Source organism: Geotrypetes seraphini, chromosome 5, assembly GCF_902459505.1.
Source record: "Geotrypetes seraphini chromosome 5, aGeoSer1.1, whole genome shotgun sequence".
Classification (NCBI taxonomy): Eukaryota; Metazoa; Chordata; class Amphibia; order Gymnophiona; family Dermophiidae; genus Geotrypetes; species Geotrypetes seraphini.
The window spans coordinates 99,158,384-99,302,562 of record NC_047088.1 but is presented as its reverse complement, the minus strand read 5'-3'; the positions used below and the strand labels follow the sequence as shown (position 1 = coordinate 99,302,562).

The 144,179-nt window shown below is 44.0% G+C and overlaps 1 protein-coding gene and 1 pseudogene across 1 annotated transcript; one reads left to right on the top strand and one right to left on the bottom strand.

The window, feature by feature from the left end:
• Positions 1-27,797: 27,797 nt before the first annotated feature.
• On the bottom strand, positions 27,798-69,000 carry LOC117361547 (serine/threonine-protein kinase NLK2-like). The gene is made up of 11 exons (XM_033947019.1): positions 67,813-69,000; positions 62,093-62,222; positions 53,769-53,824; positions 53,247-53,353; positions 52,879-52,964; positions 52,546-52,755; positions 51,202-51,303; positions 41,598-41,684; positions 36,277-36,475; positions 28,651-28,744; positions 27,798-28,399 (listed from the first exon to the last, which is right to left on the bottom strand). The coding sequence occupies exons 1-11, from the start codon at positions 68,088-68,090 to the stop codon at positions 28,351-28,353; spliced, it is 1,398 nt and encodes a 465-aa protein (XP_033802910.1). The 5' UTR covers positions 68,091-69,000; the 3' UTR covers positions 27,798-28,350.
• Positions 69,001-98,098: 29,098 nt separating this feature from the next.
• On the top strand, positions 98,099-98,199 carry LOC117361687 (annotated as a pseudogene).
• Positions 98,200-144,179: the final 45,980 nt, after the last annotated feature.

Genomic DNA, 144,179 nt, shown 5'->3' with positions numbered 1-144,179 from the left:
AATAGTAAGAGGCATTTTTGAGTAGAAGGGTATGCGAAGCTGATTTACTCAGTAGAGCATTATACTCCACTCTGAGTGATCTAAGATGCAATAAAGCATCAAAGTCAGCGGGATGAGCTATATGGAATTCTTCAGCAATTTTAATTTTATTTTCCAATTCCACAGTGGAACGTAAACGTTCGCGTTTTAAGTATGCTGATCTTGATATAATTTCCCCTCTAATAAACGCCTTAAAAGCATCCCACAAATTTATCCAGTCTGTGGAATTGGAATTGTTAAAATCAAAGAATTCAGTGATTGCATTTGATATATGCTCCCTAAATTCAGTTTCAAGGAGTAAGGAATTATTAAATCTCCACTGTTTATATGGAGTAATTTTAATGACCTTATGTAAGTTCAATAATATGGCCGCATGGTCCGAAATTGCAATTTCTCTGATTGTGGCAGAGGAGAGATATGTGGATAGGGCTGCACTCACTAAAAAATAATCAATACGTGAATATGTATTATGCGGCGGAGAGTAGTATGTGAAAGCGGACTCTATGGGATGAGTGATTCTCCAGGGATCAATTAAATCGAATTGGTTAATCAATTCCTGCAGTTTATACCAAGATCGGGACTTTTTATATAGGGCATGAGACTTACGGTCCTTAATAGGATCAAGGATAAGATTAAAGTCACCTCCTACTAGGTACAAACTGTCAGGAGAAGCAGATAGCAAAAAGGACAAGTCATCAAAGAAATCAGGGAGATCGACATTAGGGGCGTATATATTAAGGCATGTGATAAATATGCCATTAATATCTAGATGAAATTTAATCCATCTACCCATTAGATCTGTGGAATGAGATAACAATTTAATACTTTGATTTTGTTTAATAATAACCATTACACCATTCTTTTTATCTAAAGCAGGGGAGTACAATGTAGGAAGAGCCCAGGGTAGGCAAAATTTAACAGAGTCCCTATCTGATAAATGAGTTTCTTGGAGAAGGGTTATATCAGGTTGTAGTCGGGTGATATAATCTCGGATTTTCTGCTGTTTGATAGGATTATTGAGACCCTTTACATTAAGTGAGCAAAATGTAAGTGTCATCTCAAATTAAGGAAATAGTTGAATTGTAATATAAATTATATGCACAAGATGCATAACAGTAGCACAGCCATATTCCCCTCCTAGAATCGTCCTGCTTCCTAGGGATAATACCGGAAGGGGAAGTAACATACTAACATACTCAAAGCAGCTATGTAATGAAAGCGTAGAGGAATAATAACCAATATGTGTAAACATCAATTGATCATAAATTCCTATCAAAGCTAGCATAAACTGTAGTATAATATATAATGTGAAGCACCCATATAGTATGAAGAACATAAAATCCAGCAGGACATCCTGTGTGAATTAGTTCATAATCAAAATAGAACAGGTATGAAAACACATATGTACCCATACAATTGCATATACGTTCAGTCAGAAATAATATTAAATCCAGAATAATAATAATAAGCCGAGAATCATGAGGATCCGTCATAGCAATATAAGTAAGAATAAACAGAGTCAGAAGCAGTAGAAATATATAGGGATAGTGAGGTCACAAAGGCAGTCAAGCGAGCCGCTCAACACAGCCCAGACAATCCTAAACATGGTATAAAAAACAAGCAAAATTCACTCATCAATTGCACAAATAACAGAAGTGCAAACTAATCAGCTATGTAATAATATAAATGCAAAATACAGGCTAGAACTAGCATCTACAGAACCGCATTACAGCCTCAATAGTGAATTCAAGTGAGGCAATGAACAGTAAAGTCTCATATCATCAGGAAAGCACACTGCAAGACACAGAATAAGTGATATCAGGAATTAAGTAGAGTCTATGGAACTTGGAGCTTGAGACTCCAAATAATCTGCCAGCTCATGAGGATGGGTGAAATTCTTGGTACTGTTATTGAAGGTGACTCTGAGGGTGGCCGGATAGAACATGCCATATTTAGCACCAATGTGCTTCAACTTGGGCCTATATTCCAATAGTTGTTTTCTCCTCTTGGCAGTTTGTTTAGCGAGATCTGGAACAATTAAGATGTTATTCCCCTCAAACTTCAGCGGACGCTGCAGCTTCGCTTGCCTCATGATCTCCATCACTTGTGTATAGCGTAACAGACGGGCTACAACGGGACGTGGATATTTGGCCCCCACGTCTATCTTATGCGTTGGCACTCGGTGAGCGCGATCAATTTCTAAATCGTGTTTAAAGTCGATGCCAAGTAGTTTAGGAAACATCATCTGTAAAAAGGCGATCGTATCTTTTCCCTCTCTCGCTTCCGGGATTCCCAGAACCCGCAAGTTGTTACGTCGCGAACGGTTCTGGGCATCTTCAAGTTCCTGTTCTAGAATGGTAATTTTTTTAAATTGACGTTGTAGGGACTTTATATTAGATTCATTCACCTCAATCTTTTGTTCGGCCACATCCAATCGAGACCGACATACCGCCATCTCTACCGTGAGGGAAGCGAGGTCTGTTTTAATGTCCTCCGTGTTTTGGTTGGTGGCCGCCAGAATCTCCCGCATGGCGCGAAGCTCCGCCATGACAGTCTGCAGCGTGTCTCCTTCTTCCTTTGCCGCCGCCAATTTTTGCGGCGATACAGGCTCTACGTTCTTCCTTTTGCCAGCTTTAGATGCAGACATAGCTGACAAGTTTAAATCGCTGCTTCTCCGTAATTCGAGAGGCCGATGGAACTGAGAAAAAATGCTTTTTAGTGTGCTGGGCTGCGGAGCTCAGTCGCTACGCTGCCATTTGCTGTGATACTCACTAGCGCCCCCGATTAGTAACACTTCTATCTCAGACAGATGTTCTCTTCTTCTTTTCTCCTCTTCTCCCTCTCCAGGTTATTCTACAGCCCTTTATGGGACCACCATGTACAAACTACCTGTTTCATTGTTGTAATTGCTGTTTGAAATATCTCTTTGTACTGTTGGATGGTCCTATTCAGGCCCTCTCATATGTGTATTATTGTTCTCTCTTTTCTTTGATAAAATTCTAATACAAATGTTTGAAATGAAATGAAAATTGAATAAATAAATAAAAGGTTGAATGGTGGCTGCCACTCTGTCTGGTGAAGGTCTTGGTTCTCACTTTTTTGCATTCAAATAATATGTGTGGAAGTTTGTTGTAATCTTCATCTCTCACGTCTGATTGATCACTGTGAGAGGAACTCTCACACATGCACAGAGCCAGCAGGAGAAGCCTGAATGGCTGAGAGACAGGGGAAGCCCCAAAGCAGCCTCCTGATACTCAGCTGTTTGGAGCAGGAAACCTTTTCTTTTCTTTTTTTTTAATGGGCACAGCTGCTGTGTGTATGTATGTGTGTGTTACACATGCATAAGAATATAAGAAGTTGCCTCCACTGGGTCAGACCAGAGGTCCATTGCGCCTAACAGTCTGCTCCCGCAGCGGCCCATCAGGTCGATGACCTGTAAGGTGATCCTTGTCTAAAACCCTTTAGTCCCCTTTATCTTTCTATCTATACCCTTTCATAACCTATCTCTACCTCTATCTGTATCCCTCAATCCCCGTATCCTTCAGGAATTTATCCAATCCTTCTATGAAACCCCGTAGTGTACTCTGTCCTATCACAACCTCCGGATGCGCATTCCAGGTGCCCACCACCCTCTGAGTGAAAAAGAACTTCTTAGCATTTGTTCTAAACCTGTCCCCTTTCAATTTCTCCAAGTGCCCCCTTGTTCTTGTGGTTCCCAATAGGCTGAAGAATCTGTCCATCTCTACCTTGTCTACACCTTTCATGATCTTGAAAGTCTCTATCATGTCTCCTTTGAGTCTCCACTTTTCCAGGGAGAAGAGCCCCAGCCTTTCTAACCTGTCTGCATATGAAAGGTTTTCCATACCTTTTATCATTTTCGTTGCTCTTCTCTGAACCCTCTCAAGTATCGTCATGTCCTGCTTAAGGTACGGTGACCAATATTGGACACAGTACTCCAGATGCGGGCACACCATCGCACGATACAGCGGCATGATGACTTCCTTCGTCCTGGTTGTAATACCCTTCTTAATAATACCCAACATTTTGTTTGCTTTCTTTGATACTGCTGCGCACTGTGCCGTTGATTAAAGAAAGCAAACAGAATGTTGGGTATTATTAAGAAGGATATTACAACCAGGACGAAGGAAGTCATCATGCCGCTGTATCGTGCGATGGTGCGCCCGCATCTGGAGTTCTGTGTCCAATATTGGGCACCGTACCTTAAGAAAAACATGGCGATACCATTAAAAAAAAAAGCCCCCCACTGCCATCATCTCTCAGATGAACCGGCAATGGGGACTGAAACACCTCCCCAACCATGTCAGTGAAAATCGTTAAGAGGGATGCCAACTCCCCCCTCTTGCATGAGAAAAAAATGAGCAGGAGGGACCTATATCCCGGGATACAGAGGGAGGTGCCAAAGACCCTGATTGGCTCAGACGCCTCAGGGACAGGGCCTCAGGTGTCTGAGCCAATCGGAGCATTAGGCCCCTCCCTGTGCATCACATGATGCACCGAGGAGGGGAAGGCCCACCATTTTAGACTGGTGGGCCTCAGAGCTGGAGGGATCAAGCTTCCCTCCTGCTCTCTTCACACAAAGGGTTCAGGGGAGGGAAGTTTGGGGAAGCATCCATTGATAGGAGGGAACAGCACCCTCCTGCCTTTTTTTAGGAAGGGAAGGAGGGAGGATAGGGGATGGTTCAGGGGTGGTGCCTCGCATGAGGAAGCCTCCATTGGTAGGAGGGAGTGGGCATTCTTCCTGTCAATTTTCCTCAAGTGGGGGGAGGGGGTTCAACAAGGCAGTCGGGAGTGGGCATCCCTCCTGCAGATGTTTGCTGGCACAGGGGTGGTGGTGTTAGTCCCTGGTGCCAGTTCATTGGAGAGACTTTGGGGAGGACCGTCATCGATGTGGGTGTGTGCTTTTTTTCATTTTTTTATGGAGCAAATATTGTGCATGTGTAACACATGCACAGCATCTATGCCCATTTTAAAAAAGTACCAGTAAGACAGGTAAGCAACTGGTCTTGACCAGTCACTTTTTTTGTTATTGCTTTTTTAATCGCTTTTATTTGTGCATCGCCAAGCGATATTAGTGCAATATTCGCTCTGGTAGTTTGCATGGGTTTGTAATATTAAATAGCTAATTTGCATGATCAGATCAGAAAATGAGCGATTGAGGAAAAAAACGTGGTGAGTCATTTTGTGCATTGGGTCGGCAAATGTGATCATCACTAAAGCAGTCAAAACTGGTTTAGCAACAATCGCTGACTTTAGTGCATCTAGTTAACAGCCTGTTTTACTATTATTACTAGAGCTTTACAGGCACAGTTATTTCAAAATATTTCTTAGATAAGCTAAAAGACCCAAATAGTAATTACTGTAGCTTATTCAGTGGAATTCTAATAGATAGTAAATAGTGTCACCTCTGAAGTTCCAAGATTGGTTAAACCTATTTACTATCTATTAGAATTCCACTCTATAAGCTAAAGTAATTACTATTATTACTACCATTTTGTAAATGATACTTTTTTTTTTTTTAACTTAACTGCTAATTACATTATTCTGGCAATACATATACAACTAGGGTAACCATAAGGCTCCAGAAAAAGGAGGATGGATTGAGACATTTGGGTTTTACTTCCACTGCTTTCAGTGGAAGTAAAACCCAGATCAATCCGTCCTCTTTTTTTTTCAGAGGCCATATGGTAACCCTCGTACATCTGTAAAGCAGTTAAACATTGTGGCAATGCAGACCAGAACCAGGAAGCTGCTGTTGTTCCCTCTACACACTGTGATTTAATTATACTGTTACCATTACTTTATAAATTATCCTGTCTTATTTTTTTTCTCTCTCTCTCTCTTTTTTAAGCTTGGCCTCTATCAATAACAGCATTATTTTGGCAACACATATACAATTAGTACCAAAGATATCTGAATTGGAATCTACAGAAATTGACTGAAGACCCCCCCTTCTCATCTTACAGCAATACTATAGCTCTCTCCTCCCACCATTAAGAAAGAGAATAAATCAGTATAGAAGAGGGGAAAAAAAGGGTCTGAGGAAGGAGGGCATTCAAAGTAACATAGTAATTACTTTAGCCCACTGCCAGTATTGCTACTGACATCTAGTGACTTCTAGGAGAACTACACATTTTCACTGGCACTGCTGCAGATTTTCTCAGAACGAGGTATGTACTAGTGCTGCCCGATTCAGGAAAAAAAAAATTCGATTTGATTCAGCCTATTGAATCGATTTTTCGATTCGATTTTCCTGCCCAAGTGGATTTTTTTTTTCAAATATTCTGGTGGGTTTATTTTATAGTCTCTTCACCCTTTTTATAGCTTCTTCACCCACTTTGCCTTCTCCTACACACACTTGCGCTGTGGTGTAAACAAAATAAACAAACAAAAAATACTTTTCCTCTCTCTCTTAAATCCTAGCTCATGTTCGTGGCCTAACACCATAAAATAGAAAATAAAATTATTTTTTCTACCTTTTGTTGTCTGATCATTATTCAGATCTTATCGGTCCCCTGCTCCAGTTGTCTTCTGATAACTTGCTTGCCAGGGTCTCCTTCTTTCTTCTTTCTCTGTGCTAACCATCCATCTTCTGTCTCTGTCATCCCCTTCCATTTCACTTCCCTCCCCTGGAGGTCTGGTATCTTTCCTTTTTTTTGTTTCCATCCACCTTTTCTGAATTACCCTTTCATCCTTCATCTCTCTCTCCTTTCCCACCACCCCAGGGTCCACCATGTCTCCCTTTCTCTTCCCAACTACCCTCCTATCCAGTATATCTATCCCTTCTCTCCACACCATCCCTTGTGTCCAACTTCTTTTCCTTTCTGTTCCTTCCCTTCCTAAATCCCATTGTCCACCATCTCTCTCCCTCTCCTGTTTTTAGATCTTTATTTCATCTATACTTCCCCTCTCCATGATCTCCCCCAAGTCCATCTCCCCCTCCACCAAGTTAATTTCTCCCATCTATCTTCTCCCCATCTCTCCTCCAGTCCACCAACTTCCCATCTCCCCTCTCCCTCCATTTGCCTTTTTTATTTATTTTTTTATGGCACTCCTAAGCCCCCACCATCACACCCCCGCACCTTTCCCAAAGAGAGTCCGGCAGGAGGGACGCATCGTGGTAGCGATCCATTCCTGGCAGCACTCCTTGTGTCTTCTCTCCACTGCAGCCCACCCTCAGTGAAAACTTCCTGTTTCTGCTTGGGCGGCCGAATAGAGAGAAGACGCCTGGAGTAGCGGCAGGGTAGTGAGTCGTAGTCACTACCGCCGGTTTTGCATGGCCAGGGAGGAGAGGAGACATCCTTGCTGCTGGGAAGGAGACAGCCTTGCTGCCCCGATCTGTACGCAGAGACCCGTTCGGGATTTCCTTCTGCCGGAATCCTTGCTTCGATATAACTTCCGGTTTTTGCAAAACCGGAAGTTACATCGAAGCAAGGACTCCAGTGGCAGAAGGAAATCCCGAACGGGTCTGCGGTGGTAGCATAAGTGGTCGATAAGTGGTCGATAAGTCCGACTGTATGCAATAACAAATCGATTCGAATCGATTCACCCAAAGTGAATCGGAAAATCGGTTCGAATCGTGAATCAGGCAGCACTAGTATGTACTGTACTGTATATTGCTTTTGATGTGTATTATTTTTGCTATTGTGTTTTATATTTTCCCAGATTTTATCCCTTCAATGGTCTCTGCTCCTCCATTCCTTCCTGTACAGTATTACCAAATGGAATGGGCCACTTATATCAGTCCTTGGGTTGGAAAGAGACCTTCTTAAGATGCATCTTCAGCCTTGTTGGATGGCTATCAGGTGTGGGCACAGTAGTGCTCCCTCCCTGAACTTGAGCACAGCACCAGAGCAGGTGATCCTCAGATATATGTTATACAGATATATACAAGGCTTAAATGAAAATTAATGCCTTTATCTTCAGCATTTGGAACCTAGGATAATACTAGACTTTACATTCTATGGCCCAGAAATATCAAAGAAAAGACAAGTTAATCTAATCGTGTATTTTTTAATGGCTATAACTTATGGGCAGACTGGATGGACCGTTCAGGTCTTTATCTGCCATCAGTTACTATGTTAAATGAAGATATTGTAATGAATAAAAAAAAGTAAAAGTAATGCTTAAAACTCACTCATCACATGTACTTATTTTTCTACATAGTTGCCACCATTGACCACACATTTCTGACAACGATGGACAAGTTTTTGAAAGCTGCTAGGAAAGAACTGCACATTTTGGCTCTTCCATCACTTGCTTATAGACCTTTCCACCTCTTCATTCAAGTCAAACAGTGCCCCTGAAGGGGAAAAAAAGGAACTCATATGGCACTAAGGCCTTCTTTTACGAAACTGTGATAGCAGTTTCTAGCGCAAGGAGTCACGCTGAATGGCCTGCGCTGCTCCCGATGCTCATTGAGTTCCTATGAGTGTCAGGAGCAGCGCAGGCCATTCAGCATGGCTCCCCACGCTAGAAACTGCTATCGCAGTTTCATAAAAGAGGGGGTAAGTCTGGGCTGTATGGCAGATGGGATAGCGTTACCATATTTTTCTTGGTGAAATCCCAGATGCCTGCCCTGCCCCATTCCACCCCAGCCACGCCCTATTCTGTCTTCAGCCTGCCCTGTTCTACCCCAAGCCCCACCCTGTTCCACCTTTAGCCCCGTCCCCTGAAAGTCTTGTTTCATTATTCCTGACCTCTAGGTCATGTCCGGGGAGCTCTGAGCATGCATGAGATGTCATCCTAACATGTTTAGGGGCCGTCCACACACGGCCAGAGCTTTCCAAAACCAGGACAACTGCTGGGTTTTGGAAACTCTGTCCAGCCACCTGGATAGTCCTCTAAAAAGAGGACATGTCCAGATAGAGTAACCCATTTTCACAATTGCCTCTGTGGTGTTTTATGCTGTGTAAGGCCTAGTGTTGACATGTTGTAACAAATTTTCCTTCTTGTGCTTCCAACATCTTCTCAATTGTTCTTTTAAAGTTTTCTGGGTTACAATATAACACTTTGAGTGATCTTCCAATTATCCTTTACAAGTTTTGTCAACCTTTCTTGTGTGAAGGGAGGATGGGATAGAAAACAAAATAAATACACTTCTTCCTCCATATTCGCAGTTTCAGCATTTGTGGTTTCGATTATTCACAGTTTTTAGCTTGCTAGCTCCTCCCCCCAAATTACATCAGCTTGTACAGAGAAATCGCTGATTCCAAGCGTTTACAGAGAAAAATCACTGATTCCCAGCACTTTGTTCACCATGTCTTGCTTCTCCTTCAGAAATAGGCCAGGTCTCCCACCATGTTAGTCGCGGTTTCACCATATTCACAATGGTTTTTAACAGAAAACAGCAAATAACATATAAAAAAGTTATTCGCGGTTTTTCAGTATTTGCGGCTCTGTTAATTCCCTATCACAGCGAATACGGAGGGAGAAGTGTACATTCTTGCACTTTAAGTTGGATATTCTCTAACACTGTGCCTAAATACAGTACTTGATTTCAACATGAAAACTCAGTGGGGTAGATTCAAGAAAGTGCCCAAAATTAGGTGCAAATAATATAAGGGCTAAATGCCAGTTTCATAATAGCAATTGCAGGCAGAATTGCTGTTATAAAATAGAACGTAGGTCGGCATGCGTGCACTTAACTGTAGGTGTGGTGTAAACGGTGGGGCCCAAAGTTGTCAGTTGCATGTCTAAGTAATATTGTTCTATAATTTATGTGTGCAATTGCAAGACATACCCCTGACTTGCCCCTTTGTAGCTGGGCGCTATAGATTTAGTATCTACGTGCACTTTCACACGTAACCGTAAATTAGTTCCACTTAAGAGCTATTATTGGTAGATAAGAACTAGTGCCTAATCTCCCATGACCTCTCGCTTAGACTACTGCAACTTGCTTCTCACAGGTCTTCTGCTCAACCATCTGTCTCCCCTTCAATCCGTTCAAAATTCTAGGATAGAAGGGTATAAATAGAGGATTACTGCACAGGTCCTGGACCTGTTGGGCCACTGTGTGAGCCCACTGTGTTGGGCCACTGTGTGAGCTGGGCATGATGGACCTCAGGTCTGACCCAGTAGAGGCATTGCTTATGTTCTATTCTTGTTTGGCTGTCTACAAATGTCTCTCAAAAATGTTTCTGCTGCCCTCTTTGAGTTCTATTAAATTGATGAACACAGACAAAGGGTACAGTAAAACCTTGGATTGCGAGTAACTTGGTGTGCGAGTGTTTTGCAAGACAAACAAAACGTTTTATAAAATTTTAACGTGATCAATGAGCGTTGTTTTGCAATATGAGCACGTCGATGCGCGCCATGTACAAGTTCACAGAACATACGCGCATCGCTGAGGGCAGCTGAATGCAGCACAAGCCTCACAACTGAGCAAAACCTAGCGTTTTTTTTGCTACATCAGCTTGTCTGCGGTGTTCTTTGCTCACATGTTTAAAAACAATAGACTGTTTTCAGTCTAATTCTTTATATGTGAGTTTGCAAACCATTGGACCCCTGAGGAAGGCATGTTTGCCGAAACACGGATCATATTTTTATCACTGTATTTTAAATTGAATTTTCATGTTTTTATGTCAGTGTATAATAAATTATCTCCAGAACATCTGTATCCACAGTTGTTTTTGTTTTCATCGGTGGATTGTTTTCACTTTGGATCATTGGGTCTCCCCATTTTTCTTTGTTGTGCCACAATATAAGCATTATTATATACTTGTTGTGTCTTTCTGACTTTAAATACAAGGACTAATCATCAGCATCATTGCCTAAAGTTGATAATCACTTCAAATAATTTTGTATTATTTTTGTTATTTTTGTATGGACCTTCAGATAGCCCCTGGGCATTGCACACCCAGCTGCTGTTCCTCTTCGTCGGTCCAGCCTTTATTAATTTTTAAGTTTTTTCATACATAGCTCATATTGTACTGTTGTGATTTTTCCTTTATAATTTTGTGAAAGTAAACTTTTTAAAACACAAAAGACCGTCACTTAGCTTATAGTGATCTTGTCTATATCCTGCATTCGCCTCTCCCGACATGCATGTTTCAGATTGAAACTTTTCATCAGGGTCGAGGGAAACTATAATAAAACACAGCATAGCCGTCCTTATTTTCTCATATATCAAGCACATAATAGCAACAGCTAAGCCTCTACTGCACTTTAAAATATTGACTTATAAAATAGAGCAACCAGCGCTTACCATTTCACAGAGCAACATTGGGCAGTTTAACATGGCCGCGGTTTGTTAATCAGGTACGTTAAATACAGCTGGCACCACGCACACTGACACCCGTATGATGATGTCATCATCAAAACAGTGCGGGGCCAGAAGAGTAGGTCTACAGAATCGATAGCCATTCAATTTCCTCGTTTAGACCATTAGGAGCCAGAGATTTTAACTTGTATATCCATTTTTGTTCTTTAACAGCCAGAGCCTTCTGAATTTCAAGCTATCATAGACAATATAAGCATGACACAAGCATGTCTAACAGTACAGTATTTTGTATTAAAGGTTTTGGGTTGTGGAAAGAATCATCTTTGTTTCCATTATTTCCTATGGGGAAATTCACTTTGTTATACGAGTGCTTTGGATTACAAGCATGCTTCCGGAATGAATTATGCTCACCAACCAATGTTTTACTGTATGTGGAATGCTCCTGCCCTTCCCCTCCTTTTGAGTTGTGCACATTTTTGGGTGCATAGCATTATAAAATAACATGTAGGCAGATGTGCATGTAAAGTCACATTAGTGTCAATTAACCTCAATATTCAAGGAGAGCCACTTTACTCACGTGACCCCTCTCCTAAAGTCACTTCATTGGCTTCCCATCCATTTCTGAATACAATTCAAACTCCTCTTACTTACCTACAAATGCACTCACTCAGCTGCCCCTCGCTATCTCTCTTCACTATCTCTACCACTATGCCCCCCCCCCCAAAGAAACATAGAAGATGACGGCAGATAAGGGCCATAGCCCATCAGGTCTGCCCACTCTACTGACCCACTCAGCTGGTAAGTTCCTCCTATCTGTGCCCTTCTTTTCAACTGCCAACTCCAGACTCCGTTCCTTCTGTCTTGGTGCACCATACGCTTGGAACAAGCTGCCCAATGGGCTCCGTCTCTGGCAGTATTCAAGGCCCAGTTAAAAGCCCACCACTTTGAGAGTGCTTTCGTCTCCTAACTCCTCTCACCTTGGGTTCTGCATCCCCAACCCTATATATCATGTCTGTCTGTTCAAGTTAGATTGCACACAATTACACATGTAACTGATAGTACAGTAGATTCTCTGTTAACTGGAATTCAAGCCAGAACTCTCAAGCAACTAGCAAAACAAACAAACAAACAAAAAAAAAGAAATATTGTAATTTTTTAAATAAAAATGAAAATAAAATCAATTTCTGGTAGAAATTTAAGTGTAAACTTCGCACACCACACCTAAGTACATCCACGCTCTGCCTACCACATGTCAAGTAGTTTGACTGGAAAAGTTTATGGTATGGGGTATAGTAATAGTTAGGCCTTCGATTTTCTAACCCGTCCCCCCAGAAGAACCCAGAACGGGTTATAAGTTTACATACACAGTAGAAGGTTAGCAACAAGGTTACAACTTCACATACAGCAGATATACAGAAGATTAAAAAGATGAACAGCAACAGTGAGAAATTCCTATATACATGTTTTGGGGACTAAGCCTAGTAGCATAGTAACAGTAACATAGTAGATGACAGCAGATAAAGACCCGAATGGTCCATCCAGTCTGCCCAACCTGATTCAATTTTAATTTTTTTCTTCTTAGCTATTTCTGGCAAGAATCCAAAGCTTTACCCGATCCTGTGCTTAGGTTCCAACTGCCGAAATCTCTGTTAAGACTTACTCCAGCCCATCTACACCATCCCAGCCATTGAAGCCCTCCCCAGCCCATCCTCCACCAAAGGGCCATATACAGACACAGATCGTGCAAGTCTGCCCAGTACTGGCCTTAGCTCAATATTTAATATTATTTTCCGATTCTAAATCCTCTGTGTTCATCCCACGCTTCTTTGAACTCAGTCACAGTTTTACTCTCCACCACCTCTCTTGGGGAGCGCATTCCAGGCATCCACTACCCTCTCCGTAAAGTAGAATTTCCTAACATTGCCCCTGAATCTACTACCCCTCAACCTCAAATTATGTCCTCTGGTTTTACCATTTTCCTTTCTCTGGAAAAGATTTTGTTCTACGTTAATACCCTTCAAGTATTTGAATGTCTGAATCATATCTCCCCTGTCTCTCCTTTCCTCTAGGGTATACATATTCAGGGCTTCCAGTCTCTCCTCATATGTCTTCTGGCACAAGCCTCCTATCATTTTCGTCGCCCTCCTCAAGTCTTCTTATGTATTGCGCCAGATATGGTCTCCAAAACCGAACACAATACTCCAAGTGGGGCCTTACCAATGACCTGTACAGGGGCATCAACACCTTCTTCCTTCTACTGACTACGCCTCTCTTTATACAGCCAAGCATCCTTCTGGCAGCAGCCACTGCCTTGTCACAGTTTTTTCGCCTTTAGATCTTCGGACACTATCACCCCAAGGTCCCTCTCCCCGTCCGTGCATATCAGCTTCTCTCCTCTCAGCATATACGGTTCCTTCCTATTATTAATCCCCAAATGCATTACTCTGCATTTCTTTGCATTGAATTTTAGTTGCCAGGCATTAAACCATTCCTCTAACTTTTGCAGATCCTTTTTCATATATTCCACTCCCTCTTCGGTGTCTACTCTGTTACAAATCTTGGTATCATCTGCAAAGAGGCACACTTTTCCTTCTAACCCTTCAGCAATGTCACTCACAAACATATTGAACAGGATTGACCCCAGCACCGATCCCTGAGGGACTCCACTACTCACCTTTCCTTCCTTCGAGCGACTTCCATTAACCACCACCCTCTGACGTCTGTCCGACAGCCAGTTTCTGACCCAGTTCACCACTTTGGGTCCTAACTTCAGCCCTTCAAGTTTGTTCAACAGCCTCCTATGAGGAACTGTATCAAAGGCTTTGCTAAAATCCAAGTAAATTACATCTAGCATATGTCCTCGATCCAGCTCTCTGGTCACCCAATCAAAAAATTAAATCAGGTTCGTTTGGCACGATTTACCGTTTGTAAAGCCATGTTGCCTCGGATCCTGTAACCCATTAGATTCAAGGAAGTACACTATCCTTTCTTTCAGCAACACTTCCATTATTTTTCCAACAACTGAAGTGAGGCTCACTGGCCTGTAGTTTCCTGCTTCATCCCTGTGACCACTTTTATGAATAGGGACCACATCCGCTCTCCTCCAATCCCCAGGAATCACTCCTGTTTCCAGAGATTTGTTGAACAAGTCTTTAATAGGACTCGCCAGAACCTCTTTGAGCTCCCTTAGTATCCTGGGATGGATCCCGTCTGGTCCCATCGCTTTGTCCACCTTCAGTTTTTCAAGTTGCTCATAAATGCCCTCCTCCGTGAACAGCGCAGAATCTACTCCATTTTCTCGTGTAACTTTGCCAGACCATCTCGGTCCTTCTCCAGGATTTTCTTCTGTGAACACAGAACAGAAGTATTTGTTTAGCACATTTGCTGTCTCCTCATCACTCTCCACATATTGGTTCCCAGCATCTTTTAGCTTAGCAATTCCATTTTTCATCTTCCTCCTTTCACTAATATATCTGAAAAAAAATTTTGTCTCCCTTTTTTACATTTTTAGCCATTTGTTCTTCCGCCTGTGCTTTCACCAGACATATCTCTCTCTTGGCTTCTTTCAGTTTCACCCTGTAGTCCTTTTTGCTCTCCTCTTCTTGGTTTTTTTAAATATTTCACGAACACCAACTCTTTCGTCTTTATTTTCTCAGCCACTAGGTTGGAGAACCATATCGGCTTCCTTTTTCTCTTGTTTTTATTGATTTTCTTCACAAAAAGGTCCATAGCCATTTTTATCGCTCCTTTCAGCTTAGACCACTTCAGTCTTTCCACTTCTCTTGTCCTCCCATCCTAACAGCTCTTTCTTCAGGTACTCTCCCATTGCATTAAAGTCCGTACATTTGAAATCTAGGACTTTAAGTATCGTGCGGCTGTAGCATGGCAAGTAACTCTCAAGCAACCAGAAATTACTTTATCCGGCATCTACCAATCCCCATGAGTGCCAGTTAACTAAGGCCTAGATCAGCGATGGCGAACCTATGGCACGCGTGCCAGCTGTGGCACACGAAGGCCTTGCAGCTGGCACGCGGGAAGGTCCGCAATAGAGAGCTGCACGGGTCACGGGGATCCCATGGGGACGCCTCCAAGGGTTCCTGCGGGGCTGGATGTACTAAGTCGCGCGGCTTTTCTCCCTACCTGCTCTGCTTGCAGCACAGAGCTGAACGGAAGTCTTCCCGACATCAGCGCTGACGTCGGTAAACAAAGCCCTCCCTCCCTCCGACGTCTGCCCCGCCCCATGTGCCAAACAGCCGGCCAGGTCCCCTTACGTTTGTGGCGCTAGCCCGACCGACTGACAACAGCCCTGGTCCGACAAACCTCCCTGCCCTTAACCGCGAATCTAAATTACCTTCTTACAGCAGCTGTAAGAAGGAAATTTAGATTCGCGGTTAAGGGCAGGAAGGTTTGTCAGACCGGGGCTGTTGTCGGTCTGTCGGTCGTGGAAGCACCACAAAAGTAAGGGGACCTAGCCGGCTGTGCTGCACCCGGGGCGGGAGAGAAGGAGGTGGGAGAAGGACGCTGAAAGCACTGGGGAAGACAAAGGGGTGAAGAAGGACGCTGAAAGGCCATGGGGAAGACGGGGTGGGGGGGGGGAGAAGGACGCTGAAAGCACATGGGGAAGACAAAGGGGTGAAGAAGGATGCTGAAAGGCCATGGGGAAGACGGGGTGGGGGGGAAGGACACTGAAAGCATTTGTGGAAGACAGAAGGGGGAGAAGGATCTGACAGGACATGGGGAAGACGGGGGGGGGAGAAGGATGCTGAAAGGCCATGGGGAAGTCAGAGGGGGGAGAAGGATGCTGACAGGACATGGGGAAGATGGGGGGGGGGGGAGAAGGACGCTGAAAGGAAATGGGGAAGAGAGAGTGGGGAGAAGACGCTGGCAGGGAAGAAGACAGAGATGCCAGACTATGGGGGGAGCGGAGGGAAGATGGGTGCCAGACCAATTTGGAAGGGGGGAGAAAGGGAGAGGCACAGTAACAGAGCAAATGGAAGATGCAGAAGGAAGAGAGACAGTGGATGGAAGGAACTGAATGAGAACATGAGGAAAGCAGAAACCAGGCAACAAAGGTAGGAAAAGAATTCTATTTCTTTCTTTCTTTTTTTTTTGCTTCAGGATAAAGTAGTATATTATTTGTGTTGATAAAAATTTATAAACAAAAGAGGCTCTGGTAGAAACCCGTTTACAAAGTGTGTATTCTTCCCAATTAATATTTCCAAATTAATAAAGTCTTTTTGCTTATTTGTAAATGGGTTTCTACCAGAGCCTTTAATTCAGTAGCATAATTAAATGAAATAACTATTTCTGAAGTTTATAGGGACGGGCGGGGATGGAGGGGATTCCTCACGGGGACGGGTGGGGACGGAGGACATTCCTCGCGGGGACGGGTGGGGACGGAGGGATTCCTCACGGGAACGGGTGGGATTCCTCACGGGGACGGGTGAGACTTTGGCGGGGACGGGTGGGATTTCTGTCCCCGCGCAACTCTCTAGTCCGCAATTAAGATATGTGGCGCGGCGGGAGGCGAGTGTGCCGGTGTCTGCTTTGCAGCTCACCTGGCAACAGGGCCGGACTGGCCATTGGGAGGACCGGGCCGCGGCCCATCCTCCTGTGCTGGCTGCAGTCCTATGAGTGGATGTTTAGCCTGCCTGTCTTCCCCTTAGTATCCTATGAGCCAGGCAATGTGTGAGGGGGAAGTGGGGGGAGGAAGAGAAGCGTCACACTGAGTCTGTCACAGGAACTCAGTGAGGATGTGACTCCACATGTGACATCTGTAATCAGGAACAGTTCCTAGTGCTCCCATGCTAGAGAGGTGAGGATATGGGGGGAAGTTAATGTGTCTAATAATGTGCTCCTCTGTAAAAACCTCTGTATCTTCCATGGGGACATGCTAAATTTGAGGAAATAACAAAGCTGCTTATGATGATTGCATAGAGAAGTTCAGTAAGCTGAGAGGAGGGCTGGGCTCTCTGTGAACAACCAACACACTAATCCTCTGCGCTGTACCTTATGGAAAACTCAATATAGCAAAAAACAGTAAAGTGTATATGTGGCCCTTCACAGTGCTTTTGTAAACATCATAATAAAATAACAAAGGCTCCAATAATGAAAAATAAAAGTCCTTTTCCCATACACTCAGGTTGCACAAGTCCGGTTTTCACCCGGACAGTATATTTTTTGACCAAAACGGATGTCTACAATTAGTAAAATTCCCCAATCACATAATTTTTTATGGGGACGGATTTGTATACAGCACTTCATTAGATTTTTTTTATCATAGAAATTTTATCTTTTTGTAGACTTGAAGTCTTGAACAAAGAAAATGAGTACAGCAAAAAAAGCAAAAACAGATAGTGGAAGACCATTCCAAGAGGCCTGGACAGAGTACATATGGAGTGATTGAACGCAGTGGGAAAGCATTGTGTATTATGTGTAATGAAAGTGTTGTGTCTTGCACATCAAGTGTCAAACGTCACTTTGAGATCAACCATAACAGTGTTGCTGAACTTGGTTTAGCTCAAAGAAAAGAGTTCCTTGTAGGAAAATTAAAGAAATATCACTCCCAGTCTCTTAGTTTTAGCAACTATCTTTCAAAAACTAATCATCTTACAGTTGCCAGCTTTCAAATTTCACTGTGCATGGCAAAACATGGTGAGCCCCTCTCTGATGGAGATTTTATCAAAAAGGCAATTTTGGCTGGGAGTAATTCACTCTTCCATGATTTCCAAAACAAGGATTAAATTGTGCAGCCCTTCTACTCCATGTGCTTGGATGAAAGTACAGATATTACTAACCATGCAAGACTAGCGCTCATTTTGCGTTATGCTACTGGTGACATCATGAGAGAAGAGCTGGTAAAACTGCTGTCTTTGCCTGGAAGAACACAAGGGATAGATATCCACAATGCTGTGATGGAGGCTTTTTCATCACTAGACATAAGTCCAGAAAAAGTAGTTTCAGTTACTAGCGATGGAGCACCTAGCATGGTGGGGACAACATCAGGATTCATTCATTTCTTTGCTAAGGAAGCAAAACATCCACTGATTCAATTTCACTGCATAATACATCAAGAGGCTCTCTGCGCCAAAGAAAGCAGCAAAAAACTTGACGATGTCCTCAAAGATGTAACAAAAATGGTGAACTTCATCATGGCGCGTGCTCTTAATTTTCGACAATTTCAAGCCCTTCTTGATGAGGTTCAGGCACAATATAACACTTTACTGATGTACAATAATGTCCGGTGGCTGAGCAGAGGACGAGTGTTAGAGAGATTTGTGGCCTGCTTGGAAGAAGTTAGGCTATTTATGAACGAAAAGGGGGAAGACTATCCTCAACTCACCAACATGGCCTGGCTTACCAACCTCATGTTCTTTACAGATTTTACTAACCACTTTAATGTACTAAACAAAAAATTACAAGGCATGGGAAAAACAGCAGAAAGCATGTTTAGTGACATCAAAGCTTTTGAGAGAAAATTGCATGTTTTTGAAAAAGACCTTGAGAGTGGACAGCTAAAATATTTTCTCAACCTAAAAATACATTTGGATAATTCTACAACATTTGTGGACAGTCATAAAAAACACCAGGAAATCCACAAATCATATTCCACCATTGTAGCCGAAGCAAAGGAGAATTTTAGTAAAAGATTTTCTCAGTTCCGTAAGATGGAGACAACCCTTTCATTTATAACTTCCCCAGAAAAGTCCACATTTGAAGATCTTGATCTTTCCTGCTTACAGTGGTTGGATATTCAAAATTTGGAAATGGAGCTACTGGAATTTCAAGAAAGCTCTATCTGGAAAAGTAAATTCAATGACCTGCGTGCGGCTCTTGAACGTACTGAGTGTGAAAGGGTGACAAATGAAATCACTGCTAGCAGTTCTGAAAATGAAATCCTAAAAGCGTGGAATTCTCTGCCAGACAATTTTAAGTCCATGAAAGCACTTGGGATTGCTCTTCTTACTTTGTTTGGGTCATCCTATGCTTGTGAGCAGCTGTTTTCGGCTTTGAATCATATAAAATGTGATGCTAGAAACAGATTAACGGATGACATGAGTGCTGCATGTGTTGCTCTGAAATTAACGCACTATGAGCCAAGGATTGACAAGTTATCAGCATGCATGCAACAACAAAAATCACATTAATTTTTTTCAGAGCATGCCCAATGCATATGTTTACATGAAGCAGTGTTTTCAGTTTGCAGTTAAGACACTTTCTAAGTTATTTAAATATTATTTAAAGATGTTATTTAAAAAAGGGACTTTACATGGCCCTGTTGTATTCCAATCTGGAATTTCCAATAAAAACGGTTGGTTTAATTTTTTTTGAGTTCAAATATGTTAGCTCTTTTGTTTTCTTTACATTATATTATTAGGAATGTAATGATTTAACTATTTTCTAATTTGATTGTAAATTTTACAAAAAAACATGTATAGACTCTTTGGGAATGCACACCGAGTCTTAACACAGTTAAGTTTTAAGAAGTTTATCTTTTTTTTTCTCAGGATACATTTGACATGTTATGTGAATAATACATTTAAAATATATTGTGTAACTGAATCAAATTCTTCCTAAATTCATTAAATTGAATGAAATCATTAAAACATTATAAATTGCCAATAAATTGAAATGAAAACCAAAGGATTGTGAATCAAATTGATTCTCTGACAATACAAAGATTCCAACCTTTAAAAATGATGTTACATAGTTCAGGCAACTTTATAAAGAGTTTTTAGATACTAAAATCTTGTTATTAAGGTTTAATTGACGTGCTGGCACTTTGAGGAAATTCTTTGGTTTTGTGCGGCAGTTTGGGCACTCGGGCTCAAAAAGGTTAGCCATCACTGGCCTAGATGGTCCCCAGTGCCAGTTTGTCAGTGAGACATTGGGGAGGACCATCATCCCCCCCGGAGGGGGCTATTATATTTTTTTTAATGGGAAGACACATCCACATGTACAGTTTCATGCTATAGACCTTAGGTGCTACCTTATAAAATAGCACCCTAGAGCACATGCATGCCTAACTATCAATTATTGGTGACTAGGATGTGCATTAAGTGGCATGTGTGTCTACAGTAGTCTTGGTTAACCAGATCTCAGTTAACTGGAACTCTCACACAACTGACAAAAAAAAAAAAATCGCTGATGGAAAAAAATTAAAAAGTTCCCTGAAGCACCAGTGGCAGCATCCTGAGCTGCAAATCTTTCCTCCCTCCCTTAAGCCCCCATGTCCTGAAGCAACTACAAACCCCCTCCATCCCACACTGAAGCACCAGCATAGAAGCGATCCTGAGCCACAAAGTCCTCCTCCCTCCCTCAAGCCCTTTAGTAGCAGAAGCAGGCGGCGGTCCTGAGCTGCGAACTCCTCGCTCCCTTTCTCTCTCCCTTACCCAAAGCACAGCAGTCAGCAGGAGGCAGCCTCAAAACAGGCTGCTCATGGCCAGCCCCAGTAGGGCCTTTCCTCTGATGTAATGAAGTGATGCATCAGAGGAAAGGCCTTGCCAGGTCTGGCCGCAAGCAGCCTGTGCTTCCTGACCACTGCACTTCAGGTAAGGAAGAGAGAAGAGGGAGGGAACGATGGGGTTCATAGCTCAGGACCACCGCCAGCTTATGCCACTTTGGGGCTTGAAGGAGGATGAGATATTGAGTGCCAATATCAGAACAGATTAAGCCTACTGCTCAATTAAAGTAGGTGTTGATATTGGCGCCTAACTTTAAGTAGACTTTATAAAATCAGGGCCAAAATGTCTAAAATATCAAGTCTAAATGGGCACCTCTCTCTTTATGTTGTAAAATAGCAACATAAGCATTTATCTTATCCATTTTAGAAACATAAATGTTTATTTTTTCCTGAAGTACCGTAGTCACAGAGCCCGGCATCCTTTGCCAGTTTCACTTTCAGGTGGGCCTCAAACATATTTTACAGTAACAAAATAAAGTATAAAATGTCAAGTCTTCAAAGAATAAAAAGTACATTTTCTGAGTGGAATTGAAAGCACAGTAATAAATCCCTGAAGTGTTGCTTAATAGGAGCACTTTTCTAAAACTTAGAAGTCTTATTTGGCAGGTTTAAAACCTGTCATTGATTTGTTAGGAAATGGGGAATAAAGGTTTTTTTGGCCCCATCTAGTTCCACCCAAAACATGCCCAGACCACACACCCTTTCCATGTTCTTCAGTTTTAAAGATGTTATCCCAGCTTTAAGATGTTTACGCAAGATAAAATTTACATACTGGTTTATGCATGTCTAAAAACACAAATGAAGTTTCTAAGTACCAAATGAATTAAGGGGCCCTTTTACTAAGCTAAGTATTGTGTCACTTTCGCTAACTGCGCACTAAACGCTATTTATACTTTTGGAGGGTTTTTTTTTTTTTTAGGCGTGTCAGGGGTGAAAACCTGGCATGGATGCGTCATTTGCTAGCATGATGACCTTACTGCCACACTGACTGGTTCGAGCATCCATAATGCAGGAGCCCTTGTTAATGCTGACATTAGCATACAGCTATATAAAGGCCAAATTTAAGGCCTTGCTAGAAATAGGCTTAGTGTGTAGTAAAGTCCTGTGTAAAGACACACTACGTTCATTTCTTAATGCAGCTTAGTAAAAGGACTCCTAAGTCTTTTTTTCTTTGGGTGGCATCCTCTCCCCTGATGTGTCTCTTCAGCTGTTTCTGCTCATTTTCAAAGCAGATAGGTGTCTCAAAATATGTTCATCTGCCAAAAACATCCAAATAACAATTTTTGAAAGGTAGAATTTGGACATTCTACACTGTCATTCAACCAAATATAAAGAAGGACCGGAGAGGATCCAAATTTAGAACATCCGACAATCAAAGGTGAAGAAACATCCAAGTCAAAAAAGAAAGGCATCCTACATTAGATCTGTTTCAATCACATTCAGGGTGAAAAAAGGTGCCCTGATTGAGTAGCTGACCGCTGGAGGGATGAAGGCATGATCCCCCCTCCCCCCATTATCCCACAGAATTCCCACAATATCTGATGATGTCATGGAGCCTAGTCTTAGGAGAGAGAGGGACAGTAGCCAATAGGGCCTAGTGGCTACTGTCCCTCTCCCTCACTCCTAAGACTAGGCTCCATGACATCATCAGATATTGTGGGAATTCTGAGAACAGCAAGCAGGTCTAAAGGGTACAATGGACTGTAAACCAGGGGACCCAGATTCAAATCCAACTTCAACTCTTTTTTTAACCTTTAAATTGTTAATCCCCAGAACCAGAGATACATCTACTGTACCTAAATATTAGAATGTAAGTATTTTTAATATTTATAATTACATAAATTTTAACTGCTTTTAAGGATCTTCGGAAATAATGCAGTAGTCTTCAGTAATAGATTTTATGAAGCACTGCTAAATCGTCATTGATCCTTCAGCGAGTTAAATAACTAATTTTTTGTATTTTTTAAAGTTTTTTAAATGTTTTTGTGCTTTCACTCTTGAATAAATATGTGCTCAATAAATATTATTTAAACTGAATCACTTATCTTTTTATGACTTCAGCTGTTATATCACCTTTGTCGGCTGGGGGTAGATGCCGAAATGTTTCACTGTGCTGGCTATTTGAAGGCAATCCCTCATACGTGAGAAGGCGAAAACATGTATGGGGGATTGCCTTGAAAAAGCCAGCACAGCGAAACCTGTCGGCATCTACCCCCAGCCGACAAAGATGATATAACAGCTGAAGTCATAAAAAGATAAGTGATTCAGTTTAAATAATATTTATTGAGCACATATTTATTCAAGAGTGAAAGCACAAATGTTAAAAAAACCCTCACAAAAAATGAGTTAACTCACTAAAGGATCAATAACGATTTAGCAGTATTTCATAAAATCTATTACTGAAGACGACTGCACTATTTCCGAAGATCCATAAAACCATTTAAAATTTATGCTAGTATAATGTTAAAAATACATTGGATAGACTATACATTGAGGGTATATACGTATGTACCATTGCAATTTAAGCTTTGAAGGCCAAACAAGTGAGCTTGTTACCTAAATATCAGAAGATACCTGCAGGCCTGAGGCTATTCAGGTGGTGCAATTCAGGTACAATAAGTATTTCCCCGTCTCCAGAAGGCTCACCATTAAAAAAAAAAAAATAACACAGTTGCAGTGAAATATGAACCTAAGCACCCTGGATTAAACTCCAGTGCACTGACCACTAGACTGCCCATCTGCTCTGCAGGGCTGTCTGTGTGGCCATATTGGTACAAATGCTGCTAGACATCCTTGTCCCTGTTTTTTGGGCATTCATAATTTGGATGTTTTATTTTGGAAAATGTCTGTTTAATTTGGATGTTCTCATGTATTTTTGAACAGCAAACCCCAATGTTTTTCTTATTTGAAAATGGCTATGAAATGGATGGGGTTTTTTTTTAACTTTATGAGTAGGACATCCAAATTCTGACTTGGATGCCCTTTTGAAAATGCTCCTTCAGGTGTTGGCCCAAGTTGTTGATTAAAAATAGTACAATAGCACCTTGTAATGTAGGAACAATACTGAAGACACTAATCTTTGCAACTGCTCATTTTGGAAGGGGAAAAGGGAGCAGGTGAATGTAATGGAAATAATGTCTTTTGTAAGAGAGATGGTAGTTCTCTGAATTTTATGGTGAACTGGAGATCATAAGCAAACGGAAAGACGCGATAAAAAAAATGTACAACACAAATTTATTGGAGACATCGGAAACAACCAAAAAGGTTTTGTTTTAATAATAATTACAGCAAAATTACAACTCAAGGAGGCTCAAGAGTTTAGGAAACATCTGTTTTAACTATCATAAAACTCGAAACAAGACATTTTACAGCAACAAAATAAAGTATAAAATGTCTAGACTTCACAGAATAAGAGGTAGATTTTCTGAGTGGAATTGAAAGCACAGTAACAAAAATTAAAGAAAAAAAAGTAGTCCTCTCTGTTTCCCTTCCCCTAAAAACACACAAACACACATTCTAGTTCAGACACTCACATGTACCACAGTATAAATATGCAGAACTCAGCATGGAAGCTAAGAAACGGTTACAACATTGGAGAATAGGGCTATGAAATAAAAGTAACATTTCAGAAGCACTTTGGGGGGTGGGAGTGAGGATGTAGAAGAATTGTGTAGGCCTGGGATTTCCCTATTGATCCATTTGGGTCAGATCATTACAGGGAAATTGAGTGAAAAAAGAACAAATTATGAAAAATATGGGGTTGGTTTCCCACCTTCAATAATCCCCCCTGAATGGAAGCCCCCTAGTGAAGACAGAGGGGGACTGGAGGGAGTCCTAAGGTCAATGCTGGGTGTTTTGGCCTTCTTCCCTTCTCCCAGCTTGTATTTTGACAGCTACTTCCAAAGAGGACTACAAGCCCCATAGTGCACTAACAGGTCCTTTTGCTAAGCTGTGGCAAACAACGGCCTTTGTACATTCTAATGTGGGGTTTTCCTGCATGCTAAGGCCATTTTTTTTACTACAGTTATAAAAATGGCCTTTTTGTATGCGCTAATGTTGCCATTAAAAAATATTACCAGTATTCATGTGCTAACCAGTTAGCGCTTGGTAATGTAGCTGTGCTGATTAGTGCAAGAGCGTTCACTCTCTGCCCCTGACAAACACACCCTCAAAAATAATTAAAAATATTTTTTAGCATGCACTAATTTGGCAACTACCACAGGATGCCTGTGCACGTCCAGCAGTATGCCATTTTAAACTGCACCTAATGCAAATTAGTAAAAGGGGCCCAAGAGAGGAAAGTTCAGAGAACCTCCAGGAACTGGGCTCACTGGTTCAGTGCTATAGCAATATAATGTCCCATAAGCACTTGGGTGGGGCAGAATCAGGGGCCATTTCAATGAGCTTAGGATTCCCAAAGTAAATTGTACCACTCCTACTATGAATAAGACTCAGGGTAAGGTCTCCAAATAGAGTTACTAATGTTCATAATTAATCTAACAGCAGTGGCTGGTGAATAAGGAAAAAGCAATTGCACTAATAAGCAATTACAAGAACTGACTAAGGGGCCTTTTACTAAACTTAGCACATGCTAAATGCTAAGAAGTTCATAGGTATAAAATGGGCTTCTTAACCATCTGGGCCCAGATTCTCAAAACAGCATCTTTCAGAAGGTGCCGGTAGGCACCCAAATGGTGTCTGTTAATGATGGAGGTACTATAAATGACTACACCATTAAAAAAAAAACAATTAATAAAAAAAACATGGTGCCCGAGGCACCTACAAAAAAGGTGCCAAAATCGTGTCTACACAGATGATTACTGGTGCAGAATGTCAACAGAGCTGTGGTTATGGGCAGGGTTGACATTCAGCGCTGCTAAGCGTGATTTTATATTGAAGACAGGCACTGTAAATGTAGGCATGTAAAACCCTGGCATACATTTCTGGCGCCTATCTTCGACGCAGACCGCGAGTCTCAAAACGGCACCATAGTTTGAATGACGTGTGACCGTTGACGGCTTTTCAGGCACCGGCACCATTTTGAAAATTCAGGCCTTAGTACTTGTTAATTCTGTTAGTATGCATTAAAGTTTAGTAACAGGGCCCCTAAAAGAGAACTGTGTAATTATACATTGGACACATACTTCAAACTCCAATCTGACTGAGAGAAAAGGACCTCAGCACATATCCAATAGCACTCAGGCTTAGCGATGGAAGAAATTGCAAGTTAACTTATGGCACTACATTTCTAAGATAAGAGATAGGAGGTTCTAACAACATATATTTCTATAGAAAGGAAAGCAACTGCTTTTGAACTCTATGAATTATAACTGGGAGCTTCTTTTTCTAAAATATTTCTTTGAAACAATGATTGAGATTTAACCTGCTAAGCTTGAGAGCTAAGGGTAGGTGCTAAGGTCCTTTTTCTCCCAGTAAGATGGAATTTGTAGTATTGGTCAATCAAATAATTACAGTTCTCTTTTAGTCAATTCTGGTGAGCAGTTATTAGTGTGTTAATTTTGAACATATCATGACAGAAATGAATCTCATCTCTGTGTCAGGGTACATTGGACATAACCGGAAGCTCTCAGATCTGCTGTGCCAAAGAGATCCTCCTCCTGGACTTCACAGAGTGTAAAATGCACAGAAACATATCAAAATGCACTTGCAAGTTCTTTTTAATCAGGCTGATGCCAAGTAATAAAACTGGGACAATTTGTGTCTTCTTTTTTTTTTTTTTAACTCTGACTGTGGTATATCAGAGCTGTTTGGGCTCTTCTGGCCATTCTGATTTCCAGATTATTCCCAGTGAGTATGTACAAGATCCATTTGTGTATGGTGGGTTTAGAGCTAAAGTAATATATATCTCATGCATATCCATTAGGAAGAATAGGAAAACCAACTGTGGAGTGAGATTTTGAGGCCTGACTTCAGCCCCACTGTCTCTAGAACATAAATCTGTTTTGATCTCATCTCTTATTCTGCTTCTCCTATAAGAAAGTGCACTATTAGTGCTATAAATGGTTGCTCTGTTGTAACACAAGGACCTCCTTTACACACTGTTAGAAGAGACACTGTCCTCTTTACCAAAGTTTACTCTGTTGCAACACTGCCTGGTATAATTCTATCTCATTTTAGGCATAGTACTCTCTCTCCACAGCATTTCTTTTGCTATGATTACAACCCCATTAGAAGGATATCGCCCTTCAGTATTTAAGCCTCTTCTAAAAAAAAAAAAAAGAGACTAATGCACTTCCCTCACCTCCTCCCTAACCCCCAAAAATCTTGCTATCAGCTTTAAGGCTTGGACTCTTCCAGCTCACTGACATACTGCACAATTCTGTCACTTGCAGGAGAGGAAGCATATTGAGATTCTGCGACAAGCAAAGCATTTGTTAAGGTAATTGAAGGCTAAAATTCAAACAAACACACGTGCACCTGAGCTGTGATGACTCCAGAGTAGAGAATGACACGGGAACAAATTTTTCCCCGTCCCAGCAGGAGCTCATTTTCTCATCCCGGCAAGTTCTTTTCCTGCCCCATTCCTGCAAACTGTCCCTGATCCATTCCTGCAAGCTCTGTCCTCATCTGCACAAGCCTCAAACACTTTAACATCATAAGTGCTCAAGGCTTGTGCAGTTAAGGCAGAGCTTACAGGAATGGAGCAGGGGCAGTGATAAAACTCGCAGGGACAGGATGTGGAAAAATTTGTCCCCGTGTCATTCTCTACTCCAGAGAGTGTAGAAATAAACTGTTATGTCCTCCTCTATTTCCATTCCTGCCTCCTTAAAAGCAGCATTTGAAAAAGAACATGAAAAGCACCACAAGGAGGAGGTGGTGGGGCAGAGGAGTGGAGTGGAATAGGGGTGTCAAACGATAGCCTAGGTGCCAATACTCCAGGACTGTGTAGACAGGTGGAGTGTTCTGGTAGTATTTGCTATTATTCAGTTACAGAGACTGTACTGAGTGTTCAAGCAAGACTTCTCATCAGTATAAAGACAAAGAGAAGCTCTACAAAGTAGTAGCACATTTATTTAAAAAAAAAAAAAAACCCTCAAAAAAAACCTCCCCAAAAAGTGGACCCACTTTGCACAGCAGGAGTTTCTGGGAGGGGTCGATGAATACTTGCAGTGGACTTACATGCCACATAATGATCACTTCATGACCCCTAGTATGCTGCCACAGGCAAGACTTAGTTATTTACAGTGGATCTGCTTTACAACACACATGCCCAAAAACATAAACAGGGACTGTGGAGTATTTGCATATCCCACCTGCAAAGGAGGAAAGGGTAAAAGACACTGCAGGCAAGAAAAGAGGAAAAAAAACAAAGACAATTGGAACTGCCAGAGCAGAGTTAAGAACACAAACTCTAAAACATTTAAAAAAAAAAAATTACCAAGCACATTCAGTGTAAGGGCTTAATTAATCAGCAGACAATATGAAGGACCTCTAATGTTGCCACTGAGATTCTGGCTCTGTGCCAAGACTGCACTGAATTCCCTTCAACTCCCTCTGCTGAAATCCTTCCATTTTTCCAGGTTTTAGGAAATTTTTCCCTCGTTTTCTTCGTTTTGTGGGTTTGTTTTGGCTCATGCATAAGCAACTTTCATCTTTCTTCTTTCTTGGATACCTTGGAGGAATGCCAAGCGGTGGATCTGTGCATATTACAGAAAAACAGGGATACAAATCAGGAAGAAGGAAAATACTCAATGGTACTCACTCCTATTGACAGGCAGCAGATTTAGCAAAGGGTGGTAAAATTTGATAACCAATGCCCGAGCGTGGTGCTAGGAGGCTATTTCCCACATAGTCAATAACACAGAAGGATTCTCAATCCCTGCAGTCCCAGCCGCTCCCAGCAGACGGCAGGGAAAGGAATAGCACTGGCTTTGGGGGTTCTACCCACCGAATGAAAGTTTTGAAGGCTGCAGATTGTGGGTTGATGCAGAGTGGTGCTTGTTTCCCCTGTTGATGATCAGTTATAAAATGATGCACTAGTTCTGGAAGACAAGAAAGCAAAAATAATCATTTTTTTCTGCACAATGCTGGAGGGGGGGGGGTACAGCAGCTGCATACACTGAAAACAAAAGCAGAACGCAGCAAACAAAACTCACTTTTAGTCAAGTCGCTGTGCTGACTCCCACTTTTTTTTTTTTTTTTTTAAATTACTTGAGTCCGCCTTTGATAGATGGAAGAACACTTAAGCAGCTCATCTCATGCCACTCAGCTGAAATGACATAGCTGTTATTGTGCAATTTCAGCCCAGTACAGGATGAGGTATTCTCCTAGGACAAGCAGGATGAGTCAGCCACATATGGGTGTTGTCCCAACAGCTCCCAATTTGCGGATAAGCTCGCCAATAGCTCAGAGAGATTTTTTTTTTTCTCTGAGCACGTGCAGTGCCCGGGCCCCACTGGGCATGCCCGAGCCCTACCCATTTCCCCCATGCTTCCCCCTAATCCCCAGTCTTTAGTTTCCGCCCATTCCCATCGGTCGGATTTTTTCCACATCTCTCCACCACCACTTTTTCTACAATCAAAACTTTTTCTACTTAACCATCTTGAAGATGCCAGAAACATCAAAGAAATGTCCGGGATGCAGGAAAAGGATGAGTACACTGGATCCTCACGATCTGTGCGTTCACTGCTTGGGCCAAGCGCATGAGGAACAGTGTTGCTTGCACTGTGTCCGCCTGACTCCATGGGCACGCAAGCTAAGGAAGAGGGCACTAAGAGACTTTTTGAAGAGAAGTGAGGCCCGAGAATCTTCCTCCAGCAGCCATCCTCAACGGAGTGCAGCAGCGGGGGATCCACAAACTACTCCGGTAAGGAGCCTCCAGGACGCCCTGGCTCAGCTAATCCCCCCGCCTGCAACCGGTCCGGCAGAGAAATCTCTCCCGGAGCTCCTGCATACTGCCGCTTACAGCCAGCCCCTGCAGGCAGCCCAATGGAGTTCGCCCTCCGGCCCCCCCTCCTGAAATCATCCGGAGCACCATCGGCTTCTGCCCAAATGGGCACATCGCTTGGGGCGCCACCCGGTCTCGCACTTACCCTCAAGTGTGGACTGGAAGCGACGCCATCTCCCTGCTCCTCCACAAGCCAATCCAGCGTGAAGCCACGCCCCCCAGCAACGAGGGAGCAGCGAATGGAAAGGGAGCCCGGGGAGAAACCAGCCTGCACGCAGCCCACACCTCCCACCAACGGAGGAGCAGCCAGCTACCGGCCTAATACGCCTCCCAGCAACGGAGGAGCCAATCCCCGATCAGCAATGCCTCCCAGCAACGGAGGATCGCCGCCCAGGACTTCCCCTCCGGCACAACCAGCCAACCATCAGCCAGACCTGCCTCTCCGAAGAGAGAACTCATCGGGGAATCCCTCCTCCCGTCATCGCTGACATCAGCGGGCTGGGAAATAGCCAGGGCATGCCTCCCCGATTATCTCAGGATGCCGGCTCGGCTACAAGCAGCCAGAAAACGTGGCACGAGGCACGCTGCAGGGCTGAAAATTGGCACTCCCCCCACTGGCACAATCAGCATCGGGATGCTTCCTGATCTCCCCGGGGGGGGGAGTCCTACTGCCGCCACCACTATCATCACAGCCGCAGCAGGGGTGACAGAAGGCACAATCACCACTCCCCTGCAGGACACAGACCCAGAGGGAGAGGCAGCAGGTGACCATACAGCACACCATCTCCCTCCAGCCCTTCTGCATCCTCACCACCGACCAAGCGACGCAAGGACTGCTCGGAGGGAATGCCCCACCCGGAGCGTCAGATGACCCGCCAGGGGGTTGACCATCAACAACTGGTCCAGCTCCTGACCCAGCTTCTCGCTCAGCAGGGGACCCCCCAGACACCGCAGCAGCCCAGCACCCAGATGAGCAGCGCCCAAGCTCTACAAGGTAACAGAGCCACTGACATTGACATGGGGGACGAATCTAACGACAGCTTCCTGAACGCCTACAACTCGGACCGATCCCCTGCGCCATCTCAAACACAGACGACAATGAAGCCCCCTGCACAAGAACCCAAGGACCTAGCCTATCCCAAGTTCATCCAAAAACTCGCTGCCCTCCTTGGGATCCATGTGGGGGGACCACCAGAACCCATGCCAGAGGATGACGGCCTCCTGCAATCTCTGGACTATCCCATACAGCCAGTAGCGATCCCGGTTCACAAGAACCTCCTCGACTGCAGAGACAAGATTTGGCGGACCCCCTCCTCAGGGCTTCCCACATCTAGGAGCCTAAGCGCGAAGTACCAGGTCCTCCCGGTCCCGGGGTTTGACAGATCGCAGCTGCCACACAACTCCATCGTGGTAGCCTCAGCACTCAAGAGACACAAGATAGCGCGATCGTCCTCTAACGCTCTGCCTGGGAAGGACCTGAAAACCCTGGATTCCATGGGGAAAAAGACCTTCGAGGGCGTGATGCTTAACGCACGGATCGCCGCGCACCAGCTCCAGATGATGCTGTACCAGGAGGCCATACAAAAAAAGATAAAACAGGCTCTACAGCTCGCCTCCAAGCCGGTGCAGGACTCTCTCTCATCCCTCCTCCATGACCAAGGGGAATGCAACAAGCACCTCTTCAAGGCGGTTTTTGACGTCTTCGAGACATCCAGCCGCATTGGGGGAACAGCCATCCTAGCCCAGCGCTTGGCCTGGATCTGTGCATCAGCGCTTCGCGAGGACCTCCACGAACCCCTGGCGGATGCTCTATGCACAGGAGAACACCTGTTTGGCGATAAGGTCAAAGAGACAGTCGACGGCATTAAAGACCACTGCACCACCCTTCAAACCCTCGCTTCTGACGGCCTAGAACGTTGGGCTCTTCACGAAGACAGCAGAGGAATTGCAAGCCCTTCACTGCCAACAGAAGCTACTTTGCAACACCATGCTGGCAGCAGTCCGGGAACCTACGCACCCAGCCATATAGCAACTCCTACGTGAACAAGCGTCGCCCAAGGGACAGGGGCAATCAAAGGCAGACTGCCCCCCAAAGCAAAAGCAGAACCATTGACTACTCCCCGAACCAGTAGGGGCCGGTGGGGGGCAGGATCAGATTGTTTGTGAGTGCCTGGTCTAGAATCACCACCGACCAGTGGGTTCTCAACATCATCAAACGGGGATACCGCATACGGTTCGACTCCCGCCCTCCAGAGAAACCACCGCAGCGGGCTGGGCACCCAACTGCAGACGATCCTGTTCTCCTGCAACAAGCAGAGGACCTGCTTCAGGCAGAAGCAATAGAGGCGGTGCCACCAGAGGAGATCAACAAGGGGTTTTACTCCAGGTATTTTCTCGTGCCAAAGAAGGACAAGGGCAAACGCCCAAACCTGGACCTCCGCCACCTCAACAAGTGCATACACAAAGATCGCTTCCGGATGCACTCCTTGGGCACAATCCTGCCCCTGATACAGCCCAACGACTGGCTAGCCTCGCTGGACCTACAGGACGCCTACACTCATGTGCTTATCCATCCAGCTCACAGGAAGTATCTTCGCTTCACGATCAAAGAGAGACACTTCCAGTACAAAGCCCTATCCTTTGGACTCTCGACAGCCCCAAGAGTGTTCACAAAGTGCATGGCCGTGGCAGCGGCATATCTTCGCCTGCAGGGAATATGCGTCCTTCCCTATCTCGACGACTGACTGATAGTGGCCCGCTCACCAGGGGAGGTCCAGGAAGCCCTGACAATCACCATAACCCTCCTCCAAGAACTGGGGTTCCTTCATCAACTACAAAAAATCCCACCTGATACCCACACAAAGGATATCATTCATCGGGGCAGTCATCGATACCACACAGACCAAGGCCTTTCTACCGGACTGCCGGATCGACGCCATGACATCCCTGGCCCAGCACTGCCAGCAGCTCATCGTCAGCACGTTCCCTCTTGGGCCACATGGCGGCCGAGGTCTTTGTTATCCAACACACCACACATGAGACCCCTGCAATGGCACCTCAGACGTCACTGGAACCAGCATACCCAACCACTGACCACCCAGATACCCATTCGCCGAACCATACACAAGACGCTTCACTGGTGGATGTCCCGAGAAAATCTAGCAAAGAAGAAACCATTCAGACCACCACCCCACCAGCTTGTGGTCACCATGGATGCCTCCAAACATGGATGGGGGCACACCTTCTCCATCTTCGCACAGGAGACACATGGTCTGCCCAGGTGTCCTCACTCCATATCAACCTACTGGAGCTCAGGGCCATAGGGAACGCCCTCGAAACCTTTAAACAATGGGTGACAGGCAGGACAGTTCTCATCCAGACAGACAACCAGGTGGCCATGTACTACATCAACAAGCAGGGGGGGACAGGGTCAGCCTTGCTCTGCAAGGAAGCTTGCCGCATATGGGAGTTTGCCAACGCCATTCAATGCCCCATCCAGGCAACTTACCTCCCGGGGTAGCAGAACGTCCTAGCCGACAGCCTCAGCCGCCAGTTGGACCCCTACGAGTGGTCTCTCAACCCAGCGGTGACGAAGAAGATCTTCAGCACCTGGGGTACACCGAGCATCGACCTGTTTGCGACAGAACTGAACTCAAAATGCATGACCTTCTGCTCAAAGAGACCGACCCATCGATGTCTCAGTCCCAATGGCCTGTCCCTGAGTTGGAACCACGGACTCTTATACGCCTATCCGCCAACACCTCTCATACCCAAAGTCCTGCAGAAGATCCTCCAGGACAGAGCAACGGTGATCATGATTGCCTGTTCTAGCCCCGGCAACCATGGTTCCCGTTCCTGCAACAGATAGCAGTTCACCCACCTCTCCACCTCCCGATCAGTGCAGATCTCATAACACAACACGGGAGCGCTACCCTCCACCACAACCTGCGCTCCCTAGCCCTGACCGCATGGACGTTGAGAGGATGAACCTACCACAGGACGTGGAGCACATTCTCATGACAGCCAGAAGACTTTCAACCAGAAAATGCTATGGATTGAAATGGAGAAGGTTCCGCTACTGGTGCGCGAACACGCAGCGAGACCCTTACAACTGCCCCATACCAGACATCCTGCAGTACCTACTGAGCCTATCTCAGATGGGCCTAAAACCTACTTCCATCAAGGTCCACCTAAGTGCGATCGCGGCGTACCACATTGGCTTTGACAACTCACCGGGGTCGAGACCCGGTATTCGCAAAATTCATGAAGGGACTGTCCAATCTGCACCCACCGGTCAGACCACCACCGCCCGGATGGGACCTGAACTTGGTGCTGCATCAGCTCACCCTCGATCCCTTTGAACCCTTGGGGGAGGCAGACCCCAGATTCCTTGCTTGGAAAACCCTCTTCCTGACCTCCATCGCATCGGCCAGACATTTCAGCGAGATCCAGGCCCTGGTCCATCACCCCCGCTACACACTTCTCCATGAAGACAGAGTGGTGCTCAGAACCCATCCCCAATTCTTGATGAAGGTGGCGTCAGCGTTCCACATCAACCAGTCTATCATCCTCCCTGCACTCTACATTCCCTCACAGGGGGGCTCGCAGCCACCTCAGCGACACCCCTTGGACTGTGTGCGGACCCTGACCATCTACATCAACAGGACACAACAGACCAGAAAAGCCTTACAACTGTTCGTCTCCTACGACCATAACAGACCAGGACGGCCGGTCACCAAACGCACGCTCTCGCGATGGATATCCCAGTGCATCTCCTTCACCTACAGAAGAGCGCAGCGTGAACCACCAGTGGGAGCCCATGCCCACCAGCTCAGAGCCGTAGCCACCACTCTGGCTCATCTACACCATACACCAATAGAGGACATCTGCAATGCAGCCACTTGGTCCTCCTTGCACACCTTTACCAAGCACTACTGCCTCAACATAGCATTCCACGCCCCAAATGCATTCGGCCAAACAGTCTTGCAAGCGGCCCTTCCCTCCCAGGAGGGACACCAACCACTATCAAAGCCTTGATAAGCACTGATCAAGTAGGGGGGCATAGATACTGAGTAAGTTGGCCTGCCAGTACTACATGTCTAGGCTGAAGGTTCAATATGCAAGTACTAATTGTCACATGCAATTCCGAATTGTTACTGTTGACCAGTTGGTTTTCTCACTGTTCTTTGACTGTTATTGACCAGTTGCACTGTTCTGCGAGTATTATTGCCCAGTTAACACAGCACTTTATTAAAAAACCTTGTTTGCACAACTGAGCCTGCTTTGCCTGATTACCCTGCCCGGCTCGGCCTCCACAGCCAGGCGAGGGATGCACATAGAGCTAAGGCGCAGGTCCATTCAGTACATCCCTCGGCTAGCGAGTCACCCATATGTGGCTGACTCATCCTGCTTGTCCTAGGAGAAAGTGTAGTTACTTACCTGTAACGTAGGTTCTCCGTGGACAGCAGGATAGCCACACAACCCACCCGCCTCCCCATATGGCCGACCTGGCCACACCTAGGAACATCCTGGGGATTAGGGGGAAGCAGGGGAGAAATGGGTAGGGCACGGGCATGCCCAGTGGGGCCCAGGCACTGCACGTGCTCAGAGAGAGAGAGAGAAAAAAATAAAAATCTCTCTGAGCTATTGGAGAGCTTATCCGCAAATTGGGAGCTGTTGGGACAACACCCATATGTGGCCGACTATCCTGCTGTCCACGGAGAACCTAAGTTACAGGTAAGTAACTACACTTTTCAGTGTTCTGCTGGAAGAAAGTTTGCAGGGGGTGACATGCCAACTTTAACTACAATGTTTTACCTCTCTCTTCCTTTTAAAAGCCTAAGGCTGGGGGAGGAGAAGCCCCTCCCCCACCATGAGCGGCCCTCAGCAAAAAATTCCAGACTACAATTCTGATCTTTGAACACTAGAGAATTGATGTGAAAAACAGAAAGGGGCTGATTCTACAAACAGCATCCTGATTGTAGGCGGCGGTAGGCGTCCTATTGCTATCTTACCAGCCAATTGGAACACTTAAAAAAAAAAAAAATGGATGCGGTGAACGACCTACAGAGACACATAGGGACGCTTATGGACACCCAAGGCTGATGTGGGCATGGTTTCCACTTGAAGTTGTCTTGGGCATCCGCAAGCATCCCTTTGAATCTCCATAGGTGCAAGACAGATGTCTTATATCAGTGGTTCTCAACCCTATCCTAGGGGACTCCAGCCAGTTGGGTTTTCAGGATATCCCTAATGAATATGCATGAGAGAGATTTGCATATAATGGAGGAGACAGGTATGCAAATATGTCTTATGCATATTCATTAGGGATATCTTGAAAACCCAATTGGCTGGGGGTCCCCCAGGACAGGGTTGAGAACCAATGCCTTAAATGTAGGCCTGTAAAATGCTGGCTTACATTTAAGGTGTCAGTTAGGAAAACAAAGACTAGATTCTATAAAGGACGCTGATGAATGATTGAAATGCAATTGGTGGCCACTTCTTAGGTGGCTTTCGAGATTAGCGCACTTTAGAAAATCAGGCCCAAACTGTACAAGCTATCTCAACTACAGCTCTGACCTCATTCTCCCCAGCCTCTACAATTTTCCTTTCTTGAGGTGTACTCACCTTTGACCTGCCATACAGAGACCAGGTTCTTCTCATAGGAATCGTCAAACTTAGGGCCGGCACTGGGCTCAAACTCAGCAGTGTAGACACGACCAGCAGCCACAGAGAAGCAGCAGGTGCACATGCAGGTGTGGTAGCGCAATCGCCCTTCATCCAGATATGGGTGAGTCAGTGCATCCTTTGCCGAAATCCGCTTCAGCTGCAGCAGCCCACCAAAAATTCCAGAATTAAAATCATATTTCACATTTATAAATAGATGTATACAGACCATTCAGAATATGGTAACCAGATTAATCTTTTATGCGCAGAAATATAATAGAGATATCCCATTCTTATTAATTTACATTGTTTAATAAAAGAGGCAAAGGTACAAGTGGCATACCAAGGGGGGGGGGGGAGATGGTCCACCCTGGGTGCAGACCAAGAGGAGGTGCTCCTGGGGTCAGCATCATGCTCCGGGAATTTCAATGCTCTGACAGTGTTGGGCCTTCCTTTCTGCTGGGTCCTGCCTTTGTGGAAGAAGGAAATAGGTGGGACCAACAGAAAGGAAAGCCCGATGCCGGCAGAGCATCGAGTTAAGGCTGCTGACAAAGAGAGGAACTCGCATGCCTCTGGGCCTGCCTTCTAAAGCAGCAGTGGTGCTGGCAGTGAACAGACTTCTTGTGGCCTGGCTGCCGGGGCTTTCTCTCTGCTGCATCACTGATGATATCACTGATGACGCAGAAAAGAAGGCCTGGCAGAGCAAACCTCAAACAGCCAATTTGGCGCTGCTTCACCACTGCCGTTGCACAAGGGGATGGGAGGGAGGGATGGAAACCTGTGGCACATGTGGGGAGAGATGAAGAATTGTTGGACATGGGCTGGAGAAGATGAAGGGAGATGCAACAAAGAGGTAGAAAAGGGTGAGAGGGAGAAATACTGCATATAGTGCATGGAGAAGAGAGAAGGAGAAATGTTGTACATGATAATGGAGGGGAGAGACAGATATAGACATATAGTAGACACTGGGAAAGAAACAGAAATGTTGGATATGTCAGTGGAACGGAAGGTACAGAGATAGAAGATGGATGGTAAGCACGGAGAAAGAAGAAAACACCAAATGGCAAACAGTGTAGGAGTTGTCGCAGCAGAGCAGCCCTAACTTGTCCAGAGTTAGCCATGTACTGGCATCAAACAGCAGTGGTACCTGGATAATTCAGCATGGTCAGTGTTTTACAGCAATGCTGATGGCAGACTTTAAATAACAGAAGTTAAAAAAAAGGTGTTTTTTAAAAAAATATATACACACAATGTCCTAGTCTGGGTGCATTGTGAGAGTTAACAGCAATAAACACATCTGAATACAGTCACATTAAGAGAATTAGGTATCGGAGAAACCAATTTGGACAAATGAATTTTGTGCTTTTCTTCTAATGACCATCAGGATGGTGGCCTGGCGGGATCATTAGGCGGAAGTCTATTCTATAAGAAAGATGTTAGGAGCACAAAAACAGGAGGTAGTCTGCTCAATATGTGGACAGTCCACCAGATCCAGGAAGAAAGATACTGAAAGAATAGATTAGGCATGAATTTCCAAATGAATCTGAGGATGGTGCAATATATGACTATGAACCAGCACAAGACACTTGATTAGAAAAGCGATGAGTGTGTATAAGCGTAGCTGAACGCTATAGAAATTAAAAAGGACATAACAACCAGGCAGACCAGAAAGGAAACTGTTTCAGTCGTCTATGTGTCAAGAATAAAACAAACAAACAAACCAGTTGTAAGTAAATTAATGAAAATGCTTTTAAAACAGAGAATAGTGATGTTTCTGGAATCCAGATAAAGGAAACTCAGAGAGGACCCTATTTAGAAATAAGATGATTGTTCTACTAAAGCAGACAATTTATCTGCTGGCAGTTCCCTCATCTCATCAACAGAGATGATGTGGGAGGTCCTCCATAGGTCCCATCCTGCCTCAGGCCACCAATTTCTGCCATCTTATGCTCTCTGATTTTATAAATGAATGTTACAAGAGGGAACAATGGTATAGTGTCCTCCCTGCCATATAAACATCTTCAGACAGCTGCAATTTTTTCTCAGGATATAAATGTTTGTGCACAGCTTGTCTTCATCCCAAACTGATTTGCACTGGCATGTGTACCTGTTGCAGACACACACTGCAGGCGTCAGAAAGCAGATAGTGCTGACTTAAAGATGTCAGAAATAGAAAAATTAGGTCTTACCTAATAATTTTCTTTCCTTTAGATAAGTGTCTCGCCAACTTTCCAAAGCTGCGGCACACTAAACTGGAGGCCGTGGCTCAAGTCATCTGGAAATGTGCAAAGGCTTTCCAGATGGAGCCCTGAGCCACCAGTGTGGTGGAGGGGGGGGGGGGGAGTGCTGGAAGAGAAGAAGCACAGAGAGGAAGCGAGGTGCCGACTGCCTACAGGATGTGCCTCTCGCTGCGAGAGGCATGTCCTGTAGGCAGTCAGCCGGCGCCAACGCCTCTCCTCCTCCGCGCTGTCTCGCTGCTCACCCTGAATCTTGCCCTGGCCCACAGTTTGCAATACACTGCATTAATCCTTCACACTATTTCAGAGCAGTGTGATAGTTCTGTTCATCGACCAGCAAATGGAGATAGAATTCACAAAGAAAGAGCTGCCTTATATACTGTAGGCCCTACCAAACCACAGCCCTTTAGTATTTTCATTCACATAGAATACCCGGGAAAGAGGATCCCAGTTATCATCCATGCCATACCTACAGCTGTACCCTAGTAGGCTAATTTTGCATACGTACACTGAATATTTAATGTCCTTATGTATCTCTCTTTTCCTCTGTCTTTTTTTTTTCTTATTTAAAGACCAACCCAGCAAGAACCATACCACCTCACCTCACCCACCAAAAGGCCGGTGAGCAAAGGATGAAATGGTCAACAAAAATGTACAGAAAGAGGAAGGGCTTCTGGAATAGTGTGAAGGATTAATGGAAAGAAAATTATCAGGTAACATCAAATTTCTCCTTCCATAGCGTCCTTCCCACTATTCCAGACCATAGGGGTGTTCAAAAGCAGACCTTAGCAAAGGAGGGCCTCTGGAGCCGTTGCCCGCAAAACCTCTGCTCTAAACCTAGTGTCTGAATGTGCCCTCACCTCCACCCAGTAATGTCAGACAAAGGATACACATATGAGCAGGTAGCTGCCTTGCAAATCTCCACCTGTGACAATAGTGCCGTTTCTGCCCACAACAACGCCACCCGCTTAGTTGAATGGGCCCGCAACTAGGCTGAAGTTGTTTCCCTGACAACAAATATGCTGAACCAATAGCCTTTTTCAACCAACACACTTCTGACTGCCCAAAAGAACGAACAACCAATCCGACTTCTGGAAATCATTGGTGACCTTCAAATATCTGGCGAGAGCTCGACGCTCATCTAGGAGGCCTTGGATCTTGAACTGGATCCCAAAATCTTCTCTCTGGAAGAAAGGATGGAACTGGCCATAGAAACACTCCTGCCTTGGTAAAGCACAAAAACTGATCCTGGCACGACAAGGCTTGCAGCTCTGAAATCCACTGAGCCGAAGAAATTGTCACCAAGAAAATTGTTTTCAATGTCAAATCTTGAGAGATGACCGCTGAAATGGCTCAAAGGGCAGCTGCTGCAATACCTGCAACCCAAACTGAGGTTCCATTCCGGGTACACTTGACGGAGAGATGGCCGAAGCCGGCCCACCCTCTGCAAAATCCTGACCACATCCCGGTGTGCCACAATGGAGAAATTTTGCACCTGACCTTGAAAGCAAATCAGCCAATGCCACTAACTGAAGGTTCAGGGTGCTGAGGGCTAGACCCTTATCCAGAACCACCCTGGAGGAATACCAGAATGAGAGCCACTGAAGCACTGTCTCAAAGGTACACCATACCCTGACATACGTGGCTGAAGTTGAGCGATTCCTGGCCTGTAAAAGTGAGGCGACTATGGAGGCATCATAGCCTTTGCATCTCAACTTTGACCTCCCAAGGGCTGCGCCGTAAGCCCAAAGGGAGACAAATCCTTTATCAACACTGGCCCCTGATAAAGCAATCCCCAACTGGGTGGAAGGGGTAACGGCTGCCCAGCCAGCAGCCAGATCAGGTCTGCATTCCAGGGCCTCCGAGACCAATCCAGAGCAACTAGGATGATTGGACAGGAATGAGAAGCCACCCTTCTGAGGATGTGACCCACCCTCAGTCATGGCAAAAACATATAAAACAGTACGTCGGCAAGCCAAGGCAAGAGAAGGGCATCCAGACCTAGACTGTCGGGTTCCTTCCATCGGTTGAAGAACGGGCCCACCTTGGAATTGAGCCTGGTCACTATCAAATTGTTGAGGACGACCCCAGCGAAGCACAATTAGCTGAAATGCTTCCTCTGAGAGCTCCCATTCTCCTGGATCCAGCGCATTGCGACTGAGAAAATCTGCCTGCACATTCAACACCCCTGCAATGTGAGCTGCCGACAGGAAGGAAGGTATTTCTCAACCCATGTCATGAGAAGGGTGGTCTCTTTGACAGCTGCTGACTGCAAGTTCTCCCTTGTTTGTTGACTTATGCCATTGCCCATAGTACTGTCTGAGAACATCCCATAATGGGGCCCTTTCCATAAATGGAGCAAACTCCCTCAGAGCCAAGCGAATTGCCTTGAGCTCCAAAAGATTTATGGGCCACTCCTAAAACCAGACACCCCTCCCCCCCGGGTCAGATGAGCTCCCCAACCGAGGAGGCTTGCATCCGTAGTTACCATTTCCCAATACTGGACTGGGAAGGGCACCCCCTTGGAGAAGTTGGCATCGGAAAGCTACCACCTCATGCTTTTCCTGGTCTCAGCAGACCACTGAAGGCAAACACTGTAATCCTGAGAAACTAAGGACCAACGGTTGAGAAGAGATTGGCTGAAGGGGGCACATATGAACCGACTCTATCGTCGCTGTCATGGAGCCTAATAGAAGGACATACATCCACTCTCTGGAATGGGGCATCTGCAGCAGCACCTGGGCCTGTAGACAGAACTTGTCTTGTCTTCAATTGGACAGAGATATTCTTTCCTGACTGCTGTCTAACAGGACCTTCGGATACTCGTCTCTGAGAAGGGACCAGCCTGCTCTTGTTGAAATTAATCAACTGGCCAAGGGACTGAAGGATAGAAAATGCAGAAGGGCTATGGTTGGGTAGGACCTACAGAAGGCAGTTCTTCGTTGTGAATTCTATATCCACCTGATCGATGGATAGAACTATCCCACTGGTCTGATAGTGGAAAGTATGCTATGGAAAATCATAATGATAATGAGTAAGACTCACTGGGTCAAAAACCAGCATGCGGCAGAGGAGGTGAACAGCCTCATGTGTGGCTTCTCCTGATAACATATAGAGCACCGACAGTGAAGGCTGTGAGAGAAGATCAAAAATGTTAATATTACTTTTGCTGTTCCTAGACAAAGACACACATATTCAGCTATAATGCATCTCTGTCCTGCTCCTATAGCAACCTCAGTTATTTTAGTATTGAGACACAGACAGAGCTCCAATGTACTACTAATTACTTCTATAGTGCAACTAGATATATGTAGTGCTGTACACATTACATACAGGTACTTTCTCTGTCAAGTTTCAAGTTTATTTAAGTCTTGCTATACCACTTTTATAGTCAAAGCGGTTTCCAATTAATACAAAGTGTTAAAAAGTTTAAAATATAAAAATATAACATAAAGGGAACAAATACACAATTACAATACAGACGCAACATGATACACATGGGCAAATAGGGAAGATACATTGCTTAAAATAAAAGAAAGGGGAGGAAAAAAACCCCCAAAAGGTAAAAAGGAATCCTTAATGTAAGGCCTGTTGTCTCTAGTAGGCGCGCAATCTCAGGTGTGTTCTTTTTGTACCTGGAGCAATGGAGGGTTAAGTGACTTGCCAAGGGCACAAGGAGCTGCAGTGGGAATCAAATCCAATTCCCCAGGATCAAAGCACTGCACTAACCATCATGCTATTCTTCCCCTCGCCTCCACTCCACAGTCCTACTTTGTATTTCAGAGAAAAAAAAAGCACAGAGGCCTCACAAATTGATGTGAAGAAACAGCCTTTATTCAAAGACCCATATCAATTCTCGAGGTCTAAGTGCTTTTTTTCTCTTGCTATGCTGATCATGTTACACCACTAAATCATTCTCCTCTTAGTCTTGAACACATTGCCACCTCACCACCTACACGTAGAGCACCGAGAATGCCTTCAGTCCTGCTCCACAGCAGCCTTCATTACTCCAGTCACCTTTCTGACTACTTTGCCTCCTCCTGCCTTTCTCTTTTCCCCTCTAACTACATGTACACTTGCTCTAAAACAATGTTTTCCAAGTTGATCCTGGAGTACCCCCCTTGCCAGTCAGGTTTTCAGGATATCTGCAATGAATATGCATGAAATTGATTTGTCGTACATTGTCTCCATTATATGCAAATCTCTTCCATGCATATTCATTGCAGGTATCCTGGAAACCTGAGTGGGGTACACCAGGACCAACCTGGAAACACTGCTCTAAAATGTATACACATATCGTTCCCAGCCCGGTCCAAGTACAAGCTCATCCCAAACTAGAGGTCTACCTTATCTTTGTGCCACTTTAGATTTAGTAGATCCCTGGAGAATTCTCCATACTACTGAACGGGATTACACTCATCGTTCCAGGGCACATAACACACAATCCAGAATTGATTACATCCTCACCACGAGCAGGGCATTTCTGAATGTAGATGCAGCGATAATAGGCCCGGCGGTGATCTCTGACCACGCGATGATCTGGCTTGATGTGAATGTGGGCTTTGGCTTGCGAGGACCCGTGCGCTGGCATTTCCCGAGCTATTTATTCTCGGATGAACATTTTAAATCATATTTAACATCTAAGTGGGCTGACTTTTTGGACTTTAATGGTCAACATTGCATTGATCCGACATTGTTTTGGAGCACTGCTATTGGAGCACTGCTAAGGTGGTGCTTAGGGGTGATTGTATAGCTTTATGTAATAGCGTGCAATCGCCGTTTGTCGCGAGGGATACTTAGGATGGAAAAAGAACTAGCGCATGCGAAACGTTCCTATACTCAACATCCGACCCGAACCTCTAGGGAATGTCTGATTTCGGTAGAAGCGACCCTTAACTCCTACATACATGAACGCACTGTGAAAATGCTCTTATATCAAAAATATCGCTATCATCGCTATGGAAATCGCGCGGGGAAGTTGTTAGCACGATTGACCTCCCAGGCTAGGGGTCATCGTTATGTATTGGGATTGCAGGATGGACAGGGCCGTCTCCAACATACCACTGATCACATTGCACAGATCTTTGAGTCCCACTTTCGGGGGATATTTGGTTGCCAGGACTCGGGAGCAGAACCCCTAATTGGGGATTATTTGGTGGATTCTGGTTTATTACCGCTCTCTGACTCAGATATTGCGTTTCTTAATGCACCCATTACCCTTAAAGAATTGCATAAAGCTATCCAGAATCAATGGAACTTTTCTGCTCCAGGGCTGGATGGTTTCACGGCAGAATTTTATAAATTACTTTCTGGGCAACTGGGTCCTTATTTATGAGATTACTATTCCCAGGTAATACAAGATGAACATTTTCCGGTAGCATCGAATGAGGCTTTAATTACATTGATCTTGAAACCCGGTAAAGACAGCACTGCCCCCGAGTCCTATCGCCCAATTTCTCTGTTAAACGTGGATATTAAAATTCTTTCCAAACTCTTAGCTGATAGACTAGCGACCCTTCTCCCTAATATCATTGCATCAACACAGATGGGATTTGTAAAAGGTAGACAAGCGGTGCATAATGTGCGTAAAGCACTGTTATCCTTAGCTCACACTCAATATCATAATATTCCGATGCTATTGTTTAGTTTGGATGCGGCACAGGCATTCGACCAGGTCAACTGGATGTATCTCTTTGAGGTACTGAAATATATGGGCATATCTGGTTGGTATGCCTCAGTGTTACGCACATTATATTCGACACCTACAGCGAGACTACTCGTTAATGACACTATTATTGACCCCATTACTATTGAACGGGGTACTAGACAGGGATGTCCCCTGTCTCCCCTCCTATTTTTGTTATACTTAGAGCCATTCCTTCGCACTGTGTCTCTGGATCCAGACATTGTGGGGGTAGATTTCAGGACCCACTCACTCAAAGTGTGCGCCTTTGCGGATGACCTACTATTCTTGCTTACTGACCTCCCTCATTCTATTACATATCTATTGCATGCGCTTGAAGAATTTAAATTCTATTCAGGCTTTAAGTTAAACTACCAGAAATCCATGGCTTTAGCCAGCCCAGAATCATTACAACAGACATGGAGAGGTCATTTTCCCTTTACATGGGCCAGAACCTCGATTCGCTATCTAGGGGTTTGGATTCCTAGAGACCTTAAGTCTCTGTACGACAGCAATATTACCCCACTGTTGCATGACAACTTACACAGCCTACAGAACTGGTCCACCTTCCCCCTGACGGTGGCGGGCTGGGTAGCTCTTTTTAATATGGTGCTCTTTCCCAAATGGTTATACCGTTTTCAGGTCTTGCCTCTGCTTTTATCTTATGCTCACAATGAAAGATTTGCAACGTTTCCTCTGGGGAGGTAAGCGACCCCGTAAGCAATACCATCGGATGTGTCTGCCCAGGGACGGGGGGGGGGGGGAGGGCTATGGTTTGTTAAATATACGTTGGTATTACTTGGCCTGTCAGATGAGACATATTAATGATTGGTTCAGAGGGACATCTGAGTTTTCTGTTACACCACTGGAGTTATCTTTGCTGGCTCCGTTTCATGTGAGCTATGTCTTGCATATGGCGGACCCAAGGCTGCGCTCGGTGATGTCTCACTACCCAATATTTACGCCGGCTAGGCGAACCTGGAAGTGGGTTTGTAAAATTGCTAAACTGTCTTCTGGGGTGTCCTTCCTCGGCAGCCCGCTCGGGAGAGGCGTGCGAGCACCGCTCCGCCCCTCCCCCTGATCCAGCAGGGAGAGAAAAAGAGTGCTTGCAGCAGCGGGCCGACTTCTTCCTCGGCAGCCCGCTCGGGAGAGGCGTGTGAGCACCGCTCCGCCCCTCCCCCTGATCCAGCAGGGAGAGAAAAAGAGTGCTTGCAGCAGCGGGCCGACTTCTTCCTTGGCAGCCCGCTCGGGAGAGGCGTGCGAGCACCGCTCCGCCCCTCCCCCGAGCCAGCGGGGATAGCACTGGAAGTTTTCAGCACTGGGAGAACGGCGCGCCCAGAACTGAGCCTGCAGTCGGCAGAGTCTTTTTTTTTCAGTTTCGTCCGGGCCGCTTCTACTCAGACCCTCGGTGGACACCCACGGCTGCAATCGGCAGCAAAGTATTGACTCGGGTCAGGCTCCTCCACGGAGCCTACAGTGAAACCGCCCCCTCTAACCCGGGCGTGAGAGCCAGCTCCACCCCCCCTCGGCGATACCATTTATCTTGCCTGAGAGAACGGCGCGCAGCCGTTCGGCGCGCCGGCTAAGCAACTGAGCGAAAAGCCCAAATCCAGAACAAACGATAAGTACTCCTTACAGTTAGAATCTGCATGTTTAGTCTATATATACAACCATATATTGCCGATTCAGTACGTATTGCCAGCATGTACAGCCGGACAACGCATATTCATTAGGTATAATATGTAACCACATGTTGTAACCGACTATTGCATGAATAGCCTGCAGTTAATGCATGACCAATTATTGCATGACCAATCACTGTCTATTTTACTGCACAACCAATTACTGTCTGTTACTGTATGACCGGGTACTACTTGTACACTCAGCCACAGCTGTCTTACCCCCTATACTTAACCTGTTTCCACTATATACCGTATGATTACCCTCCTACCCCAGATATAAGCTTTAACCACTTACACACCGCAAGCTATCCCTATACCTAACCTGCTCCCCCATTTTAACTCAGTTCCTCACACTAATACACTGTCTACACAACCAGTTTCATTCTACCTTTACCCATTTCTATTGTTCGCTGACTGCCTCACCCAGTCAGGCACTCCTCACAACCCAAGCCGCACACCCTATCACACAACATGGCAATCTGCAATAAACAACAACTACTATTAGGGATACTATACCTATTATGCTCTAAATGCTGGGGCAATGAAGACAACCCCCCCAACCTATGCACACCTACCCTATCTCCTGGCTCAGACCAGTCGAACTAACTAAGCCCTCCAACCCTCTCCAACTCCTACACAACCAGCCAAAACAAGACCTTCATCAAATCACAGTTCTAAACACCACCCGCAAACACCGCAAACCTCACAGGAACAAGATCTGCAACAGAAACACAAAAAAACTAACATATTCTGAAATCCCTACAGCAACCAGTCACGTAAACATTAAGGGATACTACCTAAATACCCGTTCCGTGAGAAACAAAGCCCACATAATATATGATTGGATACTACAAACAAAACCGGACCTCCTGTTTCTGACAGAAACATGGATGAACTCCGACACTGACACTATCATGAAAGAAATCCTACCTCAGGGATACAAAATCATCCCACTATCAAGAAACTGGAAAAAAGGAGGAGGACTAGCGATCATCCTAAAAGAACACTTCAACTACATCAAGACCGACTCCAAATCGTCAGAAAACCTTGAAATACTAACTTGCAAAATCACTAACGCACAGTTAGAAGAATCATTAATTACAACTTTGTTCTATATCCCACCCAAAAAATGATCAAACGCTAAAGAGGAATTCACCGAATTCCTTACCTTATCCACCCTAAAAGGATCATATAACCTGCTTCTGGGAGACATCAATACTCACCTAGAGCAAAAGACTAAACCAGAAATAACTGAAATCGCCAACTTCCTAATGTCACTGGACTTTCCAAACCCAGATGCAGAAATAACCCATGAAAAAGGACACAAACTAGACTTAATCACCTTCTCCCACAAAGAAACAATAGATCCCAAAATACAATATTACCCAGGACCCTGGGAAAAATGCATCTGGTCAGACCACTACATTGGCAAATTCGATCTACACTGGCTAAAACAGAATACACAGCAAAAACACAAAAACGTCAACACGAACACAATAACCAGCTGGGGCATTATTAACCCAATCGAATTTTGGACCCACTACGAGTTACATCCCACAACCAAAGAAATTCAGAATTTCCCTACAAGATGGGAAACTTACAGCAAAGAACTCCTAGACCAAATAGCACCATATAAAACATACAAAAAGAGAAATAGACCGCCAAATGAATGGTTTGACAGTGAACTACTAACCACCAAACAGGAACTAAGAAAATTGGAGAGAATCTGGCTAAAAACAAACAAAGAATCAGACAAGACAAACTGGAAACAAAAAATGAAAATATACAAAAATCTGATCAAAGAAAAACGCACTAAGCATTATGCGAAAAAAATTGGTACCTCAAAAATAAACAGCAAAGAATTGTTAAAACTAGTAAAAACAATAACCGATACAACACAAATACTGAAAAAGGACAATAAGCCCACTCCATCGGCACAAACCCTAGCCAACTACTTTCAAAATAAAATCGCGGAGTTAAGAGCAACTCTACCCACAACCACAACAAATGCTCTTCAATACCTCGAACCCCATGACCAAGACACCAGAGTAGACATGATATGGGACCACCTCGATTACCCTGACTGGCATCAGTTCCTAAACTTATTCAACAAGTACACCAAATCTAACTGCCTACTTGACGCATGTCCCCCAAAAATCATGACAGTTGCCCCTCCAGAATTTAAAAAGGAACTATTCGCATGGCTAACATCCGCCCTTACAAGCGGAACATTAAACAAAAAAATGGGTCACATACTAATCACTCCAATCCCCAAAGATCGGAAAACCTCTTCAGCTCTGACATCCAATTTCAGACCCATAGCAAGCATTCCCCTCTTCACAAAGATACAGGAAGGATTGGTCAACCTTCAACTAGTAAACTACCTGGACAAATTTAACATCCTTAGTGAACACCAATCAGGATTCAGGAAAGGATACAACACAGAAACTGTCTTAGCCTCCTTACTGAATCACCTTTATGATCTCTTTAGCAAGGGCAAAAGCGCACTGATCCTACAATTAGACCTCAGCAGCGCGTTCGACTTGGTAGACCATGAAATCATGCTGCTGTGCCTTGAAGTAATGGGAATCTCTGGAAAGGCAAAGAAATGGTTCCAAGAATTCCTAATAAACAGATCCTACCAAGTAATCAGCAACGAAAACTACTCCAAACCATGGAAAAACCCTTCAGGCGTACCTCAAGGTTCCCCCCTATCGCCCACCCTTTTCAATATCTACATTGCCTCCTTAGGTCTCCTCCTACAAAAACTCAACTTAATACACTACATTTACGCAGATGACATATCCATTCTAATCCCCATAAAAGACATCACAAAAGAAATTGTAGACAACCTCTCAAACATAATGACCGAAATTGACAAATGGACCACTAATTTCAAACTAAAACTAAACACAGAGAAAACAAAAGTCTTTCTGGCTAGTCCTAATGACAAAATCACGAGAACATCGATAAAAATAAACAATCACGAATACCCAATTTCCAAAAACATAAAAATACTCGGTATCACCCTAGATACTCATCTAACTATGACTGACCACACAAACTCACTAGTGAAAAAATGTTTTTACACGCTATGGAAACTAAGGACCATAAAAAAATACTTTGACCCAACGTCATTCAGGTTGCTGGTACAGGCACTGATCCTATCCATTCTTGACTACTGCAACATCATCTACCTGGGCATCCCACAAAAAACAATTAAAAAACTGAGATTAATACAAAACACCGCCGTTCGCCTAATTTTCGGACTAAGAAAAAACGATCACATCAGCCCCTACTATAAAAAACTGCATTGGCTTCCAATAGAAGCGTGAATACTATTCAAATTTGCTTGCACCTGTTTCAGGCAAGCCTGGGGACTAGCACCTTCATACCTGCAAACTCACTTCATCCTGCACAACCCCACACGAGCAACCAGAAACAAAAACTTCTTTGCATACCCAAAGATTACAGGCTGCAGATACAAATCATTCCTGGACAGAACCTTTAAGTTCCAAGCAAGCAGACAGCAAGTTTGGCTGAAAAACTACATAAACGAACCCAATCTGTCTTACAGTGCCTTCCGTAAATCGATCAAAACCGCCCTATTCGCTAAATTCGTTGACTAAAACTGTCCCCTTCCTCACTAGGACTCCCCTCCCCGTAAACGCCTTTTTCTTCCTCTCAAGAAGCTCCTCATCTATTCAGATATCCTCTACACATAGAACTCCTACTCATATGTAAGCTCTAAAGTATTCAGGTATTCATTACCCATAGAACTCCAATTAGCACGTTAGTTTCCCATTAGACTATTATATTGTATTAGACACATTGCATGGTATTGTATCTAGTCTTATTGTATTGTATTGTATTTAGACTCACTGTATTGTACTGTACTGTTTTGTATTGTATTGTATGTAGACTTATTGTTTTGTATTAAGACCTTTTGTTATTCGCTGAATGTCCAGCCCTCTTACAATGTAAACCGCCTAGAAGTCGCCTAACTATGGCGGTATAGAAAAATAAAGTTATTATTATTATTATTATTATATTTACCTATACAGGGCAATGGAACCTTTCAGCCTGGACTTCAAAATGCCACCTTTATCAGGTGGAGCGCACAGGGTCTTCAATATCTTTTTCACCTGTTTTCTGAGGAGGGGAGCCTGGTCACATTTGCGGAATTACAACAAACATTTGACTTACAGGCTAACGATTTATTTGCCTATTACCAGATTCGTCATTACGTTCAATCTCTACCAGTGACCTTTCTCACTGAGGACAGCAGGGATGCACTGTCGGAACTCTTTAGTCTCTCAGCCCAACAGAGGATTTCACATTGTGGGGATCCGGGACTGTCAATCGGGCCCCAATCTGGACATTAGGTCATGCCTAAAAGTCCAGTGCGCGTTCGTACAGTAAGCATGCTCAGAGATGGAGTCTGGGCAGAGCACAGACAGCATCAAGATGTATGTGTGTATCTATAAAATAAGCGTGTCCACACATTTTATAAAGACAAAAAGAAGCTTACATGTCTTTATAAAACAATCCTGACCTATTAAACAAAAGCCCCATTATAAAAATACTAATCATATACAGTACATGGTTAGCAGCCAAATACAGAGTATGAGTGAGTGTGTGTGTGTGTCTGTCTTGCCATATAATTCTGGATGAGTAACATAGTAAATCATGGCAGATGAAGATCTCTATGCTCCATCCAGTCTGTCAAACAAGGTTGCCAGAACTGTAGCTGCCACTTTGTACAAGTTACACCCCTCTATACTCTGTTTAAAGTGAGGTCATTTATTCTTTCTTTGTTCTATGTTCTTTCTATATGGAAACCCTCTGTTTATCCCAGATATATATGTCCAACATTATATGCTCAGTTGCCCTGAATTTATAAAACCCTCGTATACATTCAATGCTGATGCCAAACGTATAAATACTCTTCAAAATGGATCCCAAATATACAAGAGAACACTTCAAATCTAATATTTAAAACAATGCAATCAATAAGAGTACAGATAAAACAAGCTCCCATACATAAAAGGTGAATGCAATGTGACACAACCAGGAGTGGAGCACCACTCTCTCTGATTTTTGTATCAAGATTGCCACAACCATCTCACAATGTGCTTTAACTCTATCCTGCAATTCCTATATTCTAATACTAAGAGTACCTTTGGATGTTACTCAAACATAGTACGAGACAGTTAGACAGTTATAAAGCTGAAGTGCCATTTTCATAAGCTTAATGAAGCAGAACCCAGGATCCCTCTCTTACCGGCTTATGTGGTCCCCGCAGAATGTGAGCTCGGGCTCCTTCACACGCTGTCCGCATGGCATGGAGAGGTGGGGTGCCCAGCAGATCTGTGATAAGATCCAGCTGTTTTGTTCCCAGAGACAGGAAAGAAAGAGGGATTAAGAGGAGGAAAAAGGTGAGACACCGAGGATGCCTTTCTCTGTGGGTATTTTGAGTACTGGGCAAAAGTTGCTTGGAAGAACCGATAATATTGTAGACAGAGATTATGGCAGCCTATCTTACTGACCCTACAACCAACCATGAGCTGCAGATAAGATTGGATCACATAGCTTGATAATGACACAAAACATTCAAGTAAATCTACTATACCTTGCTGAAGAATAGTAAATATCTGGTTTTTTTGGACTGGCCAAGTCCAAATCCTAACATAAAATCCTCAAATATCACAGAACTGAAATAGTATGATATGGAAGAATCTGTCAAAAACAGTTTGCATATTTTTTCACACATGGACACTAATGCTTAATCTTTTATTGAATAAATATATCAAAAACATATTCTTTTTAGCTAAGCTATTTATTCATTGGTGCTGGCTCTCTCTCTCTCTTATCTGGACAGATTAGGATCTATTCATATTTTGAATACAAGGTTATGAATTCAACAACTTTGCACTATACCTTCTCCTTTATATACGCACTTCTTTAGAGAATCATTTTCCCCTCTCAGATAGTGCTTAATTTTAAGGTACATCGTCAAAAGCGTGCCATACTTTGGTGTGCCGACAATCCTGCAATGACATTTGCTCGGACGTATGTGCGCCGCCGCTTCTGCCGCTTTTATGCCTTTCCGTTAGCACTGTGAGGGTGTGTGTGGGGGGAACCCCCCAGTACATTTACAAGTCCTCACGCTCCCGTTGGGGGGGGGAGGGAATCACCCCCAAGTACACTGAAACCTCCTGTTCTCCTTTTCGTTTTTGCTGTTCGGGAGTTTTCAGTGTAATGTGGGGGGGGGTTCCCCCCTCCCCTCCACCACCCCCAACGGGAACACGAGGACTTGTAAATATAGTGGGGGAGTTCCACTCCCCCGCTCATAGCACTAACGGAAAGGCTTGGAAGTGGTGGTGTGCATATGTCCTGTGCGCAAATGTCACCGCGGGATTGTCAGCGTGCTTTTGATGGGTCACCAATTTTAAATGTTAACTGGATATAGGGTCAGATGGATGAATCTAGGAGGCACTGCATTATCAGAATGCAGAAGTCTCCTGGATCATCTGTGTACAGTATTATGTATGGATAATGTTGTCTCTGCTACACCCTTTTGTTTATAGAATTATGAGTAAGGCAATTCCTGATGGAAAACCCATACCTGTTGGATAGGGCTTTGGGCCTGGAACAAGATTCTCCTCCCTAAGAGCTCAGCAAAGATGCAGCCCACAGACCAGATATCAATGGAGCTTGTGTAGTGTCTACTTCCCATTAGAATCTCTGGAGCTCGGTAATACTGTGTCACTACCTCCTGGGTCATGTGCTGAGACTCATCTGGCTCCTCCACTCGGGCCAATCCAAAATCACAGATCTGAGTGAAGAAAAGCAGACCAAAAATGTTGTCAGGGCAGCAAATTGCATAATGTATAGGCTGAAAGTTTTGGAGACAGGATGTAGGGCTCTTTGTTGATCCAAGTAGCCAGCCAAAGTTTACCTTTAAAACACAGTTACTGTTAACCAGGAGATTTCCAGGCTTGATGTCTCGATGCAGAACACCTGCTGAGTGTAGATACTTCAACCCTGGCAAGATAGAAGCAGTGGTCAGACCCATTTTCCAGTCTCACCTATGCCACCATTCTCACTGTATGAACTACAGCTTCAAATCACTCAGTTGTAATGCTTGTAAATTTAGCTTTCAGTCTAACAGCTGCCTTTAGTTTTAACCTACAGCTTAATATTTTCAGTCCAGGAATATTGCAACCAGGTGACTTATGCTTGCACAGCTCAGTGTAATGTGGCAAAGTACCACCTGCAATAGCACAGTTGATTAACACTGCTATCCAAAGAAAACAAGTAACCTACCTCGAAGGATCTGATAGAGAAAGACTTTGATATGATCGGAGCTGAGAGGCTGTGGGGACACAATGACCTTGTGAAGGTCACTCTGCATCAACTCTGTGATAACATATCTGAGCAGGGATGATAGGTCAAGGGTAACCATAAAGTCACACAAGGAAAAAGTGTGGGGAAAGGGAGACAAAATGCAAGGATCAAGGGGACTGAATCTCTCAATTAAAGATCTAGTTGACAAATTTGTATTGGCACAAGCAGTGCAGTGCTGAACTAGCTCCATGTTTCTATGGTTGAAAACCTCTGTTTTTAGCTGCCCACATTTGGGGATTATGCAAGAAGGGGGACTGCTAGGTTATTGCTGGGTTTTGTTTGCACTGTCATTAAAGAAATAAACTTGAATAGCAGAGCACAGCCACATGTTTGCTCTATCATTCATCTGTTCTCTTTGTTAATAATGCATTCAAAACTTCACACGCTTGACATTCTCTGGGTGGAGAGAGAAAGAGGATGTAGGAAAGAAGTAAAGGATACATTTCTTCGAAGCAGTCAATCTGGGGAGGCTGCAGGATATCTAAAGCTGACAGCACCTGTGGGAAGAGAACACAGATAGGAAAAAAATCCACTGCAGATATCCTAACAGTAACACCAAGAAGGGAAGATTAGGTTCTTACCTCGATAATCTTCTTTCTAGTTGAAGGGTACAGCAAGCTTGACCAGTGGATTCTTTCCCTTTAACCACAAGGATTGCAGAAGGCATCATCTACATTTTTCAATTCCACCTCCTTGTGTGCACTATACCTTCTCTTTTATGTACTCACTAAAAAGGAGAAATGAGGGTACGGGAAACTCCCCGACCAATCAAGTCTTTTCTGCTCTGCACAAAAACATTTGCACAACATTTAACCAAACATTTATCCACATCTGATTGTAAATTGCTTAGATAACCTTGATAAAATAAATAAATAAATAATCTAAACAAGGTAGACCCAAACAAGCCACTTCCCTGCATGCAACCAGCACAAACATTTATGAAACTTCTATAGTCCCCCTAAAAGTTTTGTCTATAGAGTTAACTGCTAGTTCATCATATTTGTGGAACCAAAGAACAGTAGGGATCTGCATATTCTCTTGGCAGCTCATAGACTAGAATTTGAAGACACCCATATAAGTCCGAGACAGAAAGCAGGCTGAACAATAATCTGACAGGGTGAGCTGTCAAGTCTTCTGTAACCTTCTACTAGTAAAAAGATTATTGAGATAAGAACCTAATCTTTCCTTCTAGTGCAAAGAGTACAGTGGGCATGGCCAGTAGGACATACCAAAGTAGTCCCTTGAGATTAGGGCGGGGCAGATGAGCCTGTTGCTAGCACCGAGGACCCAAAAATGGTGTCTCTTTGTGTTGTCACATCCACAATGTAAAATGTTGTAAAAGTATGGAGAATTGACCATATAACCACCCTATAAATCTCCTCAGGCAGAACGTCCCTCGAAGCCACGCTTCTGGTGAAATCCACTTTCAAAGAGACTGGCGGCTGTTTACCACAGCCAGTGTAAGCAGATGAAATAGCCCTGTGAATCCATCTGGAAAGAAGCCTTAGAGGAAGATTTTCCCAGTTGGCTAGGACTGGTGAGAACAAAAAGGTGATCTGAGAGTTGAAACTCATTCGTCACCTCAAGGTAACGGAGAAAAACTCTCCTCAAATCCAGTAATACCAAAACTTTGTCCTTTTTCTTCACACCAGTGGCATGGAAAGCAGGTAGTCGAACTTCCTGACTGACATGGAAAGCCAAAACCACCTTTGGCAGAAAGGAAGTCACCGTGTGAAAAGACACACTAACCTCCGTAAATCTGAAGAAAGGCTCTCTACATGAGAGTCTAAAACTTCGAAACCCTTCTGGCCAAGGTGATAGCTACCAGGAAAACCATCTTGATAGCAGCAGTGACACCTCCTGTAAGGATTTGTACGGGGTTTACTGAAGGCCCTTAACACAATGTTAAGATTTCTCGTTGGAAATGGTTGTCGCACGGAAGGATGTAAATGCAATGCTCCCTTCAGAAATCTGGTTATATCAAGATGGGAAGCCAACAACACTTTCTCCATTCAAGCCCTAAAGCACAACAGGCTTGCCACCTGCACCTTGAGAGAGCCCACCGTGAGGCCTTTCTCAAGACCGTCTTGAATAAATGGCAGGACTGTATAAAACGGAGCCCTAAAAGGTTCCACCTCACACCATCACTGAAAGGTCTTCCAAGCCTTATCATAAGCTGCAACCATTCCTGGCATCTTAGATCACAGGTGGATAGCTATAACCACCTCTGAATATCCTTTCTGCGTTAGGGCTGCACACTCAAGAGCCATGCAGTAAGTCCAAAGCATTCTGGACTCTCCAGGGCAATTGGCCCCTGTGAGAGAAGCGCTGGAAGAAGTGGCAGTTTGAGACACTTGTCACGTTGTAATCAAACAAGATCCGCGTACCACAGAAGTCTCAGCCAGTATGCTGCCATAAGAATCACTGACCCATGGTGAGTCATTATTCTTCGAATGACCCTTAGGTTAAAAGGCTGATGTAGAATACTGAAACAACTTTTGGCAAAAAGGAAGGTACTGTACGAAAAGTCACTCCCGTTTCCATGATCCTCAGAAATGGTTCCCTGAACAACAAAGCTTGCAATTCTGAGACTCTTCTGGCTGAGGTAATTGCAACCAGGAACACCACTTTGATTGTAAGATCCATGAGAGAAGCTTCCTCTAAAGGCTCATATGTTGCCCTCCGATGACCCTCTAACACGATGTTGACATTCCAGGAAGGGAAAGGATCTCTAAAGCAAGCCAGGCCTGCTATCTGTACCTTAAGGGACGCCATGGCTAATCTCATGTCCAGGCCCTCTTGAAGGAAGACCAGTGCCAATAATGCTGGGGCTTTGTTGTGCTCCAGATTCTCCTTATTGCACCAGTGCTGAAAAGTATCCCACGTCTTGGCATATGCCAAAAGAGTGGGTGGTTTCTTGGCCTTCAGTAGGGTGGTAATGACTACTTTTGAATATCCTTTCTTGGCTAGTGACATGCGCTCAAGAACCATGCTGTAAGACTGCCACGCCAGATGTTCTAGAGAAATCGGCCCCTGTGTGAGCAAGTCTGGATACACCTGGAGCTGGAGAGATTCGTTCACCTGTAGGTGTACTAGATCCACATACCAAGGACACCTGGGTCAATCCAGGGCCATGAGGATCAACCTCCTTGAGCGAGATGCTATGCGATGGACCGCCTGGTCGATCAGGGGCCATGAAGGAAACACATATAGTGGTCCGGACTTAGGGCATAGTTGCACCAGGGCATCCAACCCTGCACTTCCAGTACCATATTTTCGGCTGAAACACCAAGGCGCTTTCTTCCTGCATGCCGTTGCCATCAGATTGAATGTTGGATGCCTTCAACGTCCTACAATGTTTTGGAATGCCCACAGGGACAACAATCACTCTTCAGGGTCCAATGTCTGTCTGCTGAAGTCGTCCACTTGCATGTTTTTTCACTCTGGCTATGTGTGCCGCTGTGTTGGTCAGCAGGTGCTTTCCTGCCCAAGCAAACAGTAGTTTTGCCTCTAGTTGGAACAATGTGCTTCTGGTGCCTCTCTGCCAGTTGGCATAGGCCACTGCTGTGGAATTGTCTGAGAATACTCTTATGGCTCTGCCTTCCAGCACCGACTGTAAGTTTAGCAGAGCCAGACAGATGGCTCTCAGTTCTAGCATGTTTATCGACCACTTCTACTGGGATGGTGTCCATTTCCCTTGCACCGGGCGACCACTGCAGTGTAACCCCACCCCAGTGAACAGGCTGGCATCTGTTGTCAGTGTGACCCCTGAATCGATCTGAAGTAGAATCCCTTTTGCTAGAAACTGCAGGTGGAGCCATCAGCTCATGCTACTGCAGGCTGCCTCTGTCCAGGATAGAGGGGCCTGTAGGGAGTCTCTCTGGGGAGACCAATGAGACAACAGCACATCCCGAAGTGGACGCATACACTTGCCCAAGGCACTACTTTTATGGCAGCTGCCATCGAACCCAGAACCTGTAGGTAGTGCCACACTGTAGGTGCTGGCTACAATAGGAGATTTGTAATTTGCTCCCAAAGCTTCTGTCTGCGTGCCTCTGTTAGAAAAATTTGATCTTCCATCGTGTTGGAGAGAATTCCCAAGTATTCCAAAGACTGAGTGGGGACTAATTGGCTCTTTCAAATGTTTACAATCCAGCCCAGATTCTGCAAAGTTTGCACAACTGCCGCCACTGCTCTTTCTCCCTCTTCTTGAGAGGGAACTCTGATAAGCCAGTCATCTAAATAAGGATGAACAAGCCAGCCCACCCTGTGGAGATGAGCTGCTACCACTAGCATCACCGTGGTGAACATCCATGGTGCCGTTGCCAGCTGAAATGATAATGCTGAGAATTGATAGTGAATCTCCAACATGTGAAATCTCAGGAAATGTCTGTGTGCTGGAAAAACTGGAATTTAGAGATAAGTCTCTGTTAAATCCAGGGCACCCGGAAAATCTCCTGGGTAGACAATACCGTTAGATATTTCTGGGCCAGAAATAACAGATACCATTTCCATCCAGAAACACAGAACCTTCAGAGCTGCATTGACATGTTTGAGATCCAGAATGGGCCTCCAGTCATCAGAATTTTTCTTAGGTACGACAAAGTATATTGAGTATCTGCCTGAGCCTGGAACTGGTTCTATGGCTTGAATATCCAGCAATCTGTTTAACATTGTCAGGACTTGGGCCACCTGATCTGGTCAGCCCGCCGGAGAATCCACGAACCAGTCAGAGGGTATACAAACTATCTTGTAACCTTTCTGACAATATCCAAGACCCAAAGATCTGTTGTTATGCTTTCCCAGGCCTCCAGAAAGTCCTAGAGCCGACCTCTAATTTTATGAAGGGCAGCTGGAGGCCTGGCATCATTGTGGCTTCTGAGTTGCTGTTGTGGCACAGGAACCTGTATTTTGAATTTTCCGACTTCCAGAATATCTCTATCTGGAACCTTAATAGGTTCTCTGAGACAAGCCTCCTGTGGTGTACTGTCAAAAACACAGGGACCCCCCAAAAGGAGCTCCAGTTCTGGCTTCTAGCCACTCGAGGTCTGCTGTCTAGTAAGAACATGTCCAGGGTTCGCAGCCAGGAATGGCAGGCACGTGCTACGAAAAGAGCAGCTGTTGCTGCTTTAATTCCCAGGGCCAGGGCCTCAATCTGCCTCCTCAGGACCATATATACTCGGTGGTCCTGTGTATTCTTCAGCACGACTCCTCCCGCACTGGGTAAGGATGTGTGTTTAGTTACCTGTGCCACCAGGGAATCTACCTTTGGCATAGTAAACATTTGCTGGAACTCTTGATCCAGAGGATGCAACATAGTAATGGCTTTCGCCCCTCTAAGGGACCTCCCAGGGCTCTGTAACCAGGAGTTTCATGTCTGGTCCTACGGAAAGGACGTGGGCTATTGGACCCTGCTTAAAAGAGAACACTGAGATGACTGGGACTGATGCAGATCAATCTTGAGCACACAAAGAGACTCAGTAATAATGTCTGGCAGGACTGAAAACTTGGAACAGTTGCCGTATGGAGGGATCCTCTTCCAGGTCTGCGGCCGGGACTCCATTCTTATCCTTAACATAGGAGACTGAATCTCCCATCAGGGAGGCCTCACTTTAAGACAGTAAGGGGATCAAGACTGAACATTCATCTCCAGAATCCCTGTTCAACTGACAATCCAGAGTCAGGGAGGAGCTCCACTCGCAAAAAAGCACTTTGAGAATTCTTAAGCAGGCCTAAATTGCATATTTTGGTCATGTCAGAGCAGATTAATGAACTCATGGATAAAGCCTTAGTAGGCAACTCTCCTTCCCGTTTAGAATGGGGAGAGACACTTCTTTAGCTGTGGAGCTTCTGCGCCAGTTCAGTGCGCTGTGCCACTGTTCCAGGGCTCCTGGGGAAATTTTCGCTCCTCTAACAGGCTCAAAAGCCGTGTGCCATGCCCCAGAGGCCGCGTGGGAGCTAAACTTGACATTCCCGCCTCCCTGTTTCACTCGACATGGCACGGAGCGCAAAGACACTCTTCCACCATCCGTCCTTTGCAGACAAGGAATGATATAGGGATATTTAGAGTAATAGGACTCCAACCCTGGCGCTTTGTAAGCAAAACAAGGAGAAGTTTGAAAACTTAGAAAAAAACAATTTAAAATCACCTCAGGGCTGATCAAACACCTCAAAAAACAGGATTTAAATAAGGGAGACCAAGGTCCTAGCTGTAGAAACACTTAAAAACAGCTTTTGAAGACACATTATTCCCCCCCCCAGCTTTTCAAACTGTTAGTGTATTTAGGCAATAGTCGTCCTCTCTATTTAATCAAGCCCCATTTATTTGGAGTTCTCTGCCTATTTCTATTAGGATGGTAAAAGATTATAGGCAATTTAGGAAAGGTTTGAAGACTTATCTTTTTAGGAAATTTCACTCAAAGTAATTCAAATTGTCAAACTGTACTTAATGTAATACGTTGTAACTCCTAGGTTTTGTCCTAATTTCTTCTAACATTATCTGCAGTGAACTTTATAGGTATCTGTGGAATACAAGTACTCAATGTAACGTAATGTTGTTAAAGCAAACCCAGTAACCAAATCTGAGAAAGCAAGGGTAAGCAAAGTGTGTCTCTAGTTGCATAAAGATGAAGAGGATGCCAACAATGAAGTTTCAAGTTTCAAGTTTTATTAATTTTGATATACCAACCATCAAGTTAATATCTGGCCGGTTAACAATATATTTAAAAGAAAGAGAAACTAAAAGAAACTAAAAAAAAGAGGTATTGTGTATATACAAATAACATTACAAGACGAACTAGACAGTGAGGATAGAAGGGAAGGGAGGGTGAAGTTACATATTTGAGAAGAAAAATGGAGATAGTGGGGTTAGGATAAAACATAATGGAGAGGGACGCTTTAAAGAAAGCGGTTATTATTGATAAATAGAATAAAAAAAAATAAAAAAATAAAAAAAAGGAATGATGGCTCTAAGTGTTAGCAAAAGCATCACGAAATAAAAAAGTTTTTAAATCTGTCTTAAATTTATCGAGTCGTGATTCGTCGCGGAGTTGCTGTGGCAGGGAATTCCAGAGGGTAGGGGCAGTTACTGCGAAATTTACTTTACGTGTATTGTAGAAGTCTTTGATAGAGGGGATAAAAAGAAGTTTTTGATCAGTTGATCTCAGAGTGCGTGAGGAGCAGTAGGGAATGAGAAGTTTGTCAAGGAATGAGGGCAGATGAGAAAGTTTTATTTTAAAGGATAGTAAGATAATTTTAAAGATGATGCGGTGAGTAATAGGGAGCCAGTGTGCTTCTTTTAAGAGAGGGGTGATATGGTCGTATCTGCCTACTTTATGGATAAGTTTTATTGCAGTATTTTGTATTAGTTGTAAACGACGAATTTCTTTTTGAGGGAGGCCATTTAGAAGAGAGTTACAGTAATCGAGATGAGAAATTACTAATGAATGTATCAGGATAGTGATTGAGTTAGTTTCAAGGATAGAAGTTAGAGATCGGATGATGCGTAATTTATAGAAACAAGTTTTAACCACTGAACTTATGTGATCATGAAAGGTAAGATCTCTGTCAATGATTACACCTAAAAGTTTTATCTTAGTGTCCATTTGGATTGGTGTAGATTTAATAGAGATATTGTCCAATAAAAATTCTGTGGATTTGATAGGGAGTAACAAACTTCGGGATTTGTCTAGATTGAGGGAAAGCTTGTTTGTGTACAACCAATCATATATGGTGTTTAGTTTGTTATTAATGTCTTTGATGTCTGAAATGTTTAAAGTATTAATTGGGTGGAGGAGTTGTATGTCATCGGCGTATGCAAAAATAGTAAATCCGATGAAGTGGCATCCATCCTGAGAAACGGGAGAATCAGAGCCTGGGTGGTGTGAGTGTAAGTATGGAGCAGAAAGTGGTCATTTTTCTTCTGTTCCCCCCCTCCTTTTCTCTTTTATACTCTTCGCCAGGATCCATCTCTACTTCCTCCTTTCTTCCTCAGTTAGCTGAACAATAAGAGAAGATCCCATACTGCTTAATGCTTTATCCCATCTGTCAGCACCATGAACGCATTCAGAACTCATGGGCTGACTCATTTCCTGAATCATAAGATCAGAACACAAGAAGTGCTGCCACAGCATAGGTGGGGAAGAGCAGCTGGTAGTGGTTGGATCTACCCACTGCCCCTCCTGCAAGCACAGTTCTCTGATTTGGAATGACTTGGAGATGTGGATTTAGAGCTCTGCAGCATTGCTTTATGTACATTTTATTTGACTATTTGTATAAAAAGGAATAGTTTACAACACACACCAATAAATAAGGCCTAGAAACAAACAAAGAAAAAAATGTACAGCTGTATGCCCACATATTCCTCCTCCTTCTCCGCCCCTCACCATCAGCAGAAGCACTAAGGCTTGAATGCAAAGAGAATAAAACCGGTTTTCAAATCAGCTCTGAATTTACAATAGAAGGTTTTGAGTTATCAAGTTCCATAAGTAGGGGGCCAGGAAACCTAATGCTATTTCCAGGTACAACCCACATGAACTGACCCAGTTAATGGGCAGCAATGTCAGGCCAGCTGTGGGGAAGGAACACCTTTCCAGTTAGAGCCACACTTCCCAGCATAGAGGTTCTTTTCAGTCAGGTACCTCTAATTGTCGTAACAAGAAATATGGCCTGAATGCCCCTTATCTAACACCACATTCTATACTCTTATGCTTAACCTCCAAATCTCATGAGGTTCCTCCCATCAACTGTGGCCCACTGTCACTCACGTTATCATGCTTGAAGTAGCAGAGCATCTTGAGTTCCCGAAAGACCCGCTTGCAGGAGACCAGGTTCTGGAAGACATTGGGCATTTTCTTCAGGGCCACACGTCTCCCATCCCGAGGATCTGTCACTGACCTGCCAAATGCAAGAAATATTTCATTGGCTGAATTACGTTACCAAATTTAATGAAAAAAGACCTAACATAAATGATAGCTGAGAAAGACCAATATGGTCTATCTATCTGATAAGTAAGATGACTCCATGCCCTTGTGTGTTTGGAGATGTATCTGCCACACCATGCAGGGATGGTTACTAAGTCTAAGAATGTCACAATGCCCCTGTATCGCTCCATGGTGCAACCTCATCTGGAGTACTCCGTTCAATTTTAATCTCCTTATCTCAAGAAAGACATAGCGGCACTAGAAAAGGTTCAAAGAAGAGCAACCAAGATGATAAAGGGGATGGAACTTCTCTCATATGAGGAAAGACTAAAAAGGTTAGGACTCTTCTGCTTGGAAAAGAGATGGCTGAGGGGAGATATTATTGAAGTCTACAAAATCCTGAGTGGAGTAGAACGGGTACAAGTGGATCGATTTTTCACTCTGTCAAAAATTACAAAGACTAGGGGACACTCGATGAAGTTAAAGGGAAATACTTTTAAAACAAATAGGAGGAAATATTTTTCACTCAGAGAATAGTTAAACTCTGGAACGCATTGCCAGAGGGTTGTGGTAATAGCGCATAGCTTATCTGGTTTTAAGAAAGGTTTGGACAATTTCCTGGAGGAAAAGTCCACAGTCTGTTATTGAGAAAGATATGGGGGAAACAATTGCTTGCCCTGGATCAGTAACATGGAATGTTGCTACTCCTTGGGTTTTGGCCAGGTACTAGGAACTTGGATTGGCCAACATGAGAACGGGCTACTGGGCTTGATGGACAATCGGTCTGACCCAGTAAGGCTATTCTTATGTTCTTATGTACCACCAACTGCAAGCTCAAAAACTACCAAAGGAATATATGTTAAGTTACAATAGGAATCTAACTCTCCTTATGCCCTTGTAAAGAGTTATATCAAACAATGTGCTTTTTAAAAATCGCCTGTGTGATATTTGTGTGTGTGAAAAAGAAAATTAGAAAAACCTCCACTATCTGTAATACACTTTCTACCAATCAATGGAATCCTGGCGAGTATTTTTATTTATTTGCTATGATATACTGCAAGGAGGCCTAGAAGGACATCTACTGTATGTAGCTCACACCATGATAAAAAAAGATAAGATAGAAGAAGGGAAAGATAGAAGTGGGAAACTGGATGAGGGGAAGGCAATTCTTATGTTCTTAAGGGAAGGTTGGGGTATGGTGAACACAAGAATTGCCAAACTAGGACAGGCCAAAGGGCCATCAAGCCCAGTATCCTGTTTTCAACAGTGGCCAACCCAGTTCTCAAGAACCTAGATAGATCCCAAGTAGTAAAACAGATATTATGCTGCTTATCCCAAGAATAAGCAGTGGATTTTCCCAAGCAATCTCAAAAATGGCCAATGTACTCCTCTTTTAGGAAATTATCCAAACCTTTTATAAACCCTGCTAAATTAACTGATTTCACCACATTTTCTGACAATGAATTCCAGAGTTTAATTACACATTGTGTGAATAAATATTTTCTCCAGTTTATTTTAAATCTACTACTTAGTAGCTTCATCATATGCCCCCTACTTCTAGTATTTTTGGAAAGAGTAAACAAGTAATTCACATCTACCCTTTCCACTACTCCACTCAGTATTTTGTAGACTTCTGTCATATCACCCTTGAGCCATCTCTTCTCCAAGCTGAAAAGCCCTAGCTGCTTTAGCCTTTTCTCATAGGGAAGTCATCCCATCATTTTTGTCACCCTTCTTTGTACCTTTTCTAATTCTACTATATCTTTTTTGAGATACGGCAACCAGAATTGAACACGGTGTTCGAGGTGTGGCCGAACCATAGAGCAATACAAGGGCATTATAACATTTTCATCTTTGTTTTCCATTCCTTTCCTGATAATTCCTAACATTTGCTTTCTTAGCAACCGCTGCACATTGAGCTGAGTGTTTCAATGTATCCACAATGATGACACCTAGATCCTTTTCCTAGGCAGTGACTCCTAATGTTGAACCCTGTCCTTCTTTCCCACATGCTTCTCTTTGCACTTGCTCACATTAAACATCATCTGCTATTTTGATGTCCAGTCTCCTCTTGTAATTTTCCACAATCCTCTTGCAATTTAACAACTTTTAACAACTTTGTGTCATCAGCAAATTTCACTAGTTATTCCCATCTCTAGATCATTGATAAACATGTTAAAAAGCAGCGGTCCCAGCATAGACCCCTGGAGAAGTCCACAATTTACCCTTTTCTATTGAGAATTTTGACCATTTAAACCTACTTTCTGTTTTCTGACTTTCAACCAGTTCTTAATCCATAATAAGACCTTGTACCTCCTATCCCATGACTTTCTAATTTCTTCAGAAGTCTTTCAGGTGTATGTTCTACCATTTTGTTCTTTATAATATAGTCTCTACTATTTTGCCCAGCACTGACTGTGGGTCGATAATTTCCCAGATCACCTCTGAAACTCTTTTTAAATATTTAAAATCAGCATCACTTTGGCTACCCTCCAGTCTTTTGGCATTAATCGGGAGTGTGACCAAAAGTCTCAGAAAAAGATGAGTTTTCAGCATTTAAAAAAAAAAAAAAAGTGTGCATAGAGGGTTCATTCTTAAGGTGAAGAGCGAATGAGTTCCAAAGTTTGGGACCTAGGCAGCTGTTTCATGGGAAGTGGTCAAACAGAAAGCTGAGAGAGATGAGAGGGCGAGATAATTGTTATCAACTGAACAGAGACTAAGGAAAGGGTGTAAGGAATGAGGAGACTATTGATGGAGGATGGAGCAGTTGATAGATGGCCTTTTTATACATTAGTAAGAGGATTTTAAGATTTGATATAAGTGGAAATTAGAAGTCAGTGTTCGAGAAGGAGCAGGGATGTGATGTGGCTGAAATGATGGGAGTGGTGGAATAACTTGACAGCAGTGGACTGTACAAGCTGTAAACATTTGAAAGTGTAGATTGGAAGTCCTGCATAGAGGAAGTTGCAGTATTAGAGGTGGGACATGAATAGCAGAGGCTAACCAAAACTAGGGTTCTCAGTTTCGACCAAAATCGAATCAGCAGACAAAATTTGCCTCTCCCCAACAGAGAGTGGGTCCTCCCAAACCAGCTGCTACCACTCCCACTCCACCACAGCCCCTCAGCCCTCCCACCACTCGAAGGCCCTACCCAGGCCTAATTTTTAAATGCCTTAGTAGTCTAATGGTATCATACCCTCCCTCAGGCCACCTGGACCTATCCTTAAAATCTCCAGTCGCTCTTGCCCTTGCTGGTTCCTCAGCCAAAATGTCTGCTGGATCTTCCCACGGCCTGCAATTTTTCAATCTTTAATTTTTTTTTTCTTACTTTATGCTCTCTACAACTTTTTCTTTTTGAGATGTAGTTCTTTTCTATTGTATGCTTTTATTGATTATGTGAACTGCCCTGTGGCGGTATATTAAATAAAATAAACCCTCGCACAACTGCTGCAGGAAGTCCTTGCAGGCATTTTGGAATTGGAACCAGCATACCCAGGAGCAATTGGCTAAAAAGGGGGCAGGGGATAGAGTTTTGGTTTCAGCTGAAAATGCACTAGCATCTGAAACTTAGTCGGACTCTAATGACTAAGAGAAGAGTGAGGAAGAGGGAGAGAAGGACAAACGGAACGAATACAGTGTATGGTGAAGAAAGAAGACTGAACAACAGAGTCAATTTGAAAGTAAGTTTGGTGTCAAATATGACACCCAGGATTTTGACTGAATCTTTAAATGGGAGGGATAGATCTACAGTCAACCGAAGGGCAAGGGAGCATTGAATTGTAGGGGTAAGGGAATATGATTGATTCACATTTGGATGTATTTAGAAAAAGGAGGCTATATTTTAGCCATATGGAAATATGGCTGATACAGTTATTCAGAGAAGTTGGTGATGAGGAGGGGATGGAGACAAAACAGAGGATCTGGATATCATCAGTGTAATATTAGGAGGTGCATACCTGTTCATGAATAATGGTTGACAGGGGAGAAAGATATTAAAAAGGCTAGGTGCAAGGATAGATCCTGGGGCGGAAGATGGGGGAGGTAGACTGGCTGCATGAGAGTTGGAAAATGCAGTCAGAAAGATAGCTTGGAAAGACCAATTGTTTGGAGATGGCAAAGCAGAATGGAATGATCTACAAAGTTAAATGCAGAGGAAAGGTCAAGAAATACAAGAATGACGGAATGGTGTTGGTCAAGTGATGAGCAGAGAGCTGTACAATACTAGGAGTAGAGTTTCAGTGCTATGGTTGCAGCGGAAGCCTGCCTGAAGAGAGTGAAGGCCACTGGTGTTGTACGAGGTTATGTAATGCAACTGGCGATAATATTTTTAACATGATACCTCCTAAGAGCTCAATAGAGCAAGAATCAGTTTAAAAAATGAAGAAATTGGGAGTGAAAATATTCATAGTTGTCTGGTTATTTACTTGTGAAAATATTGCCCAGGACATACAAGGGGCAACTGTGTAAATGGGTGCTACCTTTTATGTAACTTAGTACAGTGCAGTGGGTGCCAACTCTATAACAGCATCTGGGTGTCCAGATTCCTTATAGAATACTAGTGTAACCTATCATTGACATGCCTAACATTTACACATCAACAGTTTTACCAGCCATAGATCTGTCAGAACTGCAGTCATGTAAATGCTGCATGGGCAAGCTTAACTTGCAGTACTCTGTAAACTGCACACATAAGACATCCCCATTTTCATGCTACGCCACTTACGAATACCCTTACAGAAGAACACTTAGTGGGTTTGCTGCCACTGACGTGCCTAAGCATACATTTATCTGCAAAGGTGCTGGTAATTCTATATATCTATGTGTATAAGTGGGGTGTAAATGTAGGCACCATTTCTTTTTAAAATCGAGCACACTGCTGGCGTTAATCACCTGCAATGGAAGTTCATTCTAATGACCGAAAGGGTGGTCGATCATTGGAATGAACTTCCATTGCAGGTGATTAACGCCAGCAGCGTGCTCGATTTTAAAAAGAAATGGGATATGTATGTGGGATCTTTAGCGGGGTGAAGTCTGGGGGTGGGTCATTAGCGTGGGCAGACTTGATGGGCTACAGCCCTTTTCTGCCGTCATATTCTATGTTTAAGTTATAGAATTACCTTTAAAGAGCCAAGTGGGAGTCTTTGTGAAATTTCTTTAAGCCATATAATCATGTTTGCTTGCTATCATGTGTGTTAGAAATATTCACAATGTGTATGCATGTGTGTGTGATCCTGTATATTACAGTATACAGAGATTACACACACAAGACAGCCTGACTTTTGCATTAAGTGGCACATATTGCATAAACTTTCACATGGCCACATATACAATACACATACTGTATATGTTGCACTCACATATTACACATATGCATTTACAACACATACTCTATCAGACATGCCTGAGACATAAAATTCAATACATACACAGATACAGACTATATATATGTATATACTTTACATATATATTACATATGCACACATAATATACATAAAACATGCACACATTACATGCATTAATACATTGCAGGCTCACATAAGAAGGTATGAAAGTAAGTCACCTACCACACAACACCAAAGGCTCCATAACCAATGGGCCGGTCTGGCTCTGGCTCTCCTGTGCTGCTGGTTTCTCCAGGTCGGGCTGGCACACTCTGGTTCTGGACTGGCAATGGCTGCTGTTGGGAGGGAGGTGATGAAGCCACAGCCCCACCAGAGGGGCAGTAAAACTTCTGCCCCAGCCCAGCAGCGGTAAGAGGAGGCTGTATGAGACCCCCAAGACCTCCCAAGACAGTCCCACACAACTGATTCTGAAGGACCCGATTCTGGCCTGGAAAGGCCATGAGAAGAATTCAAAGCAAGAAATGGTGAAAGAGAGAAGCAGGGAAAGGGGTTTAAAAGTATAGAGAAGCGAATTTCTCTTATTATAAATACAAAAAAAATGCTAAAACGATAGGAACAGGATTTTTTTGGGGGGAGGAGGGAAATAGGAAGCGATCCAAGAAAATGCAAAGTACTGTACCTTTAATAAAAAGGGGGAGCAGTGCAGAAGAAGGGGTGTCCCTTTAACCCCGCATTTCCAGCCCTTCCCCCCAACCCCCAGCGTTTGCAGGGGAGGGGGGAAGAGGGAGCATTGGGGGTTACTATGATTACTGCTCTTGTTATTTTGTAAAAGTCAAACCGGAAAAAGGTGTTTCCAGGCATATAAAAGGCAGAATGCAAGGAGCCTAGGACGCTTCCAGCTAAATATGGGAAGAACTAAAGGGACTACGCGGGAAGAAAAGTATATAATCTATATGCAAATAAAACGATACAGCAATGTCTGCCAAGCACTGCTGCATCAGCTGGGGAACAATACAGCAGCGGTTCCCAGCATGCACCGCAAGAGGAATCTTAAAGGGGAGGATGGCTTAAAGGGGAGGACACTGTTCAACCAGCCTTTTCATATGGCCAAATGAGGATAACGCACGCACACGTGTGGGGAGAGATTGAATGTATGTGCCTTGTCCTTTTGCGCAGTATTCAAACTAATAGAAACAAATGCTGGTAAAGAGTGAAACAGCCTTCTATCCTTTTTATTTTTAAACTGAATTGATTACAATGCAATTGGGTGCCTTACGTCCGCCCGACACGCCAAAGTCACTTTTCCAGCTCAACGCAAGTGGCCCGATCTCGCGCACTGGCTCCCAGCTGCCCCCACGGTCAGGCAACTCCCCATGGGGCAGAAAATTCTCTTCTCCCTTCTCCCCCTCCCCTGCTTCGGCATCTGTTTCCCCCAACCCTCCTCCTATCGCCGTATTCAAAAACCAGGGAGTCATAAGCAGCTTGGTCCCGCGCACAGGAACTTGTATAAAAAAAAGGTGGGACCAAGTAGAGAGAAGGATTGGTAGCCGGAAACAGCAGTGCGTCTTTTTAGCATTGCCCGTGAGGCCTTGTTTTTTTTAGGACGGGGGAACAGATATTGGACCAGACTTTGTTCCTTTCATCTAGCTCAGTATCTCTCAAACTGTGTGCCCCAAGAGATTCCAGACTTGTATTTATTTATTTTAAAAATCCCTTCATAAGTATACAGTAGAATAAATGACCTGTAAGTTGCGTACAAGAGTCTGTCTGTGTAAGGGAACAATCGCCTAGACAAGAATCATTCTTTGGCAGGATTAGTCCTTGATAACTAACCGCAATAAATTTTATTTTTATGCAGTAGTTATCCTAACTTGAGCAACAAAGCAATCAAGTCTTTGTTACAGTTTGGATCTTCTTATCTTTGCGAACTTGGATTTTCAGCTCTTAACAGAAATTAAAAGAAAAAAGAATGACTGCAGATGGCGTGTTTGCTTGTTGACTATCAGACCCCATTTTGAGTTAATTTGCACTCATAAACAAGCACATCCATCGCATTGATTAACAATTCTATCTACTTCACCATTGTTACACTTGCTAATATATAACTTAAACAACTTTAAATAGCTTTCAAATTTAATTTAATTATTTCAATTTTAACGTACCGCAAAAAACAAACATTTTCTCCATTTTAGTGTGCCAAAACTAAAAAAGTTTGAGAGACACTGATCTAGCTGCTCCCTATGCCTGGAATAAATTACCCGAGTTTGTCTGCCGAGCCCCTTACCTTGTTTAAAGTAGACTGAAACACCACCTTTTTGCATTCATAACCCTATTCCCCCACTGCCTACTAACCTAGGGTTACCAAACGGCTGGATTTCCCCGGACATGTTTTCCTTTTGAGGACATGTCCGAAAAGCTTCTGACATCGGGATGGCATCAGAAAACATGCGGACACGTGCAACTTCATCGGTCACATCCGTGCATGCGTGGATGCTGTTCCGATGCACGAACAGGTTAAGAGGGTGGAGCTGGGGGCAGGATGGGGCTGTGATGCGGGCAGAACTTGGGGGGCATGGCCATGGGTCCAGATTTTCCTTCAGGAAAATCTGTTAACCCTACACCAATCCAGCCAGCAGATTAACCGTTCCCCTTAACTGTATCCATGACATCCTGTTTGTCTGTTTAGAAGTGAGGAGTGAAGAAAAGGAGAGAGAGAGAGAAAAAAGAGGGGGAAAGATACTGAACTGCAAGGGTGGGCAGAGAAGAGAGAGATGGAGAGGTGTTTCCTGCAAAAAAACAACAACAAAGGTGGCCAATGGTGTTCAGTCTCTTTTTATTGTGATTGACTCAACATGATCGTGTTTCGGCCCACCAGGGGCCTGCCTCAGGAGTCTACAGTAAAACATATAGTGAAAAAAATATATATGTAATCATACCAACTTCCTCATAAAAACTGAAAAATAAACATTAAGAAAACATAAACAATATAATATATACACAATGCTCACACATATACACATTTACATTATTATGAATATAAACTAATGGCCTCTTTTACAAAGCTGCACTAGCGGCCCCAAAGCCTATAGAGATTTAAAGGGCTTCGAAGCTGTTGCTGCACAGCAGCCTCTAGCATGGCTTTGTAAAAGAGGCCATAAATTAAATTAAAATTAATTTTTTATTAATACACAAAAAACATGTAATTATACATAAAATGCTTTGTTAGAAATCAAAAACAAATATGAATAAAAAAACTTTACTTTAAAATATTGTTTATGAAAGAGGTGTGTATAAGGACTCATATATTATCATACCTTGTAGATAAGTTGTGATAGACAAAATCACAATGCTCTTTTACTATTCATGGAAAATACTAGAAAAAATAGAAATGAAGAAATACAGAAAATAGAAATCAAGAAGAAATAAAAAATATAGAACTAGAAACAAAAATAAATATAAAAAGGAAATAGTAAATTGTGCATACACATTATATAACAGCAAAGAATCATCCAACCGGGAATATAAGCCAAAATAAAACCGGGACAGCCATTTGCAATTGTGTAAATTTTTTATCTTTTAATCATAGAAGAGATGCCCCCCACATTCCAAGTAAGGATTTTAATCATGTGGTATACATACACAGAATAGGAAAAACATGAAGATGCATTCATCAGAGGAGGAAAAGAAGCTATCCCAGCCACAGCCCCCCCTAATCTTGCCAGCTAGAGAAATGATCCACAGACACAACCACTGTCAATAGCACTCAGCATCCATCCAATCACACCTCCTATCTCAAACTGCCCCTCTTTCAGTATCTCCCACCCCCCTCCTAAGACCCCTATCTCCAGCCCTCCCACCCTTCCAGCCCAGCCCAACTCCCACATCTAAAGCACTCTAAGGGCTCAGCCCAACTCCCACATCTAAAGCACATCCAAGAGCTCAGACATCCCCCTTCACAAAGAACTCAAAAGAGAACCAAAAATATCCCCACCCCCCTTCACTGAACTGCAAATCTACACAAATAACCAAACTCTGCTTTCCCTTGAAGTCCATACAGGGGCAAAACAATAGCAGGGCTCCAGGTCAGCAAAATAGTCTGCGCCGACCAGTGGGATCAAGGCCCCATTGGCCAAGAGAGAGTTCTTCCCCTGGCCAAGTATGATACCAAACAAGCAAAAAAAATACAAGTATTCCAGCTGAAATCGCCAGCGTGATTGCAGAATACGGAAATGTACATGTCTCACAAAACTGTGGTGTCCACCCTCAGACACTGCAAATGTTAACACACAACTCCTGGGGATCACTGTCAGCTAGGAGAAAAGAAAATTTGTGCATCTATCCCAGCTTAGGTTACAGTCAAGATTGCAGAATATATAAATGTTCATGTCCCACAGAACTATTGTCTTCACCTGTGGACGCTGAAAATGTCAGCAAGTAACTCCCAGGGAGCACTGTAGGCTCCAGTGAATCATCCAAGTGCAGTCATAGTTCAAGGCTTTTGCGGTGACTAAAGTGTAGCAACATAAGCCATGGCATCCTTAACCGACTTGAAAAATTTTGGGGTGCCATTTCTCACAATCTTCAACTTGGCCGGGTAGAGCAAACGAAACCATACATTAAGTTTTATTAATTGTGCATAAATCGCTGTAAACGTGCAGTGGGCCACCGACAAATAGTCTTGGAAGCATAGAATTTTCTTATTCTGGTGTTCTAAAGACTTGCAGCTCAAAGAGCATGTGAAATTTCCAACTTGTGGCTATAATTCAGTAGCTTCAGGATCACTATGCATGGGCGCTTTCATGTCTCCATCCTCGGTCCGCACTGGAAAGACACAAAAAAGACACCTGCCACATTTCCAGGAAGATCTTGAGCTCTTTATCTGCAATAGATTCCAGTAAGCCAATTAGTCTTAAATTATTTCAGTGAGAGCGATTCTGTAAGTCATCTAGTTTCACCTCCACATTTTCTAATCTCTTGGTGGTTCGTTTGCTGTCCTCTGTCAGTGGTTGTATAACATTCTTCATCGTGCAGGTGTATGGGCCAATCAGAGTCTTAGGCCTCTCCATTGCATCCCAGGGTATACTGGGAAGGGGAGGCCTGCCATTTTGACAAGGCAGGCCTTCCAGCAGGTGGGAGTGGGCATCCCTCCTGCCGGTGTTCTACCAAAGATACAAGGGTGTGAGGATTTTGGGCTTGGGGGAGAGGTCTCTCCTTGGAGGGGTACTGGGGGGTAGATTGGATGGTGGAAGGGGATCAGTTGGTGGGTGGGTAGGAAGGAGAGGGAAAGGGATCTGAGATCTCCCTGCTGGTTCAGCTAATCCTAGCAGAGGAATCCCTGATCAGCTGAGCCAGCAGGACTCCCAAAACCACGGATTTGTGGAATCCTGCTGGCTCAGCTGATCAGGGATTTCTCTGCTGCGATCAGCTGATGGCAGGCTGCGGACTATTGTTGGGATTACCTAGCAAAGATATGTGCCAGAAATGTAGGCCAGTGTTGGCCTACATTTCTGGCACCTATCTTTGTATGGATTGTGTCCACATAGGTGCTTTAGGCCGCACAACACCACGTCTGGCATTGGCCACGTCTACTTTGGTATTCGGCGGCTTAAAGCACCTACATATGGACAATTCCAGCACTTTTTATGTAGGCACTGGTAGGTGCCTCAACCTTGACGTTTTTTGCCATTTCTGATGGTGTTCTTTAACTTAGGCGTAGATACAGTAGGTTTTAGAATTTTCCCCTAAGTGTTATTCTATAAAGGATACTCAACCCTTTATGGAATAGTGCTTAGTGCTTATTTTCTCTAGAACTGATTTTTTTCAGTGACATTTATAGAATCTGCCCCCCCCCCCCAAAAACAAACAAACCAAAAAAACCAACAAAAGGCCAGATATTAACCAAATATTTGTGGAATGGGTTGAACAGAAACAAGGACAGGCAAAAACATTATTTGCTGGTGCAGTTATTTACCCTAATATGGTACTGCACTGGTTGAATATCAATCCTATAAAGTTTTATTATTGTAAGCATAATGTATATTTTAAAATAAATAAAACAGCAATTGGGTCTGATTTTGTATCTGTCTGACACACTTTTTTGTCTGAATTCTTGGCAGTTCATCAACATTTGTCTCTCCATATCTAATAATAATTTTATTTCTTATATACCGCCAAAGCCGTAGTAGTTCGAGGCGGTTTACAACAAAGAAGTGCTGGACAATCAGCGAATAGGTACAGTCAGTGAATACAGATACAATTAATATTTGTAAGAGGGAAACAGAATCAATATAAGGGTCAAATGTAAGGTGGGCAGGAAGGGTCAAATGTAAGGTGGGCAGGAAGCAGAAGTAAGGCAAAAGAGATCGTGGGAAACAAGGGTCGGGCAGGAGTTCTTAGGTTAGAAATCGGTAAATAGGTTACTTTTTAGTAATTTTCTGAAGTTTAGGTAGGATGAGGAGTGTGAGATAATATTGCTCAGCCAATCATTTAGATGACCTGCTTGGAAGGCAAGTGTTCTGTTCAGGTATCTTTTGTAACGGCAGGCCTTCAGAGTTGGATGGCTGAAGAAATGAGCTCTGCGAGTGGGTCTGGATGGACAGTCTAAGGTAAAATGGGGAACCAAGTATAAGGGGGCCGAACCAAGAATGGATTTGAAACAGAGACAGGCAAATTTTGAACTGTACTCTTGCTTCAAAGGGAAGCCAGTGGAGTTTTTGGTAGTAGGGAGTAATGTGATCCCATTTTTTTAGCCTAAATAGTTACTTGAATCCCCATTTTGCATAGGTTGACTAGGTGGAAAAGGGACATTCTAGTCAGGATATTCACACAATTCTGAATGTGGAGCCTTTTGTAAAATAATATTTATACATATAAGGGCATGATACTCAGCACTATTTAGCCAGCTGGAATAGCTTCTGACTGATATTCAGCAGGATATAGCTGGCTATCTCCTGCTGAATATACTGTTCGCAGATAGCTCAGTGACTGGCTATGTATTTATTTATTTTATTTTAAAAATTTATGAATCATTTCAATCTAAGCGATGTACAAAACATTTACATCCACAATTTCAAGCACAAACAAAACATTATAAAATGCAGTAAATAAATAAGTCAATCTTCCCCACAAAATTTCCTTAATACAGAATTATTTAAATCTAAAACAAATAATAACCACAGAGTTAGAGAAAGGTGTCCACAAACAATTGTGTTTTTAACTAGCTAGTGCTGAATATTGACTTAGCTGGTTAAGTTTATAGTGGTCAAAACAAACAAAAAGAAATCCGGATATTTAATGCCAGTCACTAGAAACGGCCTGACATTGAATATCTGGACTTATCGTCAACCACAAAATTTAGCCAGACTGCCTCCCATAGTTTGAATATTGGCCCCAACATGCCCAAGAAGAGTCCATTTAGGATCCAAGCTCCAAAACTCAAAGTCATGGATTTTTTAGATGTTTTCAAATACAGAACGATAAACAGACTTGCCCACTCAATCACTCCTCTAAACTCCAAGTTCAAATGAGCTGTTAGCTCACACATATACATGCCTGGAAGCAGGAATGTTCCATATTTTTTCAAGTAGACATATATTTCTGTTGCAAAATTAGAAATGCATGTTTATTTTTCAAGACTTCTCAGAATACACTCAGAGCACAACCTCTTCAAATCTGTGTGTGCTGCCACTACGTTTTTCTATTAGTTTTTTCACAAGGCAAACAGTGTTTAACTCTACCAAAATGGTCTCCTTGGTATTCTCATTTCTATTATCAGTAACGTTCATGCTGTGTTTTTCTCTTTTATCACTTCTAGCATTGAGATTTTTATTGATTGCCCTGTGAATATTTGAGGTGTCCCTCTCTCAGGAAGCTGGCAAGTATTCACTCAGTTTTGAAAAATCTTCAAAATGATGCTGCTGTTACCACCAATTCTAGACCTATTTCAAATCTATCCTTCAGTACAGAGGTGTGAAGATCTGCAATGTGACATAATCAAGCTTGAGAAATGGGCATTGACATGGCAAATGAGGCTCAACGTAGATAAGTGTAAAGTGATGCATGTGGGTAACAAAAATCTCATGCATGAATACAGGATGACCGGGGCGGTACTTGGAGAGACAACCCAGGAAAGAGACTTGGGAGTTATGATCGACAAGTCAATGAAGCTGTCTGCACAATGCACAGCGGCAGCAAAAAGGGCGAACAGAATGCTAGGAATGATTAAGAATGGGATCACGAACAGATCGGAGAGGGTTATCATGCAGCTGTACCAGGTCATGGTGCGCCCTCACCTGGAGTACTGCGTCCAGCACTGGTTGCTGTACACGAAGAAGGACAAGGTACTACTCGAAAGAGTCCAGAGAAGAGTGACTAAAATGGTTAAGGGGCTGGAGGAGTTGCCATACAGTGAGAGATTGGAGAAAGTGGGCCTCTTCTCCCTTGAAAAGAGGAGACTGAGAGGGGACTTGATCAATATGTTCAAAATACTGAAGGGAATAGACTTAGTAGATAACTGCAGCCTCTCCAAGATATGGAGAACGAGAGAGCACTCTCTAAAGTTGAAAGGGGATAGATTCCGTACAAACATAAGGAAGTTCTTCTTCACCCAGAGAGTGGTAGAGAGCTGGAACGCTCTTCCGGAGTCGGTTGTAGGGGAAAATACCCTCCAGGGTTTCAAGACAAAGTTGGACAAGTTCCTGCTAAACTGGAACGTACGCAGCTGAGGCTGAACTCATTTAGAGCACTGGTCTTTGACCTGAGGGCCGCCGTGTGAGCGGACTGCCGGGCAGGATGGACCACTGGTCTGATCCAGCAGTGGCAATTCTTATGTTCTTATGTTCTCAACACGTGGTACATGTACTCCAGGGGGTACAAGTACCTTTGGCAAGTTTCCTACCCTCCATCCATCACTGCCACTACCATCACCGTCATGTCTCCCATACTTATTCCACCGCCACAATTTTTTTCCCTCCCCTACCCCGTTAACTTGCAGCAGCTCACTGTGCGTCTACTTCACTACACAGCTGCCGGTAGCATTAGAGATTCCGTCAGGCTACCTCAAGACTTTTGTTAGGCCAGGCCCACCTTTGATGATGTAACTTCCTCTTTCTTTGGAGGTGCATCCAGCTTAGCAAAGGCCCCAAGGCTGCTTGATGGAATCACTGCAGCTGCTGGCAGCTGTGCAGGGAAGAAAACACACACAGTGAGCTGCTGATGGGATAAGGGGGTGGGTAGGTGCTGCTGGCCCTGGGTGATGGGGAAAGATGAGAGGGAGAGGTGCTGCTGGACCTGGGTGGTGGAGAATAATGAGAGGGAGAGGTGCTGTTGGACTGGGAGCAGAGGATGGAGAGAGAGGTGCTGCTGGACCTATGTGGTGGAGGAGGTAAGAGAGAGGTGTTTCTGGATCAGTGTGGTAGGGAAAGTGAGAGGGAGAGGTGTTGCTGCACTGGGGGCAGAGAAGCAGAGGTACTTTGGGACTGGGAGGGCAGTGGAGAAGCAGAGAGAGAGAGAGACTTGATTAAAGGAAGAAAGGAAAGAGAGAGATATCAGACCACTGGGGGGAGGGAGGGAAGGAGAGAGATGTCAGACCACTGGGAGGAAGGGAAGGAGAGGGATGTTAGACCACGGAAATGGGGAGGGAAAGAGAAAGAGATGCCAGACTATGTGAGAAGAAAGAAATAGGAAGGGAAGGCATGGTAAAGCAGATTTTGAGAAGAAAGCTAAAAAAAAAAAAAGGGGGGAAAAGTTGAATGTTAAAAGTTAACGCCAAAGATGGAGGGAAAGGCAGAAAGTGAAGAAGAGAAAACCAGCCAATGGATAAGAAGGCCCTGGAAACACAGTTAAGAGCACAGACAAAAAGAAGTGTAACCAGAGACTGGGAAAGGATGATTAGAAAAATAAACATCACCAGACAACAAAGGTAGGGAAAATGATTTTATTTTCTGTTTAGTGATCAAAATGTGTTAGTTATGAGAATTTATATCAGCTGACTATATGTTGCACTTTATTTGTTTATTTTTCTGTAGCTGCTACTGAGGTGACATTGCATATTTTAAAGTCATCCGCCTTGACCTCTTTGAAATAAAAAACAGAATATAAATGATAATTAAGGTTTTCTCTGCATACAGTGTGCTTTGTGTAGTGTGGAATGTTGCTACTCATTGGGCTCCTTTTATGAAGCTGCGTTAGTGGTTTAACGCGCATAATAGCGCGCGCTAATTTTCCAGCCACACTAGCCGCTACCGCCTCCTCTTGAGCAGGCAATAGTTTTTCGGCTAGCGTGGGGGTTAGCGCGCGCTAAAAAGTTGCATGTGATAAAGCCGCTAACGTGGCTTCGTAAAAGGAGCCCTTTGGGTTTTGGCCAGGTACTAGGGGCCTGGATTGGCCACCGCTAGAACGGGCTACTGGGCTTGATGGACCTTTAGTCTGACCCAGTAAGGCTATTCTTATGTTCTTATGTTAATTTTGTGGTTACCATTAAGCATTGTTTGTTTGTTTTTGTTTTGTTTTTTTATTTATAATTTTTATAACAGCTCAATATCCAGAACAGTAAAGAATGGAATTTTACAGTCAAACACCATTAGGAAAAAAATCATTAAATATTTAAACTATTTCCATCTAGCCCCTTTAAGAAAGGGCTAACTTCCTTTATATAATGATATTAAAATTTATCGCCTAAACAAATGACCTTTTCTCACTATGATACTTCCTTTCACAAACCTGATGTAATTTCTCATGTAACTTCAATGCCTCATGTAACACTTCTCATATAACCCCAATTTTTATGTAACGTTTCTCCTCCCTGCATTCTGTAATTCACTGATTGTCCAGCCTTCTTTCAATGTGAACCGCCTAGAAGTCTTTCGACTATGGCGGTATAGAAAAATAAAGTTATTATTATTATTATAAAACAAGAATTCCCCTTAACAAAAGGGGAAAATTCCTCTAACAGTATATCTCCTCAAAAAATAACAGTTACTAGGTCTTATGTTGTTCATTCATATTCAAGAAACTTTCCAATTGAATTGAATCCCAGAAAATATATTCTTTACACTGCAGTTGCACTAGGCACTTGCAGGGAAACTTTAAATAGAATGTGGCTCCAAGAGCCAGTAATCTGGGTTTTAAAGAAAGAAAAGCTTTTCTTTTCATCTGGGTGGATCTAGCCACATCAGGGAATATTTGTACTGTATCACCACAAAATTTGACTTGTTTATTTCAAAAATATGTTTTCATGATTAGACTTTAACCTATCTCATTAAGACAAGTAATTAATAATGTAGACCGATTTAGTATGGTATCAGAGGAATTCTCTAAAAATTCAGTAAGGTTTAAATCAGTTGCTACCAATTGGTCTACTCCTTTCTCAGAGCCTATTTTTTTCTTTTGTGGGATATAGGGGTCCTTTTTTATTTATTCATTTATCATTATTTCAACAAAATATAGGTATTGAACAAACAAAAGTTTAGCCAAACTATGATATATAAAGAAAATAAAATAGTCATTCAAATTAAGTTCATACAAACTTTTGAATAGCCCACATTAGAGAGAAACAATTCACATCCATTGGGAATGGAAAATTAAAGAATTTAAAGATTACAAAATCAAATGGTAGGTTGTCTTCAATTTGAAATCAACCAGTTATTGGGATCAATTGGAACTCTGCATTGACACTCCTTTTCCTTCCAAGAAAAACTCCAATTGGGAAGGTTCATAAAAAACATAAATATTCATTTACCTCGATTTTCAAAAGGCTTTCGACAAGGTGCCACATGAAAGACTGCTTAGGAAGCTGTGGAACCACGGGGTGGGAGGAGATGTGCACAGATGGATCGAGCACTGGTTGTCGGGTAGACTGCAGAGGGTTGGAGTAAAGGGCCAATATTCTGACTGGCGGGGAGTCACAAGCGGTGTGCCACAGGGATCGGTGCTGGGGCCGTTACTCTTCAACATATTTATCAATGACCTGGAAAAAGAGGCAAAGTGCGAGGTCATAAAATTTGCAGATGATACCAAACTGTGCGGCAGAGTTAGGTCCAGGGAGGAGTGTGAGGACCTGCAAAGGGACCTGGAGAAGCTGGAGGACTGGGCAGACAAATGGCAAATGCGCTTCAATGTGGAAAAATGCAAGGTCATGCATATAGGGAAAAAGAACCCGTTGTTCAACTACAAAATGGGGGGGGCATTGTTGGGAGACAGCAGACTTGAGAGAGACTTGGGTGTGCTGGTGGATGCATCACTGAAGCCATCTGCACAGTGCGCAGCAGCCTCGAAAAAAGCCAACAGGATGCTGGGCATCATAAAGAGGGGCATCACAACCAGGACGCGGGAAGTCATCATGCCATTGTATCGAGCGATGGTGCGTCCGCATCTGGAATACTGCGTGCAGTATTGGTCGCCATACCTCAAGAAGGACATGGCGGTGCTTGAGAGAGTCCAAAGGAGAGCGACGAAACTGGTAAGAGGGCTGGAACACTGCCCATACGCCGAGAGGTTGGATAAGCTGGGGCTCTTCTCCCTGGAAAAAAGGAGGCTCAGGGGAGATATGATAGAGACCTTCAAGATCATGAGGGGCATAGAGAGGGTGGATAGGGACAGATTCTTCAGACTGAAGGGGACAACAGGTACGAGGGGGCACTCGGAGAAACTGAAGGGAGATAGGTTCAAAACAAATGCAAGGAAGTTTTTTTTCACCCAGAGGGTCGTGGACACTTGGAATGCGCTGCCGGAGGAGGTGGTCGGGCAGAGTACGGTACAGGGATTCAAACAGGGATTGGACGGATTCCTGAGGGATAAAGGGATCGTGGGATACTGAGAGAAGTATCCAGGAAATAAGTATAGAAACCCGACCAGGTCGTGCATGTGCAAAACCGGAGGGTTAGGACTTCGATGGGAAGATAGGACTTAAATGGGAAACCAGGGTGGCAGGGGGGCCCCTTCTGATGATTCAGACAGGTGGCCTGTTTGGGCCGCCGCGGGAGCGGACTGCTGGGCATGATGGACCTATGGTCTGACCCGGCGGAGGCACTGCTTATGTTCTTATGTTCTTATTCTGATCCAAGTAAATTATACATTTACAAGGATAACGCAGTTGAAATTTTGCCCCCCAAGTTTTAACTTTCTCTTTCAAATCCAGGAATCTTTTCCTTCTTGATTGTGTCGTTCTTGAGACATCTGAGAATATAGAAATCATGCCATCCATAAAGGAGACTTCTTTCAACCTAAAAAATAGGCAAAGAAGTGCTTCCTTGTCTTGTAGAAATACAAATGTCACAAGAAGCATTGATCGAAGTACTACTTCTTCTTCTGAGGTCTCCAATAGTCTAGATAAATTCATATGGCTTAGGTCCACATTAGATTGAACAACTTCTGAAGAAGAAGATTTTTTAACAGAAACAAGTATAAAGTATATTTTATGTAGAGGAGGAAGCCCATCTTCAGGGTATTTAAAGACTTCTTTCAAAAATTTATAAAACAATTCTTTTGGGGACATTGTAAGTGTTTTTGGGAAGTTCAAAATTCTTAAATTCAACTGTTTAGTATAATTTTCCATATTTTCCATTTTCCTCAAAAACACCAATTTGTCCTGAATAATTAAAGTACAAGACTGAACTCCTTGAACCAATGTTCTAAAGATTTAACCTTTTCCCCTTGGGCTTTTAAATCCTCTTCAAACTTTTGTATGTTCACATTTTGATTTTGGACAAGTGGTAAGATTCCCAGGCATACCTTTTGAAGGGAGTCCAGTGCAGACCAAATTGATTCCAAGGTGATTTCAGCAGGTCTCTCAAGGGTTGAAGAGTTGGTAGTGCTCCCTGGACTGCTGAAATTACTGTAGCCACCTGCTGTAAAGATGATCCAGCCGGGGAGTCCTAAGAAGCCAGCAAGCCCGAGAGCTCCGTAGACAGCGTAGCTTCCGTTGTCTGCGTTGCAGCCAGCATTCCCCTTTCACCCGGCTGCAAAGGAGGTGCTGGTCCCGCAAGGCTGAGCAAAATCTCGCTCCCCAATGCCGACGCTTCCCTTGTGTTTGGCTCAGCGGGAACGCCCCAAGGCGAAGATGCAAAAAAAGTGGTGATGGCTCCCTGCTGCGGAAAGGTAGGCTTTGGCGGTCGGGCTACCGCCACTCTACCCCTTCTTTTAGGCATAGCAATATTGAGAACTGGTAAGCAATTTTAGCAGGAGCTGAAATCGCCACGTCCTGCTACCAAGACGCCATCTTGAATCATTTCCTATAGGGGGCCTTTTATCAAGCTGCGGTAGGAGTTTAACGCGTATAATACCGCACGTTAAACTTCCTGCCCGATAGCCACTAATGCCTGCATTGAGCAGGCGTTAGTTTTTTAGCCGGCCGCGGGGGTTAGCGCGTGATTAAATGTCTGATGTGCTAATCCCGCTAGTCTGGCATCTCTGTCTTCTTCCCTGTCAGCGTCTTCTCCCACTCTCTCTTCCCCATTTTCCTGCAGCATCTTCTCCCCACTCTCTGTTCCTCATTTCCATTCAGCATCTTCTTCCCACTCTGTCTTCCCCATGTGCTTTCAGCATCCTTCTCCCCCCCCCCCCTCTGTTTTACCCTGTTTTCCTCTCCACCCCACCTTTGCTCCCTTTCTCCCTCCCTGCCCCTTACCTTCGTGGTGCTTTCCCCTCCCCCCCCCTGGCCCGGACAATAAGCCCGGTCTGACAAACCTCCTTGCCCTGTGGCCGGCAATTTCTAAACTGCCTTCTTTCAGCAGCCAGAGCGTTGTAGTTGCATATGGCTGCCGTAAAGGTCATCTCTGATGCAACTTCCGGTTGCGTCAGAGATGACTTTTACGGCAGAAACACGCAACTTCAACGCTCTAGCTCAGGGGTCCCCACACTTTTTGGCTTGCGAGCTACTTTTAAAATGACCAAGTCAAAATGATCTATCAACAATAATATTAAAAAACCACAAAGTTCTTATTCGGCATATCTTAATAAACAAAATAGAAAACAATTTTCTAATTTAGAAAAAGAAGTAAAAATTTTAGAATCAAAATTAATAGAAAAATGGGAATATTCTATTCAACAAGAATTATTAAAACTTAAAGTAAAATACAATGAAATCTCATCAAAGATGAAAAGGAAAGACTTATTCTCCCAGCAGGCATTGTATTACGGAAACTCAAATAAGTCGGGAAGAATAATGGCAAATTATCTTAAAGCAAAAAAAAAGAAATCAAAAATAATTGCTATAAAAGATGAAAATAATGTCACATTAACACAAATTGAGCCTATCTTAAAACAATTTCTAAAATTTTATAAATCTCTTTATTCTTCCGAGACTTATTTAAATAAAGAAAAAGAAGGTTTAGAATTCTTGAAAATGTTAAAGGGTCCAAAAGTTCCTGAACATATAAAACGAAGTTTGGAAAAGCCAATATCACTAAAAGAAATAGAAACAGCATTGAAATCCCTTAGAGTTGGATCCGCTCCAGGTGGTGATGGATATACAGTAGAGTTCTATAAAACATTTCAAAATTTTCTATTACCCTATTTATTAAATCTTTATCAATATCAACTTAATAAAGGTTGCATAAACGGCACTATAGCAGAATCTTTAACAATTGTTTTACCAAAGCCAAATAAAGATCCCACTTTGGTTTCAAACTATAGGCCAATATCTTTAATAAATGTAGATGGAAAAATATTAGCAAAAATACTTGCGTTAAGATTGGCTATTGCTCTTCCCCATATTATAGGTATGCCTCAAACAGGATTCATAACTCAAAGACATTCATCTCATAATACCAGATTAGCATTTCATATGTTATACTTAACAAAGAAAATGAATGAGCCTACTTTTGTTGTTTCTTTGGATGCAGAAAAGGCTTTTGATAGAGTAGAATGGACATTTATATATCAGGCAATGGAATGGTTTGGTATAGGTTCTGGATTCATACAAACATTATATAGCTCCCCTTCTGCTAGATTATATATTAATAATACGTTTTCAGAAAAATTTAATCTACAGAGAGGAGTTAGACAAGGATGTCCCTTGTCTCCTTTACTGTTTGATATAGTTTTAGAACCCTTAATATTAGCAATCCAACAAGTAAAGGAAATTCAAGGTATACCTCATTCAGATAAAGAATACAAAATATCAGCTTATGCTGATGATTTATTATTATATTTGAAGAATCCAGAATCTACCATTCCATATTTGCTAGAGTTGATTGAGAAATTCGGAAAATTTTCAGGATACAAAATAAATTGGAACAAATCAGAAATTCTTCCATTAAATATACATTGTACAAAAGGTTTATTTGATACATTCTCTTTTGTTTGGAAAGAGGATGCTACTAAATATCTTGGAATTTGGATTTCAAAAGACATAGATGACACAATGAAAATTAATGAAAAATGTTTATTACAAAAAGTGACAGAGATGTGTGAACAATGGAATCCTTTACATTTATCTTGGTGGGGAAGAGTACAAACGATTAAAATGATGATCTTACCTGTAGTTTGTTACCAAATGGGAATGATACCAGTTTTCTTTCAAGAATCTTTTTATACAAAGTTAAATAAAGTATTGACAAAATTTATTTGGCTTGGGAAAAATCCCAGAATTGCTTTAGTGTCATTACAAAGACCAATTGCGGAGGGAGGGGTAAATTTTCCCAATTTCTATAGGTATCATCAAGCCTATATTTTACGTCAAGGTATGTATTGGATCCTCCCAGAGCCCACTGATAATATTCCAGATTGGTTCTGGCTTGAATGGAGACTCATATTTCCTTTACGTCTTAGTCATGTAGTTAGTATCAAAATGCCATGGCTATACAAAGAACATAAAATATTTATGGATACATGGAAAACTTTAAGATATATAAGTAATCTAAATCCTATTCCAATTAGCAAATCAACAACTCAAACAATTTGGCTAAATCCCAAGATCAAAATCGGCGGTTTCAAAATAATCTGGAAAGACTGGATGATAGCAGGTATTCGCATTTTAGATGATATAATAAAAAATGGAAAGTTGCTGGAGTTTTCACAATTGCAACATAAATTTGATCTTAAAAAAACACAATATTTTAAATGGTTGCAATTGAAGCAATCCATTCAGGTAGGGTTCCCTGAATGGAAAAATCTTTCTAATTATCATAGTTTAGAATTCATGTGTTTCCAGATTAATTCAACAGGTCATGAAGCTGCACAGTGGTATAAATTAATATCAGAATATATAAATAAAAAACCAAAAAATGGTCTTAGAGACATTTGGAGCATTGAGATTAAGCATCAAATTACTGCATCTCAATGGCCACAATTTTGGTCTTGGAGATTAAAATGTACGGTGTCAGCATCTATGAGACAAACTTGGTTTTTTCTTTTACATAGAGCTTTCTGGACCCCTGTTCGATTACAAAAAATAGATAGCTCTAGGTCAAATAGATGCTGGCACTGTCATGTTGAAATTGGGACATTAGACCATCTTTTATTCTTCTGTCCATTTATCTTATCATTCTGGAAATCAATTTGGCCCCAAATAAATAGGATGTTGGAAAATCCGGTAGCCTTGACATATTATTTGGAACAACTATGAGAGCAAGAAGTCAAATATCATCAAGTAATAACAAACTTCTATTTATTTTAACTGGAATAGCAATACAACAAATCACATTCAATTGGAAAAAACATGACAGACTAAATTATACATTCTGGTGGAATTCTGTATGCCATATATACAAAATGGAGCTTACTATAGCAACACAAAAAGGACAAATAAGTAAATTTCAAAAAATATGGAGACCATTAACTGAATATTGTAAAGAATGATTACTTTTCCCATGTATAGAATTTGATTAGAAGAAAATGAGGGGGATCATATTTCTAAATATTATATAATATATTAATACTTGATTATATAATATGAAATATGGAAAGAATAGCTTTTAAAATTTTATTCATGTATTACTGTATAGAAGGGAGGGGGGAGGGGATGGGATATTATTATATAAACTAAGAATTATATAATTTTAGATTTTTGAAATATTAGTATGAATTTTATATTTCTGGATGTAACATATGAAAATGAATAAAGATTTCTCATTCTGTATTATTGATAGGGAGGGAGGGAGGGATGGGGGATTATTATATTCAATAATAATTATATAAATTTTGAATCTCTTGCATAAAATTATAACTTTATAAAATATTGATTTTCTAAAGAAATGTTAAATTTGATATTAATTCGTGAGTTAATCAAGTGTGTTATTCAAGTTTATAATGAATTTATTTAAAACACTTGTTGTAACATAAGAAAATGAATAAAGATTTATAAAACAAAACAAAAAAAAAACCACAAAGCACACTGTACGCTGAGAAAATGTTAATTATCATTCCTATTCTGGGGTTTTTTCAATGAGGTCAAGGCAGATGACTCTATGCACTAACAACCATACAAAAATAGACAAATACCCCCCTCTCTTTTTACTAAAGCACAATAGCAGTTTTTAGCGCAGGGAGTTGCGCTGAATGCCCAGGGCTGCTCTCGACGCTCATAGGCTCCCTGCGCTAAAAACCGCTATTGTGGTTTATTAAAAGGGGGGCCATAGTGCAAAATATAGACAGCAGTTATAAATTCAGACACATTTTGATCACTAAATTTAAAATAAAATCATTTTTCCTACCTATTTTTGGTAATTTCATCAGTCTCTAGTTGCACTTTATTCTTCTGACTGTGCATCCAATCTTTCTTCCCTTCTTTCAGCCTGTATGCTTCCTCTCCTCCAGACCTCATTCCCTCCCCCAGCTTTTTCTTCCTCTCTCCCTGCCTCCCTTTCTTTTTTTCTCTCTTCATGCCCCCTTTCTTTTTCTCTGTTTCCCTTCTTTCCTTCTGTCTCCCTGCCTATCCCCTTTCTTTCTCCCTGCCCTCCCCCAAGCCATTGTCGCCGCCATTGGGGAACAGCCTCCCAAGTCACCACCATCGGGTAACATGCCCTAAAGCCGCTGCCGCCCCAAGCTCTCCTTCCCTGCGTCTTCCCTACGTCGGGCCGACCAGCATTCCTCTCCCAGATGTCAATTCTGCCGTCTGAAAGGAAGTTCCTCCCAGCTAGGCAGTGATTGGCTGGCCCAAACTTCCTCTCCGACGGCAGAATTGACATCGGGGAGAGACAGACTGATCAGCCCGGTAGAATTTTCCAGACCTGGCCAGCTGTGCACCCCCCCCCCTCCCCAAGGCTGCACCCGGGGCGGACCTCCCCCCCCCACCCCCCTTGGTACGCCACTGACTTATTCTGTCATGGTTCTTCCAGTTACTCATTATTAATTGAATGGCTATACCTGTCATGATCATAAATATTCGACTCTTATATTTATCTAGAGTGGGTTTCACATGTAATATCGTTCCACAAATTATAGCCTCATATGATAGTGGAACGTTCGAATCTAAAACTAAATTTATTTGTCCCCAAATTGACTTCCAAAATATAAATATAAACGGATAAAAATATAGCAGATGATCCAAAGTCCCTATATCAATATGACAATGCAAGCATATATTAGACTTAGAACTACCTTTTTTATTTAATCGAACTGGGGTCCAAAAAATCCTATGTAACAAAAATAACCATGTTAGCCTCATAGATGCTGACGCTGTATATTTAAATCTCCAAGTCCAAATTCGTGGCCACCGAGACACAGAAATATACTGTTTTATCTCTATGCTCCAGATGTCTCTAAGACTGTTTTTTTGTTTTCTGTTTAAAAATCCAGAAATCAATTTGTACCACTGGGCAGCCTGATGTCCTACTAGATCAGTTTGGTAGGAAAGGATCTGCAGGCTAAAATAAGTTTTTTAAATTTTTCCATTCAGGAAACCCACACTGAATAGCCTGCTTCAAAAATTAAAAATGATTGTTGCAGTTGTGAAAAATCAAGCAGATTTCCATTAGATATAATCATCTATTGTTCGAATTCCTGCCTGCATCCAGTTCTTCCAAGCGATCACAGTTCCGCCTATTTAAATCTTAGAGTTTAACCATAAGGACTACAAAGTAGATTTCATAAAAGGAACATCTGTTAATTTATCAATAAATTTAATTGTTTTCCAGGTATCCAATAAAAATCACATTGTCCTTAGCATAACTAGGTATTTTAATACTTAATACAGTATATGAGATAGTCGCATCGGAGACATGATTTTCCACTCCAGATATAACCAGTCTGGCTCCAAGAGCTCAGGGAGGATCAAGTATATACCTTGACGCATTATATAGGCTTAATGATACCTATAAAAATTTGGAAAATTTACCCCACCCTCCACAATTGGTTTTTGTAGAGATACTAAAGCGATTTTTGCTTTTTTCCCTATCCAAACAAATTTTGTCAGAATACCATTTAGTTTTTTGTAAAAGGACCCTCGAAAATAAATTGGCAACATACCCATTTGGTAGCAAATTACTGGCAAGATCATCATTTCGACCGTTTGAACTCTCCTCCTCCAAGACAAGTGTAAAGGGTTCCATTGCTCACATATCTCCGTGACCTTTTGTAATAATGATCTTTAATTTATTTTCATCGTATTTTCCAATGTACTTTTAATCCATATCCCTAGATATTTAATACCATCATCCTTCCAAATAAAAGGAAACTCATCAAATAAACCTTTTGCACAATGTACATTCAATGGAAGAACCTCTGATTTAGTCCAGTTTATTTTGTAACCAGAGAATTTTCCAAATCTGTTAATCAGATTCAGCAAATATGGGATGGTAGATTCAGGATTCCTCAAATGAAGCAAAATATCATCTGCATAAGCAGTAACTTTGTATTTGCGACCTGCATAAGGAATACCATGTATCTCCTTCGCTTGTTTAATAGCCAACAATAAAGGTTCCAAAACAATATCAAACAGCAAAGGAGATAACGGACACCCTTGCCTAACTACCCTCTCCAAACAAAACTGTTCAGAAAAAGTATTATTTATATATAATCTGGTAGAAGGGGAACTATACAAGGTTTGAATCATTTGCATAAATCCAGAGCCAATACAAAACCATTCCATTGCCTGATACATAAAGATCCATTCCACTCGATCAAAGGCCTTCTCTGCATCTAATGATACAGAGAAGGCCGGATCCTCTATGTCTTTAGTCAAATTTAGCATATGAAAGGCCAATCTAGTATTATTTGAAAAATGTCTATGAGCAATTAACCCCGTTTGGTGAATACCAATAATATAAGGGAGAGCTTTAGCCAAACGTAACAAAGACGTAACTTCTAATAACTGGAGTTAGCTTCCTCCCCAAGACACAAGCACTGGATATGCTATGTTGTTCATATCACTGGACTTTTTATATGCTTTCAATCTTGTGGATCATAATATACTATTCTGATATTGGTCTACAAGGGTCTGCTTTTGATTGGTTTGATTCATATTTGAATGACTATTCATTTAGTATGGACTGAAAGGGAAACTTCTTGTCCTTGAACTCATTTTCTGATGGGGTAGGGCTCCATATTAGCATCAGATCTCTTTAATATATTCATGTTGCTATTTGCTACTCTGCTACAATCATTAGATTTTATTGCATTTTTATATTTGCGGATGATATACAATTGTTGGCTTGTAAATATAGATAAGAAATCTGGCAGATCGATCAAATATAGGAATGCAAGGACTTCTGCTTCTTTGAATCATAAAGCACACAAAAATGAGAAAATGGAGCTTAGATATCAAGCCTTCTTATAGAGTATTTACAGGATCAGCCAAATAAAAGTCTATTATACAAATAGCACTTATATATATTGCTTCAATGTATTTAATTGTTATAATTAAAAAATATATCAAGCAGTATCTAGAGCACTTATCTCAATGCATCTAACGAAGACCTTCATTTCACATTGGCTGTTGCATCACAAACAGGATGATCACAAAAAGGGTGATCTTCAAGCCACAGTGTAGGACTTAAGGCAATGGAAAGCAACTATTAAGAAGACCCCTGTTGCAGCAGGTATAAACGCTATGGCTAATTTTTTAAAGAAACAAGGACCATGGAATATAAATGTTGCCCTGTAAGTTTTAGTCTGGTTTTGAATATAGCTAAAGAAGAAATCTGATGCACCAACTCAGGGAGTTGTTTCCAGGCAAATTACATTACATTACATTAGCATTATGAATAACTAATATGCCCCAGAAGGAGTTCAATGTGATTTACAATTTAGAAGAGCCTGGCCATATCCAGGGATACATTATTTCATTAGGGTTCATGACACAGATAATGTTTATGTTTATTAAAAAGTTTTAACTGCACTTCGGTTTGGCAACAGCAAGGCGTACAAAATATAAAAACAAGAAATGAAAAGAACGCCATTGTAGGTATATGATTATGGCATAAGGTTTGAAGAGAAAATTGGCTAAATCTGAGAGGATGGATTGAGATATTGGGTTTTACTTCTATTGCTATCACTGGAAGTATAACCCAGATGTCTCAATCCGTCCTCATTTTTCTGGAGACACATGGTAACCCTACTATATCTGGGTCTAATTACAACCACCATTTTTGGGAGAAATTAGTGTATTGTAAAAATCTTTGGCATATTTTTTTTGTTAGTTTGGTTACATGATATTTCAATAAACTCGTGAACTTGATTACTCCTGCTACATGCAGGGACTCTAACCAAGTGTACACTTTACTGCTTATCCCTAGAAAGTTTAGGATCAGTAATAGGAGTTGATGGTCTCTCACACCAAATGCACTAGCTAAGTTGAATTGTAGTACAGTGCAAGGACATGTCCAGTGCCTTTACATGTTCTAGTGCTGCCTGATTTAGGAAAAAAAATTTCGATTTGATTTCAATTTGGCCTATTGAATCAATTTGTCAACCTTTTTTGCACCAGGGACTGGTTTCATGTAGGACAATTTTTCCATGAATGGGGGGGAGGAATTCAAGCGAATAATAAAACTACACAAAACACACTCTTTTTCCCCTCCCAGGGTGCATCTCTCCTACCACCGGTACTGCCTTATCCAGCATTTCTCCCTGTCTCATCATTCAGACCATATCCAGCATCTTTCACCCCTGCCCACCAGCCCATATTCAACTTTTCTCTTTGTATCATCCCTCTCCAACACCATGCCACATCTCTCCTTCCATTGTCTCCACCATGTCCAACATTCCTCTCTCCTACCATGCTACCCACGACTAACCCAGAAGCCTTTTTTTTCCTCCCAAAGTCTGATTCTAGTATTCTTCCCACCTTCTCCACCTCCTGGAGGCCCCTCTTGCATTTCTTTCCATCTGTCCCACTGTTTCCTCTCCACCACTACATCCAATATTTCTCCCTCTCATCTCTCTCTTCCCCATGCATCGGTACTTTGCTCTTCTCCCATCACCATGTCCAATATTTCTTTCTCTCTCTCCCTATGGCCAACAATTCTCTTTTGTCATTTCTCCATGTGCACCATCTCTTTCCCTCTTGCTCAGACACCCATGCCCAACAATTTTCCTTTTCTATTCCCTCCCTCACCTCAGCATCTCTTTCCCTCACTCCCTCCATTCTTCCATCCTATGTCTCAAATTCATGCTCTCCTCCCTCTCTTCATTCTGTGTCCCAGTAAAACCCAGTATCTCAATCCATCCCTCTCTTCATTCTGTGTCCCAAGTTCATGCCCCCTCTCTCCTTCCTTCCTTCTGTCTCTCCTTTGTCCAAAATGTGTGTTCCCTCCCTTCCTTCTGTCTCCCAATGCGCTTCCTCTCTCATGTCCCAAACACGCCCCTCTTCTTCTTTCTCTCCCTCTTTTCTTTGTCCCAAGTTCGTGACTCCCTCCCATGGGTGTTTACTTGTTCTGGCTGGCTCCCTCCTCCCAGCTGCACTTCTCTTCACAAAGCTGCGGCTGACCTAGAAACCTAGAGGGAAGGCTTCCGGGTCAGCTGCGGGCAGAGTGTAGGAGCCACTGCTCATGGCTTTGTGAAGAGAAATGAGGCTGGGAGGAGGGAGCTGGCCAGAACCCGTAGACTGCCTGTAACGTAAATAAAATAAAAATTTCTGTGTGGCCTGGTTTGGCACAGCTCATAGCCCAGTGGTTGAAGACCCCTGACTTACACCATATTGGCACTTATGCAGGCAACTTACAATTTTACACATAAAGTTTGTGTCCTAATCATGATCTGCCCATGCTCTAACCACATGCAAAACTCTTTGCAGTTATGAGCCCTAATCATTTTTGATATTTGCATAAACCAGCACTTTAACATTTATCGTGCAGAAATGTCTAAGTCCTCATTTTACAAAGCTGAGGTATAAACATTTCACATGTAATGTGGTCATGACTTTGGAGGTACTGGGGTGGGCAAGTTAATTGATGTTTAATTCACATTTCAGATGAAGGCTAACTCCTTAATTCTATAAAAAGTGTTACAAATTGCATGCAAAAGTTTGGTTGCACTCCCAATTTGCGCATGCCGTTTGATTGAATAATAAGCCAATTAGTCCTGATAATTGTGATCTTAACAAGCAATTGTTGATGCTAATGGAAGGATGTTATACAATAAGGGGCTCATTTTCAAAGCACTTAGATACACAAAGTACCATTGATTTCTATGATACTTTGTATGTCTAAGGGCTAGATTCAGTTTGCGACCCCTGTGTGACCAATTCACTAACCTCTCCTATGATCTGCATCGAATCTGTGCATGCAAATGAGGAGAAATGCATGTAAAGTAGACAGGGACGCGATTCACCAACCAAATTTTTAAAACTGACTGGGCTGGCCGATCAACCTAAGAAGCGACTGCTGGGGACCAGTCGAAAATGTCTTTCCAACTCTCCATCTCCATTGAAGCCCTGCTCTCTGCTGTCCCCATATCTCTCCTGCCTGCTTCCCCGATGCTCTTCCCCGGATGTATCCTGCCTGCTCTGCCCAGAAACGCCACCCTGCTCTGCCCCGATGTTTCCTGCCTGTTCTGCCCCATATCACTGCCCTGCTCGTCCCCGGTTTGCTTCCTGCGCCCCGAATCTCTCCTGCCCTTCCCTGTACCGCGAGCCCATGGTTTTAACCCGCGGGTTAAAACCATGGGCTCTCTGGGTTACAAAAAGTTTTAAAAAAAGTCATGGCTCAGAGGGGTCTTGACGCATGTGCAGACCATCTAAAGATGGTCTGCGCATGCGCGGGATTGCACACTAGCGATCCATGGCAGCCAGATGAGGGCGTTCCTCCGATCACCATCATTTGAATTTTTATCATTAGTGAATTCATCGGGCCTGCTGGGATCGGCCACGGATCGCCTCTGGAAGAAAGGTTAGTGAATCTAGCCCTAACATAGAAACATAGAAGATGACGGCAGAAAAGGGCTACAGCCCATCAAGTCTGCCCACTCTGCTTACCCACCCCATGTCTATGCCCTAATGCCCCAATTTTCTTATCTTGACCCTCGTAGGGATCCAACATGGGTATCCCATTTATTCTTAAAGTCTGGCACGCTGTCTGCCTCGATCACCTGCACTGGAAGCTTGTTCCAATGATCAACCACTCTCTCTGTGAAGAAATACTTTCTGGTGTCGCCATGAAATTTTCCGCCCCTGAGTTTGAGCGGGTGCCCTCTTGTGGCCGAGGATCCCTTGAGAAAGAAAATATCATCTTCCACTTCGACATGTCCCGTGAGGTACTTAAATGTTTCGATCATGTCTCCCCTCTCCCTACGTTCCTCTAGAGTGTAGAGCTGTAATTTGTTCAGTCTCTCTTCGTACGAGAGACCCTTGAGCCCTGAGATCATCCTGGTGGCCGTCCGCTGAACCGATTCAATTCTGCGCACATCTTTACTGTAATGTGGCCTCCAGAATTGCACACAGTACTCCAGATGAGGTCTCACCATGGCCCTGTACAACGGCATTATGATTTCAGGCTTTCGGCTGACGAAACTTCTATTGATACAACCAAATATCTGCCTTGCCTTAGATGAAGCCTTCTCCACTTGATTGGCAGTTTTCATGTCTGCACTGATGATTACTCCTAAATCTCGTTCTGCTGAAGTCCTAGTTAAAGTTTCTCCTTTCAAGAAGTACGTCCTGCATGGATTTCCGCTTCCTAAGTGCTTTTAAAATGAGCTCCATAGCGTGTAATTTAGTTTTACTATTCTGGTATGTAGATGTTATTTTGGTAGATGTGTTTATGGTTTGTTATTTTGTCATATATATTATTTTGTACATTGCTTTGATTGTAAGCAATTTATACATTTTTTAAAATAAATAATTTGAATCAATTAAAATTTACATGTGTATTTTTAGGTACGGGGATTGACGCGCAGTTTCAAAAAGGGGTGTGACCATGCTAGAATCATGAGTGAATTAGGGGCATTCCTCCAGTGTACACGCATGGTTGTAGAATAAGGGGGTTCTGCGTCTAATTTAGGCATGGGGATATGTACTACGTTTCAGTTGGTGTAAATGGCTGCACCTAAATTTACATGCGATTCTTTGGGCCAAGCACTGTTCTTTAGGCACCATTTATAGAATACGAGTAGTTAAGAATTATACCTACTACCAAGCATGTTTAGAATTTCATAAATGGCTGCTATTGAGCAACACTCCATTGGAGGAATTTAGAGGGTTGCCCCCTTTAACTCATCCCAGTGGTTTTTGTCTCTTCAAATGCCAGACTGGCAAGGGAAACCAGTCGCTGTTACAGCACTGGGAAAAAGCACATTTATTTTGAGGTTGTTTGCACAGTTTTATCCTCAGCCACACATGACCAGTATGGATGTTTTTTTCTATTCAGACTTCAATAAGAGTAGTTGCTGTGCTGGGATTTGGTCTACTCTAGATGTAATGTATCAAAGTCACCAGGTAAAGATAATAGTAAAATGACAAGATAAGTATTCACTTATTTTTCATCTTCATGATCTCTTATCTTTTCCCTGCAAACTTCTTCTCCACCCCCCCACCCTTTCTCATACTTCTTTGTGTGTCAAGCTGTCTATATATTCTTTTCTGTCTTGTCTTTATATGTGTGTATTAGTGCTGCCCGATTCACAATTTGAATCGATTCACCGATTCATTTCAGGTGAATTGATTCAAATCGATTTACCCCGCTAAAAAATCGGCCTCCCGATTCATTGACTGACCCTCCCCACTCGCCATCTAAAGCAGGAGCGGCAGCGCTGCCTTTTGCTGGCCTGCCACTTCTGCTTTAGAGGGCGAGTAGGGAGGGATGTAGGGAAGTTGCTTACCTGCTACTGTGCTCTCCGTCTTCCCCCTGGCCTCCAGAATCAATCTCCCTAACTTCGGCAGCCTGCAATAAGATCGCTGGCACTAGCGATCTTTGCAAGCTGCTGAACGGCTTCGGAGCGTCTTCTCTCTGATGTCAGAGAAGGGGCGGGACCGCAGCAGAAAGAAGACACTCCAAAGCTGTTCAGCAGCTTGCAAAGATCACTAGCGCCAGCAATCTTATTGCAGGCTGCTGAAGTTAGGGAGATTGATTCTGGAGGCCAAGGGAACAGCAGGCCTTCCGGAGGGGGGGTGTAGTCCTTCGGGGGAGGGGGGGTGCAGCCTTCCATAGGAGGGGGGTACAGGCCTTCAGAGGAGATAGGCAGGCCTTCAGAGGAGATAGGCAGTCAGGCCTTCAAAGGGGGGGGGACAGGCAGGCAGGCCTCCGAGGGGATGCAGGCCTTCGGGGGGATGTAGGCCTTCAAAGGGGGGGACAGGCAGGCAGGCCTTCAAAGGGGGGAACAGGCAGGCCTTCGGGGGGATGCTGGCCTTCAAAGAGGGGAGACAGGCAGGCAGGCCTTCTGGGGGAATTCAGGCCTTCAAAGGGGGGAGAAAGGTCTTCAGGGGGGACAGGCAGGCAGGCAGGTCTTCAGGGGGGGATGTGGGCCTTCGAGGGGGGTACAGGCCTTCACGGGGAGGTGCAGGCCTTCAAAGGGGGGACAGACCAGGGGAGGGGGGCCCTGGTGTAGAAGTACACGGAGGGAGGGAAGGGGGGGTTCAAAGAAACATGCATATGGCGGACTTTGGAGGGGAAGAAATAATGGGTCTGAAAATAGAGGGGTGGAAGAGAGATGATGGACAATGGGATTTAGGGAGGGAAGGAACAGAAAGGGAGAGAAGTTGGACACAAGGGATGGTGTGGAGAGGGGATAGAGATACTGGATAGGAGGGTAGTTGGGAAAAGAAAGGGAGAGATGGTGGACCCTGGGGTGGTGGGGAAGGAGAGAGAGATGCTGGATGAAAGGGTAGTTAAGAAAAGATTGATCTGTGGATGGAGATGAAAAAAAAAGAAAGATGCCAGACCTCCGGGGGAGGGAAGGGAAACGGAAGGGGAGGACAGAGATGGCAGATGGATGGTTAGAACGGTGAAAGAAGAAAGAAGGAGACCCTGTCAAGCAAGTTATCAGAAGACAACCAGAGCCTGGGACCAACAAGATTTGAATGAACAGACAACAAAAGGTAGAAAAACTAATTTTATTTTCCATTTTGTGATTACAATATGTCAGATTTAAAACGTGTATCCTGCCACAGCTGGTGTTAGACTGCAAATGAGAGCTAGGATTTAAGAGAGAGAGGAAAAATCTTTTTTGTTTGTTTATTTTGTTTACACCATAGCACCAGTGTGGTTAAGAGAAGGCAAAGGGGGTGAAGAGGCTATAAAAGGGGTGAAGAGGCTATAAAATAAACCCATCAAGATGTTTGAAAAAACACCCAAATGGGCAGGGAAATCGAATCGAAAAACCAATTCAGTAGGCTGAATCGAATCGAATCAAAATTTTTTTTCCTGAATCGGGCAGCACTAGTGTGTATACGTGCATATATCTGCACGAATGCATGTGTGAGAGCTAAACTTCTTCTATATGATTTTGTCTGTATGTGTCCTTTTCTGTCTCAAGTGTGTGTCAAGCTGCCTGTTTATCTTTTTCTCTCATGTGTGTCAACTTGGGAGTTCTGATTGACAAGTCGATGAAGCTGTCTGCGCAATGTGCGGCGGCGGTGAAAAGGGCGAACAGAATGCTAGGAATGGGATCACAAACAGATAGGAAAAGGTTATCATGCCGCTGTACCGGGCCATGGTGCGCCCTCACCTGGAGTACTGCGTCCAGCACTGGTCGCCATACATGAAGAAGGACACGGTATTACTCGAAAGGGTCCAGAGAAGAGCAACTAAGTTGGTTAAGGGGTTGGAGGAGCTGCCGTACAGCAAAAGATTAGAGAAACTGGGCTTCTTCTCCCTCGAACAGAGGAGATTGAGAGGGGACATGATCAAAACATTCAAGGTACTGAAGGGGATAGACTTAGTAGATAAGGACAGGTTGTTCACCCTCTCCAAGATAGGGAGAACGAGAGGACATTCTCTAAAGTTGAAAGGGGATAGATTCCGTACAAACGTAGGGAAGTTCTTCTTCACCCAGAGAGTGGTAGAAAGCTGGAACGCTTTTCTGGAGTCTGTCATAGGGGAAAGCACCCTCAAGGGATTCAAGACAAACTTAGACAAGTTCCTGCTGGTAGTGCTACTCTCAGGGTGCTGGTCTTTGACCAGAGGGCCGCCGCGTGAGTGGACTGCTGAGCATGATGGACCACTGGTCTGATCCAGCAGCGGCACTTCTTATGTTCTTATGTTCAGTCTCGTATATGTGTGTGAAGGAACTGCCTATATATCCTTTTCTCTCTCATGTGTATGTGTGTGTCAATTGCCTGTACTGTATATCCTTTTCTTTCTCATCTGTGTGTATGTCAACCGCCAGTATATCTTTTTCTCTCTCATTTGTGTGTATGTTTATAGCCACCTCTATATCCTTTTCTCTGTGTGTGAAACTGCCTGTATATCCTTTTCTGTCTCATGTGTGTGTCAAGCCGCCTGTATATCCGTGCGTGTGTGTCTTTTTATATTTTCATATACAGTACTTTGTCTCTTTCTGTTGATTTTCAAAGATTTACAGATTCAATAGAGATACAAAGGGGACATGCCTAATACTATACAACCCTTGTGTTCACTGATATGCCTGTCCCTTATCAGCCCACCCCTCTATGAAGTCTCCTGGCTGCTCCTCTCCATCCCATGCCCTATAACAAGGGTGTCAAAGTCCCTCCTTGAGGGCCACAATCCAGTTGGGTTTTCAGGATTTCCCCAATGAATATGCATGAGCTCTATTAGCATACAATGAAAGCAGTGCATGCAAATAGATCTCATATTCATTGGGGGAATTCCTGAAATCCCGAATGGATTGTGGCCCTCGAGGAGGGACTTTGACACCCCTGCCCTATAGAAACAGCTGGAGGGCTCAGAGATCCCTGAAAACAAGAAGTAAAAATTACTCATTAAAACTTTTTAAATCTATTTATGATATTGAAAAAGGAGGTCGTTTTCCCCACTGTTAAATCAACATATGCATCTCTCATTCCTTCTCCTCCACTCTTCTGTTTCTATAAAAGCTCCCCTGGGAAACTAGCAGCTCACAGGACTCCAGAGACAGACGGCAGAAGAAGTGAATTATACCTCCTGCATGACTGATAATCTTCTCTATCCTTTCTATTTCTCACTGGCTCAGTGAGCAAGAAACGGAACACAAGCTGGCTTCAGAAAATGTAATGATACAGAGAAGATTAACTTGTCCTTGCTAAGGGATGAGACACAAATTTGGGAAGTACTCTATACTTTTAACAATGTCAGATAGGAATTATCTTGTAGGTGTTTGAACAATGCTAACAATCTCTGACTCTGAAGCATGACCTTTTATGTTCCACCAAGATAATGGTCATGAGTGTTGATAGAAATGTGTAAAATAAGTTAGAAAATCTGGAAGCTTTGCTCTTTGTGAATCAAAACTCTCCTGGGCCTTCCTAATCTTTTCTTTATTAACATTGATTGAATATAGAAACATAGAAAGATGACGGCAGATAAGGGCTACAGCCCATCAAGTCTGCCCATACCATTGACCCATACTGTTGAGATACCTCATAAAACCATAGAACAGAAATGTATGTGACCAAAAGTAACTAAGCAATTTAGAGAGTTTAATTGATATACACATGAGATATTGAACAGGCCTGCATACTTTTTGTAAAAAAAATGTTTATTAACCATCGTATTGATGATAAAAATTTTGTTTAATGCAAAATGCATACAAGGAAGGATTCCGAATTAATGGAGTCTACTTTCTGGAAAGTGTGGTCACCTCTGCACGTGGATTTCAAATAATCCTTGGAGTTCCTGACATGTCCTGAGAATTTGGCTTGGATAGGAACTAAACAAAATTGTTTTTAGAAGTGCTCATGCACATAAACAACACACACAGATGTGGTGCTCTAATGAGCCTTCTTGCCTTTAGAAAGTAGATTGAAACAAAGAAACAAACATACCCTTGACTTAGAAAAGTTAGTACTACAGTATTTGACAGCTGTGGAGATCTGAGTCGCAAGGGACAGGGCAAACCGTTGCTCCTCTTGTCCCCTTCTCTGCAATGTGTATATACAGTACATGAATTAGCAGATAATGAACTTCCCTCTCATTCTTAAAAAGACTCCTCTCTGAGGCACAAAAACAGGGCAGATAATAAAATAAATCTTTTCTAGTGAAAAGCATATTAGATGAACTCGCTCTTTTCTTTGGATTTCTTCCCCGCAGTTCTTTTTTGCTGAGTACGCTGTGTGTCTTCTTTTTCTCTCTTTGTGCCGGCGGTTCTCTCAGTGCAGGTAAGAGATACAGGGGGAAAATGATGTGTCTTTCCCAGATAAATCATCTTTACTTTTAATTGTATTTGATGTATTAGGGCACATGTGTCAAACACAAGGCCCTCAGGCCTTTTTATGTGGCCCACGGCAATGTTCCCAATCTTCCCCTCCTGAGCCCAACATGTCCTCCCCTCCACACTGGTCAGACGCCACCCCGCCAGAAAGTCTGCCGGCCTCGGCAACGACTCGGCAGTGCTTTTCGTGGCTCCCCCTCCTGCCCTCCATCCACTGTGGTCCGCCCGGGCAGAAACAGGAAGTTGCGCATCATTGGAGCAGACCGCAGTAGGCAAAAAGCAGGAGGAGGAGCCACACACAGCACTCCCGAATTGCCAAGGCCGGTAGATTCCCCAGCCCGGTGGCGACATCAGACCGGTGCCAGAGGGAAAGGCACAACGGGCTGTGAAGAGAGTGAGATGAAGGGAGAGAGGTTGGACCTGGGGTAGTGTGGAGAAAGAGGGAAAAAGTTACTTGAAGGGAGAACCGTTGGGAAGAGAAAGGAAGAAATGGTGGACCTGGGGGGAGGGAGGCAGGCAGACAGAGGGAGAGATGGGATTGGAGGCAGTTGGGAAGAGAAAGGGAGAGAAGTTAAATCTGGAGATGGAAGGGGATGGAGAAATGTTAGGCCTGGGGTTGGATGGGAGAGAGAGATGCAGCATCTCTTTTTTTTTTCCTTTCATCTCATTGTTCAGCATCAAGGGGAGAGGAAAGAAGAACAACAGAAAAGAGAAGGAGCAAAATGTTGGACCAAGAGGAGAGAGGAGTAGAGATAGAAGAAAATAGGAGGCTGGGAAAGGAGTGATATGGGAAATGGGAGAGCTACAGAATAAGAGAAGATGGACAATTGATAGCTGAAAATTTAAAAAGGAGAAGGATGAGAAAGAGGGCAAGATTTGAGTAGACAGAGGCAGAAAAGAAAATACTTAATTATAATATTATAATTACATAATTTGTCTTATTGTAGTAATTTGGTAAGGGGGGGAGAAAATGATTGTTCCAAGTAAAAATTGTATGTTTAATAATGCGTTTTATGAAATATTTATGTTCACATAATTGTATTGCATTGTCAAAGTTTAAAAATCAATAAAGATTTATAAAAAAGAAAAGAAAAAAAGGAGAAAAGTTGAAAGGGAAAAATGAATATGTTGGAGACAGAGACTGAAGCAAGAGAGAAGAGGAGAAAAAAATGGCCACAGACACTGGAAAGAGAATTAGAAGATAGACAAAATCAGAAAGAGAAACTGGGACCAAAAGCAAAATGACTGGACAACAAAAGGTAGAAAAAATCATTTTATTTCTATTTTGTGATTACAATATGTCAGATTTGAAATATGTATCCTGCCAGAGCTGGTGTTAGACAGCAAGCGTGAACTGGGACTTAAAATAGAGGTCTGCACGGGAACGGGGATCGCGGGGATCCCGCGGGTCCCGCGGGGATCCCGCGGGTTCCCCCCCTGGCCCACGGGACTCCCACGGGGACGCCCCCTGGCCCACGGGACTCCCACGGGGATGCCCCCCTGACCCACGGGACTCCCACGGGGACGCCCCCTTGCCCACGGGACTCCCACGGGGATGAAAACAACCTACCTAAATTCTGGCGATGCAAGCATGCAGCTTACAAGTCTGGCGTCGCGTCGGGAAATAGCCATGTTGAGCAGTGAGCTCAGCACGTACACAGATGAAAGCCTTGCTTGCTGATTGGTCCGGCGGCCCCGCCCCACTGTGCCGCCGGACCAATCAGCAAGCAAGGCTTTCATCTGTGTACGTGCTGAGCTCACTGCTCAGCATGGCTATTTCCCGACGCGGGCATTAGGCTGTTTTTTGTCATTTCGGGTGGGGGATGGCAGCGGCAGCAGCAGCCTGAAAAAGAAATCATCCTGGCCGGGTTCGGTGTCATGCTCCGGAGCTTCTACAGCCTTCCTATCTCCCTCTCCCTTCTACCTGCGGCTCTCTTCAGCAACTCAGCAGCAACGATCGACATAAGCTTCTGGCGTCGGGGCCTACCCTCTGCGAGTCCCGCTTGTTTCAACTTCCTTTTTCCACAAAGGTGGGACTCGTAGAGGGAAGGCCTCGATGTCGGCAGCTTGTCTTGATCACCGCTGCTGACGAGTTGCTTAAGAGAGCCGCGGAGCAGGGGGGTGTTGCCAGGTGCAGGTAGAAGGGAGAGGGCCAGATGCAGGACTCGTGGGTGAGGGAGGAGAAGAGAGAGGGGAGAGAAACAAAAGGAAATATTTCATACTGGGCTGGGCCGGAGTGGAGAGAGGGTGGAAAGATTCTGGCTACAGGGTGCAGTAACAAAGGAAAAGGGGGGAAAGCTGAAAATGGAGATAGTGACACAAAGAAGAGAAAGGGTAAGCAGGACCTTCTGAATAAGGATAGAGATACAGAGGGGACATGAAGAGGAGGTGAAATAGAGACATAGAAGTAATGCTGAAAAAGTGTGTGTGTGGGGGGGGGGAGATAAAGACATTGAAAGGGCAAATGGTGAATATGGGGTAAAGACAAGGACAGAGACAAATGAAGATTCTGAAAAAGTGGTGAGATAGGGATATAGGTGAGATGGACACAAAGAAGGGTGATGCTGGAAAATAGGTGGAATGGTAATTCTGACAGACACAGAAGGGAAATGCTGGATCAAGGAGAGATGGGGCTCAGGCTGGATGGAATGAGGAGAAATGCCTTGTTGGCCCGGAACTTCCTCTCCTACGTCAGAATTGACGTCAGGGAGCGGAATGCTGGTCAGCGCGACGCTTCTGCAGGGAATGCTTGGGACAGCGGTGGCTTGGGGACTATTCCCCGATGGCGGTGGCAGCAAACCGAGTGGCTTGGGGGAGGGCACGGAGAAAGAAAGAAAGGGGGCAGACAGAGAGACAGAAAGAAGGGGGAACAGGGAGACAGAAAGAAAAAGTTGGGGGAGAGAATGAGGTCTGGAGGAGAGGAAACATACAGGAGGCTGAAAGAAAGGAAGAAAGATTGGATGCACAGTCAGAAGAAGAAAGTGCAACCAGAGACTCATGAAATCACCAAACAGCAAAGATAGGAAAAATGATTTTATTTTCAATTTAGTGATCAAAATGTGTCTGTTTTGAGAATTTATATCTGCTGTCTATATTTTGCACTATGGCTCCCTTTTACTAAACCGCAATATTGTTTTTTAGCGCAGGGAGCCTATGAGCATTGAGAGCAGCGCGAGGCATTCAGCGTAACTCCCTGTGCTAAAACCTACTATTGTGGTTTAGTAAAAAGGGAGGGGGAGTATTTGTCTATTTTTGTATTTTGTTACCGAGGTGACATTGCATAGAGTCATCTGCCTTGGGAAATGTATATGGCAGATATCTTTGTTTTGTGTTCAAAAGAAAAGGAAATGCATTTCTGGTTTTATTTCTACAGTGTTGAAGTACTTGTTGGCCCTTGCTGTGACTGGTGGGGATCCCCAAGCACCGCCAGCAGAGGACCTCCTCTAGAGATGGTCAGAACTCCCCTCCACCAAGCGCAGCAGTCGCTGGCAGCATCCATGAGACACTGAGGTGCCAGCATCTGTGACTCAGGGACGCTACTGCTGCCTGCCAAGCTTGGCAAAAGGGACCCCAAGCCAACTGCAAAGGAAGTCCTCAGCTGACAGTTTGTGGGTTCTCATCAGCTGAGTATTTATATTTTATATTTACATTAGAGGTTCTGGTAGAAACCCATTTACAAAGTATGTATTCTTCCCAATTAATATTTCCAAATTAATAGTCTCTTTGCTTATTTGTAAATGGGTCTCTACCAGAGCCTTTAATTCAGTAGCATAATTAAATAAAATAACTATTTCTGAAGTTTATAGGGAAGGATGGTGACGGAGGGGATTCCTCGCGGGGACGGGTGGGGACGGAGGGGATTCCTCGCGGGGACGGGTGGGGACGGAGGGGATTCCTCGCGGGGACGGGTGGGGACGGAGGGATTCCTCACGGGGACGGGTGGGGACGGAGGGATTCCTCACGGGGACGGGTGGGGATGGGTGGGATTTTGGCGGGGACGGGTGGGGACGGGTGGGATTTCTGTCCCCGCGCAACTCTCTAACTTAAAAGAGAGGAAAAGTATTTTTTATATATTTTGTAGCCGGAGTGGGGTTGGAGAGGTTGCATCCCTATACTTCTACTAAGACTGATCCCCTCCTTTGCTGGCGCGCAGCGTGGGTTTTGGCACTGGCGCCGGCGATTGATCCGACGCTCACAGAAATCCTGTGAGCATCGGAGCCACCACCGGCGCAGGGGCCCACACTGCGCGTCAGCAAAGGAGGGGGCAAGTATCTTAATAAAAAATCCAGCCCACAACTTAGCCTGCGTTTTAGATTTCGGCCCCTTATGTGATTTGAGTTTGACATCCCTGTATTAGGGGATGAAGGGATCATTTGCTTCTTCCTTGTTCAGCTTGTATCTGTGTGTCTCTCTCTCACTGTACATCTGTGACTTTCCTTTTATGTCTCTCTCCAACCATCTCTTTGAATGATATTATATAGTAACCATTTTCCCACTAATAGCAGTAGTAAAGACATGGAAATGCTGAACTGGATCTTGAACAGCAGGGAATCCAGAGCAGATACAACAGTCTACTTTCTATAAAAGATTGGTGTTCCCTAAGTCTTGCTTGTGGAGGGCAGTTCTATAAAGAGGCACCTACATCTGAGTGTCTGTAACACACCAACTTGTAGTCCATTCTATAAAAGAAAATGAAACAAGTACTTTAGGACAAAATGGCTTACACCAGCCATGGAGTGTGCTATGTGTATATGATTTTGTTTATTGGAGATTTTTTATACTATCTGAACTGATGAAGCAGGGAAAGGCAGTGTACAGAGCAAAAGTATACAAATAAAGAAACTCTATGGGTAAAGTATTCCAATAGCTAGGACTATTACACTAAAAGCTGTATTCCTCCATCTTATTCTGTGACAAAATTTCATAGATGAAATTTCCAATTGTCTCTTAGCTGAGGATCTGAGTGTTCAGGAAAACTCATACTCTAATACTGTATACTGTAAATCCATCCAAATATAAACCAAGATACCGTATATGTTAACTTGAATATAAATTGAAGGTTTATATTCCAGCATTTCTCTTCTTCCCTTTTCCTCCAAGGGGACCATCATTTTTCTCTTTCCCCCCTCCCCCCTCCCCCCCAGATAACTAGTATTTTGTTCTTTAACTCTTTATCACGGCTGATACTGTCACAAAAATCATCACAGTCAGCTGGTTTGGGGCCTTGAACATTTATGAGTGTCCAAAAGCACACAAGTGGGACCAGTCCCTGGACCCAGGAGATGAATTATGAAATAATGTTTATTTAATATGAAGTTCAACAATCTCAATCGAGCAGTACTTTGAGCAATATACACAAACTGGAACCTGGATCCTGCACGGGCCATGTTTCGGCAAAGGAATTGCATTCCTCAAGGGTCCTTGGGGAGAACAGAAATAAAATACATAAATAGAATGAAGACTTGCAAAGAAAGAAAAATAAATGAAAGAAAAGATAAAAGAAGATTTAAAGGATACGAGTTTAGAGATGAAATGAGAAAACAACAGAAGACCATATATATGAGAAGCAAAGATCCAGTGATACTAACACAGGAGTTGTGAGGTGAAAAAAGGGGGAGTGCAAACTGAAATGACATTATGGGAGTATATGTTGATATTATGGGAGAATATATTGAAATCAGTTTGTGAAACTTACAATAGAGAGAAACGGCTCTAAGTTGCATGAGTATCATTCACCACCATCAATATATACTACGGAGAGTATGTGAAGTACTATAGTGAAATTATATTCTAAAATTCTGCCAGTTATAGCCCTCTCTGAAACTTCCTGCTCAAACTTTGGAAATCTCAGAGCACACAGAAGCCAGTAGGTCTTGAACATATGCAGAGCTCAAGGCCCCACACCAGCCAAGTGCCATGATTTTTGTGTCATGCCAGGGATACCCTAAGTCCAAGTGATTTCTACACTCTATTCTCATGCAGTGTGTGAAACAGATGTTGGCAAAGTTTTCATTCAAGGAGTTTCTTGTGCCCATATTGCTGCATGCACTGATCTAATAAAGGATCCTTTGAAGAGGCAGTGTTCTTTCTTTCATCCTTCAGAATGTAAAATGGAGATCATAATGGAACAGTCTCTCGATGCAGTATGCACATTTCCCTTTGCTGTGCCAAGCTCCTGTCATCTCAATCTCACACTTTATCACTCTCAGCTACCCTCAGACTCAACTCACTCGCAAACTCTCTACAATTCTTGCACAGCTTCAAATGTATCCTCTACTGCAGAGCTACTCAATTCCAGTCCCGGAGGTCTACAGGCAGGCCAGGTTTTCAGGATATCCACAATGAATATTCATGAGGTTAGGGAACTACCGTCCGCCTGACCAGGATGAATGTACAGCTAATGAAATGTTATCAGAAATTAGGGAGGCTAACAAACTGGGTAAACAATAATAATGGGTGATTTCAACAACCCTGATATTAACTGGGTAAATGTAACAGGACATACTAAGGAGATAAAATTCCTTGATGAAATCAAGGACTGCTTTATGGAGAATCTGGTTCAGGAACCGACAAGAGGTGAAGCAATTCTAGACCTAGTTCTTGGTGGAGCACATATGATTCAGACGTTCAAATACTTGAAGAGTATTAATGTAGAACATAATCTTTTACAGAGAAAGGAAAATGGTAAAACCAGAGGACATAATTTGAGGTTGAGGGGTGGTAGATTCAAAGGCAATGTTAGGAAATTCTACTTTACGGAGAGGGTGGTGGATGCCTGGAATGCGCTCCCGAGAGAGGTGGTGGAGAGTAAAACTGTGAATGAGTTCAAAGAAGCATGGGATGAACACAGAGGATCTAGAGTCAGAAAATAATATTAAAAATTGAACTAAGGCCAGTACTGGGAAGACTTGCACAGTCTGTGTCTCTATATGGCCATTTGGTGGAGAATGGGCTGGGGAAGGCTTCAATGGCTGGGAGGGTGTAGATGGGCTGGAGTAGGTTTTAATGGAGATTTCAGCAGTAGGAACCCAAGCACAGTACCGGGTAGAGCTTTGGATTCTTGCCCAGAAATAGCTAAGAAGAAAAAATTAAAAAATTTTAATTGAATCAGGTTGGGCAGACTGGATGGACCATTTGGGTCTTTATCTGCCATCATCTACTATGTTACTATGTCACATGAATTGGTGTGGGAGATAATGATGCTGGGGCTGCTTGATAACAGTGATCATAACATGATCAGATTGGAATAAGTTCACACAGGAAATACAATACAAAAGCATTTAACTTTAAAAAAGGAGACTATGATAACATGAAGAGAATGGTAAAAAAGAAACTTAGAGGAGCAGCTGAAAAGGTCAAAACTTCACATCAGGCGTGGATGTTATTTAAACATACTAAATATCACAAAAACCACTATTATATGAAATAAAGCTGTACGGTTATCATCAAAGCTGTGACGGCGTACTTTATATCGGGGTGGTAAGTCTCAGAATATGGAGCCTTGTACCCAATTCTGGGTTTTATCGTGAAAACTTTTCACTTGCTGCTGCTCACATCATAGACTTCCAACCCCCACCTAACTGTTTTTCACTATCCTTATATTACTTTTATTTATTTCTTTATTCAATAAATAACTTCAAAAACATTCTTCTTATTTTAAAAGGCAGAATCTAATATTCCTTATATTTGCCCATATACATCTAAACATCACAGTGTTAAATTTTTCATTCAAAATCTTGTTGCACCACACATCTTATTTCAATAAGAAGAATTTTAAAATAAGAAGAATGTTTTTGAAGTTATTTATTGAATAAAGAAATAAATAAATAAAAGTAATATAAGGATAGTGAAAAACAGTTAGATGGGGGTTGGAAGTCTATGATGTGAGCAGGAGCAAGTGAAAAGTTTTCACGATAAAACCCAGAATTGGGTATAAGGCTCCATATTCTGAGACTTACCACCCCGATATAAAGTATGCATTCGCAGATTTGATGATTAACCGTACAGCTTTATTTCATATGTTAGTGGTTTTTGTGATATTTAGTCTGTAATACTTTTAAATCACTAGAATTTTTTCTGTTGATGTTATTCAAACATGCCATCTTGGAAGCCCAGACTAGATATATTCCATGTATTATAAAAGGAAGAAGACCAAACAGCAGCTAGTGTGGTTAATGAGTGAGGTTAATGAAGCTATTAGAGCTAAAAGAATCCTTCAGAAAATGGAAAAACGCTCTAACTGAAAATAATTGTAAACAGCACAAAAAATGGTAGGTGCTTGCAAATGTAAGGTGCTAATAAAGAAGGCAAAGAGAAGCCTTAAAAAGAAGATTGCACTGGAAGCACAAACACACAGTAAAAACTTTTTTAAGTATATTAAAAGCAAGAAGCCAAGAAGAGAATTATCTGGCCTGCTAGACAACTGAAGGATAAAAGGGGATCTCAGGGAAGACAAGGCCTTAGCAGAGAAATTAAATTAATTCTTTGCTTCGGTCTTCACCAAGAAAGATATGGGGGAGTTACTGGTGCTAGAAATGGTATTCAATTTTGATGAATCAGAGAAACTCATACAAATCTCTGTAACACTGGAAGATGTAATGAGTCAATTTGACAAATTGAACAGTAGCAAATTGCCTGGACCAGATGGTATATATCCCACAGTGCTGATAGAATTGAAAAATAAGTGTACAAAGCTATTGTTAGTAATTTGTAATTTTTCTTTAAAATTCAGCATAGTTCTGGAAGACTGGAGGGTGGCCAATGTGACACCAATTTTTAAAAAGGGTTCCAGAGGTGATCTGAGAAATTATAGACAGGTGATTCTGTGCTGGTACCAAGCAAAATGGTAGAGACTATTATAAAGATATTGTGGGGAGTGCTGGCAGGAGACAGTGGGCATTCCTCCTGCTGTGGAATGTGTGTGTGTGTGTGTGGGGGGGGGGTTTCAGGGGTTCTCTGCTGCGGCCGCTCAGCCGATCATGGCAGGGGAATTCTCCCCCATCAGCTGAGCAGCGGGGACTCCTCAAAGCCGTGATTCTGTAACCGGTGCCCTAGAATGATTGACAGGCAATGAGCAGCCGTTTTTAAGGTGGCCATCGACTTGAGCACCGGTTACTGTATCTGGCCCATGGTGTCTATAATACATGTCACTCCCTTTGCCTGATTCCATCTCAGAGATCCTCAATGGTCTCTTTCAACCCAGTGGTCTCAAGCCATGGGCCTTCTCTTTCATCAGATCAGAGTGACATCACAATTTCAAAAATTGCTCCAGTGGTGGCTAATAATAATAATAATTATTATTTTATTCTTATATACCGCCATACCCGGTGAGTTCTAGGCGGTTTACATCAATTAAAGTAGTATCTGCGTTGACACGCAGATTTACAACAATTTATCAGATATAAACAAGTTTTAACCAAACTTGACAGAGGATGACGGGGGGTAGTGGAAGAAAGGGAAGAGAGAAGCTATTATGGGGGAAGCTATTATGGGGGAAGCTATTATGGTAGGCTAACACCTACCAACCTCTCCGAGGAACTACTGTTTCAAGTACCATCACATCAAAAGGTTTTAACAACCGATGCTTCCATGATATAAACAAGTTTTAACCAAACTTGACAGAGGATGACGGGAGGTAGTGGAAGATAGGGAAGAGAGAAGCTATTATGGGGGAAGCTATTATGGGGGAAGCTATTATGGTAGGCTAACACCTACCAACCTCTCCGAGGAACTACTGTTTCAAGTACCACCACATCAAAAGGTTCTAACAACCGATGCTTCCATGATCGGATGGGGAGCCCATCTCGATGGTCTCCACACCCAAGGAATCTGGAATTCTCAGGAGAAAATTGTCCACATCAATCTACTCGAACTCTGAGCAATTTGCAATGCTCTGTTCACATTTCAAGATCGTCTCTTCAATCAAGTAGTACTCATCTGCACAGACAACCAAGTAGCTATGTACTATGTGAACAAGCTGGGAGGAATGGGATCTCGCCATCTCGGCCAGGAAGTGATACAAATATGGTCTTAGCGATACCTCACATTTTCCTGCTAGTAGTATACCTGGCAGGAAAGAAAAATGTATTGGCAGATAAATTGAGCAGAATCCTTCAGCCTCACAAGTGGACACTCAACTCCAAGGTTCTTCATCAAATCTTTGCAGATTGGGAAATTCCAGAGATAGACCTCTTTGCTTCCCCTCACAATCACATACTTCCAGTCTTCTGTTCTAGACTCTACACTACCAATCATCTGGAGTAGGATGCCTTTCTCCTCAACTGGCGGGAACCAGTTTCTGTACGCATTTCCACCAATTCCACTGATCAGGAAGATTCTGCTCAAACTTTGACAAGATCAGGCCACCATGATTCTAATAGTTCCATGGTTGCCTTGTCAACCTTGGTTCCTTCTCCTACAATTCAGCAAAAGGGAACCCATCACACTGCAGATCTTTCCAACCTTCCTGACACAGAACGATGGTTCTCTGCTCCATCCCAATCCTAAGTTCATTATGGTATCTCTCTCCCAACAATTAGATACCTCGACACTTTCTACTCCAGTGATGGCTATTATTCAGACTTCTAGAAGACCTCCCACTCAAACGCTGTTACCGTTTCAAGTGGATTTGCTTCACTGTCTGGTGTGATCATCACTTACTAGATCCAGTCACATGCCTGCTATCATTGGTGCTTGAGTATCTCTTGCACCTTTCCAACTCTGGTTTCATGTATATCTTTTGATATATGTCATCAGTTGCTCATTTCCAAACTTCTGCTCTGAAGAAGGTTTGCCTTCAGAAAGCTAATCCAAAAATGTTTTTAAGTTAGTCCAATAAAAAAGTTATAATTTTCTTTGTTTCTTTCTTTTATTACCTTTAAAAGTGGACTAATACTTCTTCCACACCACTGTATATGAATCTGCAATATGACTGTGTGGTCCTAGTAGCATTTGTGGAAAATAAGAATACTTTGCAGTTCTCTCAGCTACAGCTAGAACCACCACCATATGCATTACTATTATAAGCAGTGTATGAATGCTCTTGTTTGCATTGTATTATATTTTTAGGATTCTATGCAGTGTTCCTACCCCTACATGGCCACTAGATGCTGCTGCTGTATCATTTTGCTTGAAATCCAGCCATCTTTGTATTTAGGATTGTATCTTATTTTCCTTTTCTCTGGGCTTTTCCTCCCCACCACACCCAGATTACATCCCTACAGTTGTTTCTTGGAGACTGGATAGGCACATCTTCTGCACATAGCCTCCTGTGCTGCAGTCTGCTTGAGGTTCTGCTGTGTACTAGACACTGCTGCAGCACAATGCTAATTTTCCTTTGCAAGGAGCTAGAGTTAAAAGCAACTGAACTCAAACCAATCTTTTGTAGTGTTACAGTGTATTATCTAATATAATAAAAGCCTAAGTGCGTATGCGCACTCTTACCAGTATGTTCCCGTTTTCCGTGCGCAGTAGGTCCCTGCAGGTAGGAGTGCCCATGCGCGTTTCCACGCATATCTCTCTCTCTCGCTCTCCCAAGGTGGATGTTGGCTTCAGGCGGCACGGAGGCTGTCGGCTGCGGCGGCTCTTGGCGTCTGCAGGCCGTGGCGTCTGTCGGCGTCTGCAGGCCGCGGCGGCTTGAGGCGGCTGTCGGCGGAGGGCAGACGCGAAGTAAGGGGTGCTGCTGGACAGGGGAAGAGACGGAGGGAGAAAAAGGAAGGGAGGCCTACTGCTGGACGGGGGAGCAGGAAGGAGGTGCTGATGGACAGGAGAAGAGACGGGTGGGGGAGAGAAAAAGGAAGGGAGGCCTGCTGCTGGACAGGGGGACAGGAAAGAGGTGCTCCTGGACAGGGGGAGATTAAAAAAAGAGAGAAGGGCTGCTGCTGGATAAGGGGAGCAGTGAAGGGGTGGTGGTGGACACAGGGAAGGTAAAAGGAAGGGGGAATGGGTGGACAGCCGAGGAAAAAAAAAGACAGAAATACAGAAAGCGGCTAAGGAGAGAGAGAGAGAAAGAGATAAAGACAGACACGCACCCGTTAATGTAACGGGCTATAAGACTAGTCTAATTTAATTTATTCAATTTTTCTATACCGTTTTCCCAGGGGAGTTCAGAACGGTTTTACATGAATTTATTCAGGTACTCAATCATTTTTTCCCTGTCTGTCCCGGCAGGCTCACAATCTACCTAATGTACCTGGGGCAATGGGGGGATTAAGTGACTTGCCCAGGGTCACAAGGAGCAGCGTGGGTTTGAACCCACAACCCCAGGGTGCTGAGGCTGTAGCTTTAACCACTGTGCCACACACTTAAGGTAGTCTATATCAGGCTGTCCACATTTACACACCATTTTAGTGCTTAAGTGTACTGAGTGTGGTGGTACCTTTTGAGGATAAGTCAGGGCCGACTTAAACTATGGACCAGTTGAGCACTGGCTGAGGTCACCTTGTGAAAAAGGTGCCAAACTCCCCATCTAGTATTTCTTTTTCCATTTCTACACCCCTTTGCCCACAATCCAGTATCATTCTCTACTCCTCCACCTAGGGTTACGAGATTTTCCTGAAGGAAAATCTGGATTCATGGCCATGCCCACAGGCCCATGGAGTTTTGCCTGCATCACACCCTGTTCCACCCCCAGACGGCATCCACACATGTGCGCATGTCAGATCTCACAGTGTGAGAGTCGGTGAGGTGCTGCTGCATAGGGGGATGGGAAGGTGGGAGGGATGGAAAGCTGCTATAGAGGGGAATGGGTGGGAGGAGAGGAAAGCTGCGGCTCAGGGGAATGGGAGGGAGGAAAGATGCTGCACATAGGGAGAAAGGAAGAATTGTTGAGGTGGAGGAGAGGAAGGGAGACAAGAGGTAGAAAGGGGAGAGGGGAAAATCCTGTATCTGGTGGAGGGGAGAGATAAATGCATGGAGAGGGAGAAATGTTGGGCATAGGGTGTAGGGCAGGCAGAGATGGTGCATGGGGAGAGAGAAAGACATGTTGCACATGATAATGAAGGGGAGGAAGGGAAAGATGCTGCATGGAGGGGAATAGAAAGATTTGACCCAGGGCACAAGGCATGGAGAGAGAGAGAGAGAGGGTAGACAATTGAAAAGAAACAAATGTTGGATATGGCAGTGAAAGGTAGAAAAAAATAATTTTATTTTGTGATTACATTATGTCAGATTTGAAATAGGTATCACTGCTCCCCTCTCTGATCACCATTTGATATCCTTCATCATTACTCACCCTCACCTTTTGCCATGCCCAGTCACCTCCAAGAGGTTTCAAAATTTTCAAGCCCTTGATCCTTTCACGCTCTCATCGCCTCCACTATGTCATTTAAGTCTGTCCACGAGGCTATCTCGTCGTACAATTCTATTCTCTCCTTTGCTCTGGACACCCTTGCTCCCCATGTTTCTCACTTTGTCAGGCGTACCAAACCTCAACCTTGGCTCACTCCCAGCGTCCATTACTTATGTTCATGCACCCGCTATGATGAATGCCTTTGGCTCAAACCTCGCACATGTGCTGACTTTCTTCACTTTAAATTTATGATGACCTCCTTTAATTCTGCACTTACACGGGTCAAGCAAGACTACCACATCCAACTAACTAACTAACTCCCTTTAATCCAACCCTCATAGTCTCTTTGCCATGCTTAACTTCCGCCTCAAAGCGCCCCCACTTCCGACTCCTCCTTTGTCTTCTCAGATTATGGCTGATTACTTCCATGACAAGGTCTACAAGATCACTCTTGAGTTCACTACAAAGTCACATCCTTCTCCCCTACCTACCATCCAGTCTTCTTAACTTCAACCTTGCATTTCCTCTTCATCCTTCACCCGAACAGCTCATTAAGCTTCTCCTGTCTGGCCCTGCCCGCTTGTCCCTCCGTCAACTACTACTGACTTTTCTGCCTTCTCTGTAATCACAGAGAAAGAAACTGCACAACTTCCTTCCTCATCCAAGCCTATTACATGCCCCTCAGACCCTATTCCCACCCCTCTACTCGACCCCACCTGACATACTGTTATCTCTCCCATATGCCATATTCTCAATCTCTTTTCACTGCAACCGTCCCTGCTGCCTTCAAACATGCGGTGGTTAAGCCGCTTCTCAAAAAACCCTCGCTGGACCCCTCCTGTCCATCCAACTATCGCCCTGTATTCCTTCTTCCATTCCTATCCAAGATACTTGAGCGTGCTATTCTTTGTCGCTGCCTGGACTTCCTTTCAACTCGACAGTTTCTCAATCCTCTACAATCTGATTTTCACCCCCAACACTCCACAGAGATTGCCCTCACTAAGGTCTGTAGTGATTTGTTCATGGCCAGATCTAAGGGCCTTTACTCTATCCTTAGCCTTCTTGACCTGTCTGCTGCCTTTGATACTGTAGATCACAGATTGATATGCTGTCCTCGTTTGGATTCCGTGATTCTGTCCTCTCCTGGTTTGCCTCCTACCTTTCCCAACGCACCCTTAGTGTATATGTTGGTGGGTCCTCTTCTGCTGCTACCCCGCTAGCAGTTGGTGTACCCCAGGGTTCTGTCAAAGGACATCTTCTCTCTCTACACCTCTTCCCATGGTGCCTTGATATCCTCCCACGGCTTCCAGTATCACCTTTATGCTAATGACTCCCAGATCTACCTCTCTACACCTGAAATTTCACCTAAAGTCCAAGGAAAAGTCTCTGCTTGTTTGGCTGACATTGCTGCCTGGATGTCCTGCTGTCATCTGAAACTAAATATGTCCAAGACTGAGCTGCTCCTCTTTCCTCCTAAACCCTCTGCTTCTCCTCCTCCTTTCTCTATCTCTGTAAATAATACTGTCATTGTTCCAGTCTCCTCTACTCACAACCTTGGAGTCGTCTTCAATTCTGACCTCTCATTTTCTACGTATATCCAACAAGCTGCTAAGAACTGTCGCTTATATCTCTTCAATATCACCAAAATGTGCCCCTTCCTCTGAGCACACTACCCGGACCCTTGTCCAAGCTCTCATAACCTCACGCTTAGATTACTGCAATCTACTCCTAACTGGTATCCCTCAGTGTCGCCTCTCCCCTTTGCAATGTGTGCAAAACTCTGCTGCGCGACTCATCTTTTCCCAACCTTGCTACACTCATGTCACCCCTCTCCTTAAGTCATTTCACTGGCTCCCTATCTGCCATTGCATACAGTTCAAGATCTTATTGCTGACCTACAAGTGCAGTGGTCTCAAACTCGTAGCCCAGGGGCTACAAGCGGCCTGCCAGGTACTATTTTGAGGCCCTCGGTATGTTTATCATAATCACAAAAGTAAAATAAAACAGTTTCTTGATCATATGTCTCTTTAGCTATAAATGACAATATTATTATTAAGACTTAGCCAAAAGGAAAGATTTATGTTGAAATAATTTTTATTAGAGCTGTCAAAACACACAGGTACAAAGATTCAGCCAAACAAGCAGTGCTCCAAAAAAAAAGGTATTCAGAACCATCCCCCCCCCCCCCCCAAGTCCGGAGTCCCCAGCACCAAGCTCAGAAAAAACAACACAAAGTAAGACAGTATAGATCACAATCAGCAGTTCAAAACACGGCTTCTGGCCACTGGAGTCATGGTATTCCAGAAAGGCTCCCAGATAGCTGTGAAACGCTCTCCCCGCACGATGGAAAGATCGGGAACATCTCTATGCTCCCAAGCCAACAGGAGAATCATTTGAGATCGCCACAGCGAGGTGTGAGGAGCGTCGTGGAACAGCCATTTAAGAAAAATACATTTTAAAGCACACAAAATGGACCATCAAAGAAATGCCCTCAATCCTGGCTGTCTCGAATGATGAGATAGAGAAGTTCCAAAAAGTATTAGAGGCGAAGATCTTATGGTCACGTTCCAAATAGTCCCAATGAAGGCAAAGAGTCTTGTCCAAAAGGCTTGAACAGCCGGGCAGGACCACAACATGTGGTCCAGAGTAGCTGTCAGATGCCCACATTTATCACAAGTGGCTGTGGGCCGAAACTTAGTACAATAGGCCCTGTGAGGTGATATATAAACTCTAAATAACAATTTATATTGCATCTCTCAAAAATACATATACTTTCTTAAAGTAGGTAACCGGGCCACAGCACGGGATATGATATCCTCCAGAAGCGCCATGGTGAAATCATGTGACCAAGATGCCTAGAGCTTAATAGTCAGGCAAGGGGGTCTCGTCCTTCAAGTATCTATAGTGAAACTTGAGGGGAACTTTCATCTGTGAACCAAAAGTATAGGCCGTGGACAATAACTCCTGACAGTCAGAATGCAAATTGGTCTTATTCAAAGAGGACACATAATGTTTAATCTGCAAATAGGCAAAACTATTAACAGCAGTAAGACCATAAACCTGGCACAATGACTGAAATGATTGCATTGAGCCATCATCCTGCACCAGATGAAATAAAAAGGTTAACCCCCTTGCCTCCCACTGTTTAAACTGTGAGCCCCCCATGCCTGGGGAAAAATTGCAGTTACCACACAAAGGCAAAAAAGGGAGACTCACTGGCACTAATACCTTGGAACTTACACACCCATTTCCAAACTTTCCGCAAGGGAAGGCCAAACACCCTAAGTCGCACATCAGAGGAATAAGTGGAGGGAACAGAATGTAAATAAGCACTGAAAAGCTCCTGTTGAAAGCACACAAGTATTGGAGAAAACAGAGGTGCCCCGTCATTGATAGTCATTGATATGACGCATGGCACAGCCGATGATGAGATAACGAAGGTTTAACAGGCCAAAACCCCCCTTTTACTGTGGATGCATCACCTGTGAGTAGGGCAAGTGAGCACGATGACCCCACCACAAAAAATGGCGGATTAGACAAATATATTTGGTCTTATCACGACATAGCAAATACAGAGGGAGGAACTGAAAAATGTAGATCCAAGTAGGAAGCACTATCATATTGAGTAATGCCACCCGCCCCAAGAGAGAATGAGGGTGAGCCTGCCACAATTGCAATTTAACAATCAAAGAGTGCAGTAAGGGAGTCACATTAGAAGCATATAACGTGGATAGATCAACGGGGATATATACACCCAAATATTTAATGGCTTTGTCAGCCCACTATAAGGAAAGGCGCCCTCCCACAGATCACGAATGGAAGAATGTGACGGAAAAGCCACCGATTTATCTAAATTAATGGTGAGACCCGAGTAGAATCAATATTCTGCAATAAGATCTAGGGCTGCCCCAAGGGAGCAAGCCGGATTCGTAAGAATGAGAATTAAGTCATCTGCAAAAGCCAAAGTTTTGAGTATCTAACCCACAATTGTCAATCCCCTCACCTCCTCAAATTGGCAAAAAGTACATAATAAAGGTTCCAAGGTAAGGATAAAAATCAGAGGGGAGAGGGGGCACCCCTGGCGTGTTCCGCATCTAATAGGAAAGGCGTCAGAAAGTGTTCCATTAACGACTAGTGAAGCAGTCGGGCCATGATACAAAGAAGCAAAGACCACAAGATAAAAGTCTGAGATCCCGATACAATCCAAAGTATGAAACAGATAAGACCACGAAACGTTGTCAAAGGCCTTGGCCGCATCAAGGCTGACCAGCAAAGTGGGCACCCGAACCTGTTAAGCATGGGCAAGGGCCAAAAGAATTTTACGAACGTTCAACACCGATTGCCTCCCAGCAACAAATCCCACCTGGTCCGCATGAATCAAAGTTGGTAGAAAAGGGAGAAGGCGGTCTGCCAGAATCTGAGAAAAAAGTTTAAGGTCGACATTAATCAGTGATATGAGACGGTAAGAAGATCTGGGGGCTTACCCGGTTTAAGAAGCAGAGCTATAGAGGCGTCATTAGCATATCAAAGAAATGCCCCCGTCGTCACAGCACCATTGTAATAAGCCAACAAGGGACCGCACAGATGAGATGCCAAAATCCAATAAAATTCCCCTGAGAACCCATCAGGACCTGGAGCCATACCCATCTTACTAGTCCTAATAGCATGTTGTAATTTGACCGCCTGCAAAAGCCTGTTGAGACAATCAATGTCCTTTGCCCACAAACGTGGCATGCCCGACGATAGGAGGTAATCAGCAATCAAATCCCCGGGGGGGGGGGCTGGTAGATGGCTATACTGGGCCGCAAAATGATCATGGAGGACCCGAGCTATATCATCTGTATGGGACATGACCGCCCCGCCCGCGGAACACAAAGCCAAGATTGGTTTCTTACCCGCATGACTGTCCACCATGCTAGCCAGCAGCTTACCTGATTTGTTACCAAAAATCTGGAATTGATAACGTTGATAAGTTGACCATCGTGAGCGGGAATGTAAGAGAGAGTTGAGCGCTGCCTGAGCAGCCAAGTATTGTTCCCTGGTGAAAGCCGAAGGGCAAGCAACATGTGCCCTTTTGGCCACCCGCAAAGAACGCTCCAATGTAATGATGGCTTTATTCAGTCTCTGCACGCAGGTACAAGTGTAGGCTAGGATACGACCCCGGAGAACAGACTTAGCCATTTCCCAAAATAAAAGTGGGTCATCCTGATGTTCATTTGTCAAGACATAATCTTCTCACCGCGCCAGTAAAAACTTTTGAAAGTCAGCATCTTGACTCAGATAGGCGGGAAATCACCAGTGACTAGAGCAAGTAAAACTGACATCTAATTGAATATTTATGCAAACAGGAGCATGATCAGATATCTGAACTGAACCCACTCGAGCTGCCATGACCTTCGGGAATAGAGAAGAAGACATGAGGACATAATCAAGCCTGGACCACAAACCGTGGACCCGGGACAAATGAGTATAATCACACACCTCCGGGTGTAACAGCCTCCAGGGGTCCACCAAGTCCAAAGTAGAACAAAAATTAGAAAGCAAAAGACCCCAGGAACCCAAAGGAGTCGAAAGACTGGATGATTTGTCAAGATCAGGATCCATGACTAAATTGGCATCCCTCAACAACAGAAGTGGGTCAGTAGGATATTTAAAACGGAGAGCAATCAATCGCTGAAAAAAAGGCATTTCTGTTGAATTAGGCCCATAGACTACTAATAGTAAGTAATACAGATTACGCACCTGCAAGAGCACCAACAAGTATCTGCCCAACCTGTCCGTCTCCAGCACTTGAACTCCAATAGGAGAGGATTTACGCAGTAGCAAAGCCACCCCATTGTGACGTCCTGTAGGCGAGGCAAAGTACACCTCGCCCACCCAAGACCTGCGCAGCTTCAAGTGCTCCTCATCGGTCAGCCTGGTCTCCTGGAGGCAAACTAAATCCGCAGTAATATTCTGCAGTGCGGCAAGGATTTTCTGCCGTTTAATAGGAGAGGAGATACCTCCTACATTCCAGGAGACCAGCCTAAAGGTCATGCCCTTCAGAAAAAGTGGACAAACGAAACCAATGGAGAACAAACCCCAGAAGCCCAGCCTCCCCCAAGGTAGACCATAACCAAAGGACTAAAGAAGTGCAGTGAACTGACCATATGCGCAAAACAGATAAAAACAACTGTTTTTTAGGTACAAACCTGACACCCATAGAGGACTCCAGACATCCCCCCACCCCAACATTCCAACCAAACCCACCCAACCCCCTACTACCTCTCCATACAGCCACACCCACCAACAGGACCCACAACCGGTGGAGTCCCAGGAGATCAACAAAATGCAATGCCCCCCCCCACACACACACACACAACAAGCACTAACACGATACAGAATAATAAAAGAACCTAAAAAATCAATGGTGTTGTAAGCAAACCCGGCGTCTTGCAATCCACAACTTCTTCCACCGGCCAGGATAGGAAACTGAAACAATGAAAATGCCCTCCAAAACTGAGGTACTCCACAGAAGAAGTCAGGTAAGTTGTGTCACCAACAGGTTGCGCGGCCTCCACAGAGTCAAAAGACTTCCAGACCCCATTGTCCTGAATCTTAAGAACTGCAGGATAAAGGAACAGAAATCTGATCTGCTTTGCTGCCAATGCAATGCACAAAGGTTGAAACTTCCGACTCTTGGCCTGGAGTGCCACAGAGTAATCCTGAAATATGCAGATTGGGTTATCATCATACTTTAGAGCATCCCTCCGGAGCCGATATTGTTTAAGGATTTCTACCTTGTGGAGATAGTTAAGTAACTTAGCCACCATGACCCTGGGCCTCTGCCGCTTTGCCTCCGGGCGTCCCATCCGATGGATCCTCTCCAAACAGATGGAGCCCATTCCAGCAGGCAATGGAAATTCGGCAGCAAGTAAGTCTTTAAACGCAGTGCCCAGCTGTCGATCTGATAATGTCTCCGGGACCCCTATAAACTGTAGATTGTCCCATCTGGATCGGTTTTCTAGATCTTCCACTTTGTCTTCAGTAGCAGTCAGGCGCCAGCTGTGTAAGTTGATCGCTCAGTGCCTGAGTAGAATCTTCTGCTGCAGAGACTCTCATCTCAAGCTCAGTGGTACAAGTTACCGTGTCCCCCAACAGAGAGTCTCCAAATATATAATTTTGCTCAACAGTTTTTCCATCTGCGGGGCCAGGGCAGATGTCACTGCCGAAGTAAGCTGCCTCAGCTGACTATCGGTAAGCGCTGCTGCGTGAGATGGTCCCGCCTCCGCAATCGTGTCGTCCACCGGCCGCGCTTTCTCTTTAGGCTTAGCTGCCATTCTGCCAGACCGACTGCCCCCCGATTTAGACACAAAGGGGTCCATAAGCAGACATAACATAACATAAGAACGCCTTCACCGGATCAGATCCTAGATCCATCTAGTCTGACGACCCGCACATGTGGAGGCCAAGTCAGGTGCTCCCAGATGGAGAACCTGATTACCCGTATCCCTCAATGTGTTTTGCAAGGAGGTGTGCATCCAACTTGCGCTTGAAACCCAGAATGGTAGTTTCCGTCACAACCTCCTCCGGGAGAGCATTCCAAGTGTCCACCACTCGCTGTGCGAAACAGAACTTCCTGACATTTGTCCTGAGCCTGCTGCCCCTCAGTTTCAGTCCATGACCTCTTGTCCGTGTCACATTTGACAACGTGAATAACGATGTTTCTTGCTCTATTATGTCAAATCCTTTTAGTATTTTAAAAGTCTCTATCATATCCCCTCGCAGTCTCCTCTTTTCGAGGGTGAACATTCCCAGTTTTCCGAGGCGTTCTTTGTAGCTCAAATTTTCCATACCTTTTACTAGCTTCGTGGCTCGCCTCTGCACCCTTTCTAGCAGGGTATGGAGACCAGTGCTGGACACAGTATTCCAAGTGTGGTCTGACCATCGCTCTGTAAAGCGGCATTATAACGGCCGCCGATCTACTCGTGATCCCCTTCTTTATCATGCCCAACATTCTGTTTGCTTTCTTTGCCGCTGCTGCGTATTGAGCCGACGGCTTCAGGTTTCTGTCTATCAGCACCTCCAGATCCTTTTCTTGTTCGCTTGTGCTCAATGTTACACCTAACATTTTATATTCATGTTCCCTATTTTTCTTACCCAGGTGCATCACCTTGCATTTGTCTATGTTAAACTTCATCTGCCACTTTTCTGCCCATTTCTCCAGCTGGTTTAGATCCTTCTGGAGATCATCTCTGTCCTTTTGTGACCCAACTGCCCGACATAGTTTTGTGTCATCTGCAAACTTGATTATGTTGCTTGTTGTTGCCTCTTCCAGGTCATTTATGAAGATATTGAATAAGATGGGCCCAAGAACTGAGCCCTGGGGCACTCCGCTAGTCACCTTCTCCCAGTCCGAGAATGTCCCATTTATGCTTACCCTCTGCAATCTGTTCTCTAGCCATTTGTCTATCCCGGGGTCGGCAACCTGCGGCTCCAGAGCCGCATGCGGCTCTTTTCCACCTTTGCTGCGGCTCCGGTAGTGTGTCACGCAGGCATGCAGTTACAAGTCCGGCGTCGCAGCGGGAAATAGCCATGCTGAGCAGTGAGCTCAGCATATACACAGATGAAAGCCTTGCTTGCTGATTGGTCCGGCGGCCCCGCCCCGCCGTGCCGCCGGACCAATCAGCAAGCAAGGCTTTCATCTGTGTAGTGCTGAGCTCACTGCTCAGCATGGCTATTTCCCGCCGCGACGCCTGAAAAAGAAATCATCCTGGCCGGGGTCGGTGTCATGCTCCGGAGATCTACAGCCTTCCTATCTCCCTCTCCCTTCTACCTGCTTCCGGCCACATCCCCTGCTCCGCGGCTCTCTTCGGCAACTCAGCAGCAGCTTCTGACGTCGGGGCCTACCCTCTGCGAGTCCCGCTTGTTTCAACTTCCTTTTTCCACAAAGGCGGGACTCGTAGAGGGAAGGCCTCGATGTCAGCAGCTTGTCTTGATCACCGCTGCTGACGAGTTGCTGAAGAGAGCCGCGGAGCAGGGGGGTGTTGCCAGGTGCAGGTAGAAGGGAGAGGGACAGATGCAGGACTCGTGGGTGAGGGAGGAGAAGAGAGAGAGAAAAAGAGAGGGGAGGGAAACAAAAGGAAATATTTCATACTGGGCTGGGCCGGAGTGGAGGGAGGGTGGAAAGATTCTGGCTACTGGGTGCAGTAACAAAGGAAAAGGGGGGAAAGCTGAAAATTGAGATAGTGACACAAAGAAGAGAAAGTGTAAGCAGGGTAAGAGATACAGAGGGGACATGAAGAGGAGGTGAAATAGAGACATAGAAGTAATGCTGAAAAAGTGGGGGGGGGGAGATAAAGACATTGAAAGGGCAAATGGTGAACATGGGGTAAAGACAAGGACAGAGACAAATGAAGATTCTGAAAAAATGATGAGATAGGGATATAGGTGAGATGGACACAAAGAAGGGTGATGCTGGAAAATAGGTGGAATGGTAATTCTGACAGACACAGAAGGGAAATGCTGGATCAAGGAGAGATGGGGCTCAGGCTGGATGGAATGAGGAGAAATGCCTTGTTGGCCCGGAACTTCCTCTCCTACGTCAGAATTGACGTCAGGGAGCGGAATGCTGGTCAGCGCAACACTTCTGCAGGGAAAGCTTGGGACGGTGGTGGCTTGGGGGCTGTTCCCCGATTGCGGTGGCAGCAAACCGAGTGGCTTGGGGGACGGCACGGAGACAGAAAGAAGGGGGAACAGGGAGACAAAGAAAAAGTTGGGGGAGAGAATGAGGTCTGGAGGAGAGGAAACATACAGGAGGCTGGAAGAAAGGAAGAAAGATTGGATGCACAGTCAGAAGAAGAAAGTGCAACCAGAGACTCATGAAATCACCAAATAGCAAAGGTAGGAAAAATGATTTTATTTTCAATTTAGTGATCCTGTATATTGCATTAAGATAAGAAACAATATATGCAGTGTTAGATTTGTTTTATAATGGTTTTGCGGCTCCAAGTTTTTTTTTCTTTTCGAAAACGGGTCCAAGTGGCTCTTTATGTCTTAAAGGTTGCAGACCCCTGGTCTATCCAATGCAAGGAGGAAACCGTGGAGCTTCAAATCGCTGAATAATAGTAAGTAGTTGAAGAATTGCGTATGAGGGCCTGGGAGCTACAGAACTCACATCCGCTCTCCTCACTGCATCACGTGATCCAAAAGGAAAGATTTATAAACTATAAAGAGTTTTACTTCATTCAAAATTGTCATTTCTTTATTAAGACATTAACTATTTTTTTCTGAGGCCCTCTAAGTACCTTCAAATCCAAAATGTGGCCCTGCAAAGGGTTTGAGTTTGAGCCCACTGTACAAGTGTGTTTATTCTGCTGCCCCTCAATATCTCTCCTCGTTTCTCTTTCCTTATACACCTCCCAGAGAACTTTGTTCCTCAGATAAGTCACTCTTAACGTCAGTGTGGGGTTGGAGAGGGCAAAGGAGGATGGGGTGGGGTGGGTAGAAAGGCTACAAAATAAACCCACTAGGATGTTTGAAAAAAAAAAAACAAAACCCACCCATTTGGGCAGGAAAATCAAATAAAAAAATTGATTCAATAGGCCAAATCGAATTGAAAATGTTTTCCCTAAATCGAGGTAGATTGGGAATCGACCCAATTGGTTTCAATTCTAGGAAGTTATAGGCTGCTGGTGCGAACCCAGCTCAACCATGGCCTGTAGTGTTGCTTAGTAGTGTTTCTGTAATTTTTGCTTCCAGGATCTGATAGAGGCCTAGCAGACGTGATGATGTAGGCATATTCTACTTAGAGGGCATTCCAGCAGCCTGTTGAGGTATACAATCTGGTGGCAGAATCCCAAATTTTTTGATGAAAAAATAGGAGCAGAAGCCAGCAAGACAAAACAAAGAGCATCCTGACTCCCTTGCTGAGCAACCTCACTGATCCTGAGGAAATAAATGAACAATTGTTTGTACTGTCATTATAGTTCAGCTTGTAAGTAACAGGGGGGGTTCTCACATTAGAGAAGAAAAAAAATCCCCTTACCAAGAAGACAGTTTAACCATCTGCTGGGTTAATATTAAAGACACTTCTCCGATGAGCAGATGTTTCTAACTGGATACATGCCTATGAGAGACAGATTCAGCAGCACTAACCAGATATGTAGACCAGAGGTGGACAGCCACAGTTGTGGAAAGCCACAAGCCAGTCAGGTTTTCAGGATTTTCACAATGAATATGCATGAGATCTACTTACATGCAAATACGCAAGCATATTCATTGTGGAAATCTTGAAAACCTGACTGGCTTGTGGCTTTCCACAACTGTGGCTGTCCACCTCTGGTCTAGATAAACCTTGCTGGATAGTGGCCAGCTGGAGGTTTTCCAGTCAGAAGACATGTTCAGACTGCTAACTGTATAGCCAATTACACAAAGTTAGCATAGTAAAAAGCTGTATTAACTTTATCTGGGTAGCCACTAATAGGACAGCACTTTCAGGTTGGTGCTGAAACCAGCTTGTATCCAGGTACCAGCACTGAATATCCAGTTTCACTTTAATTGCAGTGGCTAATGTTTTTCATTTCAGTGTTACAGCTAGCGTGAGCCAGCTAGCAAATGTGTAGCAATCAGCAACCTGATATCAATCAACTTTGGACACTGAGATAAGTGATATTTTCATACATTTATACAGATTATATGGCATAGATTCCTGTTTAGCTCTGCTCATTAGCCAGTTTGCATTCCAGGGTTTAGGTTTCAGGAGAACTGAGTGCTGCCATGATGGTTCGCTGGTCCACTGGTCTTTTTCAAGTGACCAATGTGTGAGGGGGTACTCAGCACACTCAATATGTTAAAATATTATTTTTATTATTTTAGTTGTATATTTATTTAGGTATAAGCACCATTGTTGATTTGTTGTATACATTAAGGGTGTCCTATTATAAATCAAGTTCCCAAGAAGTTAGAAGTTGATGTTTTCATTACACATTGACTACCACAGTTCAATAGCTCCATATTTTTTTCCTGAAGCAAGAGGGTGCTGCAGGGTGATATAGCATTTCCTTACTGAACACTATACCAGTTTCACTGTTCCCATTTAAGAGATGAGAACTGAACTTATCATTCTTATAGAATGCAAGATGTGTAATTAGGAATGAAGATATTGGACCAGACACAGAGATGTTGTTGATGCAGAGACCCCCCTGGAGGCTGGAGGTCCTGTAATGCCTGTGGTAATATCTAGCCCCTGAAGCAGCCCCTGCAGGGCGAAACATGGCTGTGTTGGGTGTCCTGTTTTTTCAAAAATGTGCTTACCAATAAACTCTTCTGTGTTATTGCCACTGTGTCTGCTCCAACGCCTTCATTTCTTTTGGAAATTGCAATCCAATTACCAGTCTGTTTTCTAAGATGTGGAAATAGTGTATGAATAATACACTGGACAGTTAAAAGGCAATTCTACAACAATGTGCCCAACAGAAATTCCAGGCTGTCTGTCAAATGACAGCTGGGTCAGTTTAATAGCAGGATATTTAGCCTGAGTGTGGACTCAATGACAGCAATTGTGATTGTGCTTGTGCAATACAATCTCGGACACACTCATGAGCCTTTCTTTTGTCCTCAATGGAAAAAAAGTTGCTCTCCAGTAGGAGAGGGGACAGCAAAGAAGAACTGTGTGATCAATGTTTTTAGATTTTGCAAAATCTGTATTAGGTGTTCCTCTTCAAATGATTCCTGGGACCTCCTTCCAAGACCTTGATAATTAAACTCATCAATCACAATCACTGCAGCACCACATCATGCTTTAAAAATATTACATCTATCTATCTATCCCCTAAATTCTATAAATATCAAATTATCCATAATTATGCATTTAACTTTGAGGAATACTCCTGGTCTACCTAGAACCCTCCCATTTCTGTGCCTCCTTTTTGGCGTTACATGTAAATTTTAGATGCGGATCCTGGGTTTAATTCTGCAAACGCTTGTCCCAGTGGTAGGCCTACCACTGTCTCACAGCCAATTGGGAGGCACATTTTTTTTTAAAGAGGAAGGACACCTACATTGTAGGCATAATGTTGCATGCCTGTGGAGACATATAGAGATGCTTACAGATGCCCAAGGCATGGTGTGGGCATGATTTCCCCTGAAAGTGGCTTTGGGTGTCAGTAAACATCCCTGCATGTCTCCACAGATATGAGACAGATGCTTTAAATGTAGGCCTCTAAAATGCTGACCTACATGTAAGGCATCAGTGAGAAAACTAGACACGATTCTCAATAGGACACCGATGCATGGTTGACACACAATCGGCGACCTATAGAGAATAAGGCCCCCTATGCCTAAATTTATGCATATACAGTGCTTCCCCATGAATTCGCAGTCCGCGATCCGCGGTCCTGGTCATTCACGGTATTTTCCGATCACAAATGACCAAACAGGAGAGGGCAGTCGGAGAGGCAGGAGAGGGCAGCCAGAGCACCGGTGAGTGAAGGAAATCACCCGCGGTATGCTCCGACCACCTCTTCCTGTACTAAAGTCAGGCCTCACCAATCAGGAGCTGCTTTCATTTATAAATTATTGATTCCTTATACTCAACCAGATCACTGAGGTCTATCGATCAACATTTATTAGTTACGCCCTCACTCAAAGTTATTAACACACGGCGACATTTTATTTTTTCGGTTACAGCTCCTCAAACATGGAACTCCCTCCCTATTTATCTAAGAGAAGAAAACAACTTAGATAAATTTAAAAGCAAACTAAAAAGCTTTCTTTTTAAAGATGCTTTTGACACTTAGGAGTTCCAGTTTATCTCTATAACCTCTTTCAAGGCTACTGTTTATTCCCCCCCCCCTATTGTTTTTTTTACCATAATTGTCTTCTTTTCTATTAACAATTTTGTATTTCTTTACCCATTCTTTCCCTATGTTTTTACTGTTTATATTGTTAGTCATTAATTTGTTATGTTTGCTTAGTGTCTATTTGTTTTTGCCATCCCCTGTATTATTTGTAATTTTAAAGATATGTTCATCGCTTAGAAATTTAAGTAAGCGATTAATCAAATACACAATAAACTTGAAACTTGATCTTAATCCTGTTCTGAGTTCTTGTGGGCGGATGGGATATAAATAAATAAATGTATAATTAAATAAATAAACATAAGTAGGACTGTCAAACAGGGAAGGGAAGATGCAGGACATGCAAGAGAGAACTGAGGCAGGGAAGGAATGCTGCACTTGGACAGAAGGGAGAAAGGAGATGTGGGGAAAGGCTGCACTTGGATGGGAGGGGAGGGAGAAGGGGAAAGGCTGCATATAAATGGAAGGGAAGGGAGAGGAGAGGGGGAAGTGCATATGGATGAAATGGAAGGGCAGGGATAGGAAGGCAGGGTTGATGAGAATGGCTGCATATGAAATGAGGGGGGAAATGTAAATGGACGGAATGGAAAGGCAGGGAGAGTGAAGGGAGGAAGTAAGAGGGGAGACATACTGCACATGAAGGGAAAGGAAAAGGGGAGACGGAAAGCTAGATGGAGATGAGGCGTAGCCTAGTGGTAGAGCTGCTGCCTCAGCACCCTGAGGTTGTGGGATCTATCCCAGCGCTGCTCATTGTGACTCTGGGCAAGTGACTTAAGGCTAGATTCACTAACCTCCCTTCCGTGCCCAATCCGTGGCTGATCCTTGCAGGCCCGATCAGTTCCTATTTATTGTACATTGCTTAGAATAGTATTTTCCTTTTAAATTGTACTCTTCACTATATGACTAGTTATTATTTGTTGTAAACCGCCTAGAACCATTTTTGATTAGGCGGTATATTAAAAATAAAATTATTATTATATTATTATTATTAATTCACAACACAAAAAAATTAAAATGAGGGTGATCGGAGGAACTCCCCCCTCCGACCGCACAGATCGCTAGTGTGCGATCCTGACGCATGCGCAGACCATCAGCTTTCCCTGTAGATGGTCTGCGCATGCGCATGTGTGTAGTGGTCATTTTATGCTGGGGTTTGTTTGTTTTTTTAAATTGGCCCCAACTCTCCTGCTCTGGAAGGGCGATCCCCGGAGGCAGCAGCCTCTTCCCCTTCACTGACACTTCAATTCGCTGCTCCGGCTAGATTCACTAGCTCTGCTCTGCCCCTTCCAGCTGAGCCCTGCTCTTGCCACCCCGTCTCTCCTGCTCTCTGCTGGCCTTCCCCACAGTATAGCCCTGCTTTAAAACCATGGGCTCGCACTGCATGGAAAGGCGGCAGAGAGCAGGAGAGTTGGGGTGGCAAGAGCAGGGCTCGACTGGAAGGGGCAGAGAGCAGAGCGGCTCCATTCTCAGCTGTGAATTTGCAAAAGCCTAGAAACACTGAGCAAAGAAGTTAGGGAAAGAGAAGCGGCAGAGAGCAGGAGAGTCGGGGGAGCCATAGAGAGTCAGGGCAGGCAGAGAGAGAAGAGTTGGGGCAGGCAGTACTCCGATTGGAGCCTCACCAAAGACAGAATCGGGGCAGAGAGCAGTTTTTTACACAAGCAACTGGTCCTCACCAGTCACTTGTTCTTGATCGGCCAGCCAGTCGATGTGTCAGGAAAAAAGGGTAGTGAATCGCGTCCTTCCTGCTTTGCTTGCCAATTCCCCTCATTTGCATGCATGGTTCGGGATTGGATCGCAACACAGTTTAGTGAACCGGGTTGGAGGGACATTGGGTCGCAAAGGGCTCGCAAACCGATCAGTTTGCTTAGTGAATCTAGCAGGGATTTGTATTATTTTTCAGTGTCTGACCTGTTTGAAAAATAAAAATGATCAGGACTACTGGGATCTTCACTTCTGATAGAGCAGTGTTGGCCACACCCTGCCCATCAAGTTTTTGGGATATTCACAATGAATATGCTTGAGAGAGATTTTCATATAATAATAATAATTTTATTTTTGTATACCGCAGTACCACAATAGTTCAATAATGCTTCCGTAAACCATCTCGTGCATCTTCATTATGGAAATCCTGAAAACCTGACTTGGCGAGGGCCGAGGTTGGTTACCCCTGGTTTAGCTCATCTATTGAATCCCCTGCTATGTCACTGCACGCCACTGGGACCAAAGGAATGAAAGGTAAGCTTGACTCAGTTATCTACTTCTAGCTGGGTCACCAGGACCAGCTATTATACTGTATACACAAGTTCCTGGAACAGCTCCAGAGACTGAGGAAGAAACTGCAAACCACTATAGCAGCAAGTGTTCTGAGGATCATGACATACCCAACCTGAGCCAAGCTACTTGAAGCACTTTGGAGCCAGCATCTTTCAGACTGCAAGTGATAACCTTCTTTGAAATATGCCTATAATATGTTAAGGAGAAGATATTCACATATTCTCACAAGAAGGATTAAGGGTTACAAGAGGGATAAAGAGACTTTGTAAATACTATTTGATTACTGATTCTGCCAAAATGACTGCCTTGGCTATGGTTTTTGTCCCATTAATTTGTCACACACACTTTATGTAAATTTATTGGTTCATAACTCCAATACTGGAATGGTCTGGTGTACTGCTTGTGTGAAGAGAGCAGCACGTGTGGATTAACTACCTATGCTCTTCCAGCATTTGTCAGTCTCGGCCCTGGTCCTAAACCAATTAATTAGCTATGTGAGTGATCCTCATACAGTCTATGGGCATTAACAAGGAACCCACCTTAAACCTGTCTACTGCCCATGTTCATGGATTCTGGCAAAGGGTGAGTGAAAGGAATATATCCACTGTATCAAAGAACAGTATATATAACCAATGTACTAAGTTTCAAGTTTATTATGGATTTGATTAATCGCTTATTCAAAATTCAAAGTGATGTACAAAGCAGTAAAATAGTAAATTACAGGTATCGAGGGGAAACAAACCAGATAAATACAACTGACTTGACAAAACATATGATACAAAAGGAAAAAATGGGGAAAGAAATACAAGTTAAAGATAGTAAATAAGATGAGTAAGGGGAAAAACAATAGGCAAGGAGAAAGCAGTAAGCTTCAAGGATATTAAGAACTAAGCTTCAGTTGATGCACTTAATCTAATTTTTTAGTTGTCAAATGCATCTGTAAAAAGAAAGCATTTTAACTTGCTCTTGAATCTTGCTCTAGATTAAGTTCTTCACATACGTGAATTGGGAGTAAATTCCAAATTTGGGGGGGCTGTGACGGAGAAAATAAATTGCCGCCGTGTATTTATGGTTTTAAGTGAGAGAACTATTAATAGATGTTGGTCAGTAGACCTGAGTAATCTTGGAGAGGTAAAGGGAATCAATAGTCTATGAATAAAGGCGGGAGTTTTACAGAGAAGAGATTTAAAAGTCAGTAGACTTAATTTATAAGTTATGCGGTGCGCAACTGGTAGCCAATGCGCTTCCTTAAGTAGTGGTGTCACATGGTCAAATTTTTTAGCTTTCCTTATGAGTTTAATTGAAGCATTTTGAACAATCTGTAAACGTCGGATTTCTTTTTGAGCAATTCCTTTAAATAGCTTAGGTGAAAATGTAATGTGCCTTTAACTTTCTGTAGAGTACACTTTTGTTTTCTGTAAGAAGATAATTACCTTGAGGTTGCCCATAACCCTGCCAGTTCCCTTCACAAAGCAAAAGAGCAGAATTCAAGGAATACAGAAAACGCATGAAGAAAAACACAGAATTATGGAGAAAAATTTAAAAAAGTGAAAAGAAATATGGCACAGATGGAAGAAAAAATGGCTAGAGACATAAAAGAGATGACAAGCCTTTTTCAGAGAAGGTTAGAAATGACTGAAAGCTGCTGAAAATCAGTATGCAGAGAGTGATAAGGAAAAGACAGACATACCTCACAAATACTTCTGTGTTCATGGAATAAAATTCTGGATAAGGACTTCTGTTGACTGACAAAATTACGTGTGAGAATGATTGATATCACTGAATTTTCCATCATTTGAAAAGGACTTACCTCCTGTACATTAATGCCATGGAGATATTTAAATGTCTCTATCATATCCCCTCTCTAAGTCTGTCCCCATACAATTTATGATAAAGGCCCTAACAAACTTTGTAGCAGCCCTCTGGACTGACTCCATTCTATTTATATCTTTTTGAAAGGTACGGTCTCCAAAATTGCGCACAGTATTCCAAATGGGGACTCACCATATACAGTAGCATTATCACCTCCCTTTTCCTACTGGCCATTCCTTTCTTTAAGCATCCAAGCATCTTCCTGGCTTTGACCATCACCTTTTCTACCCGTTTTGCCTCCTTGAGATCATCACCCCCAAGTCCCGCTTTTCTTCCACACTCAAAAGTTCCTCGCCTCTTATACTATACTTTTCTCCTGGAATTTTGTAGCCCAAGTGCATGATCCTACATTTTTCAGCATTAAATCTTAGATGCCAGTTATTTGACCATTCTTCAAGCTTTACCAGATCCTTCCTCATATTATTCACATCCTCCAGGGTGTCTACCCTATTTCAGAGCTTGGTATCATCTCAACAAAGCAAACCTTGCAGACAGTCCTTCTACAATATCACTTGCAAAGATGTTAAACAGAGCTGCGGCACTCTACTAACAACATCCATTTCCTCCAAATAATCTCCATTTACCATTACCCTTTGTCTCCTTCCACTTAACCAGCTTTTAATCCATTTTGTCACTTTAGGGTCCATTCCGCATGCATTCAGTGTATTTATCAATTTCCTATGCGGCACAGTGTCAAAAGCTTTGCTAAAGTAATTATATCTAGTGCCCCTACCCATATCCAACTGTTTGGTCACCCAGTCAAAGAAATCAATCAGATTCATCTAACAAGTCCTGCCTCTCATAAAACCATGCTGCCTCGCAGTGGCGTACCAAGGGTGGGGGACGTCCACCCTGGGTGCACGCTCCAAGGGGGTGCACAGCCGGCTGGATCAAAACTAGAGAATGTGTCCATCGTGGCTACGGGGACAAGGCCATTCACCGCCCCGTTGAGCGGTGAATGGCCTTGTCCCCACAGTTAAAGGAGGGTACGCGCACTGTCACCTATCGCGCTCCCTCCCTCCTTACTGCCGCCCTCCTTACTGCCGCCACCGAGTTTAAACATTTCCCTACTCCCTCCCTGCCTCATACCTTTGTGGCCGCGATTTATAAACTGCCTTCTTACAGCAGTCAGAGCGTTGAAGCTGCGTGTAGCTGCCGTAAAGGTCATCCCTGACGCAACCGGAAGTTGCATCAGAGAAGACCTTTACGGCAGCCTTATGCAACTACAATGCTCCAGCTGCTGTAAGAAGGCAGTTTAGACATCGCCGGCCACAGGTCAGGGACAGGGAGGTTTGTTGCACCGGGCCTGTTGTTCGGGGGGGTGGGGGGTGAAAGCGCCATGAAGGTAAGGGGCAGGGAGGAGGAAATGTGGGATGGAGAGGAAAAGACGCTGAAGGGAAATGGGTAAAGCAGAGCGGGGGGGAAGGACACTGAAAGGACATAGGGAAGACAGAGCGGGGGGGAAGGACACTGAAAGGACATGGGGAAGACAGAGGGGGGAGAAGGATGCTGGAAGGACATGGGGAAGACAGAGTGGAGGAGAAGGACACTGAAAGGACATGGGGAATTCAGGGGGGGAGAAGGACATTGAAAGCACATGAGGATGACAGGGGGGAGAAGGACGCTGAAAGGATATGGGGAAGCCAGAGTGGGGGAGAAGGACACTGAAAGGACATGGGGAATTCAGGGGGGAGAAGGATGTTGAAAGCACATGAGGATGACAGGGGGGGAGAAGGACGCTGAAAGCACATGGGGAAGACAGAATGGGGAGAAGATGCTGAATGGAAATGGGGAACAGAGAGTGGGGAGAAGATGCTGAAGGGAAATGAGGAACAGAGAGTGGGGAGAAGATGCTGCAGGGAAATGGGGAAGAGAGAGTCGGGAGAAGGACGCAGAAAGGACATGGGGAAGACAAGGGATAAGAAGGACGCTGAAAGGACATGGGGAAGACAGAGTGGGAGAAGACGCTGAAGGGAAATGGGGAAGATAGAAACATAGAAATAGACGGCAGATAAGGGCCACGGCCCATCAAGTTTGCCCACTTCAATGACCCTCCCTATCTATCTTTGCGGATAGATCCCACATGTCTGTCCCATCTGGCCTTAAAATCTGGCACGCTGCTGGCCTCAATAACCTGAAGTGGAAGACTATTCCAGCGATCAACCACCCTTTCGGTGAAGAAGAACTTCCTAGTGTCACCATGCAGTTTTCCGCCCCTGATTTTCCACTGATGCCCCCTTGTTGCCACGGGACCCTTGAAAAAGAAGATATCCTCTTCCACCTCGATGCGACCTGTGAGGTATTTGAATGTCTCAATCATATCTCTCCTCTCTCTACGCTCCTCGAGTGAGTAGAGCTGCAACTTCCCTAACCGCTCCTCGTATGGGAGCTCCTTGAGTCCCGAGACCGTCCTGGTGGCCATTCTCTGGACTGACTCCAGTCTCAGCACATCCTTGCAGTAATGTGGCCTCCAAAATTGCACACAGTACTCCAGATGCGGTCTCACCATGGATCTATACAGTGGCATAATGACCTCAGGTTTACGGCTGACGAAACTCCTGCGTATGCAACCTATGATTTGCCTTGCTTTGGATGAAGCTTGCTCAACTTGATTTGCAGACTTCATGTCTTCCCTGACAATAACCCCCAAGTCTCTTTCTGCTTCAGTTTTTGTCAAGATCTCGCCATTTAGGGTGTAAATCCTGCATGGATTTCGGCTTCCCAGGTGCATGACTTTGCATTTTTTGGCATTGAAACTGAGTTGCCAGGACCTAGACCAGTGCTCCAGTAGAAGTAGGTCATGCATCATATCGTCTGCCATTGAATTATTGTCTGTTGTGCTCTTGTTCACTACATTGCTTAGCATGGCATCATCGGCGAATAATGTTATTCTTCCTCGGAGCCCTTCTGTCAAGTCTCTTATGTAGATGTTGAACAAGATCGGGCCCAGGACGGAGCCCTGTGGCACTCCACTTATCACCTCTGACATTTCGGAGGGGGTGCCATTCACCACTACCCTCTGAAGCCTACTACCAAGCCAGTTCCCAACCCAATTGATCAATGTGTTGCCCAAACCTAAAGAACTCATCTTGCTTAGCAACCTGCGGTGTGGTACGCTATCAAATGCTTTGCTGAAATCCAGGTAGACAATGTCCAGGGACTCACCAGCATCCAGCTTCCTCGTCACCCAGTCAAAGAAGCTGATCAGGTTGGATTGGCAGGATCTCCCCTTAGTAAATCCATGTTGGCGGGGATCCCGTAGATTTTCCTCGTCCATGATTCTATCCAATTGGTGTTTGATTAGGGTTTCCATTAGTTTGCTCACTATTGATGTGAGACTCACTGGTCTGTAATTTGCCATCTCCATCTTGGAGCCCTTCTTGTGGAGTGGAATGACGTTAGCTGTCTTCCAGTCCATCGGGACGTTACCTGTACTAAGGGAGAGATTGAAGAGCGCGGATAGCGGTTCCGCTAGGACATCACCCAACTCCCTGAGCACCCTAGGGTGTAGGTTGTCAGGCCCCATTGTCTTGTTGACCTTGATTTTTGACAGCTTGCAGTAGACGCTGCTGGATGTAAACTTGAAATTACTAAACGGGTCAACTGATTTAACCCTTGTCTGTGGCTGAGGGCCGATTCCCGGCGCCTTGCGGGTGAAGACTGAGCAGAAGTATTTATTTAACAGTTGGGCTTTTTCCGAGTCCATTTCTACATAGTCTCCGTCTGGTTTTCTGAGACGTACTATCCCGCCCGAGTTCTTATTTCTGTCACTGATATACCTGAAGAAAGATTTATCTCCTTTCTGGATGTTCTTTGCTAGAGACTCCTCCATGCGTAATTTGGCCTCCCTAACTGCTGCTTTGACGGCCCTTGACTTGGCCAGATATTCTACTCTAGAGTCCTGTGTCCCTGATTGTTTGTAAGAGATGAATGCTTTTTTCTTCTCTTTGATGAGGTCCGAGATCTCCGTAGAGAACCACTGTGGCTTGTTGTTCCTACTCCGTTTGCTTACTGATTTAACATAGCGGTTTGTTGCTTCCTGTATGGTGGCTTTCAAAGTTGACCACATTTCTTCCACGCTGTCGGTGTCTGCTTGGCTTTGTAGCGCCTGGTGAACGAAGTCTCCCATGTCTTGGAAGTTTGTGTCCTTGAATTTGAGAACCTTGGTCATTGTGGTAGATTTCGTGAAACCTTTCCTGAGATTGAACCATATCATATTGTGGTCACTGGAGGCTAAAGTTTCACCCACCGAGACCTCTGTGATACTTTCCCCATTGGTAAGTACTAGGTCCAGTATTGCCTGATCCCTTGTTGGTTCAAATACCAGTTGCCTGAGTCTTGCTCCATTCAAAGAGTTTAATAGCTTCCTGCTGTTGCCGGAAGCAGAGGAAAGTGTGACCCAATCCACATCAGGCATGTTGAAGTCACCTACCAATACTGTGTCACCCCGCAAGGTGATATTCTCTATATCTCCGATTAATTCTATATCTAGGTCATCATTGTGTCTAGGGGGTCTGTATACTACGCCAAGATATAGGCATTTGTCCTTCCCTCTGGCCAAATTTACCCAAAGGGATTCCCCAGTGTACTGTACATCCGTGATTCTGGTGACTTTAATGTCATCTTTAGTATATAATGCTACACCACCTCCCATTTTACCCTCCCTGTCCCGGCGAAGCAAGTTGTAACCTGGTATGACCATGTCCCACCCGTGGGAGTCTGTGAGCCAGGTCTCAGATATCGCCACTACATCCAGGTCGGCATTCCTCATTTCTGTTTCCAAGTCTAGGATCTTATTTCCCAGACTGTGGGCGTTGAAGAGTGGGGAGAAGATGCTGGCAGGGAAGAAGACAGAAATGCCAGACTATGGGGGGAGCAGAAGGAAGACCAATTTGGAAGGGGGAGAAAGGGAGAGGCACAGTAACAGTAACAGAAATGGAAGACGAAGAGAGAAGAGAGACAGTGGATGGAAGGAATTGAATGAGAAGATGAGGAAAGCAGAAACCAAACAACAAAGGTAGAAAAAAAAATTCTATTTCTTTTTCTTTTTTTTTGCTTCAGGATAAAGTAGTATATTAGTTGTGTTGATAAAAATTTATAAACAAAGCCCTGCCAGCTGAACATCTCTTTCTCCAGTTCAGCAGCCAAAACTTTGATTTATAAGGCAGGAATAAACTAAATATTGCAGTACTGAGGCTTGTATGGATGCTGCGGGGATGGTGATGGGGCGGTGAATGGGATGGCGGTGACGGGGCGGTGAAGGAGACTGTAGGCCAGGGACAGGGGACAGATATTTTCTTCATGTCATTCTCTATCCGGAACCTTCCGTGCTTCTCCAAAAGGCATCTCAGCGTGGCTGCCGTACTTATAACAGAGCAGAGTCGGCAGTCACGCTAAAGTGAACGAAGGTCCTGCGATGACTGTGCTGTCTACCCGCCTCTGTTCTGAAAGTGGTAAGTGACATCGGGGGGGGGGGAGGTGGCCAGCAGCCGCAGACATCATGGGATCTTGCTGCGTCTGCCGGCCCAGCCCCCTCTGACGTCATTTACCTCTTCCATCCGGAGCAGAAGCAGTCAACGCGGGACCTTGCTGATTTGGAATGGAGAAAGGAGCATAGTAGGGTGGTGAAGGGAGAGAAAGGAGGTCAGGGTGTTATGGAAGGGTATGGAGGGTGAGAAAGGGGGGTCAGGGTGATATGGAATCATGGTGAAGGGTGAGAAAGGGGGTCAGGGTGGTTTGGAAGGGTGTGGAGGGTGAGAAAGGGAGTCAGGGTGGTATGGAATCATAGTGAAGGGTGAGAAAAGAGGTCAGGGTGGTATGGAAGAGTGGTGGAGGGAGAGTAAGGGGCAGATGCTGATGGAATTGCGGGGAAAGAGACATAAGGGGGAAGGATATTGCATGGAATTGGGTTGGAGGGAAAGAAAGGGGGCAGATGCTGATGGAAGTGGGGGATGGGAGAAGAGAGAGTGAAATGCCAGACCATGGGAGTGTGAGAGAGGGAAGAAGAGGAGAGGATAGAGATGCCAGACCACTGGAGGAGGGAAGGGAAGAAGATGGATGCCAGACCAATGGGGGTGATGGGAGAGATGGAAGGGGGAGGCATAAAGTTTCTGGAAGGGGAATAGAAAGAGAGAAGATGCCATATAGAAGGGTCAGAGAGAGGGTAGACAGTTGATGAAAGGAAGAGAGTGACAAAAAGATGAGGAAAGCAGAAACCAGTGAAGATAAGGTACAAAAAAATTTCTATTTATTTATTTTTTGCTTTAGGTGAGATGCATCGCTGTTTCTGTGATGTTGCATTGTATGCAGAGTCCAGCTTCTTGGTGCTTCAGTTTAACCTTTGTCTACATATTTTTATTCTATCTCCCCATTTACAAAACTGTAGAGCATTTTTTAGCGTTGGCATCTGAGCTGTTACCATCATGGCTAAAAACCACACTACAGTTTTGTAAAAGGGGGAGGGGTTAGTTTGTGATTCCATATTAGGCAAAGGTGTTTTCTGTGTTTTGTGTGTTCAAAAAGACATATTTTTCTGTTAGGATTGACTGTGTAGGATTGATCTGTACTAGTCTGGCTTGTTTAGTTTTACAATAGGTTTATTAATGTACTGCTCACTGCTCCTAGGTATTCATGTGTGACGTGTGGATTGTTACTAAAAATCATTTTTTTCATACAGATGGGTGGGAGGTGTCAAAAAATGATGGGCCCCGGATGTCATCATGCAATTCGACATGAGCTCTGCATTCGACTTGGTAGACCATGAGAAAATGATGTAATGCTTAGACGCCATTGGTATCAGAGCTGAGGTACTAAACTGGTTTCGTGGCTTCCTCACATCCAGTTCTTACCAGGTACGCTTTAACAACGAACACTCTGACACCTGGAGCAACTCATCCGGAGTGCCAAAAGGGTCACCGCTTTCCCCACTGCTTTTCAATATCTACATGTCCTCATTAGGTGTGAAAATAACCCAACTAGGAATAAAACTATTCAGCTACGCAGAAGACTTTACGATCATCATCCCATTCGCCAACTCCATCTCGGAAAACATTCCCAAGGCATCCAATGCCATAAATGAGATGGAACAATGGATGACAGATTTCAAGCTCAAGCTCAACCCAGAAAAAACAAAATTCTTCGTTGCCTCCCCTCACCCGCTTGACAATAAAACCCCACTATGCATCAATAAACTCAACTACTCTATTCAGCCCACCATGAAAATACTAGGTGTTATTCTAGACCAGTGGTCTCAAACTCAAACCCTTTGCAGGGCCACATTTTGGATTTGTAGGTCCTTGGAGGGCCGCAGAAAAAAATAGTTAATGTCTTATTAAAGAAATGACAATTTTGCATGAGGTAAAACTCTTTATAGTTTATAAATCTTTCCTTTTGGCTAAGTCTTAATAATAATATTGTCATTTATAGCTAAAGAGACATATGATCAAGAAACTATTTTATTTTACTTTTGTGATTATGATAAACATACGAGGGCCTCAAAATAATACCTGGCGGGCCGCATGTGGCCCCCGGGCAGCAGGTTTGAGACCACTGTTCTAGACCAATGCCTAACAATGAAGGAACAAGTGGATTCCCTATTCAGAAAAAGTTTCCTTATTCTCTGGAAACTCAGAACCATTAAATCATACTTCGATACGTCAACATTCAGAATTCTAGTGCAATCCCTCATACTGAGTCAGCTTGACTACTGCAACATCGCCTATCTAGCAATCTCACAAAAGAATATGAGACATCTCCAAATAATGCAAAATTCTGCGGTCAGACTTATCTTCAGGCTGAAGAAATTCGACCACATGACACCCTACTATCGGCAGCTGCACTGGCTACCAATGGAAGCCCGAGTAAGGTTTAAATTTGCCTGCCTCTGCTTCAAAGTACTATACGGTCTGACCCCCAAGTACATAACGGACCTTTTCGCATTTTCTAATAACAAACTCAAGAGAAACACACACCCAAAACTCATTTCCCCTCCAGTTAGAGGCTGCAAAATGAAAAAACACCACAAACACCTTCTCTCTCACCAAGCAGTCCTATGGGGCAAAGACCTAGACCAACTGCTTTTGCCCACTACATACGGGGAATTCAGGAAACGCCTAAAAACATACCTGTTCCAGAAATACCTAAACAATTGACCCGCTCTCCCTCTCCCTCCCCCCTCCCTATTCCACCTGAACTTACAGCACTGTTATAAATATAATCTGTTATCTTCATCTTATCGTAACTTTACGTTGCTATTTATCCCAAACAGGTCCTGTCGGACATTACCTACTAAAATGTACATATTACATTTTCGCTCAGCAAATTGTATTTCTATACTATTGCCTCCTGAGGTCTCTGATCTCTGTATTTCCTCTGAATATCTACTTATTGTATTTCGCTGAATGTCCAGCACTCTTGATTGTAAACCGCCTAGAAGTCGCAAGATTGTGGCGGTATAGAAGAATAAAGTTATTATTATTATTATATGCTAGGTACGCCACTGCTGCCTCGGGACCTGCAGTCCATTCAATTCTAGAAATCACACTATCCTCCACTTAAGAAGCGTTTCTGTTAGTTTACTCGCTACCAAGGTCAGACCTGTAATTCCCAACTTCCTCCTTACTTCCACTCTTGTGCAGAGGGATCACATCCACCCTTCTCCAGTCCTCCAGGACCACACCAGTCTCCAAGGAAGACAAAGTTGCCAAGTTGCTGACTGCCCAGTTTATGATTTCTGTGTTTAATCATGAGGAAGTGGAACCTGTGCAGAGTGCCACTTACAACTCTGGATGCCTTGTTGGACAGACTGGACGGACCATACAGGTCTGCTGACATTTACTGTCTTACTCTGTTACAAGTTATTAGCATAAGTATAATTTCAAGGTGTAATCTGATGGGAAAGTTGAATTCATGCTATTCAACCAATATGAAATCAAGTAGGTGAGATTTCTGATGCTCTCCCAGAGCTCATGCAAGATGAAATGGTAGCTAGAAGGTAGAGAATGACACGGGGAAAAATTCTGTCACCGTCCCGTCCCTGGACCACCATCCTCTGCACCGCCCCGTCCTCGCTGATCCTTTCACCGCCCCGTCCCTGTCTCTGCCGTCCCCTTCACCGCCCTGTCACCGTTCCCGTCTTCTCCTCTCCATCCCCCCATCCCCAGCACCCTTCACGCGGTCCAGCATCTCCCTCCCACCAGCCAGCCGTGCATTTCCCTCCCTCTCTCCTTTTCCCTTACCTTTTCTTCTTGAAACTGGCGATTTCTATAAGGCTATGAGCTGTATTACAGCCGGAGCCTTGAAGTCGCGTTGGGTTGCCTGCTAGAAAAGTCTCCTCCGATGCAACCGGAAAAAGGAAGTTGCATCAGAGGAGACTTTTTCCAGCAGGCAACGCGACGCGACTTCAAGGCTCCGGCTGTAATACAGCTCGTAGCCTTATAGAAATCACCAGTTTCAAGAAGAAAAGGTAAGGGAAAAAGAAGGAGGGAGATGCATAGACGGCCGGCGGGATAGAGTGGGCTGCCGGATCGAACCCTCATTCACCGCGCATTCACTACTTGTTCACCGCCCCGTGCTACCATTCACCGCTCCACAGGGCAGTGAATGGCCTTGTCCCTGATTTCGCGGTGACCTTTTTTTTTGGTCACCATTTTGGCGGGTTACCCGCGGCTAGCTGCGGGTAACAATCACCGTGAATAGAAGGCAAGACAAAAACACTGGCAGCAGAACTGCACAATTTCAAACTTTTGTGTTGCTATGTTGTGTAGCATGGGGCTTATTTTCAAAACAGAAAAACATTCCAAAAGTGGCATATGGACACTTTTTTCTCCAAAACGTCCAAATCACTATTTATGAAACCCATTTTTAGACAGTTTTCTATGCAGCTCATTTGCAGTGCATCCAGATCGCATGGGGACATGTTAGAAGTATGGTTTAAGTGGGACTAGGGTGGGCTATGATTTGGGCGTTTTCTGCAATAACGGAACATTGTAGAAAACATCCAGGGCAAAAATTGGATGTTTTAGGCTAGACCTATTTCAATAATGAATAAGGGCCAAAAAGGTGCCCAAACTGACCAGATGACCACTGGAGGCTGTATGGTGTGACCCCCCTTTCTCCCCAGTAGTCATGGAGCCCCTTCCATCCCGCAAAGATATGAAAGAAACAGTACATACCAGCCTATATGACAACTTCAGATGTCATGGCCAGTCCTATTAGAGCAATAAGTAGGTCCCTGGAGTAGCCTAGTGGTCAGTGCAGTGGACTATAGAGATGGGGACCCAGATCTATATCCCACTCAGCACAGTTACTTACCGTAACAGGTGTTATCCAGGGACAGCAGGCATATATTCTCACATGTGGGTGACGTCATCTACGGAGCCCCAGCGCGGACAGCTTTTCAAGCAAACTTGATTGAAGTTTCAAGTTTGCACACTGCACCACGCATGTGCTAGCCTTCTTGCCCACTAGAGGGCGCATCCCCACCTCGTGGTCCTCAGTTCCATATCATAGCAAAGAAGCCATCCCCGGGGAGGTGGGCGGGTTGTGAGAATATATGCCTGCTGTCCCTGGATAACACCTGTTACGGTAAGTAACTGTGCTTTATCCCAGGACAAGCAGGCATGATATTCTCACATGTGGGTGACCTCCAAGCCAACCAAAAAAGGGCAGGTGGGAGGATGGCAAATTACGAAAACAGGTTACGTAACACCGACTGGCCAAACCGGCCGTCGCTTCTGGACAAAGTGTCCAGACAGTAGTGGGAGGTGAACGTATGAACCGAAGACCAAGTGGCAGCTTTACAAATGTCCTCCATAGGCGTGGATCGGAGGAAAGCCACGGAAGCTGCCATCGCTCGGACTTTATGACCCGTAACTCGACCCGAAAGCGGGAGATCAGCCTGAGCGTAGCAAAAGGAAATACAAGCAGCTAACCAGTTTGACAAGGTGCGCTTTGAAACCGGGTGTCCTAAACGATTAGGATCAAAGGACAAAAACAATTGAGGAACCTTCCGATAAGACTTGGAGCGTTGAAGATAAAAAGCCAACGCCCTCTTACAGTCAAGCGTATGAAGTGCCGCCTCACCAGGATGAGAATGGGGCTTCGGAAAAAACACCGGAAGGACAATAGACTGATTGAGGTGGAAATCAGACACAACTTTAGGTAAAAATTTTGGATGGGTGCGAAGAACCACCTTATCATGATGAAACACCGTGAAAGGAGGATCCGCCACCAAGGACTGCAGTTCACTAATCCGACGAGCAGATGTGAGCGCAATCAAAAAGACCACTTTCCAAGTGAGAAACTTTAGATACGACTTGTCGATGGGCTCAAAGGGAGGCTTCATCAGCTGAGCCAAGACCACATTAAGATCCCACACCACCGGAGGAGGTTTCAGAGGAGGATGGACATTCACTAAACCCTTCATGAAACGAGTCACCAGAGGATGAAGAGAGAGAGAACGACCCTCAAGGTGCCGATGGGATGCAGCAATGGCACTGAGATGTACCCGAATAGAAGTCGTCTTCAGGCCAGACTCAGATAAATGCAATAGATAATCCAGAACCGAAGACACAGGCACCGAACTCGGTTCCAGACGATTCAAAGAACACCAGGACGTAAACCTGGTCCACTTCTGGGCATAACAAAGCCGAGTCGAGACCTTGCGCGAGGCCTCCAAAATCTCCCTCACGGCCCGAGACACCGGAATCGAAGTCAGGGGGAGAGAAACCAAGCAGTCAGATGTAAAGACTGAAGATTGGGATGTAACAGCGAACCCCGACTCTGAGACAGCAGAGAGGGAAACACCGGCAGAAGCAGAGGTTCCCTGACACTGAGTTGAAGAAGCAGGGAGAACCAGGGCTGCCTGGGCCAACGAGGCGCAATGAGGATCATGGAGGCTCCGGTCGATCTGAGATGAACCAGCGTTCTCAAAATCAGAGGAAACGGCGGGAACGCATAAAGGAACTTCCCCTCCCAGTCGAGAAGGAAGGCATCCGCCTCGAGACGGTCCCGGGAGTACATCCGAGAACAATAGAGGGGCAGTTTGTGAGTCTCCGGGGAGGCAAACAGATCGACCTGAGGAGTTCCCCAGCGGTCGAAGACCTCGCGTAGGACCCGGGAGTTCAGAGACCACTCGTGCGGCTGGAGAAGACGACTGAGTTTGTCTGCCAGCCGGTTCTGCTCTCCCTGAATGTAAACTGCCCGCAGGAATATGTTCTGGGAGATCGCCCATTCCCAAAGGCGGAGAGACTCCTGACACAGAGGCCAAGAGCCCGTACCCCCTTGTTTGTTGACATAGTACATCGCCACTTGGTTGTCGGTCCGCACGAGTACCACCTGGTCGTGCAGCAGGTGGACAAAAGCTCGCGCGGCCAGAAAAATGGCGCGAAGCTCCAGCACATTGATGTGACATCGACGGTCCTCGGCCGACCACAGACCCTGCGTCCTCAGGCCGTCCAGATGAGCTCCCCACGCGTACTCGGAGGAGTCCGTGGTCAGGACCTTGCTGTAAGGCGGAACGAGAAACAGCAAACCCCCGGACAGATTGGAAGAGTCGGTCCACCAACGTAAACAAGGAGTCACTGATATCCGGGAAGACACCGGATCGCGATCTTGCCGCCACTGCGACGCCAGAGTCCACTGCGCAAGCCTCAGGTGCAAGCGAGCGAAAGGCGTGACGTGAACCGTCGACGCCATGTGACCCAGCAAAACCATCATGTGCTGGGCTGACATCTCCGATTGCCCTTGGCAGTGGCGAGTCCACCGAAGCAGGGCCTCCCGCCGAAGAGGGGGGAGAAAAGCGCGTAGGCGAACCGTGTCCAGCACGGCTCCAATAAACTGGAGAGACTGCGCCGGGCACAATTGAGACTTGGGAAAGTTCACTTCGAACCCCAGGTCTTGCAGAAGACTGATAGTCTGTTGGGTCGCTAAGATAACCCCCTCCCTGGACGGGGCCTTGATCAGCCAATCGTCCAGGTAGGGAAAGACCTGTAGACCCCGCGAGCGCAGGGCCGCCGCAACCACTACCATACACTTGGTGAATACCCGGGGGGACGACGCCAGACCGAAGGGAAGAACCCGATACTGCAGGTGCAAATCCCCCACTTGAAAACGCAAGAACCTGCGGCAAGCGGGATGCACCGGAACATGGGTGTATGCTTCCTTCAAGTCCAGGGAGCACATCCAATCCCCCTCCTCCAATAGCGGATAGAGAACCGGAAGCGATAACATACGGAACTTCTCCCAGACCAGGAACTTGTTGAGTTTCCGGAGGTCCAAAATGGGGCGCAAGTCCCCGGTCTTTTTTGGGACCAAAAAGTAACGGGAGTAAAACCCCCGGCCCATCTGATCGCGAGGTACCACCTCGACTGCCCGGAGGCTCAACAAGGCCCTGGCTTCCTCCTGGAGAAGGGCCAACTGGTTCCGATTGGGCGGGCAAGCCCCGGGTGGCATGTCCGGAGGCTGACTGGAGAAGTTGAGCGAATAGCCCTCTGAGATGGTCCGGAGCACCCATGCGTCTGACGTAATCACAGACCAGGCCCCGGCAAAGGCCGTTAGCCGACCCCCGATAGGGAGGGGATGGCGTGATATCGCGGTGGGGGCCCGCCCCCAACCGCCCACCC

Excerpts from the sequence above, each read along its gene's own strand:
- LOC117361547 (XM_033947019.1), bottom strand. The coding sequence starts at position 68,090 with ATGGCCTTTCCAGGCCAGAATCGGGTCCTTCAGAATCAGTTGTGTGGG. Across the intron at positions 53,354-53,768 it reads ATTGACTGCTTCGAAGAAAT|ATATGTTATCACAGAGTTGA; the intron begins GTATCCTTTACT and ends ATCCCTGCTCAG. Across the intron at positions 36,476-41,597 it reads GCATGCTGGTTTTTGACCCA|CTGAAGCGGATTTCGGCAAA; the intron begins GTGAGTCTTACT and ends GGGCTGCTGCAG.